Below are 141,062 nucleotides of genomic sequence, written 5' to 3'. Positions count from 1 at the left end.
CCAATTAGACTTTCCCCTGGGAGCTCTGGACGGATGCGAGGGGGTGGTACCCCTCCACCTTCAATAAATTACCACTAAACCACGTCTAAGATATCTAATTAATAAGCTTTTGCCGGAGGCTCCAGGGGGACAGGCGTCTATGACATCTCCTGGCCAAACCCTATCTGGCGGAGCCAGGAGATTGAATTTCTAACCTCGGGTCTCCTCCAGAAACAACAAAAAGCCACTACGGATGGCCACGTGGAATGTTCGAATGCTCACTGCGGAGGAGAGGCTGCCACTCCTCTGTCGGGAGCTGGACCGGTACCGCCTGGATCTCTGTGGCATTCAGGAGGTCTGGTGGATCGGCTCTGGCTCCTGCCACTATGAGGGGTGGACAGTCCTCTAATCGGGGCAGGAGACTACTAAACAACAGGGAGTGGCTCTTCTTCTGAACAAAACAATGAAGGGGGCGTGGAAGTGTGGTGGTGAGGTGTGGGAATCTGTAAGCCCCAGGTTCATTTGGGCTCACCTTCCCATCAACCGGAGGTGAGGAGTGGTGGTCGTGGTTACTTATGCCCCCACCGAAGACGAACATGCATGGAGGAATGCAGGCAAGGCCGATGAGTCAGATACCTTCTATGACCTCCTGTCACAGGTGCTGGCCAAAGTGGCCCCTCGGGATAGAGTCATCTTGTTGGGTGACTTCAATGCCCGAGTTGGTCATGATGCTGGCACCTAGACTGGAGTGATTGGACGGCATGGGCCCGATCAGCTCAATAACAACGGTACGAGTCTGCTAGATTTTTGTGTAGCCCATGCATGGGCTTGTACATACCAACACGCTGTTCAGGAATCGGCACATCCACGCAACATTATGGATGCATGCCGGGTCCAAGCAAGAACATCTGCTGGACTACATAGTGATGGATCAGCGGATGCGGGCCCATGTCCTTGACACCATGACCTACCGTGGAACTGATCTGCCCTCTGACCATCGACTTGTAATCTGTAAGATGCGCCTGCCATTCTTCCACTCCGGTGGTGGGTGTACATCCAGGACCCCATTCCAACCTAAAGTGGCTTGGTCTCAGCTCGCTGATGAAAGTTGCAGGCGAGAATTTCATCATCGCTTGCGACTGGGGTTGGCATCATCCCCCACTCCTCCAAATGTGGAGGGTAAATGAGTGAGGTTTAGGACTGTGACTCATGCAGCTGCAAAGGCTGCTTTGGGTACGCGGTCCCGACCTCCCCAGACACCCTGTCTGACAGAGGAGGTGTTCAGGATAGATGAGAAAAAACAATAGGCCCACTCTAATCATCTACAGCATCCCACATCAGAGAATGAGGAGGCTTACCGGAGCCTTCGCTCCAAGGTTCGGAGAGCTGAGGCACTGCAAGGATGGGTGGTGGTCGTGGGTTGCTGTGGAGATGGAGTCTGCCTTAATGGCCCGCGATCACAAATCCCTATTTAACTCCATCAAAAACAGTAACCTGCAGTGCCACACCTATTACCATCATTAGGGAAAAAAACGGTGATCCAATTTCCGACCGCCAGGAACAGGTTTGCAGATTTGCTGAGCATTTCTGTGAGGTCCTGGGGGAGGGGAAATTCCTTGACATGGGAAACATTGTGGGACAAAGTGAGGATGACGCTTCGGAGGCTGCGGTGCCCCAAATATTTCAAGAAGTCACCCCCTGTGAGTGGCTGACTGAGGTGCCATTAGTTGAGGAGGTACTAAAGGCAATCCAGAATCTGAGACCAGGAAAGACACTGGGCAGAGATGATCTCCCAAGCGAAATGCTGAGGGAGGGTGGCGTTTGTGTACAAACTGCCCTACATGACATCATAACAACAGTCTTGGCCACTGGACGGGTTCCGCAGGACTGGAAGGATGCCTTGGTGGTCCCCCTATTTATGAAGGGGGACCGCACAGACTGTAACAACTACAGGGGCATCTCACTCCTCAGTGTGCCGGGAAAGGTCCTGGCAAGGATTATTCAACATCGCCTTGCTAGTCACGCTGAGGAGAGGCTTGCAGAGCCTCAATGTGGTTTCAGGAAAGGGTGGTCCTGCACGGATGCCATTTTTTCTGTCCGTCTGCGACAGCAGAAGTGTAGGGAATTCCAACAAGACCTACATCTCTACTTTATTGACCTGGTCAAAGCCTGTGACACCATCAGGAGGCCTGGGCTCTGGGTTGTTCTTCGTGCTTTCGGAGGCCCTGACCCTCTGCTCACGATAATTAAGGACCTTCATGATGGTGAGCGGACCCGGGTAAAACTACGTGGCCGGGAGTCGGAGCCATTCACTGTACACCTTAGGGTGTGACAGGGATGTCCTCTGGCTCCCACATTATTTAACTTTTTTACCACGTAGTTCGTGAAGACTTCAATGGCTGTTCCCGAGGAATTACCATATGGTACAGATACAATGGGAGGTTGATCGATGCCCGGATGCGGTCAAGGGATGCCTCCCTATTGCTCAACCATGTTATGTATGCCGATGCTCTGGTGATTGCTGCTCACTGCGGCTGAACCTGGAGCTTGCCACTAAGAGGTGGGGCCTTATCATTAGCCCCACCAAAACTAAGCACCTGCCTGGGTATTTTGTACCATCGAACAATCCACCCCCACAACTCACAATTGGTGATGCGGCAGTTGTGGAGAGATTGCCGAGATTCCAATACCTGCCCAGTGTGCTCATGACCGGCTCCGGTTTAACAGCAGAGGTCTCACTCCAAATCAGTGGAGCGGCATTATCTTTTCATCAGTTGCGTAATGCTGTGTGGAAGCTACCTGGTCTTTCGCTCCGCATGAAGCTCCAGGTCTTCTCGGCCACGGTAATTCCCTCCCTTCTCTACGCTTGCGAAACATGCACCCCCCTAATGGAACATCTTCGCCAGTTAGAAACATTTAGGCTGGCCTGCTAACGATCCTTTCCTGGATTTAACCATATATGTGTGTGTGTGCGTCTAAGTTGATGTGTTTCTATGTGTGTGGGTCAATGTATGTGTGTAAGTCCATGTGTGTATCTTCCTTTTTCGCCCGATCAACGCCGGGTACTTACCGCTAGTCTAACCTATAAGACTCATTTTTTGTCTGTCTCTGTCCGTCCATCTGCGTACGCTCACGGGGGATTTGGCTCTCGGACCGTGGGGTTTGTCGCGACGTTTTTTTGCCGGGAGGCACGCCCCGAGCCCCGTGGTGGGAATAGGCATTTCCGTTTTTCGTCCCTAAATTTTAAAGCGGTTTAATTATCGATTTAGTGCGATTGCTCTTTATTTATTTATTTAGCACGCCATTGCGCATGTGCGAGACGCTGACCGAGGGTTGCAACGGGCAGCGCGCCATCGCTGCAGGGTGGACGCCATTTCTCACTCGCGTTAAAAATTATGCGCACACATTTACACGCGACGCTGAGGTAAATACATCAAAGTTTCACGTCCTCTTTTCTCTCCCCCCACCCCAATGTGTGCAATTACTATTGAAGTATTGGAAATGACGGCAGGAAACTCCTTGACGGGTAACACACTTTTTATTAAATCTTGACTTGTCACGATACAACGTGTGGTCTCTATTCTTCTGACTGCACACTTCACTTAGCTCGTGTAGACTCTCTGCCTCTGGCTACACTCTTCACTTAGCTCGTGTAGACTCTATGCCTCTGGCTACACTCTTCACTTAGCTCGTGTAGACTCTGTGCCTCTGGCTACACTCTTCACTTAGCTCGTGTAGACTCTGTGCCTCTGGCTACATACGCATCACTCGTCTCGTGTAGACCCTATGCCTCTGGCTACACACACATCACTCGTCTCGTGTAGACCCTATGCCTCTGGCTACACACACTGCATGCTCACACTGCATGCTCACCCTACACTCCGCCTCTGGGTTACACAGAGTCCCGGTCCCCACAGGACAGCGGGAATGGGTACCGCAGGGCCCTATCTCTTCCTCTCCGTCTTCGGTCTTCGCTGGTTACACTCTCCCCGTACGCCTGTGTGCATCACCTTATATAGTCCCTCCTCACGGGAGACGGAGCGGATGCGGACCTCGACGTGAGCATCGCTCCTTAGTGAACCAATCACGACGCGCTATCTCTACGATCCGTTTTCCCCCAGCGCGTGTTTACACTCCCCAACCAATCACGACGCGCTGCCACCCGATCACTCCCTCTCAAGCGCGTCACCGGCACACAGCCAATCAGCACCACATAACCCACGACCCCGCGCTGACCCCTGATCCTTCACCGTCAGCGCGCGTCACCACACACACAGCCAATCACTACGCGCTGGCACCCGATCGCTACCCCAGCGCGTATCACCACTACATCACCCCCTCCCACATAGCTCGCAGCCGGCCCAGCTGCTAACCAACAACATCACACAACGTTAACACAACAAAACCCCCACCCCCCAGTGTGCCCCGTAACGCAACAACAACAACACAACAGCAACCTATGTACAAATTGACAACTAACACAAGAAAAGTCAACAACAACACACACAACACCTCGATAAGAAGCTATATACAGCCCGACGAACAACACAATAAAAGCGATTTCCAGAAAATGAACGCGCCCAGCGTCTCTGTGACTAAACGCAGTGACGAGGCGCTCCAGCTTCCTCGACTCCTCACATGGTAGGTCATAAAAAGTAGCGCGACCTGGCGCGAGTCCGTCTGGCCGGTCCGTCATATGGGACGGGACGCTGACGACCGTCCGGTGGCTCCGGCTGCTCTAGACGGCGCGGATCGGGCCTGAAAGGACCGGCCCCGCCGCGAAGATCCGGCCGCCGGTGGTCGGCCGCTGTCAGTTCCGAGACATCTGGGAGGAGATCAGGCGGAAACATGTGAGGATCAGGCAGAGACATTTTCCCCTTTGGGTCGTCGGTCACGTCACATGCTCGGCCCTCACGACACAAGGGGAGGCCATATGGAGGCGAGAACGGTTTCAGTCGGGAGGGGTGGACGTACCACCGTCGCTTTCCCCATTTTATCTGAACGCACTGGGGGCGTGCAACACGCACGACCTCCACGGGTCCCCGCCATGGCTTCAACAATTTAGGCGACGTAGCCAAAGGTGCCTGAGGGCAATGCAGCCAGGCCCTGTCACCTGGTTTCCAGTCGTGCACGGACACCTTCCGTGCACGCAACCGCTCGTTAGCAATTTGGCGAGCCCGCGAATTAAGCCGTGCGGCCTCCCTTGCCTCTGTCAGCTTATGAATATTAAATTTAATATGTTCTGCCAATTTTGAATTAGTTCGTGGTGCGGATAGGCCAAGCTGCGTTTCCATGGGCGGGTCGGCTTCCCGACCGTATATCAGATAGAATGGGGAAAACCCCGTCGCTGCATGGGGGGCCATTCCATACGCGGCGAGGACCCCCGGGACCTGCAGGTCCCAATCAACATGTGCCTCACACACCCGCTGGCACAGCATAGAAGTCAAAGTCTTGTGGAGTCTCTCCACCATCCCGTCCGTCTGCGGGTGGTACGGGGAGGTACGCACCTTCTTAGTACCCAACAGATCGCACACCTCTTGCAGCAATTTACTTGAAAAAATTTTCCCTTGGTCGGTCAGCAAGCGTTCGGGAGCCCCCTTGTCCAGGACGTAGCCCTGGACAAAGGCGTCCGTCACAGCCGCCGCCGACTGGTTGGCGAGTGGCCACGCCATAGGCCACCGGGTAAAATATTCGACCCCCACCAACAGGTACTTATTACCCCTAGGCGTGACTGGAAAGGGCCCCAGAATATCGAGCGCAACGAGCTCGTTAGTGCGCGAGACTTGAATAGATTGCAGCGGTGGATTAGCTGCCACGGCGGTGGTTTTCGCCTGGCGCACTCAACGCATCCCTTCAGAATATTCACCACGTCACTCCCCATCCCCGGCCAATAATAGTCACGCTGAAGCAGGGCAAGCGTTTTGTTTACTCCCAAATGCAAGAGGCGTTCGTGTGCGGCCAAAACAACTTTCCCCCTCACAGCGGAAGGCACCACAAGTGCATGCCGCCGGGACAAACTGTCCCATCTCATTAACATGGCTTGTTTAAGTACGTAGGAGCCAGTTCGCTCCTGGTCCTCTTTGGGACCCCCCACCCTGCGGCGCAATGCTAGCAGGGAGCTGTCCGACATTTGGAGACGGCCCCACTCACTCAGCGACAGTGAGAGCAGCGAGTCCTGACCCTGAGAGGTAGCGGGGACATCCCCGATTGGTGCGCCCGCGGTCGCAGCCAATGCCCCCATATCTTCCACAACCGGCGGTTTACAACGCGCCGATCCCGATAGACACGCACATTTCTGACAAGGCAACAATCGCGACAGGGCATCGGCATTTGTGTGTCGCAACCCCTTACGGTATGTAGTCGTGAACTGATAGTCCTGGAGGACTTCCAACCACCGTGACAATTGGCCCGAGGGTTGGGCGACCCTCAATGAATACTGTAGCGCCGCGTGGTCCGTCCGGACCGTAAAGTGACGACCATAGAGATACGGTCTGAACTGTTGTACAAAAAAAACAATGGCAAGCAGTTCGCGACGGGTGACGCAGTAGCGCTGCTCCGCCGGAGACAACACCCTGCTACCATAAGCGACCACCCTTTCGACTCCCCCAACGACTTGGGATAGCACCCCCCCAATGCCCGTGTTGCTAGCATCCGTATCTAGCAAGAAGGGACTCGCAAAATCCGGATAGCGCAAGGGTAGGGCACCCACCAAGGCGTCCCGGAGGGAGCAGAACGCGGCCTCCTCCTCCGGTCCCCATCGGAACTTCACTCCTTTCGCCGTTAGAGCGTGCAAGGGTTTTGCAATAGTGGCGAAGTGCTCAACGAATCGGCGGTAATACGAAGCAAACCCGATGAAACTGCGCATGTCCGAAACTGACGTGGGTGTCGGCCATGAACTGACACAGTCCGTCTTCGCGGGATTGGTAGAGATCCCCGAAGAGTCGACAATGTGACCCAAGTATCTAACGGACTTACGAAAAAGGTGGCATTTGGCCGTTTAAATTTTAATTTAGCCGATCGCATTCGTAAGAACACCCCTCTCAATCGCTGGAGGTGTTCCTCAAATGTTTTACTGAAAACAATGACATCGTCAAGGTAAATCAAGCACGTATCCCATTGCAAGCCCGACAAAACCAACTCCATAAGGCGCTGAAACGTCGCTGGAGAGGAGTGAAGTCCCATGGGTAACCGGTTAAACTGGAACAGGCCCCCTGGAGTCCGAAATGCTGTCTTAGGTTTAGACTCTTCGTCGAGTGGCAACTGCCAGAATCCCGATAATAAATCAAGAGTCGAAAAATATCGCGCACCAGACAATGCATCGAGGGACTCGTCTATCCTGGGGAGCGGATACGCGTCAGCCACAGAGATCTTATTCAGGCGACGGAAATCTACGCAAAATCGCAAGGACCCGTCCTGCTTCTTAACCAGCACAATAGGTGCTCCCCAAGGACTGGAGTAAGGCGAAATAATGTCGGCTTCTAGCATATCGTTAACGGCCGACTGAACATGTTCCTTCTCAGCAGGACTCAGTCGGAAGGGATTTAGCCTGACCGGTGCCGCATCGCCCGTGTCAATGTGGTGGCGTACAAATCCGTGCACCCAATGTCATACTTATGTTTACTGAACACATCAGAAAATTCCATTAGCAACTCGCGCAGCGCACCCAACTGTACCGCTGACAAATCGTCCGAGTCCGCGCACAGCGAATGGACCCATTCAAGGTCCTCCCTCGGTTCAATGTTCTGCGTGGGGCTCGGATCAACCTGCGCAACCAGCCGCTCATCCGCAGGGACCCGTGCCGCGTGAGCCAGCACGGTGCCCTGCTGAATGACGGCTGGCCGCGACCCAGCGTTTAAAGCCATCACAAACGGATCCTTGTCAGCCCGAACCAAAGTGTGAGCCACCGACAAATCGACCCCCCCGACAGCCCTGTTAGAAGGACCCAAAAACATGCCTTGTTCCGAAGTCCCCCCCACCCATGGTTTCCGCAACCGGAGGGGAATTAACATCTGTGAACCCGGGGGCACGTGTACGGTCTGTGTCGCCAACGCTTGTATCGTAGCGCACGCCGTCTGAATCTCAGTAGGGTTCGTCAAAAATGAAATACGGCGACCCGATGGTAGTTCAATGCAACGCTGATCGATGAGAATTTTAATGGACATCTTAGCCAAAAAATCAGTGCCCAATAGACAAGGAACCACCAAAGAAGACGAAACGAAAACGGGTCCCGACAATTTGATATCTCCAATGCAAATGGACGCCCTAATCTGACCGATAATGCCCAACGATCCCCCATTAGCGGCGTAAAATGGCACATCCACTGGGAGCAGCGGACGGCATTGGACGGGGAGAATGTTGTAAATGAGGTCCGATATAATAGTCGCTGACGCCCCCGTGTCCACTAACACCCTGACCTCGACCCCATCAATAGATCCCGTAACGACGGATGAACCCGCTGAAGCAGCCACAATTCTGTGCCCCAACTCCGACCATTCAATGTCTCCCCGGTCCCGGCCGAACCCCCCTCGCCGAACCGAATCCCCGAACCCTAACCGGCCCTCCTCCGCCGCACCGCGACGGCCCATGCGTGTCGAGTATGTGGGCCGAGCATGTGAGGTGCCGCGACTTGCCGGGGTTTGTAGGGATGACTTGGGGCCTTGGTCGTCGTCCAGCCGAGATCCCATGGCGCACTGACGTGGAGCGTGGCAACCGGACGCCACGTGGCCCCGGAGGCCGCAGTTATAACACGTGATGAGGGTTGTCGGAGATCTCGGTTGCTCCAGCTTGCGGGCCGATCGCAGAGGCGAACGGCCCCCCGACCTCCAGTCCCCTGGTCGTCCCGCGGTAAACGCCTCCTCTCGTGGGCTGACGACTTGGGGTTCGGTGATCACCGGACCCGGAGCTGAGGCCACGGCAGCGTTGCAGACGACCCCCTGTTTGCGTTGAAGGACCTCGTGCGCTTGTATACTCGTAGCGACCCGCAAGGAAGAAATATCGATCTCGACGGCCGTGTTGATGGGGACCCCCAGGTCCTGCGCCAACTGAAGCAGCTGCTCCAAAACCATCGCATCTTGACCCTCCTCGTCCATACGAGGGAATGCGGCATCGGCGAGAGCCAGCAACGCCGTGCGATAGGCGAGCGCGGTCTCCGTGTCCGCCTTCCGCCTTGCATAAAAATGATGGCGACACGCCGAGGGAGGTCCGTAGACCTTGGCCATGAGACCCAGCGCTGCCTTAAGCGTGGAGCGGTCCGACCTCCGTGCGGACATGAAGGCCGCGAGCGCGTTGTCGTCCAACATGGCAGGCAGTGCCCGCAGCGCCGTAGCGTCGGACCAGGCGGACATCTCCTGATGCGCCAAAAACCTGCGCTGAAATTGGCCCCAGTCCCCGCCTTCCGCCTTGAAGGCTGACAATGCGGGAAGGCGCTGTTGAAAAATGAAGTCGTCCTCTGCCTCGTGGTTCCTTTCCGCCGCCCCGTCGGTGTGTAAGATGGCGGCCCCAGTGGCGGGTGTCTGATGGCGGTCCGCAGCGCGCGTTGATGACGTAAGCGGGCGCGCTTGGAGAACCGCCGCCACGTGGCGGTCGCCGTTCCCACCAAAAGTCGGCGCAGATGAAATGGCGGGAATGGCCAAGTCATTTTGGCGGGAATCTGCGGGGCGACCCTGTAGAATGTCCGCCGCCGTCCCCGCTCCTGCCGACGAGCTGATTTCCGCCAGGATGGACGCGGCGGCGAGCAGCAGCTCCGCCAGACGGGAGTGCGCCTCGCGGAGCACGGCATCGGTCCCCAGTCGCTCGCCCGGCGCCGTCGGCGGATCCTGCAGCGTGGGCCATTCTTCGTCCTCACCCCCCGATGGCAGCTGGCCCGAGTCGTCAAGGTTATCCTCGCGGTCAATCCCGTGGGTCCGACTGGTCTTCCTTGTATCCATGCTTGGAAGACTGTTTCACTTCTGACGCCAGTTGAAGTATTGGAAATGACGGCAGGAAACTCCTTGACGGGTAACACACTTTTTATTAAATCTTGACTTGTCACGATACGTGTGGTCTCTATTCTTCTGACTGCACATTTCACTTAGCTCGTGTAGACTCTCTGCCTCTGGCTACACTCTTCACTTAGCTCGTGTAGACTCTATGCCTCTGGCTACACTCTTCACTTAGCTCGTGTAGACTCTGTGCCTCTGGCTACACTCTTCACTTAGCTCGTGTAGACTCTGTGCCTCTGGCTACACACGCATCACTCGTCTCGTGTAGACCCTATGCCTCTGGCTACACACACATCACTCGTCTCGTGTAGACCCTATGCCTCTGGCTACACACACATCACTCGTCTCGTGTAGACCCTATGCCTCTGGCTACACACACTGCATGCTCACACTGCATGCTCACCCTACACTCCGCCTCTGGGTTACACAGAGTCCTGGTCCCCACAGGACAGCGGGACTAGGTACCGCAGGGCCCTATCTCTTCCTCTCCGTCTTCAGTCTTCGCTGGTTACACTCTCCCCGTACGCCTGTGTGCATCACCTTATATAGTCCCTCCTCACGGGAGACGGAGCGGATGCGGACCTCGACGTGAGCATCGCTCCTTAGTGAACCAATCACGACGCGCTATTTCTACGATCCGTTTTCCCCCAGCGCGTGTTTCCACTCCCCAACCAATCACGACGCGCTGCCACCCGATCACTCCCTCTCAAGCGCGTCACCGGCACACAGCCAATCAGCACCACATAACCCACGACCCCGCGCTGACCCCTGATCCTTCACCGTCAGCGCGCGTCACCACACACACAGCCAATCACTACGTGCTGGCACCCGATCGCTACCCCAGCGCGTATCACCACTACACTATTATAGGGTCGGTAGATAATAAAATTATAGAGATTAGACTATTATTCTAGCGCGGGGGGGGGGGGGGTAGCGGCCCAGCCCCCAGCCTCGCCCGGCTGGGCAATCTAGGCGAGGCCGGAGGCTCTGCACGGGACTAGCCCTCGACACCCCACTCTTGTTACAGTCGATATACCCAGCGTTGCCCGGGGGAAAAATACATTTAAAAACTTCTGAAAACTTCAGAGCAATGAAAATAAAACTCAGTAAATTAAAATAAACCCGAGCGCGCCACGAATCGATTCTTTAAATATAGACTGTACAAATAGTTATTAAGCTGGGTGAGTGTACTGGCAGTCAGTAATGTAGACTGTAGCCTGGTTATTAAGTAAAGTAAGTGTACTGGCAGTCTATAATGCAGACTGTAGCCTGGTTATTAAGCTGGGTGAGTGTACTGGCAGTCTATAATGTAGACTGTACAAATAGTTATTAAGCTGGGTTAGTGTACTGGCAGTCAGTAATGTAGACTGTAGCCTGGTTATTAAGTAAAGTAGCAGCTACCACCACAGTCAGTATGCACTGCTGTACTCATAGCAGGTACCACCACAGCAGTATGCACTGCTGTAATCATAGCAGGTACCACCACCACAGTATATACTGCTTTCATCATAGCAGATGCCACCACAGTATGTACTGCTGTCATAGCAGGTACCACCACACTCGGTATGTAATGCTGTCATCATAGCACGTACCACCACAGTACTGCTGTGATCATAGCAGGTACCACCACAGTCGGTTTGTACTGCTGTCATCATACCAGGTACCACAGTCGGTATGTACTGTCATAGCAGGTACCACCACCACAATATGTACTGTCATCATAGTAGGTACCACCACAGTATGTGCTGCTGTCATCATAGCAGGTACCAGCACAGTATGTACTGCTGTCATCAGAGCAGGTAACACCAGTCAGTATGCACTGCTGTAATCATGGCAGGTTCCACCACCACAGTATGCACTGCTGTGATCATAGCAGGTACCACCACAGCAGTATGCACTGCTGTATTCATAGCATGTACCACCACAGTCAGTATGCACTGCTGTGATCATAGCATGTACCACCAGTCAGTATGCACTGCTGTAATCATAGCAGCTACCACCACAGTATGTACTGCTGTCGTGAAAGCAGGTACCACCAGTCAGTATGCACTGCTGTAGTGATAGCAGGTACCACCTCAGCCGGTATGCACTGCTGTAGTGATAGTAGATACTGCTATCGAGTTGGTAGATACTGCTATATAGTGTTAGTAGATACTAAAACAGTCAGTATATACCACTACAGTCAGCCAATACTGCTACAGTCAGTATATACTACTATACAGTCAGTACATACTAGTACGGTGAGTAGCTATTAAAGTCCGTAGATACTACAATAGAGAGTAGATCTTGCTATAGAGTTAGTAGTTACTACTATAGTCAGTGGATACTACTATAGTCAGTGGATACTACTATACAGTTAGTTGTTACTACTATAGAGTCGGTAGATACTACTGTAGGCCCAGTAGATACTACTACGGTCAGTCGTTACTACAATCAGTAAATAATACTCCAGTCAGTAGCTACTACTGGCTCAGTAGATACTACTGTACAGTCAGTAGATACAACTACAGAGTCAATAGATACTACTTCCTCTGTTGTATGTAGGGTGGTGTAAATATATTTTTTGAAGGGGGTGTCCACAATTTTCGGAAACCTTTAACATCAACTATTTACCCCACAATTTCTACAACATTTTGGACTTTTGCAAGCTTCTTCTAATTTTGTTGGTGGAGAAATGTACAAACGGCCCACCGGGCTTTCACAATACCTTAGTATCTGTGTGTGTATATGTAAGGTTTTTAAGAGACAACAAACTCCGTGATAAGAAGGCTCAGCTAATCGAGTCTCTCACCTTTCTGAAGAGATGCCGCGACTCTAAGGTAATACCAATCGCATTTACTCTAACCTCTGCTGCTGTAACTCATTCCACAAGTAGTGACTAATTCCATGCCTGCATTTCCATAAATATGCTAAATTCCTCTTGATATGCAAATCCCTTTGTCAAGGCGCTCTTCCCCCTCCAACCCAGCTTAAATATACGCTGCCAAGCCTGGTGGTGTTCATTCAGACGCTGTCTTTCCGACAGTCCTGTTCTTCACCTGAAGACGGCTGCTTGCGTTGTGGCTGAAACGTCGTGAGAATTCCCTTATACGTGACTTTACCGAAAGAACCAAGAAGATGAATCCCTGCAGTCATGAAAGCTTTAAATCGAAATTTTTAAGAGAAGTTTTTAAAGATATTTTTCACCCGGGCAACGCCGGGTACTTACCGCTAGTACCTAATAAATGAAACTGAAAACATAGTCTGGAACAAGCGTCGTGGTGATGTCACCGCCACTTCGTGGCGAATGACAGTTGTCTTCTTTTGGCTTCTGAGGTGCTGCGTTCCTTGGAACGAAAATACCTCAGGTCCCCAGCAGGGGCGCTGGGTCAGCGTGTGTGTTGAGCACACGGCGCTCTCGGCTGCTTTGTCAGTCTCTCTCCACATATACAAACACAGAGACAATTTCAACCGAGAAGATGGATTCTGGCTCAGCAATCATTGGAAGGACGTAATAAACCATTTCGGATCTTAACTGATTGTTGTTCATGTTTACGGTGACTTTCAGACCGCAGTCCACTCACTGACATTAACTGTGTATCTTGTGTTCTCCACAGGGAATGCATTATTTGCTCCGCTGCGGGTCTCCTGCCACCGCTCTCCCATTCACATGTTCCATTGCTTCTACATACTATTAACATTCCCTCCCTTTGTTAATGCTACCCCCTGCACTCTCCCTTTGGTGCTGCTGATCCTGCATAATGCATGGGCATAATATGACTTTGAAACCCCCACCGACCACCTCCTACGCATTTTCCATGAATATGCTAAATTCCTCTTGATATGCACATTCTTTTGTTAAGGCGCTCTTCTTCCACCTCCAACCCAGCTTATATATAAGCTCCTAGCTTGGCAGTGTCTCATTCTTCACCTGAAGACGGCTGCTTGCGTTGTAGCCGAAACGTCGTGAGAATTATTTTGTTTTATTTTTATTATTGTATTACTTCCCTTCTACGTGACTTTACCGAAAAAACCAAGAAGATGAATCCCTGCAGTCACGAAAGCTTTAAATCGAAATTTATTTTCCACCTGTTGTATATATTCGGTCTGAAAAATTATAAAAATGTAAAAAATAAAATGAAATTTTTTAAAAACTGTAATGTTCCCGAAATTATGCTAATTTATTTAATCATGAAAATGTTGCGTGTATGCTAATTAGGTAGGTGTAATTGTATTCAGTTATGCAAGTGTATGTAATTATGCTAATGAATTCAATAATGATCATTAGCTTATGCTTCGTTGTCTAGGGTTGTATTATCACTGGTCAACAAAAAAAACTTTTTTCTGGCCTGGACTTTTGCAGCTGTTCTAGACTAATTTCAGGGTGCCGATTCCAAATCTGATCTCAGATTTGCTCTATCACATCTCATTTTATGCTATTGGCATACCCCATTTTCATTGATTTTACCCGAAATCAACTCTGTCACTTATGATTGCAAGTTGTTGCGAGTCAGTGACTGCTTTAGTGTTAAAATATGGTGCTGTATTTTTAGGATAGTGTGTTTATAATAAATTTATGTAGATATCCACATTTATTTAATATTTTTCTTCTGCAGATTTTATTGAAAATGCAATATTTGATATGCCAGATTTGGAATCAGCACCCCAAAATTACCTTAAGACCGTTGGAATACCTTATGCCAGAAAAAGTGTTTACCAGTGAATTATCAATCAGGATAATACAATGATTCTCACTTTAACTTTGACTGATTATGTCTTAGTGTGTTATATCAGGTCTCAAAATTCAGATCTCTCCGCAGGATACAGTTCTTATAATGAATATTATTATGCATGGACTTAGGAAGGCACCACTCAGACTCTTCTGTGTTAAGCAGCTTTAATCTCTAAAAAACATGTAACATTCTAATATGCAAACTCTTATGCAAGGAATGCCAACACAGTACTCCTGGAGATGTCCTCATTGAACCGTACATTTAACCCTCAATAGTTATGTTTGTCAAACTGGGTAACAGAACAATTGGCTCATTCTTCAGAGTAAGGTGATCATACACAGCGACAGGAAATTAATATGACAATATTCATACGAACAGTAATAAAGAAACATGTGCCTAAGCAAAGTGTTGTATATGTTGGGTATCAAAATTTTGATGTGTTGTATGCGTGCGTGGGTGAAATTATTATGTCGTATATGTGGGTTATGAATATTCAGTGAAAATAATAATAATCAAATGAAATTTGGCCAAATGTGTAATTATCCGGAACTATGTTAATTTATGTAATTATGCACATTTAATTATGCCAATTCGAGAGGTAATCGTAGTAATTATGCGAGTGGGTGTAATTATGATAATGCAAGTCGTTATGATAACCAGACCCCGCCTCGGTGACGAGGGTGGGTTATCGATCGGAATAAGGCAATTAATCGTATGCAGTTATGCAGGTGTGGTGTAAGTATGCAAGATTAACTTAGATTAACTCGGCATCGTTGTCTAGGTTCGTCTCATTCTCGCTTATATTTTTAGGTCCCCGGTTCACCCCGTTATCGCTTTAACATTTACTGAGTATGTATGTGTGTTTATTAAGGTCACCAAGTTCAGATCTCAACGCAGAAGCAGATCTTATGCATAGACTTCAGGAAAGAATCACACAACCACTTCTGTATTAATCAATTTATTACTAATTCAACCTCAACTATGATATAGTATGCGAACTCTCAATCCCGGAACGTCAACACGGCATCAATACAGTATCATCAATGATTGTCTGATTTCACTTGACAACGGCACATGGATCCCGCATAACGCGATGGTTGTTAGTGAGAGAGTCGTTAAAACATGCAAATACTATGCTAAGAAAAACCTTAACGTTAATGAATGATTACTCAATATTATTCACGCAGTACCGTACTCCTTATTGATAGGATGCGAGTACGTGCGATTATGACTGAAAGATACTTGAAAGATTATACGGCGATAAAAAAAAACAATCAAAAACAGTTATTATTCTTAAAGGCACCAATCTCAACAGATACATCGGCAGGTTATCTGACAACAGAATGGCTCGGAGTAAGGGCCTGCGACGGTGCTCCTTTTCCGAAGATCGTTATCTTATCAAGTTTACTAATTGGGGACCAGATCACCTGATAAGGATCTGGATCACGGCCACCACTCCCCACGTGAGCGTGGCTCGGCGGAAGGAGGTGCCAAGAATCAATTCGTATTGATGGATCTGTTGGGAATTTATGCGATTAAGAGTACAGCCCACTAAATATTAAAGATAAAATTACGAATACTCTTATAAACGACGGATGGCCATCACTCGGTCTCGAGTGTTTTCTTCACAGCCACGGATGGCTTATGGGTTCGAGTGTGTTTGAGTGGTAAGAGTGGTCTTGAATAGTCAATGTTCGGAGTCGGTTCTTTATGTCAAACAGACGCCTGGTGGTCGTGTGGTGAGGGGGCGGTGCGCGTCATACGTATCAGTCGCTCCTCTGTCACCGTGGTGAATTGGTTGGATGCCTGTTGATATGCTGTCGTAGTTCGGAACCCGGTCGGTAGGTGGCGCCCACAGCTCGCTCGCAGCGTGCAGTGTTGGGTCGTCGCCTCGTCGCCAAACCGCGATTGTCAGCTGCAGCAGAGACCTCCGACTCGGCAGAGGTTGACCCACGCAGGCCGAGTTGAGCTGTCAAGCGGGTCTTGCCCGCCTGCAGAGGAGATGGGGAGCCGCTTGAGTCGAGCCCCGAGAGCCGGCTCCGGTGAGCCGATCGAACTCGGCTGAGTCTCAGACGAGCTGAAAAGTCGAGCCGACCCGCTGGTCGCAGCTCGCTCCTGAGTCGACCCTCCCGGTCGAGCTGAAGATGAGTCGAGCCGACCCACTGGTCGAACTCCTGAGCCGACCCTCCCGGTCGAGCTCCTGAGCCGACCCACTGGTCGAACTCGGCTGATGAGTTGACCCTCCTGGTCGGACTGGTTTCCAATGCTCAGGGTCCTTTCTTTTATGCCGAAAAATCCCTTTGGGTCCTGCCCACAAGGCGGGGTTTCTTTCGATTTTTGCTGTGTCAGGATCTGTCCGTAGGTAGGTGTGTCCATGTGTGTGTCCGTACGTCCGTGTCCTTGTGTGCATCACCCACGTGTCCTTGTGTGCATCACCCACGGTATATTCCGTTGTCATACTCCCTCCATAAAATCCATGAGCAAACAATCAGATGTTACAAATTGCCTCGAAATCGTCTCTCTGTCTGGGTGCAATATTATCTCTTGTCTGGCCTTCTTCATGAACCAAAACACAGACGTTACAAATCGTCTCACAGGCGCCTCTGTCCGTGTTGCACGACCTGGAGGGAGGGGCACACTCCCTCCGACCCTCACAGACGCACACAGACATGGTTAAAAAGTTTTAAATTAACATTTGTCCATTACCATTTCCCAGTTATGATTCTGTATGTAACCTAAGGTGTGTCGTTTCCCATCGTGGTGCTTGACCCAAGTGGAGGTGCCTCCCCGAGCACATACACACTCCCATCCCGCGCTGCGGGGATACAAAGACGGCCGGGATCTCCCTTTCTCTCCGACCCTGGGTTTAACATCGCTCTTTTATTATGTATTTTATTCCGACCTGGTGGTGATTTATCCCGCTATCCTGGCTTTTCATAAGTTTTACTTTTGTCTTTTCATGCATAGGCTTATTATTATTAATTTATTTCCGATATCTTAGGTTAAGGGGTAAGTTTCTTGATCCTAGGAATTCGTATTCCTTGGTGTCTGCATGGTTATATAAGCGGAATATAGTTTACGGTGAATAGCGTTAACATTGATGTTATGTACGATATTATGTATTGTGATGTCTTTAACTTAACTTGTTGGTCAGGGCTTTACTGACATGAAGTTGCATTTCATAGCCTGCAGTCTTTGCCTCACTCTGTCTCTGCTCGCCGTTGTTGTTGCTGTCCAGCTGACGCCGTTAACTCAAGGCCTCATTAATTTCCGTCACTCCTTGTAGGTGAGGGCGGTTGAACCTTGGAGTCAGTTCTGGTTTTTGTCTGCTTGCTTCTTCTGATGTCCCCTGACCCCGGGAGTTATTATTTCTACTTTTATGGCCTGTCGAAGCCCGACTCGCTGTTGCTGGGCTGGTGGGTCGCTGGGTTGGTGTGTTGTTCCCGGCTTTTTGCTTACGTTTGCAGTTCGCCGTGCTCTTAATTTCCTTCCCTCTTCAACCTTATATCGACTATTCGCTCCTGTCAGGGTGCGATTCAATTTTGACTTAGGAAGGTTCTGATTGTCATATGCTTTGGGTCGAGTTGTATATTAAAGTATGGAAATAACATTTCATATTGACTTAATGATGGTGATGGTTCAGTAGGCGTAACTTGTGGCCTGGTTTAATTGGAGTGGGTGTGAATATCAATAACTTTAGCCTACCCTGTTGTTAAATTCTGACTTTAACGTTACTTTAATAGCAATACAGAATAATTGAGCTTTTCGTCTTAACTAGGCAAACGCGAACTTCTGGTGACCCCCGCAGCCTTGTTATTCAGCTGAGTCTGCATCCTTGAGATATACAACGCTCTTATTCGTCTCACTGTGGCCATCCAACCTTCTGCTCTGGGAGTGTTATTCTTAATTTCAGGTCAAAGGCCCCCTCACGTTCAGCCGTGCAGGGTTGTTAATCAGCTCCCTCCCCTGTGTACACAACCTTGAGCTGACCCACTTCGTTTGACCACTCACCCTGGATTTATCTTTCCTTGAGGCAAGGTTGCAAATTCTGTCATCCCAGCCCTCCTCCAGTTCATCACTTAACAACACCTGGTGTTTTGCAGTTTGCTGCGCTTTGGGGTGTTTTCATTCATTATATATCAAGTAAAAAGATAATATATAAAAATATCAAGTTTGGAAGAAGGGTTTAGTATACAACAAAAGGTAGACCTCAATTAATTCATTTTTTAGATTGTGCAATTAACGTAATGCCTTGGAACAATGGTGTGCGGTAGTGTGCTTGCTTGTCTAACAAATGTGCATCAATTGGCTAAGGGCTTTAATACATTCGCCGGAAAGATTATGTGATGAAAAGAAAGCTTTTAACACAATTGTATCCCTGTTTGTGTGTATTCGTTTTGGGCAGCGTTCCCCACAATTCCATCACGGGTTGGAAGTGTTTAACATTTTTTGCATCAGACTTGCAGTCTCTGTCAAAAAGGGGCGCTGTGGCCTTTGAAGTCGTGAAGTCGTGACCTATTGTGCAAGGGTGTGCTTGCTGTCACCATGTATTCCGTCCTCTCATCACGGGTTGGAAGTAAAAAAAAAATATTATTCACAGTGAGGGAAAAAAGTATTTGATCCCCTGCTGATTTTGTACGTTTGCCCACTGACAAAGAAATTATCAGTCTATAATTTTAATGGTAGGTTAATTTGGAGAGACAGAATAACAACAAAATCCAGAAAAACGCATGTCAAAAATGTTATAAATTGATATAGATACAGTAATCCCTCGCCACTTCGCGGTTCAAGTTTCGCGGCCTCAGTGCATCGCGGATTTTTCAAAAATATTCATCGAAAAAATAATTCAAAAATACCGCCATATCGGCAGCCGTATTGCAGAAAGCAGCGTTGTTTCATCGTGATGCGCGAGAGAAACGGTTTCCCAGGATGCCAGACAAAGAGAGAAACTCTCTCAGAGGCTTTGTACATACCCACGGGCACTCAGACAAGGCACATGATTGGTTCCCGGCGCGAGATCGACGAATGAGAGCACGGGTGGATGTATCCCGTGAGCTGGTTGGCTGCGCACCATCGTTGTCATTGTCGTCGTCGTCATTACTGGAGTCAAGTCTCAAGATACTACTGTCATTGGTGAGTGTAGAACACCATAATACGTATCGTATGAGAGAGAGAGTGAATGTATAATATTAAGGTTTTATAATTAAATAGATTTAAATAAAAAAAGTATATATATAAAGTATAAATATACGTATTTTAAACATTCTGGTACCCACACACACATATACGGAAATTCCTAGGGGGCCAATCCTACTTCGCGGATTTTCACCTATCGCGAGGGGTTCCGGTCCCCATTAACCGCGATGAACGAGGGATCACTGTATACCCAACCCACAGGTCTGCAAATACTGCCCCCTCTTACTCTGCAGGTTTAACCTAAGAATTGAGTGTTCAACTTCACATTCTTTCATTAAAGGCCTGTGACAAAGGTGAATCTACTGGGGCTTCATTGTCTCAAGTTTACACATCTACCGGGTCTCCATTTGACTTTGGTTTTGTCTAAGAAGTCCACCCACACCTCCACTTCCACAAATTCCTGGGAGGTTCCTCGCTCTGCCTCACAGTCAGAATTCTCCTCCTGCTTCACGTTGCCTCCATCGATGTGAAGGTCCGATTTTGGAGTTGAATCTTCATCTTCACATTTTACCTTCACATCTTCGCTCTTCACCACCACATTTTCACATTTTACCTTCACTTCTTCGCTCTTCACTATCGCCTCTTCACATTTCACCTTGATACATTTCATCGTCTCCAAGCTGGAATGTACTTCTGGTTCTTTTTTCAGGAGGGATGGGCTCATTGCAGCACTTTGACTTTCACAAGTCGATTTCAGACTACACTCCTTGGGGATCTTCTGATGCCTGTGTGTTTTCTGGTGTCGATGAAGAACTGATGACTGTGCAAATGCCTTCTCACAGACAGTGCACTTGAAGGGTTTCTCTCCTGTGTGTGTTCTCTGGTGGATCTGAAGACGTGATGACCATGCAAATGCCTTCTTACAGACAGTGCACTTGAAGGGTTTCTCTCCCATGTGCGTTCTCTGGTGTTTTTTAAGATGTGATGAATCTGCAAAGGGCTTCCCGCACAGAGTGCACTTGAAGGGTTTATCTCCTGTGTGTGTTCCCTGGTGTATTTTAAGATGTGATTCATCTAAAAATGCCTTCCCACACACACTGCACTTGAAGGGTTTCTCTCCTGTGTGTGTTCTCTGGTGCCTTTGAAGATATGATGACCGTGTGAACGCCTTTCCGCACACAGTGCACTTGAAGGGTTTCTCTCCTGTGTGTGTTCTCTGGTGCCGTTTAAGATGAGATGAACCTGAAAATACCTTCCCACACAAACTGGACTTAAAACGGTTTTCTCCCGTGTGTGTTCTCTGGTGGATCTGAAAACCTGATGACCATGCAAATGCTTTTTCACAGACAGTGCACTTGAAGGGTTTCTCTCCTGTGTGCGTTCTCTGGTGAATCTGAAGACCTGATGACCATGCAAATGCCTTCTCACAGACAGTGCACTTGAAGGGTTTCTCTCCTGTGTGTGTTCTCTGGTGGATCTGAAGATCTGATGACCATGCAAATGCCTTCTCACAGACAGTGCACTTGAAGGGTTTCTCTCCTGTGTGCGTTCTCTGGTGTTTTTTAAGATGTGATGAATCTGCAAAGAGCTTCCCACACAGAGTGCACCTGAAGGGTTTCTCTCCTGTGTGTGTTCTCTGGTGTTTTTTAAAACAAAATGAACTTGAAAATGTCTTCTCACACAAACTGCACTTGAAATGTTTCTCACCCGTGTGTGTTCTCTGGTGGATCTTAAGATCAGATGAACTTGAAAATTCCTTCCCACACACACTGCTCTTGAAAGGTGTCTCTCCTGTGTGTATTTTCTGATGTCTTTTAAGAGCAGATGAATCTGAAAATGCCTTCTCACACACAGTGCACTTGAAATGTTTCTCTCCTGTGTGTGTTCTATGGTGTTTTCTAAGATTTGATGACTGTGCAAATGCCTTCTCACACACACTGCACTTGAAGGGTTTCTCTCCTGTGTGTGTTCTCTGGTGGATCTGAAGAACTGATGACTCTGCAAATGCCTTCTCACAGACAGTGCACTTGAAAGGTTTCTCTCCCGTGTGTGTTCTCTGGTGTGTTTTAAGGGCGAATGAATGTGAAAAGTCCTTCCCACACACATTACACCTGAAGGGTTTCTCTCCTGTGTGTGTTCTCTGGTGTTTTTTAAGAACAGATGAATCTGAAAATGTCTTCCCACACACACTACATATGAAGGGTTTCTCTCCAGTGTGTGTTCTCTGGTGTTTTTTAAGAACAGATGAATCTGAAAATGCCTTCCCACACACACTACAACTGAAGGGTTTCTCTCCAGTGTGTGTTCTCCGGTGTTTTTCAAGAACTGATGACCATGCAAATGCCTTCTCACACACAGTGCACTTGAAGGGTCCATCTCCTGTATGTTTTTTCTGGTGCTTGTGCAGAATTGATGACCGTGAAAACGCCTTCCCACACACAGTGCACCTGAAGGGTTTCTCTCCTGTGTGTGTTCTCTGGTGTATTATAAGATATGATGACTCTGTAAATGCCTTCTCACACACAGTGCACTTGAAGAGTTTCTCTCTTGTGTGCGTTCTCTGGTGTTTTTTAAGATATGATGACACTGTAAATGCCTTCTCACACACAGTGCACTTGAAGGGTTTCTCTCCTGTTTGAGTTTTCTGGTGCCGTGTCACACTTCCAGTACAATCCATGCTGTTTGCATCCTGGTCCCATTGTCTTTTTGTACCGGGCTGCGCTGAGTGCCTTTGCTCCATCACACCAAATCTGATGAAGCGTCAAAAGCGTCAGCTGCAGACAGAAAAAATATCCACACCATCTACGTCAGTATCGAGGCACAGAGGAATAAATATATATATATACATAGTCACACATGACTTACACGTCTATATTTATTCATATATTCAAGATATTCCCCAATCCATCACACGGGCTGTTAAGGCACACAATGAGAGGGCAAATGGTTATAAATATGCCTGGAGGCCCTAGTATCTTCAAAATAAATATTAACCCAAAACACCAAACACACAATTTTGGCTGCCTGGCTACAAAAGCAATATTTATTAAAGTAAAATTCAGCTAACATAGCAAAGGCTGTTGAAAATAATACTATTTGTATTACGCAGGAATGCATAAATTAATGTTCAATCACAACTTGGGGTGTGAAGCCTGGCTCAAATTTGCTTGAATGCTTGGATGAACAGATCCAACTTCAGCAGCATATATGCTGTGTTGATTTCCTGACTGTTTCCATTTTTACAAAAAGTTTCAGAGGAAAACTAAAATAAGCTATTGTTTTGATTTAACCTCCACGTTCAATAGTTAATATACTTTACTGCAAATACAAACTTGACACTGTCACACACTGGCATTGTAAAAAGGTGGTGGTGTTCAGAACCATGCCTGGCCACCTTGATCTGCTCAGTATTAATGCTTCCTCACTTCACCATGTAATTAATTTAAGCTCAATCAACATAGCAGAGGACCACAATAAGTTCAGCTTTCACTTATCAATCGTGTTTGCTGTCGGCGATAGTCAAACTAATTGTTGAATTCATAATGCAGTGAAATAACTGCGCCACAGCTCCCCACAAAGATAAACTCTTAAATACACATACATTTCACATGGATCATTACATCTTACCTATACAAATCAGTTTTTGTTTGTTTTTCTGTCCGTCTGTCTGTATACGAAACTTGTGACGGATTTGACTCACGAACCGTGGAGTTTTGTTTAAAAAAAGTACCCGGGTACCATGCAATAAGCCCCGTGGTGAGCCAGCGCTAATCGTATTTTGCGTCCGTGAACTTTAAAGTAGTTAAATTAACAATTTAGTATAAGAATAGGTTTTCCCATTTTTTTCTGGCAACAAAACGGGTGTTAAGATGTTCAAACACCAAACTTAAACCTTTTTCAAGGAATCATTTCTGCATAAACACGATATATATTTGTGGTTAAAATGCAAAAAAAACATGCTCTGATAGTATATGCATTGTCATAATAATAGGGTTGTTCCCCTTTTTTCTGGCAACAAAACCGAAACCTTTTTACAAGGAGTCATGTCTGCATTAACCACAATACTTGCAGTCAAAATGCAAACAAAAAACACTGATAATATATGCATTGCCCTTGAAACTGATTGGTCCACACCAGAGATAGCTTTCTTTAGAGCCTCATCTCAATTGGAAGACCAGATGACGCCAAAAGGCGTACAGCTCAAAGACAATGCACTATCAAAGTAATGAGGGCTCAGGGTAAGCATCTACATCATTAGACCTCCTTTGCCAGTAACAAAATATAATAATAGGGTTGTTCCCCTTTTTTTCTTGCAACAAAACTGAAACCATTTTACAAGGATTCATGTCTGCATTAACCACAATATTTGCAGTCAAAATGCTAAAAAAAATCACGGATACTATATGCATTGTCCTTGAAACTGATTGGTCTACACCAGAGACAGCTTTCTTTCGAGCCTAGTCTCAAACAGTGTTAGACCAGAGGACGCCAAAAGGCGAAGGAGGTCCCATGGTATAACAATTTAGTACTATTAATGATTATATTACTACGCTGAGCGTGCGCCAAAGCACACATCTGCGCATGCGCGAGGCCGGGGCCCCTGCATGGGACTAGGCCTTACCACGGCACTGTTAAGTACTATATTCTTGGTTCTTTCGGTACAGTCACGTAGATAGAAAAAAAATAAAAAAAGAAGTTAATTAAAATCGAAATTGTAAAAATAAAAAGAAACACTAATGTAGGCCTGGTTCTTAATCGGAGTTAAGTGTACTGGCAGTCTATATTGTAGACTATGTTTAGGGACAGCCTAGCTCTAATCTCAGAGAGAATAAGATTGCTCCGATTTTAACTTGATAATTTAGACAAGACTCTCTTACAATCACACTTAGCATTAACAGATACAATGTCCACATCTGATTGGGACCATGTAGATAACATGACAGTTTCTTCAGCTACTTCAATGCAAACTAAATGTAAAGTTAACTTGATTGCTAAATTCAATCTCCTGTCAAAATGAAGCCCAAGCCACACATTAAAAAGTCAGATGTTAACAAGATTTGTATCAATCAGAGTAACAGCCCAATTTCCGACAGCCTAAAATCGGTACTAGCTAAAGGGTTGAATTTCACAGTCTCCCCTAAACACATCCCAGTGTGTGATATCATTGCCCAGGTCGACATAGCCCTCAAAGGTTTGGGACACATCCCGGCAGACGTTGCAAGATTTGAAATCGCTGCTATCCTCAAAGACGCTAAGAAACCCATTAGCAACATCAGCAAGGACGAGCGTTTTGAACTCGCTTAATTAAAAAAGAGAGGTGACATTGTTATCCTCTCAGCCGACAAAGGCAATGCCACTGTCATCCTGGAAAAAACCACGTACAACAACAAAATTCAGGACCTTCTTAATGATGGCAGCTATACCAAAATCAAGAGATCCCACCAACTGCCTAGCCACGAAAACCAACAATATCATCACTAATCCGACTTCTCTAATCAAACCGACCAAGCAGCTCTCTCTAAAACCTTCGGCTGCTAGACCACCCAGATTTGATGGCCTTACAAAAATCCACAAAGTATCGTCTTCACCATTAACTCACCCACCCACAAACTGGCCCGATTTCTGTCTGAAACCCTGCTTCCTTTCACGGGCACGACCACCTCAGCTGTATTTAACTCAGCTCACTTGGTTTCACTAATCAAGGACATCTCACTGTCTCCCGATGATTTGCTTGCCAGTTTCGATGTAGACTCCCTGTTCACCAAGGTACCTGTACCTGACACCATTGCAATCATTGAAGACTTGGTCCAACAGTGACTGAATCCAGATGTACCAACTTTGGTAAGGCACTGCCTTACCAACACTTACTTCACCTGGAATGGTACATTCTACAAACTAAATGAGGGTACCCCAATAGGTTCTCCCTTACTACTACAGCCAGGACACCCTGCTTTAGAGTTAGTATAGCTACTAATACAGCCAGTACACACTGCTATAGAGTTAGTATAGCTACTAATACAGCCAGTACACACTGCTATAGAGTTAGTCTAGCTACTACTACAGCCAGTACACGCTGCTAAAAAGTATAGTAGCTATACCAACTCTATAGCAGTGTGTACTGGCCGTAGTAGTATCCATATTAACGCTCAACCACATCAATTCCAAACACCCATCTATCAAATTCACCATGGAAGTGGAAAATGATGGCAAGCTACCATTCCTGGATGTTGTGATCGAGAAGAGACCTGGTGGCTCGTTGGGACACTGTCTACAGGAAAGCCATCCGCATGGATGCCTATCTAAAGCCTGACTCCCACCACCGTCCAGCCCAGAAGAATTCCCTCATCAAAACACTACACCATAGGGCCCGGCCCGTTGCATCTCCGACCAGCGCCACCTAGCCAGTGAGCTGGAGCACGTACACCAAGCCCTCAGGATGAATGGATATTCTGACAGTACAATCCGCAAAGCTGTCTCCCCAGCCATGGGGAGACAACCATCTTAGGATCCAATCAAAACCATCACTTTGCCATACATAGCAGGGGTTACCAAAAATATTTCCAAAAATCTTAAACCAACACAAGATCGAGGTTTGTTTCAAAACAGTACACAAAATCCGTGATTTGATCCCATCTGTGAAGGATGTGATTCCTGACATGCAATACCCTCGTGTCTACAAACTAAGTTGTGGCTGCGGCAGCAGTTACACTGGGGAAACGAAACGACATGTCTCGGACCGTGTTCGCGAACACAAGGCAGATCTGAAACACGGTAGGATCAATACCTCTGCCATTGCTGATCATTGTTTTAACGCTGTGGGCTCACACAAAATAGATTTTTCCAAGACGAAGGTACTCTGCAAACCCACCGGCCATCATCAAAGATTTGTTCATGAAGCCATCCAGATATATAAACAGACACAATTTCAACTGAGAAGATGGGTACAAACTGAGCAATCATTGGAAGGGCATTATTAACCAAGTAAAGTCTTAACTGACTGTGATGTTTCCATCCTACCTGCCTATGTGAGCTGTTATTTCCGACTCTGTCTCTCTCTCTCTCTCTGTGTCTCTCTCTCACCATGTGTACCTCTTGCTCTTAAGGGTTTTTTGTTTCCTGTTGCCGGGCTCTCTGACAATGACATGCTAATCTTCTCATTGGCACACCCCCGGTGGCTGGGCCGTCTCACATTGACATGCTAATCTCTCACATTTACATTTATGTACAAATTCCTTCTCTAGCTCCGCCCACTTATCCTTGGGTTGGGCCCACCAAAATCCTATATAAACTCTTGTTGCAGCAGCTCTTTCTCCAACGTCAGCAGTCGTCCTGCTGTTTGTTTCACACCTGATAACAGTTGCTTGAGTTGTGATCGAAACGTCGTGATCTATTATTTTTTCTACCAACGTGAATTTACCGAAAGAACCAAAGAGTATGGATTCCTGCAGTCACAAAAGCTTAAAATCAAAATTAGACTATAGCAATGGTTATTAAGTTGGTTGAGTGTACTGGCAGTCTATAATGTAGCCTGGTTTTTAACCTCGGTGAGTGTACTGGCAGTCTATAATGTAGACTGTAGCAATGGTTATTAAGCTGGGTGAGTGTACTGGCAGTCTATAATGTAGACTAGCATCATTCTTAACCTTGGTGAGCGTACTGGCAGTCGATAATGTAGACTGTAGCCTGGTTCCTAACCTCGGTGAGTGTACTGGCACTCTATAATGTAGTCTGTAGCCTGCTAATTAAGTTTGGTGAGTGTACTGGCAGTCTATAATGTGGATTGTAGCAATGGTTATTAAGCTGGGTGAGTGTACTGGCAGTCTATAATGTAGGCTGTAGCCTGCTTATTAAGTTTGGTGAGTGTACTGGCAGTCTATAATGTAGACTGTAGCAATGGTTATTCAGCTGAGCGAGTGTACTGGCAGTCTATAGACTTATTCTTAGTTATTAATAACATTAATGGTTATTTTTATTATTTTTATTCACGTTATTATTCACATTATTTGTATTATTATTTTTCTATCTACATGACTCAACGAAAGAACCAAATATTACTATTATAGAGTTAGTATAGCTACTACTACAGCCAGTACACACTGCTATCAAGTTAGAATAGCTACGACTACAGCCAGTACACACTGCTATATAGTATAGCTACTACTACAGCCAGTACACACTGATATGGAGTTTGTATATCTACTATTACAGCCAGTACACACTGCTATATAGTATAGCTATGACTACAGCCAGTACACACTGCTATAAAGTTAGTATAGCTACACAAAGTGTAGTATAGCTACACTTTGTTGTGGGCAGGTCGCTTCTGAAAACAAGTGCGGTATAGCAGCTGAAGTGGGCTTGACCTGGTAAGATTAAAAAAAACTGTACAAATATTGAAAAGAAACAAAGTTTCAAAGTAGTGAGCCAGATAAAGACAAATTAAATTTAAGCAGAGAATTCAAGCAAATGCAATCAGGCGAGGGCAGGAGGCAAGGCCCCGCATGGGTAGGCCCTGCGTTGTAATGTTCCAACCTGGACATCGATTCCATCCTCGCTGCTACTCAATTGATATCCCTACGAGAGGAGCGAGGCTCTACCTGGGTAAACAACAACAACCACCACGACAACAACAACCACGATGTGAACTTCTCACCTCGGATCTCAGTGAGCGCGCGCGCGATGATCGGCAGCTTCCTGGTGTCTCGTGACGTCACGCGGCAGCACGAGGTGACATGACGTCACTAGCGGAGTACACCTCCCCATCACGCCGATGAGGTAATGCAGTGGTGACGCCAGAGAGCGGGGTTAGAGTTTAAGTTCATTAAGATCCCTATTCCATTGATCCCTCTATTGAACATTTACACTTTGGGTGCGTGAGCTCAACAACGTGAACATTGTGTGTACAAACTGTGTGAACAGTGTGTGGGGCCGTCCATAAATGACGTCACGCAACTGGGGAGGGGACGGTCAGACATTTGTGACGATTTGTGACGATGGGGGGGGGTGTGATAAATGTGACGTCACATCAAAATGCGCAACTTAAATAAATATAGACAACACGTTCGGCTTAATTAAATAGACTTTTTAATAAATGTTTTCTATTACAACATCAGAGTGTAGCGCCACATTAAATACGCACTACAATGATAATAGTTTAAAGCGATTTGAAGCATGTTTTTTGGGGGGAGGGTGGGCAGAGCTTTGTGACGTCATATTTGAGGGGGGGGGTCTGACTTTTTGTGACGTCGTGTGACGAAGGGGGGGGGTCAAAATCGTCCAAAATCGCGTGACGTCATTTATGGACGGCCTCTGTATACAAACTGTGTACACACATTGTGTGCGCGCGCGCGCACACAATGTGTGTGTACACTGTTGGCACAGTAGGGGGCACAGGTGGTGCATCGGCCAGTCATCTCAGTTGAACCATGGCACCTGAGTCTGCCCTGTGACTTCCTGCCGGCGGGAGTTCGACACTTGACCTGGCCTTAACGTGCACATAGCCTGGCGCAAGCGCCATGGTGACATCACCACCACGTATTGGCGAATGACAGTAATTGTTTTTGGTAGTGTGTTTGTGTATACAGTGTATGTGCAGACTGTGTGTACGCTGTATATACATTGTGTGTACACTATACGTCTACCCTGCGTATGTGGACAGTGTGTGGGTGGTCCGAATCAGTCGGGCGGCATTATCTTTTCATCAGCTCTGCAATGCTGTGTGGAAACTACCTGGCCTGTCGCTCTGCATGAAGCTTTGGGTCGTCTCGGCAACAGTCATGCCCTCCGTTCTCTTGGCATGTGAAACGTGGACCCCCTCTAAATGGAACATCTGCGCTGGTTAGAAACACTGGCTGGCATGCCTACACTCAGATTGAGGGAAGCCAAGTGGTAGAGCATTCTCTATTTATTGCAGAGGTTCAAGGTTCAAATCCGACAGACACCCCTGGCTACTCCAGTAACATAAACCAAAATATGCACCGTCTGCTTAAAGAGTGGATGTAAAACATACTATTGTGTCATTCAAAAAACATAGGTCTTTGCATGTTGGTGTCATTGTCGAAATTTGGGAAATTCCAAAATATTATCCAGAAATTGCACAACTGAAATTACACATCAATTATCGCCCCTGACTGACAGACTCATGCCCACATGCAGACTGGTGCTGGGCCACCTTATGCCACACAGAGGCAGCTGCCACTTAGGGGTGTTCTTCGAGTGTTTGTGATGAGATATGATACAAAACTCCGAATTGCTGAGGCAATTAAGCAAGTTTAATGCGTAGGCTTTCGCGACCAATATCATCTATAAGATTTTTTTTGGGTTAGATCGCGTAAATATAAATGTGCTCTCTCTAGTCGTCAAACCTAGCATAAACACAACCCTGACCGTGTAACACCAATGGCGCTGACCGAGACAGCCAACAACTATCCGGCCGTGCAATATCTAGCGAAGATGACATTGACGAAGGCGGCGAAGATGACAGCCACGACAAGATGAGCCCACTCCCAAAACTGACAGCCATGAGCTCCCACTCTCAGCTGCTTTTATGCTACCCAGTGCGGCCTGACTCCGCCCTGGCTGCGCCTCCCTTCTCGAACCCACTAGCAGGTTCCAGGAGCTTCCAGATGGAGTCTTCCGTGACCCTTGCCCCAGTTTTTCTGCCCTGCCGACTAACCCGTGTATATGCTCACTGGCGTGTGTACTATTTGTCCACCGCAGTTGCCGTTGCTGGATAACAGTCGGCGTTATTACACTACACTAGTACAGCACACCGGTGTGTTGGAGAACAAATCGCGAAGTGGAAGGTTTCACCAAACATTGAAATTAACGCGATCTAATTATGGGCAATTAAGCTCCAAATGAATGCAAATATTATCATAATATAGTGAATGCTTGGGAGCATATTGGCTCTTACTCCTGGTTAGAGATCTATCCAACCCATAGGTCCACAAATACTGGCTGCTCTTACTCTGCAGGATAAACCTAGGAATTGAGTGTTCAACTTCTCATTATTTCATAAAAGACCTGTGACAAAGGTGAATCTATTGGAGCTTCATTGTCTCAAGCTTACACATCTACCGGGGTCTCCATTTGACTTTGTATTGCCTAAGAAGTCCAGCCACACCTCCACTTCCACAAACTTCTGGGAGTTGCCTCGCTCTGCATCAGTCAGAATTCTCCTCCTGCTACACGTTGCCCCCATCAATGTGAAGGTCCGATTTTGGAGTTGAATCTTCATCTTCATATTGTACCGTCAATTCTTCGGTCTTCACTGCCGCATCTTCACATTTCACCTTCGCCTCTTTAAATTTCACCTTGATACATTTTAAAGTGTCCAAGCTGGGATTTTCTTGTAGTTCTTATTATTAAGGATGGGCGCCTTGCAGCACTTTTGACTTTCACAAGCCGATTTTAGACTCTGCTCCTTGGGAATCTTCTGATGCCTGTGTTCTCTGGTGATTTTCAAGAGCAGGTGAACCTGAAAATGCCTTCCCACACACACTGCACATTAAGGGTTTCTCCCGTGTTTGTTCTCTGGTGGATCTGAAGAACTGATGACCGTGCAAATGCCTTTTCACAGACAGTACTTTCTTTGGTGTTCTTTTAGTCTTATTAAATAATCTCAAACACAACTGTCGGCAGTGGCAGAGCATACTTGTCAAAGACACTCAATTTATTTTGATAACGTTGAAGTGTTGTGTAAAACTAATTATTACTGGCCAAGACTAATTAGATAATCCATTGAAATTGAGCGAAATACAAGTAACTTTGATCGCTCTAACAGCTACAGGCTTAGTGCGGCCTGGAAGCATATTCTTTTAAAAAGTATATATTACAATTCCCATTCCTTATAGGGGAAACAACTAGCAATTAACAATTGAATGATTACCAATCTCCTTATACGTATGTAGTGCCGTAAATGGGCCAAACTTACCGGCAGTGGTAGACGAGATCCATCTGCAAGGGTGCCCCGTACCGCCAAGAGGGGGGGGGGGGCTGCGGGGGATCTATGATCCCACGCAACGCCACCCCTCGATGGGCAAAAGAACATTAAAGGGGACCTCCCCAGTCGATCGGGACCAGTCACAGCTCAAGACCCAAGACCAGCCAGCTTAGGACTCTGGACCCCCTCGCCCCGCTTGTCCTTGTAAGGACCGGCACGCTGTGCGGGCAGTGGTGGGACTCTGGGACTTCTGGCTCTACGTCCTTGTAAGGGCGAGTTCCGAGGAAGCCAGAGTCGAGACCCGCACCTTGGCTGGGTCGGGTCAGGTAGCCTCCCCTAGGGTAATTGTAGCCGGAGGACCCGAGAGCGTAGCCAGAGTAGGCTGTGTCCCTAGGCTGTGTCCCTAGGTTGTAACAGAGGACTGTTGGAGTGTGGTATCGTAATAAAGAAGTTACGTCTACAAGTGTCTCCGGAACCCATTACACATAAAAGGCAAAGTTGTGATTATGTGTGTCTGTTCAAAATGTTTAGCGTACTTCCCGATATGCAACAAACTTGCCATGTGGGTACTTTCCAGACTGTACACACTTTTTTTGGGGGGGAGGGAGCATATATTTTTTCCACGGTGAGCTGTGACATCAAATCTGTCATGTGACCCGCGCATGTGGAAGCGTAACGCATTGTAGTGTAGTGGTTAGCGCGCTGCGCTACGAACCTGGCGATCAGAGTTTGATTCCCGCTCACGGCCACTACCGGTGACGATAATTTGAACCGGTCCTGGGCCTCCCCTAGGTCGACTCAGCCTCAAACGAGTAACTGGTATGGTGTGTGAACATCGCCACTGGGGAGACAAAGGCGGCCAGGCGTAGTGAATCCAAGTCCCGGGCGAAGCCAGGTAGTTAAGCTAGTCAATTATATAATTACAATACCCTCCCTGTCTCGAATCACTGCACCAGATTGAGCTAAAAGATGACGTCACCCTGTTGCTCCATTTAAGACCGGGAGCGAGTGGAGGGCCTCACCATTCTGGCAAATTGCCCGATGATGCTGGATGTAATTACCAGCGAAATGTTGTACTAAAAATTTTAAATGATGTTGAATCACTCAACACACCGGTGGTGGGCTAAAGTAGTGAACTATTTGTCTTGGCAAAAAACGCGACATATTTTTTTTACTGTTTGTCAGTGTCGGGTGGTGGAGGGTTACGACACATTTGACTAATATTGGTCGCGAAAGACTACGTGTTAAACTGACCATGTACTGTGTTAGCTACTGGAAGACAAAGGCGTTTGGCGAGGCTCTGATCCCGTGGAATACATATTATCTTGGTCGTGTGTGATTGACATTTCGCATTCTCTTCCGAATGACCCTAGGTCTAATCTCATATATAAAAGTCCTCGCGTGCTCGCGCTTGCGGGGGATTTGGCTCTCGGACGGTGGGCTGAAAGTAGAAAAAAATTTGACAGGCGGCACGCCCTAAGCCCCGCGGTGGGAATAGGCTATTCCGTTTTCCAATCCGTAAACTTTAAAGTAGTTTAATTAACACATTTGTGCCGTTTCTATGATTAATTATTTAATTATTGCGCCACATCGACCGTACCAAGTGACGCTAATTTCGTTGGGGGGGGGGTGGACCCTGTCAAGCGGTGCGCGTTCACTCGAGCTCACGGGGACATTTTATTTTACGCGTTTAACAAGGAATAGATATACACATCACGCTGTCGATTTCTCTTCACAGTGTGATGTCCTCTTCCCCCCGCCACCCCCAATGCGTGCAGTTACTGATATAAAGTCCTTAGATATTAATTTAATGTTATTTAAGCGCTTACATAGTATTATTCTGGCGAGGGCGGGGGGATGGTGGGGGGGGCGAGGGTAGTGGCCCAGCCCGCAGCCTGGCAATATCTCACCTCCTCTGGCTTGCCAATCTGGCGAGGCCGCCGGCTCTGCACGGGACGAGGCATTACTACGCCAATGTAAAGTACTATTTTATTCAATCTTTCGCTAAGAACTCAGGTTTATTGCTTTCTATTATTAAACAAATACATTTACAAATATTACAATGATAATGTTTGTGTACACATAACAACTTCGTCTTCATTCTTTACTATTATTAAACTAATAAGTTGCTTAATACTCGATTACTATTATAATGTTCGTGTGCAGAAACTACATGCGTGTGCCTAAAGTCGATGTCTGTGTGTGTGAGTCCATTTGTGTTTGTGTAAGTCGATGGGTTTCTACGTGTGTGGGTCCATGTCTGTGTGTAAGTCCATGTGTGTCTGTCTTTTTGAAACGGATAACGCCCCGTGTGTGTGTACGTACAATTGTTTGTGTGTGTGTGTGTCAGTCCATTTGTGTGCGTATCTGTCGCTGTGTGTGTTTTAGTCCACATGTGTGTGTAAGTCCATACGTGTGTGTTTCACTCGATGTGTATGTGTGTAAGTCAATGCGTGTGTGTGAGTCGATGTGTGTGCATGGCTCCATCTGAGTGTGTAAGTCAATGTGCGTTTGTGTGTCTATGTGTCAGTCGATGTGTGTGTGTGTTAATCCATGTGTGTGTATCTAAAGTAGATGTCTGTGTGTCACAGTCCATATGTCTATGGGTGTGTAGGGAAATGTGTGTGTCAGTCTTTGTAAGTGTGTGTAAGTCCATGTGTGTGTGTCTTAGTCGATAAGTGTGTGTAAGTACATGTGTGTTTACATCAATGTTTGTGAGTCCACGTATGTCTGTGTGTGAGTCGATGTGTGTGAGTCACTGTATGTGTGTATGTCGATATATGTTTGTAACTCCATGTGTGTGTATCTAAAGTGCATGTCTATGCGTGTGAGTCGATATGTCTGTGTGTCAGTCCATGGCCGTCTGTTAGTCGCTTTGTGTGCATGGCTCCATGTCAGTCAATGTAAGTCCATTTCTTTGCGTGTCTGTAGGTCCATGTGTGTATGTGAGTGAATGAATGTGCTTTATTGACCTGCTCAAGGCCTATGATACCATCAGTAGGCCTGGCCTCTGGGTTGTTCTTCATGCTTTCGGAGTCCCTCAAACTTTGCTCACGATCCTTAAGGACCTTCATGTTGGTGAGCGGCCCCGCGTCAAACTACGTGGCCGTCAGTCAGAGCCATTCCCTCTACACCTTGGGGTGTGACAGGAATGTCCTCTGGCTCCACATTATTTAACATATCTTTTTACCACGTAGTTCGTGAAGACTTCAATGGCTGTTCCCGAGGAATTACCATATGGTACAGATACAATGGGAGGTTGATCGATGCCCGGGTGCCGTCAAGGGATGCCTCCCTATTGCTCAACCATGTTATGTATGCCGATGCTCTGGTGATTGCTGCTCACTGCGGCTGAACCTGGAGCTTGCCACTAAGAGGTGGGGCCTTACCATTAGCCCCACCAAAACTAAGCACCTGCCTGCGTATTTTGTACCATCGAACAATCCACCCCCACAACTCACAATTGGTGATGCGGCAGTTGTGGAGAGATTGCCGAGATTTCAATACCTGCCCAGTGTGCTCATGACCAGCTCCGGTTTAACAGCAGAGGTCTCACTCCAAATCAGTGGAGCGGCATTATCTTTTCATCAGTTGCGTAATGCTGTGTGGAAGCTACCTGGTCTTTCGCTCCGCATGAAGCTCCAGGTCTTCTCGGCCACGGTAATTCCCTCCCTTCTCTACGCTTGCGAAACATGCACCCCCCTAATGGAACATCTTCGCCAGTTAGAAACATTTAGGCTGGCCTGCTAACGATCCTTTCCTGGATATAACCATATATGTGTGTGTGTGCGTCTAAGTTGATGTGTTTCTACGTGTGTGGGTCAATGTATGTGTGTAAGTCCATGTGTGTATCTTCCTTTTTCGCCCGAGCAACGCCAGGTACTTACCGCTAGTACTTTCATAATTACTTGGTTCATGCTTAACCAAGATTTGTGGTATACCATAGTTGTTACCAAGGATATTACGAGGGTTTAATTAATATTTGTTCCCAGTCTGTATTGCCAGGGATCCGTGCTTCTTATTCTCAAGTTATATTTTGATATCCTGAGGCTTAAGATATAGCTAAGCTTCAAACCTTACTGTTGTATTTTTAAAAACCCCAGTTAACTCGTAATGATTAACTGCCCTTGGGTGAATTTCGCTGTCCAAGGGAGGTTCATGACCCCTGCTGTTTTCGTCTTTTGTTTTGTGGGGGTTTTCCTTTATGGCGGCCTTCTCTTGAAGTCAACTGGGGATTTCCCGCATAATCTCATTAGCCCCCCCCCCCTGGGTTTGCCATTTTTTATTACATTTTATGACTTCCCAATAGGGGTCGGCACGGTTTGGCTCAAACCACCAAACCGCGGTTTGAACCGAACCAAATCGGTTTGGTTTGGCTCTGTTTGAACTGGTTCGGTTTGGTTTGGGGCTACGAAAACCGACTCGGTTTGGCTCGGACAGGGTGGAACCGGCTCAAACTAGTTTGGTTCAAGCCAACTTAAGAGGTTTGGTTTAGCTTAGTTTGGTTTAGTTTTGGTTTGGTTTGGTTCAGTCGTCGCTGGTTTGGTTTGGATTGCTCAATTTGAAACCAGTTTGAGTCGGTTCAAACCGTGCCGACCCCTACTTCCCAAACAGGCTTATGAGTAATTATCCTCCAGCTGTCTTTTGCGTGGCAAGGCTGGAGGCAGGGGGGGAGACTCACCCATTCCGTGCCCCAGCACTACATCCCGATCAAAATTATTACAAAACAATAGAAAAAATCACTCAATATAATTTTATGGAAAAGGCATATATACAACATGTTCTTCGAGTGTTTGTGATGAGATGATACAAAACTGAGTTGCTGAGGCGATTAAGCAAGCACCATATAAATGCAAAAATTATTATAACATAGCATAACATGAGAATGCTTCGGAGCTTATTGGCTCTGGCTCCTGGTTAGAGATCTACCCAACCCACAGGTCTGCAAATACTGGCTGCTCTTACTCTGCAGGTTGAACCTAGGAATTGAGTGTGCAACTTCACGTTATTTTAATTAAAGGCCTGTGACAAAAGTGCATTTATTGGAGCTTCATTGTCTCAAGCTTACACATCTACCGGGTCTCCATTTGACTTTGTATTGTCTAAGAAGTCCAACCACACCTCCACTTCCACCAACTCCTGGGAGTTGCCTCGCTCTGCCTCACAGTCAGAATTCTCCTCCTGCTTCACGTTGCCTCCATCGATGTGAAGGTCCAATTTTGGAGTTGAATCTTCATCTTCACATTTTACCATCGCTTCTTCGCTCTTCACCATCACTTCTTCACATTTCACCTCTTCAAAATCCACCTTGATACATTTCATTGCGTCCAAGCTGGAATTAAATTCTGGTTCTTTTTTCAGGAGGGATGGGCTCATTGCAGCACTTTCACAAGTCGATTTCAGACTACGCTCCTTGGAGGTCTTCTGATGCCTGTGTGTTCTCTGGTGTCTTTGAAGCTGTGGTAACTGTGGAAACGTCTTCCCACACGGAGTGCACTTGAGGAGTTGATCTCCCGTGTGTGTTCTCTGGTGTACTTTAAGATAAAATGAACTTTAAGATAAGATGTGATGAATCTAGAAATGCCTTCTCACACACGGTGCACTTGAAGGGTTTCTCTCCTGTTGGAGTTCTCTGGTGCCGTGTCAAATTTCCAGGACAATCCGTGCTGTTTGCATACTGGTCCCATTGTTGTATTTTTGTACCGAGCTGCGCCGAGTGACTGTGCTCCATCAGACCAATTCTGTAGAAGAAACGTCAGAGGAAGCGTCAGGTGCAGACAGAAAAACATATCCACACCATCTACATTTCAATTTAAAGCTATTCGGGACTGCAGAGATTCATCTTCTTGGTTCTTTCCAACCCAGCTTATATATATGCTCCAAGCACGTGTGCTGTTTCATTCAGACGCTGTTGCCTCGACAGACCTGGTTTTCACCTGAGGACGGCTGCTTGCGTCGTGGCCGAAACGTCGTGAGAATTGTTTTATTATGTTTTATTATTTTATTACTTCCCTTCTACGTGACTTTACCGAAAGAACCAAGAAGAACCATCTACATTAGTATCGAGACTCAAGATGAATGAATATATACAGTCACACATGACTTACACGTCTAGATTTATTCATATATTCAAGATATTCCCCAATTCATCACACGGGCTGTGAAGGCACACAATGAGAGGGCAAATGGCCTGTAAATGCCTGTAAAAGGCCTATTATCTTAAGAATAAATGTTAACCCAAAACACCAAGAACACAATTTCGGCTGCAAAAGGAATATTTATAAAAGCAAAATTCAGCTAACATAGCAAAGACTTTATCTTATTGGTTCTTTCGGTAAAGTCGCGTAGAAGGAAAATAATAAAATAATAAAATTATTTTTTATTTCCCTTCTACGTGACTTTACCTTCTTGGTTCTTTCGGTAAAGTCATGTAGAAGGGAAATAATAAAATAATAAAAATATTTATTATTTCCCTTCTACGTGACTTTATCTTCTTGGTTTTTTCGGTAAAGTCGCATAGAAGGGAAATAATAAAATAATAAAAAAATTTCCCTTCTACATGACTTTATCTTCTTGGTTCTTTCGGTAAAGTCACGTAGAAGGGAAATAATAAAATAATAAAAATATGTATTATTTCCCTTCTACGTGACTTTACCGAAAGAACCAAGAAGATGAATCCCTGCAGTCACGAAAGCTTTAAATCGAAATTTAGCAAAGGCTGTCGCAATTTAAGAGGTGTGAAGAGGCATAGATTTGAAAACAAATTACAACCCACAGCCCCAAGCCTCTTTATTGTACAATAGGCCTTAATTAAATCAAGAATGCAGAGATCTTGCTTCTGTTGAAAATCCGTACACCTTTGCTGCATCAATAGACATAAAATAAAGCAAAATTTACATATCGTGGCGGTTACGTTCTTGTTAATTGCCGCGCGAAAGCTAAAAGCGCAACATTCTAAACTTAAGACTGATCTAAGTGATGGCGTTTGGTAAAATAGAAATAAACAGGGAGACATCGTATACAAAAAATATTCCTAGACAAAAAATTGTATAAATCTATTCGACCAGATGACGAGTCATCTGGTCCAACACCATATGAGACTAGTCTCTAAAGAAAGCTGTCTCTGGTGTGGACCAATCAGTTTCAAAGACAATGCCTAAATTATCAGAGTATTGTTTTTTGTTTGCATTTGACTGCAAGTATTGTGGTTAATGTAAGCATGATTCCTTGCAAAAAGTGTCAGTTTTGTTGCCAGAAAAAATGGGAAAACCCCTATTAGTATATTTTGGTACTGGAAAAGGAGGTCCCATGATGTAGGGGAAAACCTCTTCTTATATTTTGACGCTGGCAAAGGAGGTCCCATGATGTAGCTGCTCACCCCGAGCTCTCATTGTTATGATAGTGTGTTGTCTTTGTGCTGTACGCCTTTTGGCGTCCACTGATCTAACACTGTTTGAGACTAGACTCGAAAGAAAGCTGTCTCTGGTGTGGACCAATCATTTTCACAGACAATGCATATACTAATAAGATAATTGTTTTTTTACCCTTTTATCTGGCAACAAAACTGACACCTTTTTTTACAAGGAGTCATGTTTGCATTGACCACAATAACTGCAGTCGGAATGCAAACAAAAAACATAACTCTGATAATGTGTGCAGGTGTCAGTTTTGTTGTCAGATAAAAGGGTAAAAAAACAATTATCATATTTTGCTACTGGCAAATGAGGTTCCAATGGTGTAAATGCTTGACCCCGAGCTCGCATACTCTGATGGTGCTTTGTCCTTGAGTTGTGCGCCTTTTGGCGTCATCTGGTCCAACACCATGTGAGACTAGGCTCTAAGGAAAGCTGTCTCTGGTGTGGACCAATCATTTTCACAGACAATGCATTTACAATCAGAGCATGTTTTTTGTTTGCATTTTAATCACAATAACACTGGTCAACAAAAAAAACATGTTTTTCTGGCCTTGACTGCCGATTCCAAATCTGATCTCAGATTTGCTCTATCACATCTCATTTTATGCTATCGGCATACCCCATTTTCATTGATTTTACCCGAAATTAACTCTGTCACTGATGATTGCAGGTTGTTGCGAGTCAGTGACTGCTTTAGTGTTAAAATATGGTGCTGTATTTTTAGGATAGTGTGTTTATAATATCATCATTTTATGTAGATATCCACATTTAATCTTTTTCTTCTGCAGTTTTTTATTGAAAATAAAAATCACGACGTCGTGATTTTTATTTTACTTTTATTAATTTTAAAATAAAAATCACGACGTCGTGATTTTTATTTTATTTTTATTAAATTGTAATGTTTTATCTACGTGACTTTACCGAAAGAACCAAGAAGATGAATCCCTGCAGTCACGAAAGCTTTAAATCGAAATTTAAGACCTGCAGTCACGAAAGCTTTAAATCGAACCTTAACACCTGTTTTGTTGCCAAAAAAAGGGGAGGAAACCTCTTCTTATATTGTGCTACTGGCAAAGGAGGTCTCATGAAGTAGTGAGTCAGATGAAGACAAATTAAACTTAAGCAGAGAATTAAATTTCGATTTAAAGCTTCTTTCGTGACTGAAGGGATTCATCTTCTTGGTTCTTTCGGTAAAGTCACCACGTAGAAGGGAAATAATAAAAACAAAACATAATAAAATAATTCTCACGACGTTTCGGCCACAACGCAAGCAGCCGAAACGTCGTGAGAATTATTTTATTATGTTTTGTTTTTATTATTTCCCTTCTACGTGACTTTACCGAAAGAACAGAGAATGAAAGCAAATGCAATCAGGTGAGGGCAGGAGGCAAGGCCCCGCATGGCTAGGCCCCGCGTTGTAATGTTCCAAACTGGACATCGATTCCATCCTCGCTGCTACTCAATTGATATCCCTCCGAGAGAGACGGAGCGAGGCTCTACCTGGGTAAACAACATCAACAACAACCACAACAACAACCACAACAACAACCACCACGATGTCAACTTCTCACCTCGGATCTCAGTGAGCGCGCGTGTGGACTGGCAGCCTCCTGGTGTCTCGTGACGTCACGCGGCAGCAGGAGGTGACATGACGTCACTAGCGGGGTTCATCACACAATCCCCTCCCCCAACGAGCAGCGGTGTAATTGAATAAATTATGTTAATGAGCCGGGCCCACGTGGGGTGACTGGGCTTGGCTGCTGAACCCGTCGCAATGAAATAGCGACGGTTTTCATGAATAAATTATGTTAATGAACCGCCAGTCAAAAGCGCGGTGGAGGGGGGGGATTGAATATCTTGGTGACATGACGTCACTAGCGGGGAACAGCTTTCCCTGGCGTCTCACGCCGACGAGTTAATGAGTGGTGACGTCACTGTGTGTGTGTACACTATGTGTACAAACTGTGTGTGTACAAACTGTGTGTGTGTACACTGTGTGTGTACAAACTGTGTGTGTGTACCCTGTGCGTGTACAAACTGTGTGTGTGTACCCTGAGCGTGTACAAACTGTGTGTGTACAAACTGTGTGTGTACAAACTGTGTGTGTACAAACTGTGTGTACAAACTGTGTGTGTACAAACTGTGTGTGTACAAACTGTGTGTGTACAAACTGTGTGTGTACAAACTGTGTGTGTGTACACACTGTGTGTGTGTACACTGTGTATACAATGTGTGTGTATACACTGTGTGTGTACAAACTGTGTGTGTGTACCCTGTGCGTGTACAAACTGTGTGTGTGTACCCTGAGCGTGTACAAACTGTGTGTGTACAAACTGTGTGTGTACAAACTGTGTGTGTACAAACTGTGTGTGTGTGTACACTGTGTATACAATGTGTGTGTATACACTGTGTGTGTACAAACTGTGTGTGTGTACCCTGTGCGTGTACACTGTGTGTGTGTGTACACTGTGTTGGCACAGTCGGGGGTACAGATGGTGCATCGGCCAGTCAACTGAGTCAGTCGACCCATGGCACCTGGGTCTACCCCGTGCACATAGCTTGGCACAAGCGCCATGGTGACGTGACCGCCACTTAGTGGCGAATGGCGGTTGTTGTTATTGTTACTGTGTGTGTCCGGCAAAACAAGAGATGGCACCTCAGCCAGCCATCTCATTGAGTAGCCATTACCAGATCATCAGCAGATGCAACAGGGCTGACCAGCAGAGAAACAGGTCCCTGCGGGGTGGGCTGGTAGGAACGAACAAATGAATGGCTATAATAAAATGAAATGGCGGGGGTACGATACGAAGGGAGAGTTTGAGGCCTAGTTCTAGGCTTTAGGCCTAGCTGTAGGCTTTAGGCCGCTGTGAGTTAATTTTTAATTTAAATGTTTTAATTAAACACTATCTCAGGGAATTATAAGGGAATGTTACACTTGTTTAGCCAGGAAAGCCTCACTGAGTCTAAAGGTTGTTGTAGGGTCCTGCCAAGTGTTTGCAGTAGGGGGCGATGTTGCTACACCTAATCGGACATCGGACGGACGGACGATATAATCTATTGTAGGCTGGTTCACTTCGTTCCTACCAATATAATCCCTTAACTATAACCAGTCATCGATAAGCATATTATTTTTAACCGCGACGAATGCAATTCATTTATATGGCCATTGTGAGCTTCTCAAACTACATAATTATTGAAGATGCTATGTAATGTGTAATCAACCCCATTGAGACGACGTCGTCAATTGAGAATTCTTTATTCAGTTTCGTTCACAGCTTCCACCACATTCGTTCCTCCAGTTCCCTTGCTCCTTCACGCTGTTGGCTGACAGCGAGAGAGACTGCGGGGCCCGCCACGTGGCAGGCTCCGGACCACGGCACCAGCGTGGCTTCTCCGCTCCTTTAAATCCCTGGCCCACGTGATGCCCCGCAGCCAATCCTCAGCCACACCCCTGGAACTTTCCCGAAGCTAATGTACGGCTCCAGGGCTACGCCCCTAACTCGACTCCCCATTGGTTGCGGGCTGAGGCCGGCAGAGGCCATCATTATTATCCAGGTGTAACCTCACATTACAAATGTAATGCATTGGGCCAGAGTGAATTTCTGTCACACGCCGAGTTGAACAGGAAATGGTTCCAACTCCTGGTCACGCAACTTTAGATGGGCCTGCCCAAAATCATAAAAATCCTCAACGAATGTGAGCAGAGGCAGAGACATCGAAATCAAGGAACCCAAAGCACCAAGCCTTTTTAGGGTACCATAGGCCTTAATTACATCAAGAAAGCAGGGATCTTGTTTCTGGTGAAAATCCGTACTCCTCTGCTGTACTCGATCGACAGAAAATACAGCCGCCCCTTGAATATCGGAGGTTATGTTCTTGGAAAGTGCCACGCGACAGCTAAAAACGCGATATTCAATACTTAAGCCTTACCCAAGTAATGGCGTTAGGTAAACGTCAACTAAAATTTACATTACAATTTAAATAAGTACTGTATTCCAAATCAACTAAAAACTAAACAATTGAAATAAACATTGGGAAACCGTGTGTCATGCTCTTGGTTACAGGTCTACCCAACACTTATGGTCACACATGCTGTCTGCTTCTACTCTCTACATTGTCCGAAAAGTCCTCCCAAACCTCCACATCCACAAATGGCTGTGATTCGTATCGGGCTCCATTAGCGACCTGGAAGTCAAACCCTGGAGCCTTCACAGGTCACCTTCACGAATGGTGACGTTTCCCAGCTGCCATCTTTATTGGGTCCTTGCATCACAAACGATGGGCTTATGGAACTTCAAATTTCACGTCAATCTCAGACTCTGCTCCTTGTAGACCTCCTGACGCGTGTTTCAGTTTCAAGACAATTCAAAAGGCCTTCCAAGTGTACATCAAGTGGTTTTTAATGTGTGTTCCCTGGCAGTTGTGAAGATTTGATTACTGTGTAAATGCATTCCAAGACAGTGCAGTCGTTAGATTCCGTGGAGGCGAGTTCTGCTCTTGGTGACATCACAAGCCAGAGAGAGGGGGAGGCCCTGACGTAACCCACTCGTTAATTTGAGGTGACGTCTTCAGAGGGAGCGTCTACATATTTAAGTAAACATGTGGTAAACAAGGTGGGATATCAATGCAGACAGATATATCTAAAGTTTTATTTAAATAGAAGTTAAAATTCAATAAAACCTAGGCTAGAATATAAATCTGTAACAAAAATCCACGATGCCTTCAAATGTGCTCTTTAAAGTACCTCCTTGAGAAAAAACAGATCGGCAGACATCTTTCATTCAACGTTCTCTACACGAAACAAAGGAATGTTTTACACAAACTATAAATACCACGGCCTTTTAGGAATGCATGTGTAATGGTTTCCGGAGACACTTGTAGAGGTATCTTCTTTATTACAATAAAACACTCCAACAGTCCTGATACTCTGTTACAGCCTAGGTCAGGGGTCTGCAACCTTTAAGACATAAAGAGCCACTTGGACCCGTTTCCGAAGGAAAAAATAAACTGGGAGCCGCAAAACCATTGCAACATTTAAAACAAATATAACACTGCATATATTGTTTCTTACCTTATTGCTATATACAGGATCGTGCAGTCAGCTGTCAATCTGAATAAAAAAAGGACTTTTTCACTTAACAATGTAAAATATATTTTTGCAAATTAATAGCTAAATTACCTGGTTAATGGGATTTTTGCTCCTGAACCTCAGTGCACAGTGTCTGCACATCAGGGCTGTAAGACGTCACCTTCATTTTCACACAGGCTTGCAAGCTGTCATCTGTGAGGCGTGATCGATGTTTGTTTTTAATATAGTTCATGTTGGAGAAGACCTGCTCACATACATATGTGGAGCCGAAGATCGACAGGACTCCAAATGCATACTTTTTCATGTTTATATAAGTGTTGGGGATGGCATTCCATGTTTCGAATACAAGTTTGTCCTGTTTGGGAAGGTTTTCAATATCACTCCATTTATGATTCTGAGCCAGAATGGCCTTCTGACGGGCAACATCCTCAAGAGTAGCGGTCAAGCATTTGAACTTGGACACCCATATATCTTTGTCAGCTATATCGGCCAGTTCCATCTCAAGATCAGGTTGACTTACACCTGCAAATGCAGTCATATTCAATAGGGATGGATCGATCGCCAGGGGAGTGACAGGGAAGGATAATGTCGTTTTTTCCTCTCTGAACTCACAGAATCGTTTCCCAAACGAACTTTGCATTGTGGTGATTGCAGACTTGAAATATTCCAAATTTATCGTATCATGACTTTGTTTGAACTCTCTCAAAGAGGGAAAGTGAGACAGTGTACCTCTCTGTAAATCTTTGACAAACACTGTCAACTTGTGCTCGAATGCCAAAACCTCCTCCAGCATGTGCAGGGCTGTGCCTCCTTTCCCCTGAAGGGTTGTATTTAGCGTGTTTAGATGTGCTGTCATGTCTACCATAAAATGTAATTTTTCCAGCCACTCTGGCTGTTCCAGCTCAGCAAAGGTGAGCTCTTTGCTGCCCAGGAAGGTTTTTACTTCTTCCAAACATGTGACAAAGCAACGGCAACGTTATTGCCTGTCACCGGGCGGGCAGTGTGGAGCGGAGCGGCGACCTGTCAGCAGCGGCAACGCCACAGCAGGTGTCACAGTGCGCCTCCTCCCCTCGCTAGCATCCGCCCCGGAGCCGCGGTCAAGGTTCAAAAGAGCCGCATGCGGCTCCGGAGCCGCAGGTTGCCGACCCCTGGCCTAGGTACACAGCCTAGATACACTACTCTGGCTACGCTCTGGGGTCCTCCGGCTGCAATTACCCTAGGGGAGGCTAATTGACCCGACCCAGCCATGGTGCGGGTCTGGACTCTGGCTTCCTCGGAACTCGCCCTTACAAGGACGTAGAGCCGGGAGTCCCAGAGTCCCACCACTGGCCCTCACAGTGTCCCGGCCCTTACAGGTGTAATGCGGGCGTAAACGGCTTCGCGGATATGATGTCATGGGGGGGAGGAGTTAGGTCACGTGTGAGAGAGGGGTGAGGTCTTAAGGGAGAGATACCGGAAGAGACGGGAGAGTGTGGGAGACAGAGTTAGAGTGAGGCCACGCAGGGCGGAGGTCGAGGAGTGGCGAGATCGCCACACACACGGGGAAGTAAGACTTGGCACCGTCGGCCAGCGGTGACCAAGCGCGGAGGAACGACAGGCAGCGGTGGAGCTGCAGTGAGGGCAGCGGTGGAGCTGCAGTGAGGGCAGCCGGAGGACTGCACAGGGGATCTGCAGCGGAGCTGCAGAGGTGTGGAGGCTACGGGAGCGAGAGCAGCTATGGAGCTGCCAAGGGGAGAGCTCTGAGCGAGGGCCGTGTGGGAAAAGTGTAAGAACCCGAATAAAGGACAACGGAGACAGACCCAGGATCGAGTCCTTTATTACACTGGTGTCAGAAGTGAAACGGCATGTCAAAACAGCTCAGAAGAAAGAATATTCCTGCGCCATCATCTGCTACATCATCCGACGAAGACGACCTTCCTCGGGCGGTCGACCTGCCTGCGATGGAGGAGGAGATCCGTGCGGGAACAAGTGCGGGTCCGGGAGTCCAAGATGTCGCCGCGTCGGTGGACCCGTCTGCACCAGAGGACGCGGATTGGCGATGGAGGCAGATGGCGGCGCAGCTGAAGACGCTGAAAATCGTGCTCGCGCAATTGTGCGAGCTCGTCACGCCGAGGACGGCGTTGGGGAGAGCCGATGGAGGTCCGCAGGTCGCTGCCTTGCCTCCGCTGTCGGCGCCATTGGCCACGCGGCAAGAAGATGCCATCTTGGGCGTGGCAGGAGAAGAATGGCGCTCTCCGCGGCGAGAGGCCGCCATCTTGAACACGTTGCGATGCGACGCCTGGTGAGTCATCGTCTGAGGACGGTGCAACAAGGAGTCGCAGTCGTCATCTCACGACCGTCAAAGAATTCTCCATCGGGGGCGATTGGAGTGCTTTCGCCTGCAGATTTCTGGCGGCGGTACGCTCAGCAAGGTGGACGGACGCTGAGGCATTGGAGGTTTTACCGACTCTTCTCGATGACGAGTCGGTGAGATTCTTCCGCTCCATAAAGGCAGAGAAGAAGAAAACATTGAGAGGAGTTTTCGACGAGATGGCAGATGCATATGAGCCACCGGATGATGCTCATCGCCGGTTTGTTCAACGTCAGCGAGCACCCGAGGAGTCGCCGGTGGCATACAGGGGTGCGGTATTGGAGTTGGCCATGGCTGCATACCCGGAGACGGAGCCTGACCTGCTCGAACCTCTCATCTTGGGTAAGATGCTCGAGCTGTCCCGGGATTTGGGGATTCCTATGCCGGTGTGTGGCCACAAAAAGCTTACGTCCCGGGCGGCCGCTAAATGTCTTGATGCCCAGTTCAACCTGCGCCGTTGGAAGCAAGTCACGGCGTGGACGGGGGGGCCCATCGTCGAGGGAGGTGCCGCGGGATGGGATCCCAAGAAGGCGGTGTACGTTCCTGACGGGGGGGGCCCGCAGGAGCTGACAGCCGCCTCTGCTCAGTGGTCGGCCCGCAGTACGCCGGGGCCGCAATCTGCGCCACCGCCACGGGAGCGTCGGGACGGGGTGCCTGCGGCGGGGCGCAACAACATCGACTGCTTCCGCTGCGGCCGTAAAGGCCATTACACCAGGGACTGCTGGGCCCGCGTCCCGGGTCCGCCCCAGCAGGAGGCCTCGTCAGCGGACGTGCCACGGAAGGATCCTCCAGGACAGGCAAGTCGGTGCGCACCAGACACCCGGCAAGGCTTGACACCTCACTCATCACCGCTGTCGTGCGATCCGGGTGTTGTTAATAACGGGGGGAGGCCATCGACTGGGCCACGTCGCTCGGTAACGCAGTGGCGTAAATTGGCACGGCGGGTCATCGCGGCCGCTACTGGTTCGTCCACTGTACCTGGTTCTATACAAGGGGTGGACGTACGTGTGTTAGTGGATTCCGGGGCGTCCGCGACCATTATATCGGATGTCATTTTCCATCTGTTGAACATCCCACCTGAGGCCGTGTATCCAGTTTACGATTCCTGCGTCGCTGCCAACGGGGGTAGCATGGGCATTGTGGGCCAGGTGGACGCTACAATATCTATCGGGGGAGTGTCGGCCTCGGGAATTGTGTTAATTTCGAGGTCCCTCGGGGTTCCTTGCTTGTTGGGAACTGACTTCCTGGCCAAGATGCCCATTCTAATTCGAATTTAATCAAAACTGCATTGAATTACCGGGTGGGCGAAAAATTACATTTCTACCGTCGCCCTGGGGGCGACCTGCTCCGGTCGCTCAGGTGCAGGCGCTGTCTGAGGTATCTGTTGATATTCCACCTGGCTCACAGATGCTTATCCCCTTGCGATATGGGAAGCCTGTACCTGGTCGTCAGGGTGCAATTGGGATTTTGTTGTCGCCGTCCGCCACTATAACGGGCGGAGCGGCGCTCGTTGGGGCGCAAACTATTGTCCGGCCTGACCAGCAGCCGTTTCTGCAGGTGCTTAATGCAAGTACCGAAAATGTGTGTGTGCCGGCTGGTACGGTTGTGGCACATGCCACTACGGCGTTTACGGCACAAGATCATCTGGGCAGCCAGGTCGTGGTTGGTGGTGTTTCAGGTCCTGGTGCCGCTGATAATCGCTGGATCGCCGAATTGTGTGGGGAAAATTCTTCCCTTTCCGGTGAACAACGTTGTGTGCTTCGTAAATTATTATTGAGCTATTCTGATGTGTTTAGCTCCGACGATTTGGACTTGGGACGCACCTCGTTGCTTTACCATCATATTGACACAGGGGACGCTGCCCCTATTCGGTTGAACTCGCATCGAATGAGTCCGGCGGAGCGAGATCAGGTTCGAGGGGCAGTGGATGACATGTTGGCTGCGGACATAATATCTCCATCTAACAGCCCATGGGGCGCGCCTGTTGTTTTGGTTAAAAAGGATGGCAAATTGCGATTTTGTGTCGACTTTCGAAAATTGAATAAAGTGTCTGTGGCAGATGCGTACCCCCTGCCGCGTATGGACGACTCCCTCGATGCCTTGTCGGGGGCGAAGTTCTTTTCAACGCTAGATCTCTCTTCGGGATTCTGGCAGCTTCCCCTTGACGAGCCCTCGCGGGAGAAGACTGCTTTCCGTACGCCGCAGGGGTTATTCCAATTTAATTGTCTTCCGATGGGGCTGAATGCTGCCCCTGCCACATTTCAAAGGTTGATGGAGTTGGTGTTAACGGGGTTGCAGTGGGAGACATGTCTGATATATTTAGATGATATTATCGTCTTCAGCCGCACATTTGATGAGCATTTACTGCGGTTGGAGGGGGTGTTCGCCAGGATGCGTTCCGCAAATTTGAAATTTAAGCCAAAGAAATGTCACCTACTGCAACGGTCCGTGCGCTATTTGGGGCACATCGTAAGTGCGGACGGGGTGGCCACGGATCCGGACAAGACAGCATGCGTCCGTGACTGGCCAACCCCGGCCACGGTGGGGGATGTACGTCGCTTTTTGGGGTTTGCCTCATACTATCGGAGGTTTGTTCCGGATTTCGCGACGATCGCGAGGCCCTTGCACCTCCTTACGGGTAAAGGAAGGAAATTTGCTTGGGGACCGCAGGAAGAAGCGGCGTTTCAGGGCCTGCGCGATCGACTGGCTATGGCACCGACGTTAGATTATCCTGATTTCGATCACCCCTTCATTCTGGATACGGATGCGAGTGACACGGGCATTGGGGCCGTGTTCTCTCAATCAAAAGGTGGTGTGGATCGCGTGGTGGCGTATGGTAGCCGGGTTTTGTCTCCCGCAGAAACTCGCTACTGCGTCACACGCAGGGAACTTTTGGCTATTGTTTTCTTTCTCCGCCAATTTCGACCGTATCTCTACGGTCGTTCGTTTATTGTTCGCATGGATCATGCGGCCTTGCAGTATGCTCTTAAGATGGACCAACCATCCGGCCAGTTGGTGCGGTGGTTGGACACGCTGCAAGAATTTTCCTTCCAAATTCACCATCGGAAGGGGGTGCGTCACGCGAATGCGGACACGCTTTCTAGGTTGCCGCAGCGATCCCCTTGCGCGTGCGCGTCGGGGACGCATAGATGTGCGCCGATTCAGCAACCCCCTCAGCCTGTTGCGTTGGCGGTCGACGTGCCTGAAGCTCCAAAGGAGCCGGGACCGGCTGATGGGATTCTGAATCTTCCAAGGGCTGTGTGGATTCGGGAACAAATGTTGGATGGTTCATTGGTCTCGTTACGGAATCGGACTGCGAAGAAGAGTGGGGGACTGGGTACGGGGGGTATGCCGGAAACCGCTCTCCGCGATGGTCTGCTGATGTGGAGGGAAGGGTTACAGGAACGCTGGCGTCTGGTTGTACCGGCATCCTTGCGGTACGAGTTGATTAGGACTCTGCATGGGGACACGCTTTTACATCTGGGGGTGCAGAAGACCCTATTGACGCTGCAGCGAGACTATTTTTGGCACGGCATGACAACGGATGTGGTCGGTCACGTTCGCGCGTGTCCCGATTGTGCCCGCCGAAAACCACCTAAACAACCATATATGCCGCCCATACAGTCTATTCAGGTGTCTAGAGTTAACGAATTGGTGGCGTTGGACATTTTGGGACCCTTCCCGCCATCCGCTAAGGGAAATAAATACTTGCTAGTTGGGGTGGAGTACCTCTCCCGCTGGCCGATGGCCTGGCCTTTGCCTGACCAGTCAGCGGCGTCTATCACAGATGCCTTTCTATTCGGGTACGTTATGGACAAGGGGGCGCCGGAGAGGCTCCTCACAGACCAAGGCCGTAATTTTTCTTCTAAATTGTTGGGGGAGGTGTGCGCGGCTCTTGGAACTAAAAAGATACAGACATCTCCCTACCATCCGCAAACGGATGGTATGGTCGAACGGCTGAATCGGACATTGTCCGCAATGTTGTGTCACACCGCGAGTGAAAAACAATCGGATTGGGATTTGCATATCCCTGGGGTACTTTCGGCATACCGAATGACGCCGCATGCGGCTACAGGATATTCGCCGTTTTTCCTTATGTACGGTCGCGAGAACGTGCCGCCAATGGATGTGCAGTTGGGAACTGGAGTGAGGGGACCTGCTAAGCCTCTTCCTGATTACATTCGGGATACCGTTCGCCGGGTTACTGAGGCACGGGAGGGGGCCCGCATGGCTACTGCCAAAGCCCAGGCCCGGAACGAGCGGTGTGCTCGACGCTCGAAGGGGGAGTGCCCCTGGAAGGTGGGGGACATGGCCTGGCTCCATTGCCCGCAGGTGCGGCCAGGTACCTCTCCTAAATTACACAAACCATGGCAAGGGCCGGTCCGCCTCATCGAGGTTCCCAACCCACAGTCTGCGCGTGTTCGGTTTGGATCTCGGCGTTGGTTCGTTCACACGTCGCGCTTGAAACCATATGTGGCCCCTCGAGATGATGCGTCATCTCCCGATGTTGCCTTGCCGGGGTCTGTGGCTGCCGACTCATCCTTGCCTGTGCCTGTTGACCTTGCAAGAGCGCCTGTCGTGCCTTTTACAGACAAGCCGGCCGTGACATTGCTGGAGACAGGAGACTCTGCTCGGGGTGTGCCTACCACGGCTGCGGGGACTCCGAGCACCGCCGCCCTTCCGACCCCGTCGCAGACACGATCGCGACGCACCCCCGACGCTGGGCCTTCAGGGACACGGGACCGGGACGTTGATGGGCCTCCAATAGCGACAGGAGGACTTCATCTTGTCGCTCCTAAAACCCCGTCACGTTCCCGGTCTGCAGGAGGGCCGCCGCCCGTCCGGGACGGACCGGCGACCCGAACGCGCTCAAAGTCCCTTACATTTCGTTAAATTTTACTGTTGTGTTTTGTTGTTGTTATATTTATTGTATGCTTCGTTGTCCTTGAATGTGTGATGGTTGTGTTCGCTCGCATTACTTGACTCGTTATTGTTCAGCCGAGGTCGGCTGGATTTTCTCTACGGGGAGGGTGGTGTAATGCGGGCGTAAACGGCTTCGCGGATATGACGTCATGGGGGGGAGGAGTTAGGTCACGTGTGAGAGAGGGGTGAGGTCTTAAGGGAGAGATACCGGAAGAGACGGGAGAGTGTGGGAGACAGTTAGAGTGAGGCCACGCAGGGCGGAGGTCGAGGAGTGGCGAGATCGCCACACACACGGGGAAGTAAGACTTGGCACCGTCGGCCAGCGGTGACCAAGCGCGGAGGAACGACGGGCAGCAGCGGAGCTGCAGTGAGGGCAGCGGTGGAGCTGCAGTGAGGGCAGCCGGAGGACTGCACAGGGGATCTGCAGCGGAGCTGCAGAGGTGTGGAGGCTACGGGAGCGAGAGCAGCTACGGAGCTGCCAGGGGGAGAGCTCTGAGCGAGGGCCGTGTGGGAAAAGTGTAAGAACCCGAATAAAGGACAACGGAGACAGACCCAGGATCGAGTCCTTTATTACACAAGGACAAGCGGGACGAGGGGGTCCAGGGTCCTAAGCTGGCTGGTCTTGGGTCTTGAGCTGCAACTGGCCCCGATCGGCCAGGGAGCTGCCCTTTTATGCATCGTCCCCAACGAGGGGAGGGGTTGTGTGTGCCCCCAGATATCCCACAGAGCACGCACAGCACCCCCGTTGGTGGCGCCAAGGGGCTTAACTGTTTGGGGTGCCTGGGATCCGAGAGCCTGGTGCCGAGGGCTTATCTGCCTAGGATCCCAGAGCCCCCAGCAGCCCCTCCCCTCTTATGGCACTACACATGTGTTCAGTACAAGCCACCTGTGGACTGGTTTTGGTGTACAATGTCTCAACAGTCCGGCTTGCTTCAACTGATGTTCATCGGCAAGGTCCATTTCAAGTCTCAGTTCGACAAAATGTATACGTAATACAAAATGATAATTAGTGTTCTTGTGGAGAATGTATCTCCTATACGTAACTTGTAAGTGGCATACCTTAACTGATGAATGATCCGACTATGCTCCCGATTTCAAAGACAATGAGTTGCCCCAGTCAGATGCGTCCTGATTCACAAAAATACCCTTTGACTCGTATCACAAAAATAACAGCTCTCACGTGAGTTTTTGAACAGGTTACCACCAAAACAGATACTTTGTCCTGACATCACATATTCCATGTTTGACATTAATATACAAAATGTTGTATATACGTACAAAATCAGACAGGTAAAATAATCAAAATGCACATTGGCAACATTTTATTACTATACTGAAATGTACTGCGTCACGTTGCAACGGATTTACAAGTTTATCTCTGACGAGATTAGGCCTATATGTGCAGCACTCTCATAGAGGGAAGCCAAGTAGTAGTACATTCTCTATTTGTTGCAGAGGTTCAAGGTTCAAATCCGACTGGCATATCAATCATCGCCCCCGACTTACAAACTCATATCCACATGCAGGCCAGTGAACGGTCACCTTGTGGCACACAGGGGCAGATGCCCATTATGGGCACCATTCGAGTGTCTAAGATGAGATATGATACAAAACACTTGAGTCACTCCTGGTTAGAGATCGCCCCAACCCACAGGTTCACAAATACTGGCCACTCTTACACTGCAGTTTGAACCTAGAAATTGAGTGTTCAACTTCACATTATATTCATTGGAAAGGCCTGTGACAAAGGTGCATCCATTAGAGCTTAATTGTCTCAAGCTTGCACATCTACCTGGTCTCCATCAGGCCAATTCTGCAGAGAGAGCGTCAGCTGCAAACAGAAAAGCATGTCCACACCATCTATGTGAGTATTGAGGCACAGAGGAATGCATATATACACAGTCACATGACTTACACATCTATACATATTCATATTTTCATGATATAGTGAAAGAGATTCCCCAATTCATCACACGGGCTGTTAAGGCACACAATGCGAGGGCAAATGGTCATAAATATGCCTGGACACCCTAGTGTCTTCAAAATTAATGTTTACCAAAAACTCCAAGCACACAATTTTGGTTGTCTAGCTACGACAGGAATATTTATTTAAGAAAAATTAGCTAACATAGCAAAGGCTGTTGAAAAGAATACTATTTGCATTATGTAGAAATGTATAAATTAATGTTCATTTGCAACTTAGAGGTATGAAGCCAGGCTCAGATGAGCTTGAATGCGAGGATGAACAGATCTAACTTAAGCTGCATATGTGCAGTGTTAATTTCCTGACTGTTTCCATTCTTATAAAACATTTTCTGTACCTGTTGAATTCCATGATGAAATGGGGCCTTGCATATGTTCTAGAAAAAGATCACCTCCCTGGGAAAATCTTGACTTAAAACTTTCGTGACAGCAGGAATTCATATTCTTTGGTTATTTCGGTAAAGTCACGTAGATAGAAAATAATAATACAAATAAAGTGAATAGAAGAAAAAAAAACGACTAATGTAGACTGTAGCCTGGTTCTTAACCTCTGTGAGCGTACTGGCAGTCTATAATGACGACTGTAGCCTGGTTCTTAACCTCGGCGAGTGTATTGGCAGTCTATAATGTAGACTATTGCCTGTTTTTTTGACGAGACCTTTGCAATGGACTAGACCTTGGCGATGAATACTCACAGCTTTGTGTAATAACAGCCATAGAGGGTTCACGTGGGGATTGGCTTGCCGGTCCCGCTTTGTAGCCAATAAGGGGTGAGCCAGGGAGCATGGCCTCGGCGTGATCACGGCATGTTAGCAGGGGTGATTGGCCTGGACAATCGGGGCCTCAGCTAATGGGAAGCCGGATCAGAGGCGTGGTCCCGGGATTGACAGGGAACCATCGGGAACGGTCAACGCTGTCTACGGAGGATTGGCTGGGGGGTACCACGTGACGAAGGGATTAAGAGAGAGAGGGAGAGAGAAGTTGGGAGCAGACTTGGGAACGAGAAGAGCAGGAGTCACGCGCGTACGGGGCTCTGGGTGCCACGTGCGCGGTGGGGACTTGGCGGGAAGTCTGCCCGCTTTCTGTTGTCTGTCAGCAACGGGGAGTGTGTGAAGTGTAACTGTGGAAGTTGAAAATAAAAAGGACTGATTCCGGAAGCCGTCTCAAGAAGGTTTATTGCATTGGTGTCAGAAGTTCTTCTGCAACCATTTGGACGATCGTCAAGATGACCAAGCACCTCAGAAAAAAGAACCTGCCCGAGCCTCCATCGGAGGAAGAGGCCGAGATGGACGAAGATGAGCTGTTGGGGGCTACAGCCCCTATGCCGCCTGCTGATACTGCTCTCCTCGACGCCTCTCAGCGTCGACTGGGAGAAGATGCGACCACCGCAGGAACGAAAGACGGATGGCGGCTGATGGCGGAGCAGATCGAGTCGTTACGCGCCATTCTGCTGAGTCTGGTGACCGCGGTAGCGTCCTCACCAGCCGTGGGTCGCCAGATTGCGGATCAGCTGGGCGCCGCGGGAAGGGGTCCTACAAAAAAATCGGAGTCCGCCATTGCTCCTGCCACGCGGGAAGAAGCCGACGTTTTGGGCGGGGCGGCTGCGCTGGAGCCGTCGACCGCCATTTTGGGCGCGCCTGCCGCCACGCGGCCGCCGGACGCCATTTTGCCTGCGACGGGTGGAGCGCGGGAACCGCAGTCGGAGACGCCCGCGGCACGCGCTTGCCACCGCAGACATCGCCTTCCACAGATGAAAGAATTTCTCGCCGGGGGCGATTGGAGTGCTTTTACGTGGCGCTTCGAGTCAGCCTTTAGATCCGTGCATTGGATGGAGGAGGAGGCGCTGGGAGCGCTACCTACACTGCTTGATGATGTTTCTCTGGGGGTCTTCCGCTCCATCCCGGCGTCCAAGAAGAAGACACTGCGAGATGCATTCGCAGAGATGGCGGAATTTTACGACCCACCGACGTCAGCCACCAGAAAATTTATGTCGCATCGCTGAGGATCGGAGGAGTCGCCTTTGGCTTATCGGGGGGCGTTGATGGTGTTGGCCATGGCTGCCTATCCCGACGCGACGGCCGATCATTTGGATCCTCTCATCCTTTCCCGTATGCTGGATGCTGGAGTTGTCTCAGGAGCTCAACATTTCTCTACCAGTGTGCGGCCACGAACCGCTTACATCGCGATGGGTGGCGCGCTGCCTGGACGCTAAGTTTAACATCAAGCGCTGGGACCAGATGGCGGCGTGGACGGGGAAACCTGAAATAGACGGGCCGCCATTGGAGTGGTCTCCACGACGGGTCGTGCACTGCTCCGACGACTCTGGCGACGACGACGTGCTGGCTGCTGCTGTTCCGCATGGGATTCCGGGACGGCGGCTGCGCGACCAGCGTGGTGACTACACAGGCCGTCCACGTGCGGGGGCCGGGTCATCCGACCGCCGGCCGACGACGGCCGCGTGTTTCAAGTGCGGCAGACGAGGCCATTTCGCCCGCGACTGCCGCTGCCGACCTCTGCTGTCGCCTCTTCCGCCAAGGGGACCTCCATCTCCTCCACCTGCTGCGGAACTGCAACAACCTCGGGCGAGTCGGCACAAATCGGACACCCGGCAGGTCGTGTCACATCATTCATCCACTCGCACTCATTCTTACACTCCTAAGGATAATTTTACTTCTCCTGCACCATTTACACGCTCTGCTACACAGTGGAAGAAATTGGCTCGCAGGGTTGTGGCTGCGGCGTCAGGCTCGTCGACGGTACGGGGTACCATCGACGGCGTTGACATCCGTATTTTGGTGGACACTGGCGCATCTGCCACCATCATTTCAGATGTTATTTTTCATTTGTTGTCCATTCCTACGTCGCGGATACGCAGGGTTAATGATGCGTGTGTAGCTGCAAATGGGGGTAGCATGGGTATCTGTGGTCAGGTAGATGTGAGCATCGCTATCGGAAATATTACCGCCGCAGGACCTGTGTTGATCTCTCGCTCGCTAGCTGTCCCATGCTTGCTTGGTACTGATTTCCTGCGCCGGATGCCGCTGAAAATACGGGTCGACCAGGATTGTTTGGAAATGCCGGGGGGTCGTAGAATGTCGTTCCTGCCTTCCCTGCTGGCCAGTGCGCCTACAGGTAACGCAGTTACTGCCGTAGTTGCTGCTACGGTGGAGGTTCCGTCGGGAGCGCAAATGCTCATTCCGCTGCGTTACCGAAAACCCCTTCAAATTGAAAGGGATGCGAAGGGCGTGCTATTATCCCCATCAAATTCGGTAGCTAAATCTTTTTCCTTGGCGGCGGCACAAACGATCGTGCGACCAGGTCAGGCACCTTTCATACAGGTGTTGAATGGGGGACCTGACCGCGTTGTTGTTCCGGAGGGATCGGTGCTGGCTCACGCCACTACCGATTTCGCCGCGCGCCCGGATGCCCGCTGGTGGGCCTCCACACGATTGTTCGCAAGAACGCTGGATCGCAGATTTATGCGGGGAAAATTCTTCTTTGTCGAATGAGCAAAGGAATGCTCTGCGTTCATTATTGCTACTCTACGTGGATGTTTTCAGCAGAAATGATTTGGACCTCGGCCGCACGTCGCTTTTGTCGCACCATATTGACACCGGTGCGACACCTCCCATCTGTATGCACCCTCATCGCATGAGCCCAGAGGAAAGGGAACACGTGCGCGGAGCAGTAGATGAATTGCTGGCGGCGGATATTATTTCGCCGTCCAACAGCCCTTGGGGCGCGCCCGTCGTTCTGGTTAAGAAAAAAGATGGTGGTACAAGATTTTGTGTTGATTTCCGCCGGTTGAACAAAATTTCGGTGGCGGACGCGTACCCTTTACCGAGGATGGATGACTCATTGGATGCTTTATCGGGTGCTAAATTCTTTTCCACCCTTGATCTGTCATCGGGCTTTTGGCAGCTTCCCCTCGATGATGAGTCAAAAGCCAAAACGGCATTCCGCACGCCGCAAGGTCTCTTTGAATTAAATCGGTTGCCTATGGGCTTGAATGCGGCTCGGGCGACGTTTCAACGGCTCATGGAATTGGTGTTGGCTGGACTACAGTGGGAAACGTGCCTCATATATTTAGACGATATCATTGTTTTCAGCCGCACGTTCGAGGAACACCTCCAACGCCTGGAGACGGTTTTCCAAAGAATGCGGGCGGCTGACCTCAAGTTTAAGCCTAGAAAATGTCACCTTTTGCAACACTCCGTCCGTTACTTGGGTCATATTGTCAGCTCGGACGGCGTGTCCACTGACCCTCTGAAAACCAAATGTGTTCGAGAGTGGCCCACACCCACTTCCGTGGGTGATGTTCGGCGGTTTATTGGATTCGCTTCCTATTATCGCCGCTTCGTTAAGAACTTTGCGACGTTGGCGAAACCATTACACGTTCTAACGGGCAAAAATCAAAGGTTTAAATGGGGAGCGGAGGAAGAAAGTTCTTTTAGATCACTTCGGGAACACCTCGCCACGGCGCCTACGCTAGATTACCCAGACTTCTCACAGCCGTTCATCCTTGATACGGATGCTAGTGATATCGGCATTGGGGCCGTTTTGTCGCAACGTAAGGACGGGGTTGAGCGAGTGGTGGCGTACGGCAGCAGGGTTCTGTCCCCTGCGGAAACGCGATATTGCGTGACAAGGCGGGAACTTTTGGCGATTGTGCATTTTGTTCGATTGTACCGGCCGTACCTGTATGGAAGGAAATTCCTCGTTCGCACTGATCATGCGGCTTTGCAATACTCCTTGAAATTGGACCAGCCGTCAGGCCAATTGGCTCGGTGGTTGGAATCGTTACAGGAATTTTCCTTCCATATTACATATCGTAAGAGGGCCCCCGTCACGCGAACGCTGACGCGCTCTCAAGGCTGCCACCCGTTCCTCCGTGCACTTGCCTGACGGGCACGCACCGCTGCGCGGCACCGCCCACCTCGCCCTGCCCGGTTATGGGGGCGATAGCGAATGAGGACGACCAGAAGGTGTCGGTGGACACCGATGATACCTTACGGCTGCCGCACGCGGTCTGGTTACGTGAGCAGGAGGCTGATACCTCGCTGTCTCCGCTACGGAAATTGATAGGGAAACAAAAAGCTCAATTGGCGGGATGGAAGTGGCAGATGTTCCGAGGCAAGTCGGGACTGTTAATGTGCACCGACGGGTTTTCTGACCGACCACGCTTGGTCGTGCCTACTTCGCTTCGCTACGACCTGCTTCGCGCTCTGCACGCTGATAAGTTGATGCACCTCGGCGTCCAGAAGACTTTGGCCGCGATGCAAAAGGATTTTTTCTGGGCCGGCATGATGGCAGACGTCAATGACTTTGTCTGCTCATGCCATGATTGTGCGAAGAGGAAACCGCCTCAGAACCACTATGTACCGCCATTACGTTCCATTGAGGTGTCCCGCATCAACGAATTAGTTGCTCTGGACATTCTGGGCCCGTTTCCCCCGTCGGCTAGGGGCAATAAATACCTTCTGGTCGGGGTGGAATATTTTTCTCGATGGCCGATGGCCTGGCCTCTACCCGACCAAACGGCTGCGTCCATCACCGACGCTTTCTTGAACGGGTATGTCATGGATAAGGGGGCACCTGAGAGGCTGCTCACAGATCAAGGGCGGAACTTCTCCTCTAAATTGCTTAAGGAGGTTTGTGACGCGCTGGGCACAAAGAAAATTAGCACTTCCCCATACCATCCGCAAACGGATGGTATGGTGGAACGATTCAACCGTATCCTCTCGGCTATGCTTTGTCACACGGTCAGTGAAAACCAAACCGATTGGGACTTGCACATACCAGGCGTCTTAGCGGCATACCGCATGGTTCCACACGCATCCACGGGATACTCACCATTTTTTTTATGTATGGCCGTGAGAATGTTCCACCCATCGATGTGCAACTGTTTAAGCCGAGTAAACAACCGTCCCGCTCCTTGCCTGATCACGTGCGGGACTCGCTTGAACGAGTTACGGAGGCGCGAGAGGCTGCCAGGTGTGCGACGGCCCGTGCCCAGGCAAGGAACGAACGGTATGCGCGTCGATCGCGTACTCGCATGCCTTGGTCAGTGGGAGACCTGGCATGGCTCCACTGCCCCCAGGTGCCGGTGGGCACATCCCCTAAACTGCACAGGCCGTGGCGGGGGCCCGTAACGCTGGTGGATGTTCGGAACTCACAGAGTATCCGCGTTCCGTACGGAAAACGTCGGTGGTATGTTCATTCCTCGCGACTTAAACCCTATGTTGATACGCGTGTCGGTCCCTCATTCCCAGTAGCTGACCTGCTGGGTTCTGCCGGACCGATTACGCCGATTGCCACGCCCGTTGATCCCAAGGGGGACTGTGTTGTGCCTCCTACAAATGAACAGGTTCTGAGGGCTGAGGAAGCCCCCGCTGCCCCCCCTCCAACGGGGACTGCCCTGGATATGACCGAGAACCAACAACCTTCTTCTTCTTCAAGCCTACCACCTCCTGTCGATCTGAAGGCAAAGCGACCATGCGCTGGAAGCGGAGAGGGTCCCGCGTCGCGTACGCGATCGAAATCTCTCCCGTTTCGTTAACGTTCGATCGTCTAGCTGTTTCTTCCCTGTCGTTACCGCGCTGCAGGGGCGCCCTAATGTATGTCGGGTTTTTTCATGGGTGACTGTTTTTAAGTGTTGTTCGGCGCGGGGACGCCGTTTCACCCTTTATTGTTAAATGCACCTTGGTGCCCTAATAAGATGTTTTACGGAATTGGTTGATCACCCTTTTCTCAGCCGAGACGGCTGATTTTTTTCACCGGGGGGGGGGGGGGTGATGTAATAACAGCCATAGAGGGTTGACGTGGGGATTGGCTTGCCGGTCCCGCTTTGTAGCCAATAAGGGGTGAGCCAGGGAGCATGGCCTCGGCGTGATCACGGCATGTTAGCAGGGGTGATTGGCCTGGACAATCGGGGCCTCAGCTAATGGGAAGCAGGATCAGAGGCGTGGTCCCGGATTGACAGGGAACCATCGGGAACGGTCAACGCTGTCTATGGAGGATTGGCTGGGGGGTACCACGTGACGAAGGGATTAAGAGAGAGAGGGAGAGAGAAGTCGGGAGCAGACTTGGGAACGAGAAGAGCAGGAGTCACGCGCGTACGGGGCTCTGGGTGCCACGTGCACGGTGGGGACTTGGCGGGAAGTCTGCCCGCTTTCCATTGTCTGTCAGCAACGGGGAGTGTGTGAAGTGTAACTGTGGAAGTCGAAAATAAAAAGGACTGATTCCGGAAGCCGTCTCAAGAAGGTTTATTACATTGGTATAGAAAAAAAGTCCAGGCAGCTCCAACATAGTGTTACAGAGCCTAATGAAAGAATGCTGCTAGACTAATTTGAAGTGAGACTTTGGATGCCAAACCAGAGCTGGTCGTGAACACATTAACCAGGTATAGGAGCTCCTCCACCACGTGTAGAACTACCTGATTATTCATGGAGAGCTGAACAGGTGCAGTGTTGTATGACATTAAATTCACAGGGAGGTGTTCTTTTGGTCTTTCGGTAAAGTCACGTCACTTTACCGAAAGACCCAAAGAATATGAATTCCTGCAGTCACGAAAGCTTTAAGTTAAGATTTTCCCAGGGAGGTGATATATTTTTGTAGAACATATGCAAGGCCCAATTTCGTCATGGAATTCTCCAGGTACAGAACAAGATTCTCCAACTCAAAATCAACGAGTAGCCATGACCAGATCATCAACATGCGTAACATGGTTGACCAGCAGGGGACGATTAGCGTATCATTGTTACTGTATGGAATGCAATTTTTTATAGGGCCATTGTGTGCTTCTCAAAATACATCATTATTTGAAAATGCTACGTAATGTAATGCATGGGGCCAGAGGGAATTTCGGCCACAAGCCAAATTGAACAGGAAAGGGCCCTGACTCCTGGTCACATAGCTTTAGATGGGCCTCACTAAAATCATAAAAATTCTCAACGAATGTGAGCAGAGGCAGAGACATCGAAAACAAAAAAACAATCCAAATCCCCAAGCGTCTTTATGGTACTACAGGCCGTAATTACACCAAGAAAGCAGAGATCTAGTTCCTGCTGAAAATCCATACTCCTGTGCTATAGCTGATGAACAGAAAATACAGCAGCCCCTTGAATAGCGCAGAGGTTACATTCTTGGAAAGTGCCGTGTGAAAGGTAAAATGGCGATATTCAATACTTAAGCCTTACCTAAATAATGGGGTGAGGTTAACGGCAACTAAAATATACATCACATTTTAAATAAGTACTGTACTGTATTCCCAATAAACTAAATTACTGAAATAAATGTGGAGAAACCGTATACAAAACATTCCAAGATGAGTAGAAATGTATATAAATAAAGCAGACTTACTGTTATTTTGAGAACTAATTGCACCAACACTTTGAAACATACACACATCAAAAATTCCATGTGTACTCAAGGGTAAGTTATTGTTTTTCACACAATTTTTAGCTTACCTGTTCACCTTTAACACCTGTAACACCTGCACACTCCAACACCCTGCCGCTGCTATATTTTTTCTCATTTACCACATTATCCTTACATATTATCAGGCCTGCATTTTTGCCACAAAATTCATTCACTTCCGGCTCCTTACTGTCCTCTCTGCACACGCACGGCTCACCTCTAATATACTGCAATATTTCTTCATGGGACCTTTGCCAGTACCAAAATATGAGAATAGGTTTTCCCCGTTTTTCTGACAACAAAACAGGTGTTAAGATGTTAAACCACCAAACTGAAACCTTTTACAAGGAATCATGTGTGCATTAACCACAATACTTGTGGTCAGAATGCAAACAAAAACATACTCTGATAGAAAATGCATTCTTAATTTGAAGCTTTCGTAACTGCAGGAATTCATACCCTTTGGTTCTTTCGAGAAAGTCACATAGGTATAAAATAAAATAAATCACGACGTTTCGTGCGCAACACAAGCGTCCGTCATCAGGTGGGAAAGCATGGTCTGAGGCAGACTGTTTTAAAAGATTTAAAATGGGTGTAGCCCAAGGGTCATAAAGAAGTGGCCGGGGCTAGTGATGTTAATGTAATAAATTACCATGTTAATGTGAAATCGAAGAGTGGTGCAATCCAAATCGGCCTCCCTACAAGACAGAGAAGGAGCGAGACTCTACCTGGGTAAACAACAACTACCACCACGACAACCACGATGTGAACTTCTCACTTCAGATCTCAGTGAGCGCGCACTAAAATAAATCACGCTTGCTAACACAGAGCGCACGCCCGGGATACACTGCCGAGTTCATTGATGACCTCACCACCGCGAAAGTTCAGCAGTATCTGACAAGCACAACGGGGTGGCAGCTAGATGCGAAATGCCCATATCCCCCATCTAACACCCTTGCCGAGCATGCGCACCTGTGTGTGTGAGAGATTTGCTCGCGAGCGTGCGGAATTCCGACGGCTGGGACGGGATAGCACCATTGCAAGTCTTCTTCCAGAGGAGGAGGTGAGGGGGGGGGGGACGAGGGAGCCTCCGGGACCCCGTGGGACAACCCCAGGATGGGTAGCAGGGATACAGAGATATCGCAAGCAATGCGACCCAAGTACGCGAGGAGGTAACCCAAGTATGTGGGGAGGTGACCCAAGTACACATGAATGTGACCAAGCTGCAGTCTACAGCGGAGATAGTCCAGTCTGAGATGGGAGGGCTACGCTCCATGGTCGGGGGGTTAACCAGGCGAATATCTCAATAAGAGGCAGAACTCGAACAAATGAGCACTTGGAGGGTAAGGGGGAGTGGGCAAGGGGCGTCTTATGGAACCACCACCCTTTCCCGTGCGTGCTATCTATGTGACCAATGGGGGCATCTCGTGAGAGACAGTCCCCAGATCGCCCGCGCGAGAGAAGCACCAAGGTTAACCACCAAGGCCTCCCTAAAGATGGGACCACAGAGGGGTGCAATCGACGTGGTCCCAACACAAATAAAGTCATGATAATGGTGAGCGAGTGACCCCCACGCAGATGCCGACAACAACACCCCAGAATGCGGCGACTGCGGGTGACTGGCTGTTGGAGCTGGTGCCAGGAATAATGGGGGCCACGTCGCTCGTGGAAGGGCAGGTGAAAAGGCGGCGTACTCAGATTCTGCTGGACACATGGGGCGGTAACATCACTCATGAGTGCAACACATTGCAGCGTGGTCGGGGTTGACGTGAGCTGCCTACAGGCCTCGGATCGTGCGCTGCACACTGCAAGTGAAACTGGGATGGGACTGCTGGGGAGGGTCACCCTTAAGGGTCGCCTCGGACACCAGGTGTGTAACCAGGAGTTATATGTGTCGAGCGTGTTATGCCACGAGTGTATTGCAGGTACCGATCTCCTGGAAAAGTTGGGGCTCAGCGTGCAGCCCCGCCGGCGATGCGCCATCGTGGAGGGCAGCGGATTCCTTTCTTGGGACAAGAGCCGGGTTGCCCTCCCTTCGAGCCCGTGGCCGCTATCCTGGCGTCGGCCGTCACCGTCGGCATTGGTGTTCCACTGGGTTTTCCGTTTTTCTCCCAAACCTAAACTCAAAATATATTTGGTGGTGGTCAAAATCCAATGCAGGACCCTCCTGAGACATAATCTTTAACTGCTAAATAAGAAATTAAATTGGAAAACCCTCAAACACAGTACAATATCTTAATTTTACCAGGTGAGGCCATCTGAGCTGCATAGCTCTTTTTCAGAATCGACCTGGACACAAATGATAGCTCAACTTAGTGGGTTATAATATGGAAATATATTGCAGCAAAATTCTCAAAATGCATGTTTTTAAATGTGGAGAAAAATCAATGCCACTACAGGGAGAAAAATAAAAAAATGTAAACTGCAATTATAAATGCGTAAGGGTTGGAATCGAACCCACGCACGCAGAGTACGCTCACGGAGTACGCTCACACAAATGAGTACACTCGCTCACTCGGATTATTTTTTCTCCGGGTCCTTCGATTTTCCCCTCCACATTTAGTAACATGCATTTAGATTATTTGGCTGCTACAATCTTCCACGTGAAAAGCCATTTCGTTGAGCTATCATCTATGGCCAGGTGGCTTCTGACAAAAGATCTAACAGCTCTGTGAGCCTTGATTGGTAATATAAAAATAGTTTACACCATTGGAATCTCATTTGCCATTAAAAATATAATTGTTTTTTTTTACCCTTTTATCTGGCAACAAAACTGACACCTTTTTTTACGAGGAGTCATGTTTGCATAGACCACAATACCTTAAGTCATAATGCAAACAAAAAACATAACTCTGATAATGTATGCACTGTCCTTAAAGTAGATTGGTCCACACCCGAGACAGCTTTCCTTAGAGCCTAGTCTCACATGGTGTTGGACCAGATGACGCCAAAAGGCGCACAACTCAAAGACAATGCACCATCAGAGAGAGAGACTAGGCTCTAAGGAAAACTGTCTCGGGTGTGGACCAACTTCAAGGACAGTGCATACATTATCAGAGTTATGTTTTTTGTTTGCATTATGACTGCAGGTATTGTGGTCTATGCAAACATGACTCCTCGTAAAGAAGGTGTCAGTTTTGTTGCCAGATAAAAGGGTAAAAAACCAATTATCATAAAAATAATTGTCCATCGGTCTAAAGGGTGCATCAGCAAAACCAACTCGGCAGAACGCTCCTGAATTAGAGTGCTGAGACTCATTGTGGTCATGTACTCGAGTGTGCACCATGGTGGCTGGGAGATGTTAACTGCCTCTCCTGGAATACAGGAAGTGGTGGGTTCGATCCCGACCCCTCCTGTATATTTGCAGTTTGCGTGTCTCTCTCTCTCCCCGTGGTCGCGTGGATTTTCCTCCGGATCCTCAGGGTTTTCCCCTCCACATTTAGAGTCAACATCACCACGCGTTTAGAGTATTTGACCGACAGACATTTCCACACGTTGATAAGCCACTTTGTTGTGGGAAGGTCGCTTCTGAAAACAAGAGCGGTATAGCAGCTGAAGTGGGCTTGCCCTTGGTAAGATATTAAAAAAAACTGTAGAAATATTTAAAAGAAACACATTTACAAGTAGTGAGCCAGATGAAGACAAATTAAACTTGAGCAGATAATTAAAGCAAATACAATCAAGCGAGGGCAGGAGGCAAGGCCCCGCATGGCAAGGCCCCGCGTTGTAATGTTCCAACCTGGACATCGATTCCATACTCGCTGCTACTCAATTGATATCCCTACAAGAGAGAGACGGAGCGAGGCTCTACCTGGGTAAACAACAACAACCACCACGACAACAACCACCACGATGTGAACTTCTCACCTCGGATTTCAGTGAGCGCGCGTACGGTGCAGCAGCTTCCGGATATATCGTGACGTCACGCGGCAGCAGGAGGTGACATGACGTCACTAGCGGAGTTCATTACACAATCCCCTCCCCCAACAAGCAGCGGTATAATTGAATAAATTATGTTAATAAGTCGGCCCCATGTGGAGTGATTGGGCTTGGCTGGTAAACCCGTTGCAATAAACTTGCGACGGTATTCCTGAATAAATTATGTTAATGAACCGCCAGTGACTGGGCGTGGCTTTTCCCAAAAAATGATTTTTACTGGAACCGAAATCGACAGTGACCAACTAGACGTGACGTCACGCTCAAAAGCGCGGTAGAGGGGGGGTTGGGGGGTTGAATACCTTGGTGACATGACGTCACTAGCGGGGTACAGCTCTCCCTGGCGTCTCACGCCGACAAGTTAATGAGTGGTGACGTCAGAGAGCGAGATCAGGGTTAGAGTTTAAGTTTATTTAGATTACATTTATATTGCTCCCTCTCTTGAACAGAGACCCCTTGGGTGCGTGAGCTCAACAACAACGTGAACATTATTGTGTGTGTACACTGTGTGTGTGTACACTGTGTGTGTACAAACTGTGTGTGTACACTGTGTGTGTTTACAAACTGTGTGTGTACACTGTGTACAAACTGTGTGTGTGTGTACACTGTGTATACAATGTGTATGTGTACACACTGTGTGTGTGTACACTGTGTGTGTGTACAAACTGTGTGTGTACACTGTGTGTACAAACTGTGTGTGTGTGTGTGTACACTGTGTGTTGGCACAGTCGGGGGTACAGGTGATGCATCGGCCAGTCAGCTGAGTCAGTCGACCCATGGCACCTGAGTCAACCCCGTGCACATAGCCTGGCACAAGCGCCATGGTGACGTCACCGCCACTAAGTGGCGAATGGCGGTTGTTGTTCTTGTTACTGTGTGTGTCCGGCAAAACAACCCCCTACCTCCTCGTGGTGCCGGACGGGCAACGTTATTGTGGACAGTGCTGTGGGGGGAGGGCCAATTCCTATTAGACTTTCCCCTGGGAGCTCTGGACAGGTGCGAGAGCGTGGTACTCCCTCCACCTTCAATAAATTACAACTAAACCACGTCCAAGATATCTAATTAATAAGCTTGTGCCGGAGGCCCCGGGGGGACAGGTGTCTATGACGTCTCCTGCTTAAACCCCATCTGACGGAGCTAGGAGATTGAATCTCTACCTCGAGAAACAACAAAAAACCACTACGGATGGCCACGTGGAATGTGCGAACGCTCACTGCGGAGGAGAGGCTGCCACTCCTCTGTCGGGCACTGGACCGGTACCGCCTGGATCTCTGTGACATTCAGGCGGTCCAGTGGACCGGCTCTGGCTCCAGCCACTATGAGGGTGAACAGTCCTCTGCTCAGGGCAGGAGACTACTAAACAACAGGGAGTGGCTCTTCTTCTGAACAAAAGAATGAAGGCGGTGTGGGAGCGTGGCGGTGAGGTGTGGAAAGCTATGAGCCAGGCTACTTTGGGCTCGCCTTCCCATCAACCGGAGGTGAGGAGTGGTGGTCGTGGTTACTTATGCCCCCACTGAAGACGAACATCTGTGGAGAGATGCAGGCAAGGCCGATGTGTCAGATGCCTTCTATGACCTCCTGTCACAGGTGCTAGCTAAAGTGGCCCCTCGGGATAGAGTCATCTTGTTGGGTGACTTCAATGCCCGAGTTGGTCATGATACTGGCACTTGGTCTGGAGTGATTGGAAGGCTTGGGCCAGATTAGCTCAATTACAACGGCAGGAGGCTGCTAGATTTTTGTGCAGCCCATGGGCTTGTAGTTATCAACACGCTCTTCCGGCATCGGCGCATCCACACAACAACATGGATGCACGCCGGGTCCAAGCAAGAACATCTGCTGGGCTACATAGTGACGGACCAGCGGATGCGAGCCCATGTCCTTGACACCAGGACCTACCGTGGAGCTGATCTGCCCTCTGACCATCGACTTGTCATCTGTAAGATGCGCCTGCCATTCTTCCACTCCGGTGGTGGGTGTACACCCAGGACCCCATTCCAAACTAAGGTGGCCTGACCTCAGTTAGCTAATGAAAGTTGCAAGCGAGAATTTCATCATCGCTTGCGGCTGGGGTTGGCATCGTCCCCCACTCCTCCAGATGTCGAGGGTAAGTGACTCATGCAGGTGCAATGGCTGCTTAAGTACGCAATCCAGACCTCCCCAGAAACCCTGGCTGACAGAGGTGTTCAGGGTAGTTGAGAATAAGTATAACCCGTAAAAACAAAGTTTTTCACTATAAATCCTTTATATGTGTGGCAGCGAACTTAATATAAAGGATTTAAAAATATATTCGCCTGTCGAGGACGCGGGGATCGATCCCGCGACCTTTGGCATGGGAAGCGAGGGCGCTACCAACTGCGCTACTCCGCCACGGCCTGTGGAGGGGTTACGCTCTGGGCTCTTATACTGTGAATGAGTTATATTTGAATATATGTAAAATAAAAAATTTTTGCCTAAGAAGTGTAAAATTTTGGGAATTTTTTTTCACGAACATTAATTGTCTAGCACAACGAGTCTGTGTTGAAAATGTCAGCTCGATTGGATCACGGGAAGTGGGTTAAAAAACGAGCGACTTAATATAAAGGATTTAAAAAGCGACAGACCCACTCTAATTGTCTACAGCATCCCACGTCAGAGAAGGAGGAGGCTTACCGCAGCCTTCGCTTGGACGTTCGGAGAGCCGTGAGGCACTGCAAGGATGGGTGGTGGTCGCGGGTTGCTGTGGAGATGGAGTCTGCCTCAATGGCCCGCGATCACAAATCCCGATTTAACTCCATCAAAAAAGTATCCTGCAGCGCCACACCTTTTACCATCATTTTGGGAAAAAACGGTGATCCAATTTCCGACTGCCAGGAACAGGTTTGCAGATTTGCTGAGCATTTTTGTGAAGTCCTGGGGGAGGGGAAATCCCTCGACATGGGAAACATCGTGGGACAAAGTGGAGATGACCCTACGGAGGCTGCGGTGCCCCAAATATTTGAAGAAGTCACCCCCTGTGAGTGGCTGGCTGAGGTGCCATCTGTTGAGGAAGTACTAAAGGCGATCCAGAGTCTGAGACCAGGAAAGGCACCGGGCAGAGATGATCTCCCAAGCGAAATGCTGAGGGAGGGTGGCGTTTGTGCACAGACTGCCCTACATGACATCATAACAACAGTCTGGAGTCCGGGACGGGTTCCGCAGGACTGGAAGGATGTCCTGGTGGTCCCCCTATTTAAAAAGGGAGCCCGCACAGACTATAGCAACTACAGGGGCATCTCACTCCTCAGTGTGCCGGGAAAGGTCCTGGCAAAGATTATTCAACATCGCCTTGCTAGGCACGCTGAGGAGAGGCTTGTGGAGCCTCAATGTGGTTTCAGGAAAGGGTGGTCCTGCACGGATGCCATATTTTCTCTCCGTCTGCTACAGCAGAGGTATAGGGAATTCCAACAAGACTTACATCTCTGCTTTATTGACCTGGTCAAGGCCTACGATACCATCAGGAGGCCTGGGCTCTGGGTTGTTCTTCGTGCTTTCGGAGTCCCTGACCCTCTGCTCACGATAATTAGGACCTTCATGATGGTGAGTGGGCCTGGGTAAAACTGCGTGGCCGGGAGTCGGAGCCATTCGCTGTACACCTTGGGGTGTGACAGGGATGTCCTCTCGCTCCGACATTATTTAACATCTATTTTGACCACATAGTTCATGAGGCCTTCAATAGCTGTGCAGAAGGAATTTCCATCTGGTACAGATGTAGTACCGTTGAGGACGCGTGGACACCCGAGTAGAGGCACACGTATTTATTTCACAACAGTCACTGGGGACATACAGTACTGGAGGGGGTATCGGCCCCCTCACCCGGATAGCTGGGAACACACAGCTAGCTACCCCTACTACGGCCGACGACCCCGACGACGCCGCCACAACGCGGTGGGCCAACACGGACCACTGCCTGGGTTCGATTTGGGTCCCCATAGTGGTGCGTGTTGGCCCGACGGTGCGCAATGTTGGCCCCCCGTTCGTTGCGGTGTGCTTGTGTGTAACGGGTGTGTGCTTTGGCCAAACATGTGGGGTGCCGCGACTCGCCGGGTCATGTTGATGGAGCTTGGAAGGAGGAGGAGGGCCGGCGTCCCGGCGAGGCGTCGTCCCCCGCTGTCGAGGAGAGCGGCACCCCGAGGCGACGTGGCCCCGGATGCCACAGTTATAGCAGCGCGGGAGCGCAGGCGGTGATGACGGACGGTCGGAGCGGCCCGACCCATCCCGGCCCGCCCGTACTCCCACCCTCTGCTGCTGTCGGAAGTCGGCGGCGTAGACCTCCTCCGTCGGGGGGGTGACGGCAGCCACCGTACGCCCGGCCGCTGCCCTGCTGGCCTTCCGTCGCTGTGACAGGAGGTTAGCGTGGAGGAGCCGCGCCGCCTAGAGGGAACCCATCTCCGTGTCCTCCTGTGCGACGATGGCGATGTCCAGGTCGTCCGCCAGCAGAAGAATTTTCTCAGTGACCATCGCGTCCACGCCTTGGTCATCCATACGAGGGAAGGCCGTCTTTGCCAACGCCAGAAGGCTCGTACGGTAGGCGAGGGGCGACTCCTTTTCACCCCGCTGGCGATCGTAAAATTGCTGTCTGCATTCCTCCGAAGGTCCGTAGACCCCAGCCAGCAACTGCAGCGCCATCTGAAGAGTGGAGCGCTTGTCCCTCGGTGCCGACGTAAGAGCGGCGAGGGCGTCGCCGTCGAGGAGCGCCGGCAGCGCGCAGAGGGCTTCGGCGTCCGACCACCCCGCCATTTCTTGGTGCGCGAGGAAGCGCCGCTGGAACCCCCCCCAGTCGCCCTCCTCAGCTACAAACTCTTTCAGTGGGGGCAGCCTTTGGTGTAGCGCAGTGATCGCCGTGGAGGCCCGCGCTTTGCTGTCCCCGCAACTCGGCTGAGCGTCAGCACGAACGACAGATGGAATCGCCTGTCGCGCTGATGGTGACGCTCCGTCCGTTGGTGGTGACGCAGCAGCCCCTGCGAGGCCGATGTCGGACCCCAGGTTGAGGCTGGCCACACCCTCGGCAGCTGCTGCGGCGATGGCGGGAGATTCAAAGTTGTAGTCAGTAGAAATGGCGGGAAGGCGCAACGGTCGTCGGCCGTCCTCGCCCCGCGGCGGTCCAGCAGCCCCCAGCCGAGTGATGCTCTCGAGTGTGGCGGCAGCAGCATACAGCAGCTCCGCCAGCCTCGCGTGCGCCAGCCGAAGTCCGTCGGATGGCGACTCCCCTTCCTCCCGATGCCCCGGTAAGGATGCATTCGGCCCTGGCTGCTCGTTGCCTCCATCAGCCGTCTCTAGCACCGCACTTCCCGCGGTCTCCTCCGCCTCCTGCACCCCGGCCCGAGCTGTTCGGCGCGTGTCCATGTTCGTTGTTGTTCACTTCTGTCACCAGATGTAGTACCGTTGAGGACGCGTGGACACCCGAGTAGAGGCACACGTATTTATTTCACAACAGTCACTGGGGACATACAGTACTGGAGGGGGTATCGGCCCCCTCACCCGGATAGCTGGGAACACACGGCTAGCTACCCCTAGCCTGCCTCCTAATCCTCCAATTACTGGGCTAGGGGAGGCTGTCTGGCCCGACACTGGTCAGTCGGGCTACGGTACCCGGAGTCCCAGAGTCCTGGCTCTGGTTCACGGGACCACGCCGCTGGCTCGGTCCTGCGCGGCCCTGACAAGGGCGGCGTCCCAGGGGAGTCCAGGGCTCTAGCTAGGCAGTCTTCGGTCTTCAAGAGTTTACTTAAACATTCTGCCCCGAGCCCTCTGACACATCCCCCTTTATACTCCACCCCCGCTGAGGGGTGGGGCCCCGGGCTGCCTGGTGCGGACGTCGTTGAGAGCACCCCCCCCGTGCACTCACGTAGCCCCGCCCACTGTGTTTGTTTCCCATAAGCTGCCATGCATAACGGCTCTCTCTCTAACACCCCTACACATACAGCTCCTCCGTAACACCCCTACATCACCCCCCCCCTGTACAGCTCGCAGCCGTCCCGGCTGCAACCTTGACAATAAAAGTTAATTCACCCCTCGATCCCCCAGCGTGTGCCTCATTTTTACAACAATAACGCAACGAGAAGAACAACAGGAAGGGAAAATAACCCGACGCACCCCACCCCCGAATAAATACGAAATCCGTACAACCAACGTATATACATTTTTTTCAGGAAACCCCCCAGCACACACACAACACACAGCGAACACAACATTCGTACAATGCAATGTGCCAGGAGCACACCACCGACGCCGCACACAGTGAGCATAACATGTGAACGTACACAGGAAAAAAAATATTTCAAAAATTTTTTTTTTATTTTTTTCCTTTTTTTCCCCATTTTCACTCCGTGCGTCACAAGAGTCTGCGCATTTTTGCGCGCGTCCTCGCCGCAGGCCCGTCACACGGGATAACCCCGGCCGGCAGGCCGTCGGGTGGCAAGTGTCCATCTCCGAGTGAGTCTGTTGTTGACGTCGCAAGACCCTCGGCATCCCCCGTGGGGGTCGTCGGGCGTGAGCCCGTCACTCCCGGTGCACCTGGGGGCGGGACAGCCGGCAACGCGTCAGGCGAGAGCAGCGGAGACGAACTCTTTGAGTCGGTCGCCCCCCCACATGTTTGGCCACGCGCGTGTGTAGTGGGACCTCGCACCGCAACGAAGGGTTTGAGCCTGGAGGGGTGTACAAACCACCGGCGCTTCCCCCATTTAATGCGTACGCACTGAGGTCTCAGGACCTCAACCACCTCGACGGGGCCCCGCCACGGCCGCACCAGTTTTGAGGAGGTCGCGAGCGGTACCTGGGGACAGTGCAGCCATGCCCTGTCCCCCGGCTTCCACTGTAGCACATGCACGCGACCCAGTCTGAGGCGCTCATTAGCCCTCTGCCGCATGTCAGAATTTTTCATGGCAGCATCCCGCGCCTCTGTCAATTTTTCCAGGTTAAATTTAACATGTTCGGCCAATTGAGTTTTTCCCTGTGAGTCCGAAACCTGCTGTGACAACATCGACGTGATGGTACGATGCAACCGCTCGACCATCCCGTCGGTTTGTGGGTGATATGGAGAGGTCCGAATCTTTTTCGTGCCCAGGATCTCACAGACCTGTTGAAGCAATTTGCCAGAAAATTTTTTACCCTGGTCGGTCAGCAGCCGCTCGGGAGCACCTTTGTCAAGGACATATCCCTGGACAAAGGCCTCCACGATGGCTGCTGCCGACTGGTTGGCCAGGGGCCAGGCCATAGGCCAGCGCGTGAAGTACTCCACCCCGGTTAACAAATATCTATTCCCCTGGGGGTGGCGGGGAATGGTCCCAGAATATCCAGCGCGACAAGTTCGTTCACCCGGGAGACCCTGATAGACTGCAGGGGCGGGTTCGACTCCCTCGCTGGTGGTTTCCGCTGCGCACACCTAGGGCACGACCCTAACAGATCCCCGACATCCCTTGTCATGCCCGGCCAAATAAAATCAAGTTGGAGCAAGGCCAGGGTCTTTTGGGTTCCCAGGTGGAGGAGGCGCTCGTGAGCGGCCCACACCACCCTACCCCGTAACCCCGAAGGGACCACCAGCCGGTGTCGATGGGATTTCCCGTCCCAATGCATTAACAACCCACCGAGCATTTCCCATGCGTCGGCATCACCCCTCCCCCGCCCCCGGTCCCCGACGCGGCGGCGCAACGCAAGGAGGGAGGTATCTTCCATCTGCAAACGCCCCCATTCCGTGGCAGGCAACCCCAACAGGGAATCAGATCCCTGTTGTGCGATGGAATTCGTCATTGACGCTGCGTCGTCAGCAGCCGCCAAGACCGGAACAGGCATTTCACCAGGATGCCTGCACCGACCCGACCCTAGGAAGCATGGGCATTCGGGGGTGGTTGGCATGCGCGACAGAGCGTCCGAGTTGGTGTGGCGAACGCCCTTACGGTACGTGGTCTCAAAATCAAAATCCTGGAGAACCTCCAGCCATCGAGACAATTGTCCCGATGGTTGTTGGACTCGCAGGGCGTACTGTAGCGCCGCATGGTCTGTACGGACGGTGAAACGCTGCCCGTACAGATATGGCCGGTACTGCTGGATGAAATAGACAATTGCCAGCAGTTCCCGACGGGTGACACAATATCGTTGCTCCACTGGAGACAACACTCGACTACCGTACGTGACCACCCGTTCCACGCCCTCAACCACCTGGGAAAGCACGCCCCCAATACCTGTGTTGCTCGCGTCGGTATCGAGCACAAAGGGTTTTGAAAAATCGGGATAAACCAGGGGAGGGGCATTAACCAGAGTGTCCCGAAGGGAGCGGAACGCAGCCTCCTCCTCCTGTCCCCAATGGAAGCGGACCCCCTTTGACGTCAAAGCGTGCAGGGGCTTAGCAATGGTGGCAAAGTCCGCGACAAAGCGTCGGTAATATGACGCGAAACCAACGAAGCTCCTGACCTCTCCCACCGAGGTGGGAGTCGGCCAGGAGCTGACGCACTGTGTTTTGGCGGGATCGGTAGCAATACCCGAGCGTCCCACGATGTGCCCCAAATAACGTACCGATTCGCGCAATAAATTAGACTTTTGGGGTTTAAATTTCAAATTAGCAGCCCGCATTTTGAGGAAAACGGCCCGCAACCTCTGGAGATGCTCGTCAAATGTTCTGCTAAAGACGATAACGTCATCCAAATAGATTAAACCCGAATCCCACTGCAATCCAGCCAAAACCAATTCCATCAATCGCTGGAAAGTCGCCGGCGCCGAGTGTAATCCCATCGGCAACCGGTTAAATTGGAAGAGACCATGTGGTGTACGGAATGCAGTTTTAGGCTTAGATTCATCGTCCAGAGGAAGCTGCCAGAATCCCGAAAGCAAATCCAATGTGGAGAAGAATCGCGCCCCCGCCAAGGCGTCCAGCGATTCGTCAATACGGGGAAGCGGGTATGCGTCAGCAACGGAAATTTTGTTGAGGCGGCGAAAATCGACGCAAAACCGCAACGATCCATCCTGTTTCTTAACCAGAACGATCGGCGCTCCCCACGGGCTGGTAGAGGGAGAAATGATGTCGGCGGTTAACATGTCATCAACAGCCGATTTGACATGGTCCTTCTCGGCGGGACTCAGCCGGAAGGGATTTTGGCGTATGGGCGCGCTGTCACCCATATCAATATGGTGACGCAGCAAATGGGTACAGCCTAAATCAAATTTGTTCTGACTGAACACGTCGGCAAATTCGCGCAGGAGTGTCCTAAGTTTTTGATGCTCTACATCCGACAGGTCCGTCGATCCCGCACAAAGCGCCTCAAGCCACCCTTCATCGGTGTCCGAATGTGGAAGCGGCAGAGTGGCAGTGCCAACGTGATTGGCGACAGGTTCCTCGCAGGGCACCGGCGTTGCGCGAGCAAGCACGGTCCCTTGAGGAATTACCACGGCCTGCGACCCCACATTGAGGACCGCGATGAAAGGGTCCCCGTCCCCCCTTACGATGGTCTGGGCGGGAATTAAATGCGGCCCGCTAACCCCGGCCCTAGATGGCCCCAGCAGGACACCCTGGTCCCCAACACCCTTAGCGAAGGGCCTACGAAGTTTTAGGGGCACCAACATTTGTGCCCCCGGCGGCACGCGAACCGTTTGAACGACAAACGCCGGTACCGTCGCGAACGCCGACCGAGCCGCAGTAGGGGAAGGCAAAAACGCCATCCGTCGTCCCGACGGGAGCTCAATGCAACCTTGATCAATCAAAATCCGAATTGGCATTTTGCCCAAGAAGTCCGTCCCCAGCAGGCACGGAACCGCCAGCGAGGAGGAAACAAAAATGGGGCCGGACAATTTAATATCACTGATCGAAATTTGTGCGCGAATCTGACCCATGATACCCAATGAGCCCCCGTTAGCAGCGTAGAATGGGACATTAACCGGTAGCAAAGGACGACTCTGGACGGGGAGAATGTTGTATATGAGTTCCGAAATGATAGTCGCCGACGCTCCTGTATCGACGAGGATACGCACTTCGACCCCGTGAATGTGCCCTACTACGGCCGACGACCCCGACGACGCCGCCACAACGCGGTGGGCCAACACGGACCACTGCCTGGGTTCGATTTGGGTCCCCATAGTGGTGCGTGTTGGCCCGACGGTGCGCAATGTTGGCCCCCCGTTCGTTGCGGTGTGCTTGTGTGTAACGGGTGTGTGCTTTGGCCAAACATGTGGGGTGCCGCGACTCGCCGGGTCATGTTGATGGAGCTTGGAAGGAGGAGGAGGGCCGGCGTCCCGGCGAGGCGTCGTCCCCCGCTGTCGAGGAGAGCGGCACCCCGAGGCGACGTGGCCCCAGATGCCACAGTTATAGCAGCGCGGGAGCGCAGGCGGTGATGACGGACGGTCGGAGCGGCCCGACCCATCCCGGCCCGCCCGTACTCCCACCCTCTGCTGCTGTCGGAAGTCGGCGGCGTAGACCTCCTCCGTCGGGGGGGTGACGGCAGCCACCGTACGCCCGGCCGCTGCCCTGCTGGCCTTCCGTCGCTGTGACAGGAGGTTAGCGTGGAGGAGCCGCGCCGCCTGGAGGGAACCCATCTCCGTGTCCTCCTGTGCGACGATGGCGATGTCCAGGTCGTCCGCCAGCAGAAGAATTTTCTCAGTGACCATCGCGTCCACGCCTTGGTCATCCATACGAGGGAAGGCCGTCTTTGCCAACGCCAGAAGGCTCGTACGGTAGGCGAGGGGCGACTCCTTTGCACCCCGCTGGCGATCGTAAAATCGCTGTCTGCATTCCGCCGAAGGTCCGTAGACCCCAGCCAGCAACTGCAGCGCCATCTGAAGAGTGGAGCGCTTGTCCCTCGGTGCCGACGTAAGAGCGGCGAGGGCGTCGCCGTCGAGGAGCGCCGGCAGCGCGCAGAGGGCTTCGGCGTCCGACCACCCCGCCATTTCTTGGTGCGCGAGGAAGCGCCGCTGGAACCCCCCCCAGTCGCCCTTCTCAGCTACAAACTCTTTCAGTGGGGGCAGCCTTGGGTGTAGCGCAGTGATCGCCGTGGAGGCCCGCGCTTTGCTGTCCCCGCAACTCGGCTGAGCGTCAGCACGAACGACAGATGGAATCGCCTGTCGCGCTGATGGTGACGCTCCGTCCGTTGGTGGTGACGCGGCAGCCCCTGCGAGGCCGATGTCGGACCCCAGGTTGAGGCTGGCCACGCCCTCGGCAGCTGCTGCGGCGATGGCGGGAGATTCAAAGTTGTAGTCAGTAGAAATGGCGGGAAGGCGCAACGGTCGTCGGCCGTCCTCGCCCCGCGGCGGTCCAGCAGCCCCCAGCCGAGTGATGCTCTCGAGTGTGGCGGCAGCAGCATACAGCAGCTCCGCCAGCCTCGCGTGCGCCAGCCGAAGTCCGTCGGATGGCGACTCCCCTTCCTCCTGATGCCCCGGTAAGGATGCATTCGGCCCCGGCTGCTCGTTGCCTCCATCAGCCGTCTCTGGCACCGCACTTCCCGCGGTCTCCTCCGCCTCCTGCACCCCGGCCCGAGCTGTTCGGCGCGTGTCCATGTTCGTTGTTGTTCACTTCTGTCACCAGATGTAGTACCGTTGAGGACGCGTGGACACCCGAGTAGAGGCACACGTATTTATTTCACAACAGTCACTGGGGACATACAGTACTGGAGGGGGTATCGGCCCCCTCACCCGGATAGCTGGGAACACACGGCTAGCTACCCCTAGCCTGCCTCCTAATCCTCCAATTACTGGGCTAGGGGAGGCTGTCTGGCCCGACACTGGTCAGTCGGGCTACGGTACCCGGAGTCCCAGAGTCCTGGCTCTGGTTCACGGGACCACGCCGCTGGCTCGGTCCTGCGCGGCCCTGACAAGGGCGGCGTCCCAGGGGAGTCCAGGGCTCTAGCTAGGCAGTCTTCGGTCTTCAAGAGTTTACTTAAACATTCTGCCCCGAGCCCTCTGACACATCCCCCTTTATACTCCACCCCCGCTGAGGGGTGGGGCCCCGGGCTGCCTAGTGCGGACGTCGTTGAGAGCACCCCCCCCGTGCACTCACGTAGCCCCGCCCACTGTGTTTGTTTCCCATAAGCTGCCATGCATAACGGCTCTCTCTCTAACACCCCTACACATACAGCTCCTCCGTAACACCTCTACACAGATATAATGGGAGGCTGATCGATGCTCGGGTGCGGCCAAGGGATGGCTCCCTATTGCTCAACCATGTTATGTATGCCGATGATCTGGTAATCGCTGCTCACTGCTGATAAACCTGGAGCTTGCCACTAAGAGGTGGGGCCTTACCATCAGCCCCACCAAATCTAAGCACCTGCCAGGGTATTTTGTACAATGGGACACTCCACACCCACAACTCCCAATTGGTGATGGGGCAGTTGTGGAGAAAGTGTAAAGTTTCCCATATCTGGGCAGTGTGCTTATGACCGGCTCCGATTTAACAGCAGAGGTCTCACTCCGAATCAGTCGAGCGGCATTATATTTTCATCGGTTGCGTAATGCTGTGCGGAAGCTACCTCGTCTGTCACTCCGCACGAAGTTTCAGGTCTTCTCGGCCACAGTCATTCGCTCTCTTCTCTACGCTTGGAAAACATGGACCCCCCTAATGGAACATCTTCGCTGGTTAGAAACATTTATGCTGGCCTGCCTACGATCCATCCTGGGTTTAACCAGGCTGGATTGTGTGAGAAGCTCACAAATCCTTGAAAGATGTTGATAAAGTCCCATCGGTGAGCTCCTCCGGCAGGATAGGCTGCGTTGGCTGGGCCATGTAGCCCGCATACCAAGTCACCGCATGCCTAAACAGCTTTTGTTGGCCGGATCGAGGGGGCTAAACGGGCGTGGCATGGGCTAGAGAAGAAATTGAGTGATGTGATACAGGAGGATGTGGAGCTGAGTGGACTTACCGATGACTGGTACCAGCGGTGTCAAGATCGGCTTTTGTGGAGGAGGCTCGTGAAGGACTCTACTGGGCAGTTGGAGGCAGTCGCCCTCCAACAACAAAGGAGGGCGGAGGAGCGACGGTCACAACGAGTGGAGCGCCGGGTGGCTAAAGCACAGCAAGTTGGCACAATAGGGGGCACAGGTGGTGCATCACCCACTCATCTCAGTAAGTTGACCCGTGGCACCTGGCTCTGCCCCGTGACCTCCTGCCAGCGGGCGTTCGACACTTCACGTGGCCTCAAGGTGCACATAGCCTGGCACAAGCGTCGTGGTGACGTCACTGCCACTTAGTGGCGAATGGTGGTTGTTGTATACTGTGCGGGTACACTGTGTGTTTCCGCTGTATGTGTACATAATACGTCTACACTGCGTATGTGCGTACAGTGTGTGGGTGGTCCGAATCAGTCGGGCGGCATTATCGTTTCATCAGCTGCGCGATGCTGTGTGGAAGCTAGCTGGTCTGTCCCTCCGCACGGAGCTTCGGGTCTTCTCGGCCACAGTCATACCCTCCCTTCTATAGGCATGTGAAACGTGGACCCCTCTAAAAGGACCATCTGCACCAGTTAGGAACATTCAGGCTGCTATGCCTACTCAGATTGAGGGAAGCCAGGTGGTAGCACATTCTCTATTTATTGCAGAAGTTCAAGGTTCAAATCAGACAGGCACCCCTGTCTACTCCAGTAATATTAACCAAAATATGCACCGTCTGCTTAACAGCAGATGTACACATACTATTGTGTCATTGAAAACGAAGTCATTGCATGTTAGTGTCATGGTCAATATTTGGGTAATTCCAAACATCCAGAAATTACGTAATGGAGATTACACATCAATTATCGTCCCCTACTGACAGACTCATGCCCACATGAAGGCTGGTCCAGGGCCACCTTATGCCACACAGGTGCAGCAGCCTCTTGGGGGTGCTCTTAGAGTGTTTGTGATGAGATATTATACAAAGCTCCGAGTTTCTGAGGCGATTAAGCAAGCGCCATATAAATGATAATAATTTTATAACAGAGTGAATGCTGGGGAGCTTATTTCCTCTCGCTCCTAGTTAGAGATCTACCCAACCCACAGGTCCGCTAATACTGGCTGCTCTTACTCTGCAGGTTGAATCGAGGAATGTAGTGTTCAACTTCACATTCTATTCATTAAAGGCCTGTGACAAATATGAATCTATTGGGGCTTCATTGTCTCAGGCTTACACATCAACCGGGTCTCCATTTGACTTTGTATTGTCGAAGAATTTCACCCACACCTCTACTTGCACATACTGCTTGGAGTTGCCTTGCTCTGCATCAGAATTCTCCTCCTGATTCACGTTGCCTCCATCGATGTGAAGGTCTTATTTTGGAGTTGAATCTTCATCTTCACATTTTATCTTCAATTATTCGCTATTCACCATCACTTCGATTTCAGACTCCACTCCTTGGGGATCTTCTGATGCCTGTGTTCTTATCTGGTGTCTTTGAAGATGTGATCATGAATGTGCAAACGCCTTCCCTTACAGAGTGCACTTGAAGGATTTATCTCCTGTGTGTGTTCTCTGGTGTTTATTAAGAGCAGATGAAACTGAAAAGGCTTTGCCACACACACTGCACTTGAAGGGCTTTTTTCCGGTGTGTTCTCTGGTGGCTCTGAAGAACTGATGACCATGCAAATTTCTTCTCACACACAGTGCACTTGAAGGGTTTCTCTCATGTGTGAGTTCCCTGGTGCTGTGTCAAATTTCCAGTACGATCCGTGCTGTATGCACACTGGTCGCATTGTTTCCTTCTTGTACCGAGCTGCGCTGAGTGCCTTTGCTCCATCAGGCCATTTCTGCAGAGGAAGCGCAAATGCAGACAGAAAAAAAATATCCACACCATCTACGTCAGTATCGAGGCACAGAGGAATGCATATATACACAGTTACACATGACTTACACGTCCATATTTTTTCATATATTCATGATATAGTAAAAAAGATTCCCCAATTCATCACATGGGCTGTTAAGGCACACAATGAGAGGGCTAATGGTCATACATATGCCTGGAAACCCTAGTATATTTAAAATGAATGTCAACCCAAAACTCCAAGCACACAATTTTGGCTGTCTGGCTACAAAAAGAAAATTTATAATAATCAAGCAAACATAGCAAAGGATGTTGAATATACGACTATTTGTATTATGCAGAAATGTATAAATTAATGTTCAATCGCAAGTTAGAGGCGTGAAGCCAGGTTCAGACTTGTTTGAATGCTTTGATGAACAGATCTAACTTCAGCTGGAAATGTGCTGTGTTAATTTCTTGACTTTATCCATTCTTAGAAAAAGTTCGAGAATAAAACAGAAATAAGCAATTGTTTTGATTTAACCTGCGTGTTCAATGGAGTTAATATATTATACACGAGATACAAACTTGACACTGTCACACACTGGCATGGTAAAAATGGGGTGGTGTGTCCAGAACCATGCCTGGCCGCCTTCATCTGCTCAGTATTAATGTTTCCTCACTTCACCATGTAATTAATTGAGGATCATTCAACATAGAAGTCCATAATAAGTTCGGCTTTCACTTATCAATGATGTTTGCTGTCGACGATTATCAAACTCTAATTGTTGAATTCATAATGCAGTGATATAACTGCGCCACCACTCCTCGCATAGATAAAGTCTTACATACACATACATTGCACGTGGATCATTAACATGTGCTATAAATAACAGCCACCATTCCAATCAGATGCTTACCCTGGTTTCTCACCGTCTGTGGCTCCGCCCCCTACCTGCCAACCCGTCTGTGTTGTGTGTGTCTTAACTGCTATCTCCGCCTCGCTGTGCGCTGTGTTGCACCGCTAGCTGAGTAGTTAACCTCGCGTCCAATAAACCCTCAGAGCCAGGATGAACATCTGACTCCAAACGTCATTTATTGAATTTAACGAGGTAAAACTGGTAAGAAAACAGCACAGATACAACATCTGTTAATACACGGAAACACCAACACAATGAATGAACACCACATCATCATACCATTGTTTTAGATAACATGTTTCTCAACAATAGATCCTGGATGGACCAGGCCCCTACATTACCACTGAATAACTATACAAGAGCATAAGCTGCTGTTACATAAAGGCACATCGTGTATTCATCACATTGCACCCCAAATGTACAGTATTACACATAACACTAAATTGTGGATGAGATATTTCGTCATCCTTGCTCTCAGGATCGCAATAAAGTTGCTTGGGTACAAGTTTGACTCGATTTATTAAATTACAAGTAACATTCACAATAAGGAAAGTACAGTAGCAGGCTTCGTTGTTAACTAGCACTCGTATTTATCATAACAATTTAACAGCATTATAAAGGCGTTTACATCATTATAACGGTCATTATAACATTATAACAGCATTGCCAATATTATAAGAACATAAAAGAACTTACAGACAATGCCTCTTAAAGTCCCACAATGGACAATTGTGGCTGGCTTCACTGGGACGCGATGTGTGCCGCCATCTTGAATTATGTGTGTAATGGCCGACGCCCGCGTGGTTGAGCGGGAATCTTAAATCGCAACTTCCTGGTCACGTGACCAAAATTAGCATAAAAAACAGGAAATCTCTATGTACATACGCCCCCCCTCCCCCCATCTGCCGTGAGGCAAAACCCCTGCCGTGAGGCAGAACAGTCTATAATCTGTTGCCTGCTTCTTTACCTCACTCAGTGTACTGCCAGCCTTTCATGTCGACTGTATCCTGCTTTTTCAGCTGCTGACCATATTGCCAGCTTTTTATGTCTACTGTAGCAATGCTTATGTCATTGAGTCAGCATACTGGCAGTCTGTAATCTAGACTGTAGCCTACTTCTCAACTTACCCGTGCGTACTGCTGCTCTTTAATGTAAACTTATTTCATCTTATTTCTTCAATGCATTTCTATTGTTTCGATTGCACACGCCACGCTATTTACTGATATGTAGTACTACGATGCCGATTAAAATGTTATACTGCTAAATACGTTGGATTTTCTTAGCAACAGCCCATTGCATTTCGTCTATCGTTTTGTGACATTCGTGGGAACATCACCCATTTAAATTTTTCCGTACCACACCTTTACTTTCCACCAAAGCGGGGAGCACGCAGGGAGGTTCAATGTCCCAAATATTATTGACCTTGCTTTCTTACGGTGGGTGAGGAACATTGTGAGAGAGACATTGTTCTTCCATACCAAGAAAACACCATCGCACAATTTCTTGACACTAACGGAGCATACGATGCCCTACAATAACACATTTTTCTGTCGCAAGGCCAAGATGGGTACCACGTCAAGATTCCTCCAATTGCAAAGCTGCAGGACAAAGACATCTTCACGAAACTGTCTCCTCTAAAAAAACATATATTCCTTCGTGATCATGGACAGAGGAGGACACCACATTATGGTGCGCCAACCTCTTTCACCAGTATGTTGTCGATGAGTATGCCACATTCTATTGAATCAAAACCGCCTGCGTGTGAACAGTATGCTCATCTCTGGGACTTCATCAATGCCGAAGGAGATGCAAACTGTCACAATGTGAGCTGATTAGTTATTTTGCCTTCATCTTTCACAGCTCCACCAAGATACATGCATGAGAAGACTCGGGATGCCATGACGTACATCAGCCAATATGCCACTCCCCATCTCTTCATCACCTTCACTTGCAATCCCAAATGAAAGGAGATCCAGGTTTACCTTTATCCAATCCAAAAGCCACCAGACAGACATGACATCTTAGCAAGGGTCTAAAATTCAAAGTTTATGACCTCATGATGCTTATTATGACCAACGAAGGCGACATGTTTGGATAGGCAAGCAGTAACTTGCACACCATTGGGTGGCAAAAACGTCATCTTCCTCATGCTCACATTTCGCTATGGATGAGGGAAATAATTCATGCAAGTCACATTGACACATTTATCAGTGCTGTGCTATCTCACCCCCATTCAGACCCTGCCCTTTTTTCTATGTGGTCTGCAACCAAATGGTCCATGGCCCATGTGTCCAGTTCTATCCAAATGCGCCATGTATGCAAGACCACAGGTGTACCAAGAGGTATCCACGGAACTACTTGAAAGACACTCAGTCGGCCCATGATGGCTATCGTCACAGACATACTGAACATGAATTTCAAACAACGCTCAGACCTGCCACTAACTCGCTAATTAAGGTTCACAACCGGTGGATCATTCCCTACTGCCCTCTTCTGTGCAAGATCTTCCAGGCCCACTTTACCGTGAAATTCTGCTATTCTAAAAAAAGCCATCAATTATGTTTGCCAATACATCAACAAATGCTCGGACATGCCTGTCTTTGCCTTACAAAACAGAGGGGCAAAGTGCGCATGAGCTTAACCTTTTTTTCCAAGGAAGATACATCAGCAACAATGAGGCCATTTGCAGAATTCTTGGCTTCCCCATCCATGACCGTTCCCCCACAGTCGTCCATTTGGCACTTCACCTCCAAAATGGTCAACACATCTACATCACCAAAGGAAATGCCCCACAACAGACCCTGGCTCCACAAGATACAACCCTTATGGCATTCTTTGTTTGGTGCACAAGTGACCCATTTGCTGCCAACCTGCTCTACCATTAAGTTTCCTCCTACTATACATGTGTAATAAAGGATTTCGCCGACACACTGCTGGGTCTCCGTCTCTCTCTCTTTATTCTCGTTTGACTCTCGCACTCCGCTGGTCCCGACAGTGGACCGGCTGCTCCTCTCGCGCGCCCCGCATGCACCTTCTGTCAGTCGCACCGATCCCCACTCCCGCACACCGTTGGCTGACGCTGTGCTCGAAGCGTCTCCAGCCACGTGGCTGATGGCGCGGGTACCCTTCGGCCACCCTACGTGGTCCTGCTCGGTGACTCCACCAACTGACCCGGAGCCCCTTCCAGATCCCACTTATATTCCCTTTACCACGTGATCCTGTCTCCACCCTCTCACCACGCCCTTCACCGAACCTTCCAGATCCTGACAACCCATAGCGCCCCGCTGGCTCCGCCCTTAGGTTCCGCCCCTGCTCTCCTCGCATCCGATTGGACCGGAGGTGAGCGGCGGACCTTCACGTACGCCCACATACTGGGCCCCGCCCCCAATACCCCGGGCCGTATGATTGGCCCAGAGCCGAGCAGCGACACCTCGCTTACGCTCGCATTACACATGGACTGCTAAAAAAATTGGAAGCGACGTGCTGCTGTTGGTGAATCTGATGGCTTAGGACGAGTCTACACAGTTCATCCCAAGGCAGTGGCCTCAAGGTGCACATGGCCTGGCACAAGCGTCGTGGTGACGTCACCACCACTTAATGGCAAATAGCGGTTGTTGTCTCTATCAGCGTCAATCCAACCATATTCAACTACTGTCAGTAGCAACACGCGCCTGTTCAACTTCCACGGCCCACGACTACACGCGACTCAAACTTGCTCCGAGTTTCTGTGTATCTGGAACTTCTTTCACACCATACATAGCCGACCGTGCTAATCTATAGGTCTCTGTGTGTACGTTGAACGTCTTTCGCACCATACGTAACCAACGGTGCTAATCTATGGATCTCTGTGTGAGTCTCTGTGTATCTAGAACTTAATTCGAACCATGCGTAGCTGTCCCTGCAGAATAGGAGCAGCTGGTATCTGTGGAGCTGTAGGCTGGGTAAATCTGTCGGCAGGAGCGAGAGACAATGAAGCTCCCACGCATTCACTCGTTACCAAAATCATATTTCCACTCATAAGTCGCTTGCCTAATTGCCTCAGCAACTCAGTGTTTCGTATCGAATCTCATCTCAAACAATCTAAAGGTGCCCCCTAAGTGGCAGCTGCCCCTGCGTGGCACAAGGTGGCCCTGCACCGGCCTGCACGTGGACATGAGTCTGTCGGTAGGGGGCGATCATTGACGTGCCATCTCCATTCTGTAGTTTCTGGATAATGTTTGGCATTACCCCAATGTTGACCCGTGACACCAACATGCAATGACCTGTGCGTTGTGAATGACACAACGCTATGTTTTACATCTGCCGTTAAGCAGACTGCGCATATTTTTGCGAATGTTACTGGGGTTGCCAGGTGTGCCTGTCGGATTTGAACCTTGAACCTCTGCAAAAAACAGAGAATGCGCTATCATATTATTGGTTCTTTTGGTAAAGTCACGCAGATAGAAAACGAACAATAATATATAAAATAATAAATAAATAAAAGTTGCAAAATAATAAATTGGTGAAAAGATGCCATTGGTCGACTGACTGAGATGACTGTGCCCCCCACAGTGTACACACACAGTGTACACACACAGTGTACACACACACACAATGTACACACACAGTATACACACACAGTGTGAACACACACACACAGTGTACACACACAGTGTACACACACACACACAGTGTGTGTACACTGTGTGTGTGTGTGTACACTGTGTGTGTGTACACTGTTGAGCACACTGTGTGTGTACACTATGTGTGTGTGTACACACTGTGGGGGGTACAGTCATCTCAGTCAGTCTGATGTGTACACACACAGTGTACACACGCACAGTGTGTACACACAATGTACACACGCAAAGGGTACACACACACACAATGTACACACTGTCCATGTGTGTACGCACACACACAATAATGTCCACATTGTTGTTGCTGAGCTCACACACCCAAGGGGTCTCTGTTCAAGAGAGGGAGCAATGGAAAATTAATCTAAATCAACTTAAACTTCAAACCCGCTCTGTGACGTCACCACTCATCATTACCTGATCGGCGTGACACGCCAGGGGGAGGTGTACCTAGCTAGTGACGTCATGTCACCAAGGTATTCACCCCTCCCCGTCCAACGCGCCCTTGAGCGTGACGTCACATCTGCCTGGGTCACTTCCGTTATCTGTTCAAGTACTATCCTTATTTGGGCAAAGCCACACCCAGTGACTAGCGGCTCATTAACATAATGTATTCGTGAAAGCCGTCTCGAGTTCGTTGTGACCGGTTCGGCACCCACGCCCCATCCCTCCACGTTTGGGCCAGGCTCATTAACATAATTGATTTAAGTTACAAAGCCGCTAAATTTCGATTTCAAGCTTTCGTGACTGCAGGGATTCATCTTCTTGGTTCTTTCGGTAAAGTCACGTAGAAGGGAAGTAATAAAAGAATAAAAATAAAACACAATAAAATAATTCTCACGACGTTTCGGCCACAACGCAAGCAGCCGTCTTCAGGTGAAAACCAGGTCCGTCGAGGCGACAGAGTCTGAATGAAACAGCAACTGCATCAGCAGCAGCATCTGCAGCAGCAGCAACTGCAGCAGCAAGTGCAGCTCCCTTTGATGCTGTTAATCCTGCATAATGCACATGCATATGTAGTACTAATCACATTCCTGCATTTCCCATAAATATGCTAAATTCCACTTGATATGAAAATTCCTTTGTCTAGGCGCCCAGCTTATATATATGCTCCAAGCTCGTGTGCTGTTTCATTCAGACTCTGTCGCCTCGACGGACCTGGTTTTCACCTGAAGACGGCTGCTTGCGTTGTGGACGAAACTTCGTGAGAATTCTTTTATTGTGATTTATTTTTATTCTTTTATTACTTCCCTTCTACGTGACTTTACCGAAAGAACCAAGAAGACAAAGCCGCTAATTGTGGGAGGGGAGTGTCTTGTACCACGCAAGTGACGTCATGTCACCTGCTGCTGCTGCGTGACGTCACGAGGTAACGGAAAGTTACTGCTCCGCGCGGGAACTGAAATTCTCATCGCGGTTATGGTGGTTGTGGTGGTGGTGGTTGTGGTGGTTGTTGTTGTTTACAGAGGTAGAGCCTCGCTCTCTCGTACGGATGTCATTTGAGTAGCAGCGAGCATGGAAGCGATGTCCAGGTTGGAACTTTAGAACGCGGGGCCTTGCCTCCTGCCCTCGCCTGATCGCATTCGCTTCAATTCTCTCGCTTACGTTTAATTTGTCTTCACCCGGCTCGCCACTTTGTAACTTTGTTTAAATATTAACACGGTTTTTATTGTTTACCAGGCCAAGCCCGCTTGAGCTGCAAAACCGCTCTTGATTTCAGAAGCGACCTGCCCACAACAACAACAAGGTGAGGCTCGTCAACAGCGTGGCGGTGTTCTCTCTCTGCATGTGGAGGTGAAATTAGGGGATCCGGAGGGAAATCCACGCGACCACGGGGAGAGAGAGAGAGACACGCAGCCTCGGCTGTGTTGATTGATCCTCAATGAATTACTTGGTGGAGTGAGGAAGCATTAATACTGAGCCGATTAAGGTGACCAGGCATGGGTCTGGACACACCACCACCTGTTAACCATGCCAGTGTGGGACAGTGTAAAATTTGTGTTTGCAGTAAAGTCTATTAACTCTGTTGAACACGGAGGTTTTATCAAAACAGAAGTTTATTTTTGTTTTCCTCTGGAACTCTTTATACGACTGGAAACAGTCAATGCAAACATGACTCCTTGTAAAAAGGTGTCAGTTTTGTTGCCAGATAGAAGGGTAAAAAAACAATTAACATATTTTTACTGGCAAATGAGGTTCCCATAGTGTAGAACAGTCAAGAAGTTAACACAGTACACACATGCAGCTGAAGTCAGATCCGTTCATTCCAGCGTGCAAGGACATCGTGAGCCTGGCTGGCTTCACACCTCTAAGTTGCGATTGAACATTAATTTTTGCATAACACCTTTTGCTATGTCAGCTGAATTTAGCTTTCATAAATATTCCTTTTGTAGCTAGACAGCCGAAATTGTGTGCTCGGGAGTTTTGGGTTAACATTCATTTTGAAGATACGAAGGCAATCACGTCATCCGGAGAACGGCCAGCAGTAATTAGTATCGTGTCATCTGCAAAAAGATGTACCCTGGAATGATCTAGATCAGTGCCCAAGTCATTGACATAAAGAGAGAACAAGAGGGGGCCGAAGGATGGAACCCTGTGGAATCCCTTTTGTTATCTTAACAGTGACCTTCAACCATCTGTGAATACAGTTTGGGTGCGAGAAAAGAGGTACATTTTTAACCATTCTACTGCGTGTTTGGAGAAACCGAGACAACTTAGTTTACTAAGCAGGGTGTTGTGGTCGACTGTATCAAAGGCTTTGGACAAGTCAAGAAAAAGACTGGCACAGTACTACATATTATCAAGGCTACTAATGCAGCAGATGTGCTGTATTTTTTCGGAACCCAGATTGTGTTAGATGTAATAGATTGTTGTCGGACAGGAAACTGCTAATTTGGTAGTTTAATAATTTTTCAAAAATTTTCGTCAACGGGGACAAAATTGAGATAGGTCGGTAGTTATTTGGATCATCTTTAGGGCTCCCTTTGTGAAGTGGACGAACATAGGAATGTTGGATGGACCAGTTGAAAATATGGGCTATAGGTTTATATATTAGGTGACCAACAGTTAGCAGAGCAAAGACGGAATACTATCTGCTCCGTTAGAGGGGAGGACTCTTTGAGGTAGGACAGTTGTTTCAGAACATTACTTTAGTGGATTGGCTGGAAACTAAATTCGTATAATGTTTGGACAGGTGTATAGGAATTTGCATGAGTAGGGGTGACTCCCAGTACATTATCAAAAAGGTTACCAGCTTCAGAAAAATTAAGGTTAAAATTGTCAACAATTTTTTTGGGCTCTAAAAAATAATCCCCATTTCGGTTAAGCTCAACGGGCAGATTATCTGTGTTAGATGCCTTTTCGATACTTTTGATTGTTTTCCAACTGACACACCGCTGCACACGCCGCCGCCATCTTGTGGACGTCGATGGGCAGATCAGCTCTACGGTAGGTCCTGGTGTCAAGGACATGGGCCCGCATCCGCTGTTCCGTCACTATGTGGTCCAGAAGATGTTCTTGCTTGGACCCGGCATGCATCCATGATGTGGTGTTGATGTGCCGATGCCGGAACAGCGTGTTGGTAATTACAAGCCCATGGGCTGCACAAAAATCGAGCAGCCTCCTACCGTTGTTATTGAGCTGATCTGGTCCATGCCTTGCAATCACTCCAGTCCAGGTGCCAGCATCATGACCAACACGGGCATGGAAGTCACCCAACCAGATGACTCTATCTCGTGGGGCCACTTGAGCTAGCACCTGTGACAGGAGGTCATACACACACACACACGAACTCGCACACACAACGCACTCACATATATGGACTAACACACCCACATGGACGTACCCACGCACACACAAACTTTTATAGAGTAAATAAGTTTATAAATAGTTTTTATGTATGTGACTTTAGCACTACATTTTTAATTTAACTACTGTAAAGTTGATGGATGCGAAAATGTAATAGCACTGGCTCACTTACAGGACTTATGGCGTGGTACCTGGGTTCTTTTTTTTTTTTAAACCAAATCTTTAGCAAATTTTGTACACAGACAGAAATAATGACGTTTATAAGTCAGATGTTAATGATCCATGTGAAATGCATGTGTATTTAAGAGTTTATCTTTGTGGGGAGCTGTAGCGCAGTTATTTCACTGCATTATGAATTCAACAATTAGTTTCATTATCGCCAACAGCAAACATGATTGATAACACTGCGTAACAAAAACAAATTGTCCCTGCGTAGTAAGTGTTATTTTCTAATTGCTTATGCCTCAAAAGTACAGAAAATGGCTATTTTCTGTACTTTGCTTTTGTGACCAGGACAGTGATATTTTGAAATGTACCTATTTTCAATGAGAAAATGTGTTCATTTGTGTCATTCCTTAACGTAAAGTCCTGGTCATGAAAGGAAAGTGTGTGAGCATAACCAATAAAAAAAATAACACTAGCCATCCAGGGACAAAAATCGTGTTACATAGTGTAAGTGAAAGCTGAACTTGTTGTGGGCCCCTGCTATGTTGATTCATCTTGAATTAATTACATGGTGAAGTGTGAGGAAGCATTAATACTGAGCAGATGAAGGTGGCCAGGCATGGTTCTGGACACACCACCACCTTTTTACCATGCGGGTGTGTGACAGTGTCAAGTTTGTATTTGCAGTAAAGTATATTAATTATTAAACATTAGGTTAAATCAAAACAATAGTTTAATTTAGTTTTCCTCTGGTACTTTTTGTAAGAATGGAAACAGTCAGGAAAATATTTCAGCACATCTGCAGCTGAAGTTAGATCTGTTCATCCGAGCATTCAAGCAAATCTGAGCCTGGCTTCCACTTCGAAGTTTTGATTGAACATTAATTGATGTATTTCTGCATAATTTAAATAGTATTATTTTCAACACACTTTGCTATTATAGCTGAATTTTTCTTAAATATTCCTTTCATAGCTAAACAGCTGAAATTGTGTGCTTGGGAGTTTTGGGTTAACATTCATTTTGAAGATACTAGAGCATCCAGGCATATTTATGACCATTGGCCCTCTCATTGTGTGCCTTAACAGCCCGCGTGATGAATTGGGGAATTATTTTCACTATATCATAAATATAGGAATAAATATAGATGTGTAAGTCATGTGTGACTGTATATTAGCATTCCTCTGTGCCTTGATACTGACGTAGATGGTGTGGATATGTTTTTCTGACTGCAGCTGACGCTTCCTCTGACTCTTCCTCTGCAGAATTGGTCTGATGGAGCAAAGGGACTCGGCGCAGCTCGGTACAAGAATGAAACAATGCGACCAGCATGCAAACAGCACGGATCGTACTGGAAGTTTGACACAGCACCAGAGAACTCACACAGGAGAGAAACCCTTCAAGTGCACTGTGTGAGAAGGCATTTACAGAGTCATCACATCTTAAAACACACCAGTGAACGCACACAGGGGAGAAACCTTTCAAGTGCACTGTGTGTGAGAAGGCATTTACAGAGTCATCACATCTTAAAATACACCAGAGAACACACACAGGAAAGAAACCCTTCAAGTGCACTATGTGTGAGAAGGCATTTACAGAGTCATCACATCTTAAAACACACCAGAGAACGCACACAGGGGAGAAACCCTTCAAGTGCACTGTGTGAGAAGGCATTTGAAAAGTCATCAAATCTTCAGAGTCACCAGAGAACGCACACAGGAGAGAAACCCTTCAAGTGCACTATGTGTGAGAAGGCATTTACAGAGTCATCACATCTTAAAAAACACCAGAGAACACACACAGAATAGAAACCATTCAAGTGCACTGCGTGTGGAAGTGCATTTGCATGGTCATCAGATCTTCACAACCACCAGAGAATGCACACAGGAGAGAAACCCTTCAAGTGCACTATGTGTGAGAAGGCATTTACAGAGTCATCAACTCTTCACTACCACCAGAGAACGCACACAGGAGAGAAACCCTTCAAGTGCACTGTGTGTGAGAAGGCATTTGCACGATCATCGCATCTTAAAAAACACCAGAGAACGCACACAGGAGAGAACCCCTTCAAGTGCACTATGTGTGAGAAGGCATTTACAGAGTCATCACATCTAAAAACACACCAGAGAACGCATACAGGGGAGAAACCCTTCATGTGTACTGTGTGTGGAAGCGCATTTGCAACATTATCAAATCTTCACGACCACCAGAGAACGCACACAGCAGAGAACCCCTTCAAGTGCACTATGTGTGAGAAGGCATTTGCAATGTCATCAAATCTTCAAAGACACCAGAGAACGCACACAGGGGAGAAACCCTTCAAGTGCACTATGTGTGAGAAGGCATTTACAGAGTCATCAATTCTTCACGACCACCAGAGAACACACACAGGAGAGAAACCCTTTAAGTGCACTGTGTGTGGGAAGGCATTTGCACGGTCATCACATCTTCAAAGACACCACAGAACACACAGGCATCAGAAGATCCCCAAGGAGCGGAGTCTGAAATCGGCTTGTGCAAGTCCAAGTGCTGCAATGAGCTCATCCCTGCTGAAAAAAGAACCTGAATTTAATTCCAGCTTGGACGCAATGAAATGTATCAAGGTGGATTTTGAAGAGGTGAAATGTGAAGAAGTGATGGTAAAATGTGAAGATGAAGATTCAACTCCAAAATCGGACCTTCACATCGATGTAGGCAACGTGAAGCAGGATGAGAATTCTGCCTGTGAGGCAGAGCGAGGTAACTCCCAGGAGTTTGTGGAAGTGGAGGTGTGCGTGGACTTCTTAGACAATACAAAGTCAAATGCAGACCCGGTAGATGTGTAAGCTTGAGACAATGAAGCTCCAATAAATGCACCTTTGTCACAGACTAAAAGAACACCAAAGAAAGTACTGTCTGTGAAAAGACATTTGCACGGTCATCAGTTCTTCAGATCCACCAGAGAACACATGGAGAAACCCTTCATGTGCAGTGTGTGTGGGAAGGAATTTTCAGGTTCACCTGCTCTTAAAAATCACCAGAGAACACAGGTGTAATGATTGTGGTGTCGCTGCTGTGTACAGACGCACACGTGTGACGTCACTGCGTTACTATCACGTGGGTCTACACACACACATGACGTCATCCCGGCTGGAGGCGGGAATGACGTCAGGGCCGGTGCTGGACACGTGACCGAATCCGAGTGGGGGGCTGGGGGCCAAGGGGGACCTCGGGGGGCACGTGGACAGCAGGGGGGCTTCGAGAGGGTGCTCGAAGGGTGGCGTGGCCGGGGTGAAGCCGGGCACGCCGAGGCCCATATAAGCAGCCTCCTCAGGGGGTTCGAGGCTGCCCGTGCTGAGAATGAAGACGCCTCGTGAAGATGCCAAGAAGAGAAGGCCTACAGTGAGCGGACCGCCAGCAGCCACCTGGCTGGGTCACGCTAGAGTAGCTAAGAGAGAAGTGTGTGTTAGCTAGGGTAGGTCGGTGGTCACACCCTATGTGTAAAGTAAGAGTAACTGTTGAGTCACTGTTGTGTTCATTAAGAAATGAGTGTTGTCTCTCAAGAAGTGTGTGCGCCTAATATGAACCCATTACACAGGCATCAGAAGATCCCCAAGGAGCAGAGGCTTGTGAAAGTCAAAAGTGCTGCCAGGCGCCCATCCTTAATGATAAGAACTACAAGAAAATCCCAGCTTGGACACTTTAAAATGTATCAAGGTGAAATTTGAAGAGGCGTAGGTGAAATGTGAAGATGCGGCAGTGAAGAGCGACGAAGTGACGGTAAAATGTGAAAATGAAGATTCAACTACAAAATCGGACCTTCACACCGATGGAGGCAACGTGTAGCAGGAGGAGAATTCTGACTGAGGCAGAGAGGCAACTCCCAGTAGTTTGTGGGAGTGGAGGTGTGGCTGTGTTGTGTATATGCCCCCTTTTTATTTTATTTTTAATATTATTTTTTTAAATAATTATTCTGCCAACATATATAATATCGTTTTTTAATAGACACGGGGCAACGTGGAACGAACACGCCCCCACACTTCCACAGATGCGCGCATACCTCATTTCAAAGGAAAGAGGGCATGAAAGAGGGCAATCAAGGTCATAAAAACTCCCCGAATTTCACACAAGAGGAACAAGAGAGGGGAGAATTGCAGGCGGGGGGGGGGGGGGTCAGGAGGACATCCTTTTGTTAAAAAAAAAACCCTTTGATAAATACAAAACCAGGCCACGAAATATATAATTATATTCTTAACAAAGGAAACAACATTGACGATAAAAAAACACAGACGGGTTTTGAACCATGTTAGATAAACAATTACCAACTTAGCCATGAAGAGTAAGCAAACAGTATCTATCCTTACTCCAATTGGAAACCAGACTACAGTCTGCACCAGAGTCGCGATTCATCAATTGTTAATTAGATACGGACATTATTTACCTTAAATAATTTCTACGCGGCCGGGCCGAAGCATCAAAGAATAATTATGGCTTGGGTCGCTCCAAAACAAAATTCCTAGCCGGGATAGCAGATTAAATAATCACAAGAAGTCAAATAATAAGTACGGAATTAAAGTGGATATCCTAGAGGAGCTAAGGGCGGAGAAGGCTCTCAAAATTAACCAAACACAACACCCCATGGGAAGCGAGCAACACGGCCGTCTTTGTCTTTCCGAGAGGATCTCCACACGCAGGCACAAAGCCAGGAAATTGCCCCAATAAAGGTTGGAACACATGCCTCCGAAGATAAATAAATAAGCGCATGTGCCGGGTGCTTCCACCGTGGAAACAACCGTCTTTGTCTCCCCACAACACGGACAGCAAAAATTGCACACGCGAGGAAATAACATTTCCATGAGAGATCGGGTCACGATGAAACATCGTGAACACGGTTTCGGCATAACTTGGGCATAATGGAAATAAGTCGCATTTCAACTTCCAAACCAAAACAACTTAAGCTGTGTGAGACAAAAGATATGATCCCCGAGCAAGGGAGGGAATAATTAAGCTCGCTTAACGCGTAGGTTTTCGCGACAAATATTATTCAGTAACAAAAACATGGATTCGAATACTTTTTTTTATATATAACTCAATGCGAACGCGAATCATCGGTCTGGTTAATGGACAACTTAGGTGGCGCCGTCACAAGGCCTCCACCCACCCCTTCTTCCAGAACGACACACAGCTGTGTCTTCAAAGCTAATAAACACACGGACAACATGCACGCGAAACACACGGACGGACACACACATGGACGCAGATGGTCCACCCCCACAGGAATGTTTTATGACACCGCCTTTTGAACAACTCGGGAAACTGAGTGGAATTTCCAATATAAACCGAAGGAAAATCCATCCAAAGCATATCGCCAGGGGCTCTGAGCCCACCTCGTCAAGGGCTCCGGCTCCAACACAGATCGTCCGGGCCACGGGCCCCACCAGAGATCGTCAAGAAGTTTTCGTCATCCAGAATGACGAGGTTCGCGGAGTAGCGACGTGCCGCTACAAGCCGAGGTCTGCACCACCTGAGAAGAATCGCTACCCTGAGTCGCCGAGCTGCGAGTGAAGCCAACAAAGACGCCAACGTCCACCCTGCCACGAACGAAGCATCGCTCCTCGTCAGAGTGACGACCAGCGAACAACCCGCAGGAAAGGCGGAGATCGCCAAGCGAGCAAAGCAGAGAGCGCGAAGCAGTGGAGAAAGCCTGGTCAAACGGCTGTGAGAAGGAGGACAGCGCTGTTGAATGCGCCGTGTGTCTAATACACACCCAGATCAAACAGCATCAACCAAAACCGACTCGTCATCCCGCAGTGGAGAAAGAGAGTCAAAGTCTTCCGAGCGACAACGAGCGACACCGAGCGACACCGAGCGACACCGAGCGACCGAGCATCTTCAAGGACAGCATCGTGCCAACTCGTCGTCCAGCAGTGGAGAGAGAGCGAGGGAGCAGCAGGAGCAGAGCGGCGGCCACGCCCAACCCAGAGAAAACTTCTGGCCGCTGTTCGTATCCTCCCACACCACACAAGCTAACGACACAACTCCCGGCTCTAAGAATTAATTAAAATTAAAAGGGGACAACGCACACACAGCACGCACACGAATAAGACTTAAAAAAAAAATTGTCATTGCGTTTCAAAAAGGGTTGCCATTTCGAGGTGGTGCGTTCAATATCAACGGATCGTGCAAAGCAGTTGCTGTCGTCGAGTTACATGAATAAGAAATGTTTTAGTCATTCATTTTCGTTAACTGCATAATCACGCCAATGAAGAAGTATTTTTAGTCATTCATTTTCGTTAACTGCATAATCACGCCAATGAAGAAGTATTTTTAGTCATTCATTTTCGTTACTGCATAATCTTGTCCATGAATTTATTGACGTATACTTGCTTTCGGATAAGAGAGTGTCATGTGCTTGTTTATAATAAAATTGCTTAACACCAACTGTTCGAGTGCTTCTTTCCAAGTCCATGCAAAACTATCTTATTCTTGATAACTGTATCCTGCGATGAGATATGAAAATGAAGACCTAAAATATCATAACACACACTAAGATAATCGGTAAACGTTAAATCGATGATAATCGTGTTATCCTGATTGATAACTCTGGATAAACGAAGCTGAGCCTAATTATCATAACTGCACACATTAACATAATCGCAAGCATCCGCATAAATTACTACGATTATCTCCGTGATTATCATAATTTATGCATATAATTACTCACATTATCATAATTTATGCATATTAATACACACATTAACATAATTAATGCGATTTGCGCATTTTTTGGAAATTTTTTAATTTTTATTATTTTCATCAAAATTTCATAACCCGACACATACAACATAATGGGGGCTCGTCCGGGATCTCTCGCAGACAGTGTTTTGCATGGATGATGGAATGAACCACTACGTGTTAACCAGAATATCGGGATCGAACATTGCATGGTGATTGTAAACGGGCGTAAAACAAAAAAAAAACGCCCTCTAAGGTTAAAACCCAGAATAGCAAGTTGAAACAGAGACAGTGGAATTAAGATAATATCGTATCAAACCGATTGCATCCTGTGATAAATGGTGTTAGAGGTACGCACTCTGAATCGGAAAATAACAATAGCTCGAGTCAAACTGACTACACTCTGTGAGATAATTGTTTTATATGCACTCTAAAAGGAAATGTCAAAGTAACTCTTGCCATACCTAAGATGCTAGGATTAAGAATAATTTTTGAATGGGTTACGGGATACTGGGAGCTCGTATTAAAACGTACCGACCAATCTGTTACAAAGCAGTACAGTCAGAGAGACATATGGGAAGGGAGCTGTATCGATAACACGAACACACCTCGGGGGAAACTAATTGACTGGATAAAATGTAACGAAGGCGAACACGATGCAAACACTGCAGAGAAGGCAGGACAGGACTCATGCCCTCCCACACAGGCATACAGACAGGGATTGGGGAATGAGGAAAAAGTCGGAAAGGAAACAGGAGAGAAATCAGTGCTCGCGACACCAGCGAAACTCACAGACGTTGATCCACAGAATAAATATGAAAGTAACAGTAAATCACACTCTTGGGTACGTGGACAGAGTCAAGGGACTGATCGCAAAAAAATTATGGATATCGAACAAAAAATCCTTGACAAAGGGAAACCCTCACAATTCGAGAGAAGGGATGGAGAGATACATATGCAAACAAAAACATGTGAGACTGACAACTTCACAGATAGAGGGAGGCAAAATGTTAAAGTACAGTCGACAGGACATGCTCCACTAAGGGCAGAGGCAAAAACTGAAGGGAAATGGCAACACGAGCAACACAGCACTGGGCGCGCACACACAAAATGCACGCCGCTTAAACACGAGCGACACAGCACAGACCAAAGTGACAGATTGCCTGATGATAACTTGTTTGATGATGACGCTGTCGGCAATCAACTTTCGGAATACCTATTCACCAGTAAAACCCTTAAATTGATGGACAAAGCTCTAGTCAGAATTCCCGATTTTGACCCCCACAATAAGTCCATGGATATACACACACATATCGCAACAGTAGAAGAGGAGGCAATGATTAGAGGGCTGAGGAGACGGGATGAAAAAGCGAGTTTGTTGAAACGGAGCTTACATAAAGAATCTATACCATGGGTAAATTCACTACCACACAAGGTTAGAAATGATTTTAAACAACTGAGCCTGGCAGTGATTCGGAAGTTTGGAGAATATTCGACACTCACTGAAGGGTTTTATGCTGTAAAATCGATGACCCAGGGCATGGACCAAGATCCACGTGACTACCTCGTACAATTTAAAAGAGCGTATTACGCAGGCGATGTGAATCAATACCACGAAGGAGATAAAATTTTCAAAATTATGTTTTTTGAATCCTTGAGCCCAGAGATTACAGAAAGGGTGAGAATGGTTTTGAATCCAGAAACCGCATCCTTACGCCGCATAGAGAGCAAGGCGTACATGGCATGGTTATACAGAGCTAAGAATCATGATTCGGATCCAGAACACAGGGAGAGGGATAAGGAACCCAGCCTCTCAGAGAGGAATAAAAATCACCGAGCAGTCCCACAATGCAGGGAGGAGCAAACATGCACGCACCTGTGGCAAAATAAACCAGAGAGAAGGTGGCACGAGAATGAGAGCGGCACAAAGCCGAACATTCAGGAGAATCGCAGAATGTGGAGACCAAGGGCAGAATCATATCAACACCCCATGCCACGACATACGCAAGGTCAAAATTACGCACAAAGATGGCGAAGTAACAATCCAGGAAAAATTTGGCACCCAAATGGGAAAAACACTGGGCCAAAAATGTACGAGAATCGCAGGAGGGAGAGGTTCAGAGCAGAACCATATCAACACCCCATCCCACGACACACGCAAGGTTCAAATTACGCACAGAGATGGCAAGATAACCACCTAGCGGGAAGGTGGTACACAGACTTCGGAGGTATGGATGCGAACATTCAGGAGAATCGCAGGATGGGAGGTCAAACACAATCAGTCCAATTACGACCAATTCCTCCACCGGCTATACCAGGAGGGAATAGAAGAATAACACAGAATGCGGTCCAAATACATGATGAACCACCCACAGTGAGTGCGAGCGAGCGGCCAACACGCGCCCCACCCGCCGAGGTTTTGTTAAACCCTGAGCTCAATGGGAAATACAAGCAGGCTGCAAGTGACAGGGCGGGCAGATACCGCCACGACCGGGAAACATCAAATGCATACGATGCGGTAAGAAACGCGGACAGTGCTCCCGTAAATGACGCGCAAATCGAATGCAAGGACAGGGCTGAATTGAAGTGTGATCGGACAGTAGATAACAGACAGCAGAGACAAAGAGAGAACACAGAGACACGCCCTGAGGAGCGCAGGCGTGAGCCTTTGAATGAAAAATATCCAAGGGAAACCAAAATTTACGTGGATCGGAGTGCTAAAATGGAGACGAATGTTCATGACATATCGGGAATGGTGTTGGAATCTAACACACTCGTAAAAACAAAGAGGGCAACATTACGAGGCACAGAATTAAATCGACACACTGACTCGGCAAATGTGCATGTAATCGCAGAGAGAGCAAATGCCACGAACCAAGTGTCAAAGTGGGTTGTGTGCGCGAATTCTGATTATGTGCAGCACAATTTTTCACCACACACTCCCACGACGCGAGAGAGTGAGAGAGGAAACTACAAAAACGAACCCGAAAACCATGATCGAATTATCAAAGTGATAAGTGGTAAACCAGGCAACATGAGGAAGGTAACGCATAAATGCGTTCGAAACCGCTACCTAGCGTTTCCCAGGATTTAACAAAAACAAAAATGAATATTCGTCGGAGTTATGATGTATGAGAACCATGTAACTGGTGATATCGATGTTTAACGTGTTGTTATTTTCTTTGCTAAATTCAAATGTAACCATGTTAAGCAAAAACAAAAATTAATATTCGTCGGAGTTATGATGTATGAGAACCATGTAACTGGTGATATCGATGTTTAACGTGTTGTTATTTTCTTTGCTAAATTCAAATGTAACCATGTTAAGCAAAAACAAAAATGAATATTCGTCGGAGTTATGATGTATGAGAACCGATGTAACGCAATATCGATGTTTAACGTGTTGTTATTTTCTTTGCTTATTTCAAATGTAACCAGGTTAAGATCGTAATACGTGCACGCGCGTCGTAAGAAATAACCGCCGAGAGTAAGGGTGGCTGATGGGATTCATGACAAAAAAGGGGGCATTACTTTGTTTGAAAATTCGCCAGTGGCCAAATTGACCCCTGATAATTTTCAAAAGGGCGGACTGTTGTGTATATGCCCCCTTTTTATTTTTTTTAAAATATTTTTTTTAAGAATTATTCTGCCAACATATATACTATCGTTTTTTAATAGACACGGGGCAACGTGGAACGAACACGCCCCCACACTTCCACAGATGCGCGCATACCTCATTTCAAAGGAAAGAGGGCATGAAAGAGGGCAATCAAGGTCATAAAAACTCCCCGAATTTCACACAAGAGGAACAAGAGAGGGGAGAATTGCAGGCGGGGGGGGGGGGGGGTCAGGAGGACATCCTTTTGTTAAAAAAAAAACCCTTTGATAAATACAAAACCAGGCCACGAAATATATAATTATATTCTTAACAAAGGAAACAACATTGACGATAAAAAAACACAGACGGGTTTTGAACCATGTTAGATAAACAATTACCAACTTAGCCATGAAGAGTAAGCAAACAGTATCTATCCTTACTCCAATTGGAAACCAGACTACAGTCTGCACCAGAGTCGCGATTCATCAATTGTTAATTAGATACGGACATTATTTACCTTAAATAATTTCTACGCGGCCGGGCCGAAGCATCAAAGAATAATTATGGCTTGGGTCGCTCCAAAACAAAATTCCTAGCCGGGATAGCAGATTAAATAATCACAAGAAGTCAAATAATAAGTACGGAATTAAAGTGGATATCCTAGAGGAGCTAAGGGCGGAGAAGGCTCTCAAAATTAACCAAACACAACACCCCATGGGAAGCGAGCAACACGGCCGTCTTTGTCTTTCCGAGAGGATCTCCACACGCAGGCACAAAGCCAGGAAATTGCCCCAATAAAGGTTGGAACACATGCCTCCGAAGATAAATAAATAAGCGCATGCGCCGGGTGCTTCCACCGTGGAAACAACCGTCTTTGTCTCCCCACAACACGGACAGCAAAAATTGCACACGCGAGGAAATAACATTTCCATGAGAGATCGGGTCACGATGAAACATCGTGAACACGGTTTCGGCATAACTTGGGCATAATGGAAATAAGTCGCATTTCAACTTCCAAACCAAAACAACTTAAGCTGTGTGAGACAAAAGATATGATCCCCGAGCAAGGGAGGGAATAATTAAGCTCGCTTAACGCGTAGGTTTTCGCGACAAATATTATTCAGTAACAAAAACATGGATTCGAATACTTTTTTTTATATATAACTCAATGCGAACGCGAATCATCGGTCTGGTTAATGGATAACTTAGGTGGCACCGTCACAAGGCCTCCACCCACCCCTTCTTCCAGAACGACACACAGCTGTGTCTTCAAAGCTAATAAACACACGGACAACACGCACGCGAAACACACGGACGGACACACACACGGACGCAGATGGTCCACCCCCACAGGAATGTTTTATGACACCGCCTTTTGAACAACTCGGGAAACTGAGTGGAATTTCCAATATAAACCGAAGGAAAATCTATCCAAAGCATATCGCCAGGGGCTCTGAGCCCACCTCGTCAAGGGCTCCGGCTCCAACACAGATCGTCCGGGCCACGGGCCCCACCAGAGATCGTCAAGAAGTTTTCGTCATCCAGAATGACGAGGTTCGCGGAGTAGCGACGTGCCGCTACAAGCCGAGGTCTGCACCACCTGAGAAGAATCGCTACCCTGAGTCGCCGAGCTGCGAGTGAAGCCAACAAAGACGCCAACGTCCACCCTGCCACGAACGAAGCATCGCTCTTCGTCAGAGTGACGACCAGCGAACAACCCGCAGGAAAGGCGGAGATCGCCAAGCGAGCAAAGCAGAGAGCGCGAAGCAGTGGAGAAAGCCTGGTGAAACGGCTGTGAGAAGGAGGACAGCGCTGTTGAATGCGCCGTGTGTCTAATACACACCCAGATCAACCAGCATCAACCAAAACCGACTCGTCATCCCGCAGTGGAGAAAGAGAGTCAAAGTCTTCCGAGCGCCACCGAGCACCACCGAGCGCCACCGAGCGACAACGAGCGACACCGAGCGACAACGAGCGACAACGAGCGACAACGAGCGACACCGAGCGACCGAGCATCTTCAAGGACAGCATCGTGCCAACTCGTCGTCCAGCAGTGGAGAGAGAGCGAGGGAGCAGCAGGAGCAGAGCGGCGGCCACGCCCAACCCAGAGAAAACTTCTGGCCGCTGTTCGTATCCTCCCACACCACACAAGCTAACGACACAACTCCCGGCTCTAAGAATTAATTAAAATTAAAAGGGGACAACGCACACACAGCACGCACACGAATAAGACTTAAAAAAAAAATTGTCATTGCGTTTCAAAAAGGGTTGCCATTTCGAGGTGGTGCGTTCAATATCAACGGATCGTGCAAAGCAGTTGCTGTCGTCGAGTTACATGAATAAGAAATGTTTTAGTCATTCATTTTCGTTAACTGCATAATCACGCCAATGAAGAAGTATTTTTAGTCATTCATTTTCGTTAACTGCATAATCACGCCAATGAAGAAGTATTTTTAGTCATTCATTTTCGTTACTGCATAATCTTGTCCATGAATTTATTGACGTATACTTGCTTTTGGATAAGAGAGTGTCATGTGCTTGTTTAGAATAAAATTGCTTAACACCAACTGTTCGAGTGCTTCTTTCCAAGTCCATGCAAAACTATCTTATTCTTGATAACTGTATCCTGCGATGAGACATGAAAATGGAGACCTAAAATATCATAACACACACTAAGATAATCGGTAAACGTTAAATCGATGATAATCGTGTTATCCTGATTGATAACTCTGGATAAACGAAGCTGAGCCTAATTATCATAACTGCACACATGGTGACTGTGGTGTGCGGCCTGGGGACGTACGGGAGAAGGCCCCCGTAGGTGGGTTGGCAACCGGCGAAGCCCCCTCCGCCTTGGGGTCCCACGGCCAAGTGTTTCAGGTGTGGTCAGCCGAGCCACATCGCCATAGAATGCCGGGGTGTCAGTAGGGTGCCGGCAACGCTACCGTAGCACTCCGACCTGCCGGCAACATTTTCCCAAGCTGCGCCGGATCCGAGTCTCTGATGCTTTCCGTGACTGCCGTGTGCAAAGTGTCAGAGGCTGGATCTGATTAGATGCTACTGCGGATTTCAGGGACGGGCCATGCCCTTAGGCCATTGTTTTTTTGTTCCCATTCCTCGGAATCCCAAGGAATGCAAAACCCTGCCAAGGCGGGGGTGACCAGTGTCGAGGACCGGCTCACGTGAGCTATGTTCTGGTAAAGGCGGACTCTCCCTTGTAAGGTGGGATTCGGGGGGGTGGTGTATATTGTTTGGCTTGTGTTATCGGTTCTCGTGGGGGGGGGGGGGGGGGGGGGGTGGTGTCACCGTCATGCTGTGCCTGATGGGGTTCTTGCCCATGCCGCAGTTGCGCTGCTTGTTGGCGGTTTGTGGGGGGGTGCCGTGGGTTGTTCTTTTTGTTGGCGGTCCGCGGGGCGCGCCAGAGTTGCGCTACGTGGTTAGGGTTCGCGGGAGATGCTGCGGTTGTGCTGTATGGTCGCGGGAAGTGTTGCAACCAAGGTTTTCTTTTTTGGGGTAAATTGTTTTTTCGTGTTGGTGGTGTTTCTCGGTGTTGGGGTTGCTCTTCCTGTCCACCGGTTGCAGTTGCAACGGCAACTGCGGTGGACAAACAGTGCACACGACGGTGAGCACATACACGAGTGTGTCGGCAGGGCGGAGGAACTGGGGCAAGGGTCATGGAAGACCCTATCTGGAAGCCCCTGGAACCTGCTAGAGGGTTCGAGAAGAAAGGCGCGACCAGGGCGGAGCCAGGCCGCGCTGGGTAGAAATAAAGCAGCTGACAGCGGGAGCTCACCGCTGCCGGTTCTGGGAGTGGGCTCGTATCGTCGTTGCTGTCATCTTCGCTAGATATTGCATGGCTGGATAGTTGTTGGCTGTCTCGGTCAGCACCATCGGTGTTACACGGTCAGGGTTCGGCTAGACGACTAGAGAGAGCGCATTTATATTTATGCGATCTAACCCAAAAAAAATCTTATGGATGATATTGGTCGCGACAGCCTACGCGTTAAAATTGCTTAATTGCCTCAGCAATTCGGAGTTTTGTATCATATCTCATCACAAACAATCGAAGAGCACCCCTAAGTGGCAGCTGTCTCTGTGTGGAATAAGGTGGCCCAGCACCAGCCTGCATGTGGACATGAGTCTGTCAGTTAGGGGCGATAATTGATATGTAATCTCAGTTGTGCAATTTCTGGATAATATTTGGAATTTCCAAAATTATGACAATGACACCAACATGCAAAGACCTATGTGTTTTGAATGACACGATAGTATGTTTTACATCCACTCTTTAAGCAGACGGTGCATATTTTGGTTGATGTTACTGGAGTAGCCAGGGGTGCCTGTCGGATTTGAACCTTGAACCTCTGCAATAAATAGAGAATGCGCTAACACTTGGCTTCCCTCAATCTGAGTGTAGGCATGCCAGCCAGTGTTTCTAACTAGCGCAAATGTTCCATTTAGAGGGGTCCACGTTTCACATGCCTATAGAATGGAGGGCATGACTGTTGCCGAGAAGACCCGAAGTTTAATGCGGAGCGACAGGCCAGGCAGCTTCCACACAGCATTGCAGAGCTGATGGAAAGATAATGCCGCCCGACTGATTCGGACCACCCACACACTGTACACATACGCAGTGTAGACGTATTGTGTACACACAATGTAGAAACAGCGTACACACAGTCTGCACATGCACTGTATACACTATACACAAACACACTAACAAAAACAATGACTTCCATTCGCCAATACGTGGTGGTGATGTCACCATGGCGCTTGTGCCAGGCTATGTGCACGTTAAGGCCACGTGTAGTGTCGAACTCCCGCCGGCAGGAGGTTACAGGGCAGACTTCGGTGCCATGGTTCAACTGAGATGACTGGCCGATGCACCACCTGTGCCTCCTAGTGTGCTAACAGTGTACACAAACACGGTGTGTGCGCGCGCACAGTGTGTGTGTACACAGTTTGTATACAGGGGCCGTCCATAAATGACGTCACGCGAATTTGGACGATTTTGACCCCCCCCCCCTTCGTCGCACGACGTCACAAAAAGTCAGACCCCCCCCCCCCTCAAATATAATGTCACAAAGCTCTGCCCACCCTCACCCCCGAAACATGCTTGAAATCGCTTTAAACTATTGTCATTGCAGTGCGTATTTAATGTGGCGCTACACTCTGATGTAGGAGAAAACATTTATTAAAACGTCTATTAAGTCGAATGTGTTGTCTATATTTATTTAAGTTGCGCATTTTTATGTGACGTCACATTTATCACCCCCCCCCATCATCGCACATCGTCACATATCGTCACAAATGTCTGACCGTCCCCTCCCCAGTTGCGTGACGTCATTTATGGACGGCCCCACACACACTGTATACACAGTTTGTACACACACACACTGTATACACAGTTTGTACACACAATGTTCACGTTGTTAAGCTCGCGCACCCAAAGGGTCAATGTTCAATAGAGGGATCAATGGAATAGGAATCTTAATGAACTTAAACTCTAACGCCGCTCTCTGACGTCACCACTGCATTACCTCATCGGCGTGAGGGGGAGGTGAACCCTGCTAGTGACGTCATGTCACCTGCTACCGCGTGACGTCACGAGACACCAGGAAGCTGCCGATCCGCGCGCGCGCTCACTGAGATCCGAGGTGAGAAGTTCACATCGTGGTTGTTGTGGTTGTTGTTGTTTACCCAGGTAGAGCCTCGCTCCGTCTCTCTCGTAGGGATATCAATTGAGTAGCAGCGAGTATGGAATCGATGTCCAGGTAGGAACATTACAACGCGGGGCCTAGCCATGCGGGGCCTTGCCTCCTGCCCTCGCCTGATTGCATTTGCTTTAATTCTCTGCTTAAGTTTAATTTGTCTTAATCTGGCTCACTACTTTGAATTTTTTTTCTTTAAAATATTTCTACAGTTTTTTTTATCCTACCAGGTCAAGCCGACTTCAGCTGCTATACCGCTCTTGTTTTCAGAAGCGACCAGCTCACAAAAAAGTGGCTTATCCAAGGTTTCACTGTAATTTGTTTGTTGTGTGATATATTGTACTAGGGTGGCAAGATGTCAACTTCCTCACATGGTATGCAGAATGTCGTGGGTTCGATTCCAACCCTGACGCATTTATGATTGCAGTTTAGATGTTTTATTTTTTCTCTCTCTCCCTGTTGTGGGATTTATTTTTCTCCACATTTAGAAACATGCATTTTGAGAATTTTGCTGCAAAACATTTCCATATTATAACCCACAAAGTTGAGCTATCATTTGTGTCCAGGTCGATTCTGAAAAAGAACTATGCAGCTCAGATGGCCTCACCTGGTAAAATAAAAATATTGTACTGTGTTTGAGGGTTTTTCAATTTAATTTCTTATTTAGCAGTTAAAGATTATGTTTCAGGAGGGTCCTGCATTGGACTGTTTGACCACCACCAAATATATTTTGAGTTTAGGTTTGGAAGAAAAACGGAAAACTCAGTGGAACACCAATGCCGACGGTGACGGCCGACGCCAGGATAGCGGCCACGGGCTTGAGGCGAGGGCAACCCGGCTCTTGTCCCAAGAAAGGAATCCGCTCCCCGCTGCCCTCCACGGTGGCTGCACGCTGAGCCCCAACTTTCCTAGGAGGTCGGTACTTGCAATACACTCGTGGCTTAACACGCTCGACACGTATAACTCCTGGTTACACACCTGGTGTCCGAGGCGACCCTTAAGGGTGACCCTCCCCAGCAGTCCCATCCCACTTCCACTTGCAGTGTGTAGCGCACGATCCGGAGCCTGTCGGCGGCTCACGTCAACCCCGACCACGCTGCAATGTGTTGCACTCACGAGTGACGTTACCGCCCCCCTTGTCCAGCAGATTCCGGATACGCCGCCTGTTCACCTGCCCTTCCACGAGCGACGTGGCCCCCATTATTCCTGCCACCAGCTCCCGCAGCCAGTCACCCGCAGTCATCTGGCGCACTTTTGGCGTCATCTGGTCCAACCCATGTGAGACTAGGCTCTAAGGAAAGCCGTCTCAGGTGTGGACCAATCAACTTCAAGGACAGTGTACATTATCAGAGTTATGTCTTTTGTTTGTATTATGACTGCAGGTATTGCGGTCTATGCAAACATGACTCCTTGTAAAAAGGTGTCAGTTTTGTTGCCAGATAGAAGGGTAAAAAACCAATTATCATATTTTTACTGGCAAATGAGGTTCCCATAGTGTGGTAGTTGTTGTTTACCCAGGTAGAGCCTCGATCCTTCTCTGTCTTGTAGGGAGGCCGCTTTGGATTGCACCACTCTTCGATTTCACATTAACATGCTAATTTATTACATTAACATCACTAGCCCCGGCCACTTCTTTATGACCCTTGGGCTACACCCATTTCAAACCTTTTAAAAACAGTCTGCCTCAGCAGCAGACCATGCATTTTCTATCAGAGTGTTTTTGTTTGCATTCTGACCACACGGGGGAAACCTATTATCATATTTTGGTACTGGCAAAGGTCCCGTGATGAAATATTACAGTATATTAGAGGTGAGCTGTGCGTGTGCAGAGAGGACGGCAAGGAGCCGGAACTGAATTAATTTTGTGGCAAAAATGCAGGCCTGATAATATGTAAGGATGTGGTAAATGAGAAAAAATATAGCAGCAGCGGGGTGTTGGAGTGTGCAGGTGTTACAGGTGTTGAAGGTGAACAGTTAAGCTAAAAATTGTGTGAAAAACATAATAACTTACCCTTGAGTACGCATGGAATTTTTGAAGTGTGTATGTTTCAAAGTGTTGGTGCAATTGGTTCTAAAAAACACACAGTAAGTCTGCTTTATTTATATACATTTATACTCATCTTGGAATGTTTTGTATACGTTTTTTTCACATTTATTTCAGTAATTAAGTTTATTTGGAATACAGTACAGTACTTATTTAAATTGTGATGTATATTTTAGCTGCCGTTTACCTAACCTCATTATTTAGGTAAGGCTTTAGTATTGAATATCGGCATTTTATCTTTCGCACGGCACTTTGCAAGAATGTAACCTCCGTGCTATTCAATGGGCTGCTGTATTTTCTGTCCATCAGCTATAGCACAGGAGTTCGGATTTTCAGCTGAAACTAGATCTCTGCTTTCTTGGTGTAATTACAGCCTATAGTACCATAAAGAGGCTTGGGGTTTTGGTTTGTTTTTGGTTTTCGATGTCTCTGCCTCTTCTCACAATCGTTGAGGATTTTTATGATTTTTGGCTGGCCCATCTAAAGTTGCGTGACCAGGAGTCGGTCCCTTTCCTGTTCAATTTGGCTTGTGGCCGAAATTCCCTCTGGCCGCATGGATTACATTACGTAGCATTTTCAAATAATTGTGTTTTGAGAAGCTCACAACGGCCCTATAAAAAAATGCATTTCATACAGTAACAATGATACGCTAATCGATGTCTGGTTATAGTCAAGGGATTTTCCCCTGCTGGTCAACCATGTTACGCATGTTGATGATCTGGTCATGGCTACTCAATGATATTGAGTTGGAGAATCTTGTTCTGTACCTGGAGAATTCCATGACGAAATGGGGCCTTGCATATGTTCTGCAAAAATATCACCTCCCTGGGAAAATCTTGACCAAAAGCTTTCGTAACTGCAGGAATTCATATTCTTTGGGTCTTTCGGTTAAGTGACGTGACTTTACCGAAAGACCCAAAGAACACTTCCCTGGGAATTTAATGTCATACAACACTGCACCTGCTCAGCTCTCCATGAATAATCAGGTCGTTCTACACGTGGTGGAGGAGCTCCTATACCTGGTTAATGTGTTCATGACCAGCTCTGGTTTGGCATCCAAAGTCTCACTTCGAATTAGTCTAGCAGCATTCTTTCATTAGGCTCTGTAACACTATGTGGAAGCTGCCTGGACTTTTTTACATACAAAGCTGTGAGTGTCCATCGCCAAGGTCTAGTCCATTGCAAAGGTCTAGTCCATTTCAAAGGTCTCGTCAAAAAAACAAGCAATAGTCTACATTATAGACTGCCAGTACGCTCACCGAGGTTAAGAACCAGGCTACAGTCTACATTAGTCTGTTTTTTTCTTCTATTCACTTTATTTGTATTATTATTTTCTATCTACGTGACTTCACCGAAATAACCAAAGAATATGAATTCCCGCTATCACAAAAGTTTTAAGTCAAGATTTTCCCACGGAGGTGATCTTTTTGTAGAACATATGCAAGGCCCCATTTCGTCATGGAATTCAACAGGTACAGAACAAGATTTTATAAGAATGGAAACAGTCAGGAAATTAACACTGCACATATGCAGCTGAAGTTAGATCTGTTCATCCTTGCATTCAAGCTCATCTGAGCCTGGCTTCACACCTCTAAGTTGCAAATGAACATTAATTTGTACATTTCTGCATAATACAAATAATATTCTTTTCAACAGCCTTTGCTATGTTAGCTAATTTTTCTTAAAACCGAAATTGTGTGCTTGGAGTTTTTGGTAAGCATTCATTTTGAAGACACGAGGGTGTCCAGGCATATTTATGACCATTGGCCCTCTCATTGTGTGCCTTAACAGCCCTCGTGATGAATTGGGGAATTATTTTCACTATATCATGAATATATGAATAAATATAGATATGTAAGTCATGTGTGACTGTATATATGCATTCCTCTGTGCCTTGATACTGACGTAGATGGTGTGGATGTGTTTTTCTGTCTGCAGCTGACGCTTCCTCTGACTCTTCCTCAGCAGAATTGGTCTGATGGAGCAAAGGGACTCGGCGCAGCTCGGTACAAGAAGGAAACAATGCGACCAGCATGCAAACAGCACGGATCGTACTGGAAGTTTGACACAGCACCAGAGAAGTCACACAGGAGAGAAACCATTCAAGTGCACTGTGTGTGAGATGGCATTTGCAAAGACATCACATCTTCAGAGTCACCAGAGAACGCACACAGGAGAGAAACCATTCAAGTGCACTATGTGTGAGAAGGCATTTGCAAAGTCATCACATCTTAAAACACACCAGAGAACACACACAGGAGAGAAACCCTTCAAGTGCACTATGTGTGAGAAGGCATTTGCACAGTCATCAAATCTTCAAAGCCACCAGAGAACACACACAGGGGAGAAACCCTTCAAGTGCACTGTGTGTGAGAAGGCATTTACAGAGTCATCAAATTTAAAAACACACCAGAGAACGCACACAGGGGAGAAACCCTTCAAGTGCATTGTGTGTGGAAGCGCATTTGCAACATTATCAAATCTTCACAACCACCAGAGAACGCACACAGGATATAAACCCTTCAAGTGCACTGTGTGTGAGAAGGCATTTGCACAGTCATCATATCTAAAAACACACCAGAGAACGCACACAGGAGAGAAACCCTTTAAGTGCACTCTGTGTGGGAAGGCGTTTGCAATGTCATCACATCTTAAGACCCACAAGAGAACACACACAGGAGAGCAACCCTTCAAGTGCAGTGTGTGTGGGAAGACATTTTTAGATTCATCTACTCTTAAACAACACCAGAGAACACACACAGGAAAGGAACCTTTCAAATGCACTGTGTGTGGGAAGGTGTTTGCAAAGTCATCAAATCTTAAAAAACACCAGAGAACACACGCAGGAGAGAAACCCTTCAAGTGCAGTGTTTGTGGGAAAGTTTTTACACAGTCATCAAATCTTAAACAACACCAGAGAATGCACAAGCATCAGAAAATCCACAAAAAATGTAATCTGAAATCCGTTTGTGAAAGTCAAAGTGCTGCAATGACTCCATTGTTCATGAAACAAGAACCAGAAGACAACCCCAGCCTAGACACTTGGAAAGGTATCAAGGTGAAATATGAAGAGGCGAAGGTGAAATGTGAAGAATTAACAGTGAAGAGTATACAAGTGAAGGTTAAATTTGAGGATGAGTCAACTCCAAAATCGGACCTTCACATAGATGGAGGCAGTTTGAAGCAGGAACTAAATTCTGACTGTGAGGCAGAGCGAGGCAACTCTCAGGAGTTTGTGAATGTGGAGGTGTGGGTGGACTTCTTAGACCAGGGGTCCTCAAACTTTTTAAACAGGGGGCCAGTTCACTGTCCCTCAGACCGTTGGAGGGCCGGACTATAGTTAAAAAAAACTATGAACAAATTCCTATGCACACTGCATATATCTTATTTTGAAGTGAAGAAACAAAACGGGAACAAATACAATATTTAAAATGAAGAACAAGTAAAGTTAAATCAACAAACTTTCCAGTATTTCAATGGGAACTATGGGCCTGCTTTTGGCTAATGAGATGGTCAATGTCCGGTTCCATATTTGTCACTGCTAGTCGTAACAAGTGATGCAAGTGTGCATCCGTTAGTCTAGATCTGGTTGGAGATTTCAAATGTTTCATTCTGGAAAAAGTTTGTTCACAGACATAAGCGCTGCCAAAGATGGTTGCCATTTTGAGTGCATGGTTCCTGAGATGAGGATATGTCTCAGAGGGGAGAAATGCATAGAAATTATGAAGGCTGCTTGACTTGAATGCGTCTTTCAGAGAGTCACAATTCTGCAGTTCAGCCAGTTCAATTTGGTAAATTGTATCCACATTTTCAATGTCAATAGAAAATGGGTTACGGAAAAGCTGTATGTCCTGTTCATGAAGATGAAGCTCTTGAAATCTAAATTGGAACTCCTTTTGCAATTTTTCCAGTGAATCCACACATGTTTTGTTTGGGAATGCAACCAATGGTTTTTCCGCTAACAGATTTTGAGTTGTGGGGAGATGGCAGAAGTTTTCCTCCTTCACTTGTTTGATGAGGAGGCCTAATTTTACTTCAAATGCTTTGACATGTGATTGCATATCACAGATGAGCTTCCCCTTTCCTTGAAGTTGCACATTGAAACTGTTGAGTAGCTCTGTTACATTTGTCAGAAAGGCAAGGTGCCATTTCCATTCTGCATCATTGAGCTCTGGTACTTCTTTGTTTTTTGAAAACAGAAAAGCTGTAATCTGTGGAAGTAAGTCATAGAAACGTTTCAAAACTCTCCCTCGACTCAGCCAACGGACTTCTGTGTGGTACAGAACATCTTCATAGTCAACATTTAGCTCAGACAGAAATTCCTGAAATTGTCTGTGGTTTAGTGCATGAGCTCTAATGAAGTTAACAGAGTCCCACTTCAGTGATTTACTACACAGCGCTTGTTGGTGGATGAGGCAGTGTATGGCTATTGGATGAGAATGGTTATGTTTGTCCATCTCTTGGTTAATGCGAGCAATTACTCCTTTCTTAGACCCCACCATGCTAGGAGCACCATCAGTTGTCACACTGGCTAGTTTAGCCCAGTTCAGCTCCAAACCATTCACAGTTTGGCAAATCTTTTCATAGATATCCTCTCCTGTAGTTGTTCCTTTGATGCTTTGCAGTGCAGCAAGCTCTTCTGTGACTTTGAAATAGTCATTCGTCCCACGAATAAAAATTAGAAGTTGTGCAGAATCACGAACATCATTGCTTTCGTCGAGTGCCAAGGAAAAATAGGAAAGTTTTTTTGTGGAGTTTTGCAAATGCTGATGGAAATTGTCTCCCATTTCTTCAATCCTCCGTGTAATTGTAGGTCCTTAAAGACTCACTGTACTAAATAAATCGGCCTTCTCTGGACACATCTCTTTGGCAACAGAAAGAAGGCATTCTTTAACAAATTCTCCCTCAACGAATGGTCTGCCAGTGCACACTGTTAGCTTGGCAACTTGAAAACTTGCTCGCAGTGATGAAATATTTAGCTGCTTCTGCTTCACAAAAGTATTTTGCTGAGTTGTTCATGTATTTTTCAGTTTTAATATTTTATCTTTTCTCACTTCTCCGACCAAACAATCATATTTATCTTCATGTTGAGTTTCATAGTGTCGACGTAAATTGTATTCTTTGAACACAGACACTATATTCTGGCATATCAGACACACAGCTCTTTCCTTGTACTGCATGAAAAAGTAATCATAAGTCCACTGTTTTTTGAATATCCTACACTCCGAGTAAATTTTTCTCTTTCTTGACATCATTGTTTCCTAGGGAGTCAAAATTGCTATTAGTAAAATACCAATATATATACAGCGCTACAAAAACAATATACCAGCAATAACTTTGCCCACACAGAGACATACAGACTGCACTGCCCATCAATGCAGTCTGATTGGGGGAACTCCGCTTTTACCCCAGGCTCACACTGGTGCGGGTGCCATTATAAAGTTAATTACACCTGCAGTTTTGTTCACAGATCGCAGCCCAATGAGTGCTCACCAGCGCAGCCCAATTAGTGCTCACCAGCGCAGTCCAATTAGTGCTCACCAGCGCAGTCCAATTAGTGCTCACAAGCGCAGCCCAATTAGTGACCATGGGCCGGATAAATGCCCTCGGTGGGCCGCATGTGGCCCGCGGGCCGTAGTTTGAGGACCCCTGTCTTAGACAATACAAAGTCAAATGGAGATCAGGTAGATGTGCAAGCTTGAGACAATTAAGCCCCAATGCATGCACCTTTGTCACAGGCCTTTCTAATGAATATAATGTGAAGTTGAACACAATTTCTAGGTTCAAACTGCAGTGTAAGAGTGGCCAGTATTTGTGGACCTGTGGGTTGGGTCAGGAGCGACTCAAGTGTTTTTTATCATATCTCATCTTCGACACTCGATGGGTGCCCATAATGGGCATCTGCCCCTGTTTGTCACAAGGTGACCGTTCAGTGGCCTGCATCTGGATATGTGTTTGTAAGACGGGGGCGATGATTGATATGCCAGTCGGATTTGAACCTCTGCAACAAATAGAGAATGTACTACTACTTGGCTTCCCTCTATGAGAGTGCTGCACGTATAGGCCTCATCGAGTCAGAGATCAACTTGTAAATACATTGCAACGTGACGCAGTACATTTCGGTATAGTAATAAAATGTTGCCAATGTGCCTTTTGATTATTTTGAATCATAATTGAAAGAATACCTGTCTGATTCTGGACGTACATGCAACATTTTGTGTATTAATGTCAAACATGGAATATGTGATGTCCGGACAAAGTATCTGTTTTGGTGGTAACCTGTACAAAAACTCACGTGAGAGCTGTTATTTTTGTGATACGGGTCAAAGGATATTTTTGTGAATCAGGACGCATCTGACTGGGGCAACTCATTGTCTCTGAAATCGGGAGCATAGTCGGATCATTCATCAGTTAAGGTATGCCACTTAAAAGTTACGTATAGGAGATACATTCTCCACGAGAACACTAATTATCATTTTGTACTACGTATATAAATTTTGTCGAACTGAGACTTGAAATGGACCTTGCTGATGAACATCAGTTGAAGCAAAGCCCGACTGTTGAGACATTGTACACCAAAACCAGTCCACAGGTGGCCTGTACTGAACACATGCATTCCTAAAAGGCAGTGTTATTTATAGTTTGTGTAAAACATTTGAAGGCATCGCGGATTTTTGTTACAGATTTGTATTCTATTATTTGGTTCTTTCGGTTAAGTCACGTCTAAAGATAAAATAATAAATTAAATTAAATAATAGAATACGACGTTTCGATTGCAACACAAGCAATCATCATCAGGTATAATGAAATAGCGACATAATATCTAACCAGAAAACTATAGACAGACATATTAGCAGACAGATATCACAAGATACATACATAGCGAGAGCAACACAGTTGACAGAGAGGGGTGATCGTCTCTGTGGGGTGGCCTTAAATAGACAGAGGGGGGGGCGGAGGCAGAGAGAGGGAGGGGGGTTAGAAATATTCTATTCCGGACAAAGTATTCTATAATTTAATTTATTATTTTATCTTTAGACGTGACTTAACCGAAAGAACCAAATAATAATTCCTGCAGTCATGAAAGTTCTAAAATTAAGATTTGTATTCTAGCCTAGGTTTTTATTGAATTTTTACTTCCATTTAAATGAAACTTTCTGTATGTGTCCATTGATATCCCACCTTGTTTACCACATGTTTACTTAAATATGTAGACGCTTCCTCTGAAGACATCACCTCAAATTAACGAGTGGGTTACGTCAGGGCCTCCTCTCTCTGACTTGTGATGTCACCAAGAGCAGAACTCGCCTCCATGGAATCTAACTACTGCACTGTCTTGGAATGCATTTACACAGTAATCAAATCTTCATAACTGCCAGGGAACACACATTAAAAACCACTTAAAGTACACTTGGAAGGCCTTTTGAATTGTCTTGAAACTAAAACACGCGTAAGGAGGTGTACAAGGAGCAGAGTCTGAGATTGACGTGTGAAATTTGAAGTTCCATAAACCCATCTTTTGTGATTCAAGGACCCAATAAAGATGGCAGCTGGGAAACGTCACCATTCGTGAAGGTGACCTGTGAAGGCTCTAGGGTTTGACTTCCAGGTCGCTAATGGAGCCAGAGACTAATCACATCCATTTGTGGATGTGGAGGTTTGGGAGGACTTTTCGTACAATGTCGAGTAGAAGCAGACAGCATGTGTGACCATTAGTGTTGGGTTTACCTGTAACCAAAATAACGAGACACGGTTTCCCAATGTTTATTTCAATTGTTTAGTTTTTTGTTGATTTGGAATACAGTACTTATTTCAATTGTGATGTAAATTTTAGTTGACGTTTACCTAACGCCATTACTTGGGTAAGGCTTAAGTATTGAATATCGCGTTTTTAGCAGACTCGCAGAACTTTCCAAGAACGTAACCTCCGATATTCAAGGGGCGGCTCTATTTTCTGTCGATCGAGTACAGCAGAGTAGTACGGATTTTCACCAGAAACTAGATCTCTGCTTTCTTGATGTAATTAAGGCCTATGGTACCATAAAGAGGCTTGATGCTTTGGATTCCTTGATTTCGATGTCTTTGCTCACATACTAGGGTTTCCAGGCATATGTATGACCATTAGCCCTCTCATTGTGTGCCTTAACAGCCCGTGTGATGAATTGGGGAATCTTTTTTACTATATCATGAATATATGAAAAAGTATAGACGTGTAATGCATGTGTGACTGTGTATTTTGCACTTCCTCTGCAGAATTGGTCTGATGGAGGAAAGGCACTCAGCGCAGCTCGGTACAAGGAAACAGCACGGATTGTACTGGAAATTTGACACAGCACCAGGGAACTCACACAGGAGAGAACCCCTTCATGTGCACTGTGTGTGAGACGAAATTAGCATGTTTATCAGTTCTTCAGAGCCACCAGAGAACACACCGAAAAATTGCCCTTCAAGTGCAGTGTGTGTGGCAAAGCATTTTCAGTTTCATCTGCTCTTAATAAACACCAGAGAACACACACAGGAGAGAAACCCTTCAAGTGCAATCTTAGACGTGGTTTAGTTGTAATTTATTGAAGGTGGAGGGGTTACCAGCCCCTCACACCCATCCAGAGCCCCCATTTAGCTGATGTGGTAGCTACGAATGCCCCGAGGGGAAAGGCTAATCGGAATTGGCCCTCCCCCCACAGCACTGTCCACAGTAACAAGAACAACAACCGCCATTCGCCACTAAGTGGCGGTGACGTCACCATGGCGTTTGTGCCGGGCCATGTGCACGGGATAGACCCAGGTGCCATGGGTCGACTGACTCCGTTGACTGGCCAATGCACCACCTGTACCCCCGACTGTGCAACACACAGTGTACACGCACACACACAGTGTGTAAACATACACATTGCATACAGTGTACACACACAATAATGTTCACGTTGGTGTTGAGCTCACGCACCCAAGGGGTCTCTGTTCAAGAGAGGCAACAATATAAATGTAATCTAAATAAACTTAAACTCTAACCCTGATCTCGTTCTCTGACGTCACCACTGTTTTAACTTGGCGTGAGACGCCGGGGAGAGCTGTTCCCTGCTAGTGACGTCATGTCACCAAGGTATTTAACACCCCCCCTCACTAAGGAAAGCTGGCTCGGGTGTGTGGACCAATCAACTTCAAGGACAGTGCATATATTATCAGAGTTATGTTTTTTGTTTGCATTATGACTGCAGGTATTGTGGTCTATGCAAAAAGGTGTCAATTTTGTTGCCCGATAAAAGGGTTAAAATAACAATTATATTTTTTACTGGCAAATGGTGTAAACTATTTTTATATTACCAACCAAGGCTCACAGAGCTGTTAGATCTTTTGTCAGAAGCCACTTGGCCATAGATTATAGATAAACGAAATTGCTTTTCACGTGGAAGATTATAGCAGCCAAATAATCTAAATGCATGTTACTAAATGTGGAGGGAAAAAATCGAAGGACCCTTAGAAAAACAAATACTGTGAGTGAGTGTACTCATTTGTGTTAGTGTACTCCGCAAGCGTACTCTACGTGTGTGAGTGCACTCTGCGTGTGTGAGATTACCGTGTGTGCGAGTGTACTTCGTGTGTTAGAATACTCTGTGTCAGTGTACCCCGTGTGTGTTGTGTGGGGAGCGGCCGTGTTGCGCGGTGACGTCACCCTCAGAGTCGGTGCCTCCTCCTCTGTCTGGCGGGTGACGTCACCAAGAGCAGACCGGAGAGAGTAGTTGGGGAAAGCAGCTGAGAGGTGCGCTTGGGGCGAGTGCTTGAGAGTGAGTCACACGTGTAGAGTGTACAGGGAGAGGGAGTCAGTGTGTTCATTGTAATGTGTGTGTGTGATGTATTGTGCTGTGGTGGCGAGATGTTAACTACCTCACATGGTATGAAGAATGTCGTGGGTTCGAGTCCAACGCTGACACAATAATTGGAGTTTACATTTTTTTCTCTCTCCCTGTAGTGGCATTGATTTTTCTCCACATTTAGAAACATGCATTTTGAGAATTTTGCTGCAAAACATTTCCATATTATAAGCCACTAAGTTGAGCTATCATTTGTGTCCAGGTCGATTCTGAAAAAGAGCTATGCAGCTCAGATGGCTTCACCTGGTAAAATAAAAATAGTGTACTGTGTTTGAGGGTTTTCCAATTTAATTTCTTATTCAGCAGTTAAAGATTATGTTTCAGGAGGGTCCTGCATTGGACTGTTTGACCACCACCAAATATATTTTGAGTTTAGGTTTTGGAGAAAAACGGAAAACCCAGTGGAATGCCGACGGTGACGGCCGACGCCAGGATAGCGGCCACGGGCTCAAAGCGGGGGCAACCTGGCTTTTGTCCCAAGAAAGGAATCCGCTCCCCGCTGCCCTCCACGGTGGCACATCGCCGGCAGGGCTGCAGGCTGAGCCCCAACTTTTTCAGGAGTTCGGTACCTGTAATACACTCGTGGCATAATACGCTCGACACGTATAACTCGTGGTTACACACCTGGTGTCCGAGGCGACCCTTAAGGGTGACCCTCCCCAGCAGTCCCATCCCACTTCCACTTGCAGTGTGCAGCGCACGATCAGGGGCCTGTAGGCGGCCCACTTAAACCCTGACCACGCTGCAGTGTGTTGCACTCACGAGTGACGTTACCGCCCCCCGTGTTCAGCAGAATCTGGGTACGCCGCCTGTTCACCTGCCCTTCCACAAGCGACGTGGCCCCCATTATTCCTGCCACCAGCTCCCGCAGCCAGTCACCCGCAGTCGCCGCATTCTGGGGTGTTGTTGTCGGCATCTGTGTGGGGGTCACTCGCTCACCATTATCATGACAGTTTATTTGTGTTGGGACCACGTCGATTGCACCCCTCTGTGGTCCCCTCTTTAGGGAGGCCTTGGTGTTTAACCCTGGTGCTTCTCTCGCGCGGGCGGTCTGGGGACTGTCTCTCACGAGATGCATAGATAGCACGCACGGGGAAGGGCGGTGGCTCCATAAAAGGCCCCTTGCCTACTTCCCCTTACCCCCCCAAGTGTGCATTTGTTCGAGTTCTGCCTCTTATTGAGATACTCGCCTGGTTAGCCCCCCGACCATGGAGCGCAGCGCAGCCCTCCCACCTCGGACTGGACTATCTCAGCTGTGGACTGCAGCTTGGTCACAGTCAGGTGTACTTGGGTCACCTCCCCGTATACTTGGGTTACCTCCTCGCGTATTTGGGTCGCATGGCCTGCGATATCTCCTATGCCAGTCTATATCCCTGCCACCCATCCTGGGGTTGTCTCACGGGGTCCCAGAGGCTCCCTCGTCCCCCCCCTCACCTCCTCCTCTGGAAGAAGACTTACAATGGTGCTATCCCGTCCGAGCCGTCGGAATTCCACACGCTCGCGAGCAAATCTCTCACACACACACACGTGCGCGTGCTCGGCAAGGGTGTTAAATGGGGGATATGGGCAGTTCGCATCTGGCTGACACCCCGTTGTGCTTGTCAGATACTGCTAATTTAGTTTATTGGGAATACAGTACAGTACTTATTTGAATTGTGATGTATATTTTATATGCCGTTTACCTAACCCGATTATTTAGGTAAGGCTTAAATATTAAATATCGGCACTTTCCAAGAATGTAACCTCCGTGCTATTCAAGGGGCTGCTGTATTTTCTGTCCATCAACTATAGCACAGGAGTACGGATTTTCAGCAGCAACTAGATCTCTGCTTTCTTGGTGTAATTACGGCCTATAGTACCATAAAGAAGCTTGGGGTTTTGGATTGTTTTTTTGTTTTCGATGTCTCTGCCTCTGCTCACATTCGATGAGGATTTTTATGATTTTAGGCAGGCCCATCTAAAGCTGTGTGACCAGGAGTCAGGGCCCTTTCCTGTTCAATTTGGCTTGTGGCCGAAATTCCCTCTGGCCTCATGCATTACATTACGTAGCATTTTCAAATAATGATGTGTTTTGAGAAGCTCACAATGGCCCTATAAAAAAGTTGCATTTCATAGAGTAATAATGATACGCTAATCGGTGCCTGGTTATAGTCAAGGGATTATCCCCTGCTGGTCAACCATGTTACGCATGTTGATGATCTGGTCATGGCTACTCAATGATTGAGTTGGAGAATCGTGTTCTGTACTTGGAGAATTCCATGACGAAATGGGGCCTTGCATATGTTCTACAAAAAGATCACCTCCCTGGGAAAATCTTGACTTAAAGTTTTCGTAACTGCAGGAATTAATATTCTTTGGGTCTTTCGGTTAAGTGACGTGACTTAACCGAATGACCCAAAGAACACCTCCCTGGGAATTTAATGTCATACAACACTGCACCTACTCAGCTCTCCATGAATAATCAGGTCGTTCTACACGTGGTGGAGGAGCTCCTATACCTGGTTAATGTGTTCACGACCAGCTTTGGTTTGGCATCCAAAGTCTCACTTCAAATTGGTCTAGCAGCATTATTTCATTAGGCTCTGTAACACTATGTGGAAGCTGCCTGGACTTTTTTACATACAATGCTGTGAGTGTCCATCGCCAAGGTCTAGTCCATTGCAAAGGTCTCCTAAAAAAAACAGGCAATAGTCTACATCATAGACTGCCAATACACTCACCGAGGTTAAGAACCAGGCTACAGTCTACATTATAGACTGCCAGTACGCTCACCAAGGCTAAGAACCAGGCTACAGTCTACATTAGTCGTTTTTTTTATTCTATTCACTTTATTTGTTTTATTATTTTCTATCTACGTGACTTTACCGAAATAACCAAAGAATATGAATTCCCGCTGTCACTAAAGTTTTAAGTCAAGATTTTCCCAGGGAGGTGATCTTTTTGTAGAACATATGCAAGGCCCCATTTCGTTATGGAATTCAACAGGTACAGAACAAGATTTTATAAGAATGTAAATGGTCAGGAAATTAACACTGCACATATGCAGCTGAAGTTATATCTGTTCATCCTCGCATTCAAGCTCATTTGAGCCTGGCTTCACACCTCTAAGTTGCAAATGAACATTAATTTATACATTTCTGCATAATGCAAATAATATTCTTTTCAACAGCCTTTGCTATGTTAGCTAATTTTTCTTAAATAAATATTCCTGTCGTAGCTAGACAACCAAAATTGTGTGCTTGGAGTTTTTGGTAAACATTCATTTTGAAGACACTAGGGTGTCCAGGCATATTTATGACCATTTGCCCTCTCATTGTGTGCCTTAACAGCCCTTGTGATGGATTGGGGAATCTCTTTCACTATATGATGAAAATATGAATATGTATAGATGTGTAAGTCATGTGTGACTGTGTTTATATGCATTCCTCTGTGCCTCAATACTCACATAGATGGTGTGGACATGCTTTTCTGTCTGCAGCTGACCCTCGCTCTGCAGAATTGGCCTGATGGAGCAAAGGCACTCAGCGCAGCTCAGTACAAGAAGGAAACAATGCGACCAGCATGTAAACATCACGGATCGTACTGGAAAATTGACACAGCACCAGAGAACACACACAGGAGAGATGCCCTTCAAGTGCAGTGTGTGTGAGAAGGCATTTTCAGATGCATCTTCTCTTAAACAACACCAGAAAACACACACAGGAGAGAAACCTTTCAAGTGCACTGTGTGTGAGAAGGCGTTTGCAAAGTCATCAAATCTTTAGACTCACCAGAGAACACACACAGGAGATAAGGCCTTCAAGTGCAGTGTGTGTGGGAAGGCATTTTTTGATTCATCTACTCTTAAACAACACCAGAGAACACACACAGGAAAGAAACTTTTCAAGTGCACTGTGTGTGAGAAGGCATTTGCACGGTCACCACATCTTCAAAGACACCAGAGAGCACACACAGGAGAGAAACATTTCAAGTGCACTGTGTGTGGGAAGGCGTTTGCACAGTCATCACATCTTCAAAGACACCAGAGAACACACACAGGAGAGAAACCCTTCAAGTGCACTGTGTGTGAGAAGGCATTTTCATGGTCATCATATCTTCAGACCCACCAGAGAACACACACAGTAGACAAACCCTGCAAGTGCAGTGTGTGTGGGAAGGCATTTTTTAATTCATCTACTCTTAAACAACACCAGAGAACACACACAGGAGAGATGCCCTTCAAGTGCAGTGTGTGTGGGAAGGCATTTTTTTATTCATCTACTCTTAAACAACACCAGAGAACACACACAGGAGAGATGCCCTTCAAGTGCAGTGTGTGTGAGAAGGCATTTTCAGATTCATCCACTCTTAAACAACACCAGAGAACACACACAGGAGATAAACCTTTTAAGTGCACTCTGTGTGGGAAGGCGTTTGCAAAGTCATCAAATCTTCAGACCCACCAGATAATACACACAGGAGATCAACCCTTCAAGTGCAGTGTGTGTGGGAAGGCATTTTTGTATTCATCTACTCTTAAACAACACCAGAGAACACACACAGGAGATAACCCTTTTAAATGCACTCTGTGTGGGAAGGCGTATGCAAAGTCATCAAATCTTCAGACCCATCAGAGAATACACACAGGAGATAAACCCTTCAAGTGCAGTGTGTGTGGGAAGGTATTTTCAGATTCATCTACTCTTAAACAACACCAGAGAACACACACAGGAAAGAAACCTTTCAAGTGCACTGTTTGTGAGAAGGCGTTTGCAAAGTCATCAATTCTTAAATCACACCAGAGAACACACACAGGAGAGAAACCTTTCAAGTGTACTCTGTGTGGGAAGGTGTTTGCAAAGTCATCAAATCTTGAAAAACACCAGAGAACACACACGCATCAGAAAATCCACAAGAAGTGTAATCTGAAATCAGCTTGTGAAAGTCAAAGTGCTGCAATGACCCCATTGTTCATGAAACAAGAACCAGAAGACAACCCCAGCCTGGACACTTTGAAAGGTTTCAAGGTGAAATATGAAGAGGCGAAGGTGAAATGTGAAGAAGTAACAGTGAAGAGCGTAGAAGTGAAGGTTAAATTTGAAGATGATTCAACTCCAAAATGGGACCTTCACATAGATGGAGGCAGTGTGAAGCAGGAACTAAATTCTGACTGAGGCAAAACGCGGCAACTCCCAGGAGTTTGTGGATGTGGAGGTGTGGGTGGACTTCTTAGACAATACAAAGTCAAATGGAGACCAGGTAGATGTGCAAGCTTCAGACAAATAAGCTCCAATGGATGCACCTCTGTCACAGGCCTTTCTAATGAATATAATGTGAAGTTGAACACTCAATTTCTAGGTTCAAACTGCAGTGTAAGAGTGGCCAGTATTTGTGAACCTGTGGGTTGGGGCGATCTCTAACCAGGAGTGACTCAAGTGTTTTGTATCATATCTCATCTTAGACACTCGATGGGTGCCCATAATGGGCATCTGCCCCTGTTTGTCTCAATTTGACCGTTCACTGGCCTGCATGTGTATATGAGTTTGTAAGTCCAGGGCGATGATTGATATGCCAGTCGTATTTGAACCTTGAACCTCTGCAACAAATAGAGAATGTACTACTTGGCTTCCCTCTATGAGAGTGCTGCACATATAGGCCTAATCTCGTCAGATCAACTTCTAAATACGTTGCAACATGACGCAGTACATTTCAGTATAGTAATAAAATGTTGCCAATGTGCCCTTTGATTATTTTGAATCATAATTGAAAGAATACCTGTCTGATTTTGTACGTACATACAACATTTTGTGTATTAATGTCAAACATGGAATATGTGATGTCAGGACAAAGTATCTGTTTTGGTGATAACCTGTACAAAAACTCACGTGAGAGCTCTTATTTTTGTGATACGGGTCAAAGGGTATTTTTGTGAATCAGGACGCATCTGACTGGGGCAACTCATTGTCTTTGAAATCGGGAGCATAGTCGGATCATTCATCAGTTAAGGTATGCCACTTACAAGTTACGTATAGGAGATACATTCTCCACAAGAACACGAATTATTATTTTGTATTACGTATACATTTTGTCGAACTGAGACTTGAAATGGACCTTGCCGATGAACATCAGTTGAAGCAAGCCGGACTGTTGAGACATTGTACACCAAAACCAGTCCACAAGTGGCTTGTACTGAACACATGTGTAGTGCCATAAGAGGGGAGGGGCTGCTGGGGGCTCTGGGATCCTAGGCAGATAAGCCCTCGGCGCCAAGCACTAGGATCCCAGGCACCCCAAACAGTTAAGCCCCTTGGCGCCACCAACGGGCGGGCTGTGCGTGCTCTGTGGGATATCTGGGGGCGCACACAACCCCACCCCTCGTTGGGGATGAGGCATAAAAGGGCAGCTCCCTGGCCGATCGGGGCCAGTTGCAGCTCAAGACCCAAGACCAGCCAGCTTAGGACCCTGGACCCCCTCGTCCCGCTTGTCCTTGTAAGGGCCGGGACGCTGTGAGGGCCAGTGGTGGGACTCTGGGACTCCCGGCTCTACGTCCTTGTAAGGGCGAGTTCCGAGGAAGCCAGAGTCCAGACCCGCACCTTGGCTAGGTCGGGTCAATTAGCCTCCCCTAGGATAATTGCAGCCGGAGGACTCCAGAGCGTAGCCAGAGTAGTGTATCTAGGCTGTGTACCTAGGCTGTAGCAGAGTATCAGGACTGTTGGAGTGTTGTAATAAAGAAGATACCTCTACAAGTGTCTCCGGAACCCATTACACATGCATTCCTAAAAGGCCGTGGTATTTATAGTTTGTGTAAAACATTCCTTTGTTTCGTGTAGAAAATGTTCAATGAAAGATGTCTGCCGATCTGTTTTTTTGCAAGGAGGTACTTTAAAGAGGACATTTGAAGGCATCGTGGATTTTTGTTACAGATTTGTATTCTAGCCTAGGTTTTATTGAATTTTAACTTCTATTTAAATAAAACTTTAGATATATCTGTCTGCATTGATATCCCACCTTGTTTACCACATGTTTACTTAAATATGTAGACGCTCCCTCTGAAGACGTCACCTCAAATTAACGAGTGGGTTACGTCAGGGCCTCCCCCTCTCTCTGGCTTGTGATGTCACCAAGAGCAGAACTCGCCTCCACGGAATCTTAACGACTGCACTGTCTTGGAATGCATTTACACAGTAATCAAATCTTCACAACTGCCAGGGAACACACATTAAAAACCACTTAATGTACACTTGGAAGGCCTTTTGAATTGTCTTGAAACTGAAACACGCGTAAGGAGGTCTACAAGGAGCAGAGTCTGAGATTGACCTGTGAAATTTGAAGTTCCATAAGCCCATCCTTTGTGATTCAAGGACCCAATACAAATGGCAGCTGGGAAACGTCACCATTCGTGAAGGTGACCTGTGAAGGCTCTAGGGTTTCACTTCCCGGTCGCTAATGGAGCCCGAGACGAATCACAGCCATTTGTGGATGTGGAGGTTTTGGAGGACTTTTCGGACAAGGTCGAGTAGAAGCAGACAGCATGTGTGACCATTAGTGTTGGGTTGACCTGTAACCAAAAGCACGAGACATGGTTTCCAAATGTTTATTTCAATTGTTTAGTTTTTTGTTGATGTGGAATACAGTACTTATTTCAATTGTGATGTAAATTTTAGTTGACGTTTACCTAACGCCATTACTTGGGTAAGACTTAAGTATTGAATATCGCGTTTTTAGCAGTCTCGCAGAACTTTCCAAGAACGTAACCTCCGATATTCAAGGGGCGGCTCTATTTTCTGTCGATCGAGTACAGCAGAGTAGTACGGATTTTCACCAGAAACTAGATCTCTGCTTTCTTGATGTAATTAAGGCCTATGGTACCATAAAGAGGCTTGATGCTTTGGGTTCCTTGATTTCGATGTCTCTGCCTCTGCTCACATTCGTTGAGGATTTTTATGATTTTGGGCAGGCCCATCTAAAGGTGCGTGACCAGGAGTTGGGGCCATTTCCTGTTCAACTCGGCTTGTGACAGAAATTCACTCTGGCCCAATGCATTAAATTACATAGCATCGTCAATAATTATGTAGTTTGAGAAGCTCACAATGGCCATATAAATAAATTGCATTCGTTACGGTTACAATAATACGCTTATCGATGACTGGTTATAGTTAAGGGATCATTCCCTGCTGGTAAGCCCTGTTGCATCTGCTGATCTGGTAATGGCTACTCAATGAGATGGAGTTAGGGAATCTTGTTCTGATGCCTGGATACTTCCATCATGAAATGCGGCCTTGCATATGTTCCACAAAAATAAATCACCTGCTTGGGAATCCATGTCATACAACACTGCACCTGCTCCGCTCTCCATTAATAGTCAGGCAGTTCTTCAAGTGGCGGATAAGTTCCCATACCTGGCTCATGTGTCGAGCAGCATTATTTTTTTAGACTGTGCAACACTGTGGAAGCTGACTGGACTTTTGCTGCATACAGAGTTGTGAGTCCATCGCCAAGATCAAGTCCATCTGAGACCATCCCTCTCCCTGCCATACTGGCATCACACCCGCCCCTCACCCTTCGTTCTGCAGATGGCGGGCGCACTGGAGGGTGCCACGTAGCCATTTCAGGCTAGGCCAGACCAGGATACGTGGGTCACCCGGCCACAAGGTGCTTGTTGGCGAACACAACCCTTGGGCCGGGCCCCAGGGATGATATTGTGATGCCACAGCGGCGACGCCGCTCTGCCGGCGCCACACCCGCGATGCCCACACCACGGAGCGGCCTGGCCGACGCTGCTCTTCCCTCACCACCCCCCACATGAACACACGCACACACCCCCACCTGGAGCCTCGTGGGAAAGTCACCTGGCCTACAGGTTTTCACCCAGGAGCCCTCGTGGGGAACCTTCACGGTTTCCTGGGGCCAGGGGATTGGCCGAGGCTTCCCCGAGATTAAATGGCACTGCGGCGCCATGAATTAACGTGAAATTACACGGTCATGACGAGGCTACTCAGAAACCAGCACGATATCAGGTACGCCTGAGGCCGTTCCACATTAGTCGGACGAACCAGCTGGTTGGGATCGACCTACAGGGGCCATTTCCGCGATCCCGCCGGGGTAACCAGTATATCCTCGTAGCGGTGGAGTACTTCACACGCTATCCCATGGCGGTGGCCATCCCCGGCGGCCCTTGTGGTCGCCCAGGAATTTGTGGAGCACTACGTACTTAAACATGGGATCCCCGAACGAGTCATTACCGACCAAGGTAGTGAGTTCGAGGCAGAGCTGTTTCTGGTGCTGTGCCGGGAGTTCAGAATCCAGAAGGACCGAATCACTTCGTACCACCCCCAGGCGAACCGTATGGTGGAGCGTTTGAACCAGACCACCAACCAGCAGGACTGGGACGAACACCTCCCTAATGTCCTGTTCCCCTATGCCACCACAGTACACACGTCGATGGGACAGACCCCGTTCTTAATTATGTTTGGCCGTGAGTTTCTTCTACCCGCAGATTTGCTGTTCGGCGTTCCCCCACCACAACCGGAGCAAGGGAGCCGCCCCATGGAGCACTTGATGGAGACTCTACGAGGGGCCGTGCCTACCCGCAAGGGGAGGCCGCGCATCGGTGGCAGGAGCAGGGCGCCCGACCCCGTATGGAGCCCCCCTTCTTTTCGGAAGTCTCTAAGGCGTGGCTGCACACCCCTCGCCTCGGGGCGGGACAGGTGGGGAAACTAACGACCTACTGGCGCGGACCCTGGACCGTGGTGCGGCAGATTTCCCCCTGGACGGTGCTGATCCAGGGTGGGGAGAGGGGCCGAAAGATAGTGGTCAACGTCCGCCGATTAAAACTATGGAAGGCAGCCCCGGCGAGGGAGGACCCCGCCATTTGGGTGCCCCGAAATCCTGTTGTCCCCACACCCCTCGTGCTCGGGGGCCTCGCACGCTACATGGGCCCCGCAAGGCCCTGGCCCGGCCGGGTGATGGCGGGGGCGACGGCCCCTAAACCCTTCGGCCTCTGAGTTTGTTCCCCAGCCCACAGGTGCCGAGGGACAAAAGGAGCCACTGGAGTGGAGAAGGAGACCACCGCGGGAACCCCCGAGGACGGAGCCACCACCCCCGAGGCCAGCCATGAAGGCCGGGCGAGTCCCAAGGACCCCGCGGCGCTACCTCGTGGGGGCAGCCCAGGCGAGGTGCTCCAGTCAACCCGGGACGGGGACAGGCACCTCGGGGGGCTATGTGATGCCACAGTGGCGAAGCCGCTCTGCCGGCGCCGCACCCGCGATGCCCACCCCACGGAGCGGCCTGGCCGACGCTGCTCTTCCCACCTGGAGCCTCGCGGGAAAGTCACCTGGCCTACATGTTTTCACCCAGGAGCCCTCCTCGTGGGGAACCTCCACGGTGTCCTGGGGCCAGGGAATTGACCGAGGCTTCCCCGAGGTTAAATGGCACTGTGGCGCCGTGAATTAACGTGAAATTACACGGTCATGACGAGGCTACTCAGCCACCTCGGTTAAGACAAACAACACAGACGGGTTAGCAGGCAGGTAGGGGGCGGAGCCACGAACAGCGGAAAACCACAGAAAGCATCTGATTGAAATGGTGGCTGATTTGTATAGCATATGTTAATGATCCACGTGCAATGTATGTGTATGTAAGACTTTATCTATGTGAGGAGTGGTGGCGCAGTTATATCACTGCATTATGAATTCAACAATTAGAGTTTGATAATCGTCGACAGCAAACATCATTAATAAGTGAAAGTTGAACTTATTATGGACTTCTATGTTGATTGATCCTCAATTAATTACATGGTGAAGTGAGGAAACATTAATACTGAATACTGAGCAGATGAAGGCGGCCAGGCATGGTTCTGGACACACCATCACATTTTTACCATGCCAGTGTGTGAGAGTGTCAAGTTTGTATCTGTTGTAAAGTATATTAACTCCATTGAACACGCAGGTTAAATCAAAACAATTGTTTATTTCTGTTTTCTTCGGGAACTTTTTCTAAGAATGAATAAAGTCAAGAAATTAACACAGCACATTTCCAGCTGAAGTTAGATCTGTTCATCAAAGCATTCAAACAATTCTGAGCCTCGCTTCACGCCTCTAAGTTGCGATTTAACATTAATACAAATAGTATTATGTTCAACATCCTTTGCTATGTTTGCTGAATTTTTGTTATAAATATTCTCTTTGTAGCCAGACAGCCAAAATTGTGTGCTTGGAGTTTTGGTTTGACATAAATTTTGAAGATACTAGGGTTTACAGGCATATGTATGACCATTAGCCCTCTCATTGTGTGCCTTAACAGCCCGTGTGATGAATTTGGGAATCTTTTTTACTATATCATGAATATATGAAAAAGTATAGACGTGTAAGTCATGTGTGACTGTGTATATTGCACTTCCTCTGCAGAATTGGTCTGATGGAGGAAAGGCACTCAGCGCAGCTCGGTACAAGGAAACAGCACGGATTGTACTGGAAATTTGACACAGCACCAGGGAACTCACACAGGAGAGAACCCCTTCATGTGCACTGTGTGTGAGAAGAAATTAGCATGTTTATCAGTTCTTCAGAGCCACCAGAGAACACACCGAAAAATTGCCCTTCAAGTGCAGTGCGTGTGGCAAAGCATTTTCAGTTTCATCTGCTCTTAATAAACACCAGAGTACACACACAGGAGAGAAACCCTTCAAGTGCAATCTTAGACGTGGTTTAGTTGTAATATATTGAAGGTGGAGGGCTTACCAGCCCCTCACACCCATCCAGAGCCCCCATTTAGCTGATGTGGTAGCTACGAATGCCCCGAGGGGAAAGGCTAATCGGAATTGGTCCTCCCCCCACAGCACTGTCCACAGTTACAAGAACAACAACCGCCATTCGCCACTAAGTGGCGGTGACGTCACCATGGCGTTTGTGCCAGGCCATGTGCACGGGATAGACCCAGGTGCCATGGGTCTACTGACTCAGTTGACTGGCCAATGCACCACCTGTACCCCCGACTGTGCAACACACAGTGTACACGCACACACACAAGTGTGTACACATACACATTGCATACACAGTGTACACACACACAGTGTACACACACAATAATGTTCACGTTGTTGTTGAGCTCACGCACCCAAGGGGTCTCTGTTCAAGAGAGGCAACAATATAAATGTAATCTAAATAAACTTAAACTCTAACTCTGATCTCGTTCTCTGACGTCACCACTCATTAACTTGGCGTGAGACGCTAGGGAGAGCTGTTCCCTGCTAGTGACGTCATGTCACCAAGGTATTTAACCCCCCAACCCCCCCCTCTACCGCGCTTTTGAGCGTGACGTCACGTCTAGTTGGTCACTGTCGATTTCGGTTCCAGTAAAAATCCTTTTTTGCTAAAAGCCACGCCCAGTCACTGGCGGTTCATTAACATAATTTATTCAGGATAACCGTCGCAAGTTTATTGCAACGGGTTTACCAGCCAAGCCCAATCACCCCACATGGGCCCGGCTTATTAACATAATTTATTCAATTACACCGCAGTTTGTTGGGGGAGGGGATTGTGTGATGAACTCCGCTAGTGACGTCATGTCACCTCCTGCTGCCGCGTGACGTCACGATATATCCGGAAGCTGCTGCACCGCGCGCGCTCACTGAGATCCGAGGTGAGAAGTTCACATCGTGGTTGTTGTTGTCGTTGTGGTTGTTGTTGTCGTGGTTGTTGTTGTTTACCCAGGTAGAGCCTCGCTCCTCTCGTAGGGATATCAATTGAGTAGCAGCGAGTATGGAATCGATGTCCATGTTGGAACATTACAACGCGGGGCCTAGCCATGCGGGGCCTTGCCTCCTGCCCTCGCCTGATTGCATTTGCTTTAATTCTCTGCTTAAGTTTTATTTGTTTTCATCTGGCTCACTACTTTGGAACTTTGTTTCTTTTAAATATTTCGACAGTTTTTTTTTTTATCTTACCAGGCCAAGCCCACTTCAGCTGCTATACCGCTCTTGTTTTCAGAAGCGACCAGCCCACAACAAAGTGGCTTATCAACGTGTGGAAATGTCTGTCGGTCAAATACTCTAAACGCGTGGTGATGTTGACTCTTAATGTGGAGGGGAAAACCGGAGGAAAATCCACGCGACCACGGGGAGCGAGAGAGACACGCAAACTGCCAATATACAGGAGGGGTCGCGATCGAAACCACCACCTCCTGTAAACCAGGAGAGGCAGTTAACATCTCCCAGCCACCATGGTGCACACTCGAGTACATGACCACAATGAGTCTCAGCACTCTAATTCAGGAGCGTTCTGCCGAGTTGGTTTTGCTGATGCACCCTTTAGACCGATGGACAACTATTTTTATGATAATTATTTTTTTACCCTTTTATCTGGCAACAAAACTGACACCTTTTTTACGAGGAGTCATGTTTGCATAGACCACAATACCTGTAGTGTCATTGATCTTTCTCCACATTTAGAAACATGCATTTTGAGAATTTGGCTGCAAAACATTTCCATATTATAACAAAGTAAGTTGAGCTATCATTTGTGTCCAGGTCGATTCTGAAAAAGAGCTATGCAGCTCAGATGGCCTCACCTGGTAAAATAAAAAAAAGTGTACTGTGTTTGAGGGTTTTCCAATTTAACTTCTTATTTAGCAATTAAAGATTATTTTTCAGGAGGGTCTTGCATTGGACTGTTTGACCACCACCAAATATATTTTGAGTTTAGGTTTGGGAGAAAAACGGAAAACCCAGTGGAACACCAATGCTGACGGTGACGGCCGACGCCAGGATAGCGGCCACAGGCTCGAAGCGAGGGCAACCCGGCTCTTGTCCCAAGAAAGGAATCCGCTCCCCGCTGCCCTCCACGGTGGCGCATCGCTGGCGGGGCTGCACGCTGAGCCCCAACTTTCCCAGGAGGTCGGTACCTGCAATACACTCGTGGCATAACACGCTCGACACGTATAACTCCTGGTTACACACCGGGTGTCCGAGGCGACCCTTAAGGGTGACCCTCCCCAGCAGTCCTATCCCACTTCCACTTGCAGTGTGCAGCGCACGATCCGGGGCCTGTCGGCGGCTCACGTCAACCCCGACCACGCTGCAATGTGTTGCACTCACGAGTGACGTTACCGCCCCCCGTGTCCAGCAGAATCCGGGTACGCCGCCTGTTCACCTGCCCTTCCACGAGTGACGTGGCCCCCATTATTCCTGCCACCAGTTCCCGCAGCCAGTCACCCGCAGTCATCTGGCGCACTTTTGGCATCATCTGGTCCAACCCATGTGAGACTAGGCTCTAAGGAAAGCCGTCTCAGGTGTGGACCAATCAACTTCAAGGATAGTGCACATGACTCATTGTAAAAAGGTGTCAGTTTTGTTGCCAGATAGAAGGGTAAAAAACCAATTATCATATTTTTACTGGCAAATGAGGTTCCCATAGTGTGGTAGTTGTTGTTTACCCAGGTAGAGCCTCGATCCTTCTCTGTCTTGTAGGGAAGCCGCTTTGGATTGCACCAATCTTCGATTTCACATTAACATGCTAATTTATTACATTAACATCACTAGCCCCGGCCACTTCTTTATGACCCTTGGGCTACACCCATTTCAAACCTTTTACAACAGTCTGCCTCAGCAGCAGACCATGCATTTTCTATCAGAGTGTTTTTGTTTGCATTCTGACCACACGGGGGAAACCTATTATCATATTTTGGTACTGGCAAAGGTCCCGTGATGAAATATTGCAGTATATTAGAGGTGAGCTGTGCGTGTGCAGAGAGGACGGCAAGGAGTCGGAAGTGAATTAATTTTGTAGCAAAAATGCAGGCCTGATAATATGTAAGGATGTGGTAAATGAGAAAAAATATAGCAGCAGCGGGGTGTTGGAGTGTGCAGGTGTTACAGGTGTTGAAGGTGAACAGGTAAGCTAAAAATTGTGTGAAAAACATAATAACTTACCCTTGAGTACGCGTGGAATTTTTGATGTGTGTATGTTTCATTGTGTTGGCGCAATTTGGTTCTCAAAAAAACACAAAGTCTGCTTTATTTATATACAGTTATACTCATCTTGGAATGTTTTGTATACGGTTTCTCCACATTTATTTCAGTAATTTAGTTTCTTGGGAATACAGTACAGTACTTATTTAAATTGTGATGTATATTTTATATGCCGTTTACCTAACCGCATTTTTTAGGTAAGGCTTAAATATCGGCATTTTAGCTTTCGCACGGCACTTTCCAAGAATGTAACCTCCGCGCTATTCAAGGGGCTGCTGTATTTTTTGTCCATCAGCTATAGCACAGGAGTACGGATTTTCAGCAGAAACTAGATCTCTGCTTTCTTGGTGTAATTATGGCCTATAGTACCATAAAGAGGCTTGGGGTTTTGGATTATTTTTTTGTTTTCGATATCTCTGCCTCTGCTCACATTCGTTGAGGATTTTAAGATTTTTTTGGCTGGCCCATCTAAAGCTGCGTGACCAGGAGTCGGATCCCTTTCCTGTTCAATTTGGCTTGTGGCCGAAATTGCCTCTGGCCCCATGCATTACATTACATAGCATTTTCAAATAATGATGTATTTTGAGAAGCTCACAATGGGCCTATAAAAAAATGCATTTCATACAGTAACAATGATACGCTAATCGATACCTGGTTATAGTCAAGGGATCGTCCCCTGCTGGTCAACCATGTTACGCATGTTGATGATCTGGTCATGGCTACTCAATGATATTGAGTTGGAGAATCGTGTTCTGTACCTGGAGAATTCCATGACGAAATGGGGTCTTGCATATGTTCTACAAAAAGATCACCTCCCTGGGAAAATCTTGACCAAAAGCTTTCGTAACTGCAGGAATTCATATTCTTTGGGTCTTTCGATTAAGTGACGTGACTTTACCGAAAGACCCAAAGAACACCTCCCTGGGAATTTAATGTCATACAACACTGCACCTGCTCAGCTGACCATACATAATCAGGTCGTTCTACACGTGGTGGAGGAGCTCCTATACCTGGTTAATGTGTTCATGACCAGCTCTGGTTTGGCATCCAAAGTCTCACTTCGAATTAGTCTAGCAGCATTCTTTCATTAGGCTCTGTAACACTATGTGGAAGCTGCCTGGACTTTTTTACATACAAAGCTGTGAGTGTCCATCGCCAAGGTCTAGTCCATTGCAAAGGTCTCGTCAAAAAACAGGCAATTGTCTACATTATAGACTGCCAATAAACTCACCGAGGTTAAGAACCAGGCTACAGTCTACATTAGTCTTTTTTTTCTTCTATTGACTTTATTTGTATTATTATTTTCTATGTACGTGAATTTACCGAAATAACCAAAGAATATGAATTCCCGCTATCACAAAAGTTTTAAGTCAAGATTTTCCCATTGAGGTGATATTTTTGTAGAACATATGCAAGGCCCCATTTCGTCATGGAATTCAACAGGTACAGAACAAGATTTTATAAGAATGGATACAGTCAGGAAATTAACACTGCACATATGCAGCTGAAGTTAGATCTGTTCATCCTCGCATTCAAGCTCATCTGAGCCTGGCTTCACACCTCTAAGTTGCAAATGAACATTAATTTATACATTTCTGCATAATACAAATAATATTCTTTTCAACAGCCTTTCCTATGTTAGCTAATTTTTCTTAAATAAATATTCCTGTCGTAGCTAGACAACCGAAATTGTGTGCTTGGAGTTTTTGGTAAACATTCATTTTGAAAACACTAGGGTGTCCAGGCATGTTTATGACCATTTGCCCTCTCATTGTGTGCCTTAACAGCCCGTGTGATGAATTGGGGAATCTCTTTCACTATATCATGAAAATATGAATATGTATAGACGTGTAAGTCATGTGTGACTGTGTATATATGCATTCCTCTTTGCCTCATACTCACATAGATGGTGTGGATATGTTTTTCTGTCTGCAGCTCACGCTTGTTCTGCAGAATTGGCCTGATGGAGCAAAGGCACTCAGCGCAGCTCGGTACAAGAAGGAAACAATGCGACCAGAATGCAAACACCATGGATCGTACTGGAAACTTGACACAGCACCAGAAAACACACAAAGGGGAGATACCCTTCAAGTTCAGTGTGTGTGAGAAGGCATTTTCAGATTCATCTACTCTTAAACAACACCAGAGAACACACACAGGAGAGAAACCTTTCAAGTGCACTGTGTGTGGGAAGGCGTTTGCAAAGTCATCAACTCTTCAGACCCACCAGAGAACACACACAGGATATAAACCCTTCATTTGCAGTGTGTGTGGGAAGGCATTTTCAGATTCATCTACTCTTAAAAATCACCAGAGAACACACACAGGAGAGAAACCTTTTAAGTGCACTATGTGTGGGAAGGCGTTTGCACAGTCATCAAATCTTCAGACCCACCAGAGAACACACACAGGAGAGAAACCTTTCAAGTGCAGTGTGTGTGGGAAGTCATTTGCACAGTCACCACATCTTCAAAGACACCAGAGAACACACACGGGAGAGAAACCCTTCAAGTGCAGTTTGTGTGATAAGGCATTTCCAGGTTCATCTACTCTTAAAAATCACCATAGAACACACACAGGAGAGAAACCCTTCAAGTGCAGTGTGTGTGGGAAAGAATTTTCAGATTCATCTACTCTTAAACAACACCAGAGAACACACACAGGAGAGAAACCCTTCAAGTGCACTCGGTGTGGGAAGGCGTTTGCACAGTCATCAATTCTTCACACCCACCAGAAAACACACACAAGAGAGAAACCCTTCAAGTGCACTCGGTGTGGGAAGGCGTTTGCACAGTCATCAATTCTTCACACCCACCAGAAAACACACACAAGAGAGAAACCCTTCAAGTGCAGTGTTTGTGGGAAAGCGTTTGCACAGTCATCAAATCTTAAAAAACACCAGAGAACACACAAGCATCAGAAAAACCACAAGAAGTGTATTCTGAAATCAGCTTGTGAAAGCCAAAGTGCTGCAATGACCCCATTGTTCATGAAACAAGAAGACAATCCCAGCCTGGACACTTTGAAAGGTATCAAGGTGAAATATGAAGAGGCGAAGGTGAAATGTGAAGAAGTAACAGTGAGGAGCGTAGAAGTGAAGGTTAAATTTGAAGATGATTCAACTCCAAAATTGGACCTTCACATAGATGGAGGCAGTGTGAAGCAGGAACTAAATTCTGACTGTGTGGCAGAGCGAGGCAACTCCCAGGAGTTTGTGGATGTGGAGGTGTGGGTGGGCTTCTTAGACAATACAACGTCAAATGGAGACCAGGTAGATGTGCAAGCTTCAGACAATTAAGCTCCAATGGATGCACCTTTGTCACAGGCCTTTCTAATGAATATAATGTGAAGTTGAACACTCAATTTCTAGGTTCAAACTGCAGTGTAAGAGTGGCCAGTATTTGTGGATCTGTGGGTTGGGTCGTTCTCGAATCCGGAGCGACTCATGTGTTTTCTAACATGTCATCTTAAACACTCGAAGGGTGCCCATAATGGGCATCTGCCCCTGTGTGCCACAAGGTGACCGTTCACTGGCCTGTATGTGGATATGAGTTTGTAAGTCTGGGACGATGATTGATATGCCAGTCGGATTTGAACCTTGAACCTCTGCAACAAATAGAGAATGTACTACTACTTGGCTTCCCTCTATAAGAATGCTGCACATATAGGCCTAATCTTGTCAGAGATCAACTTATAAATACGTTGTAATGTGATGCAGTACATTTCATTATAGTAATAACATGTTGCCAATGTGCCTTTTGATTATTTTGAATCATAATTGAAAGAATGCTTGTCTGTTTCTGTACCTACATGCAACATTTTGTGTATTAATGTCAAACATGGAATATGTGATGTCAGGACAAAGTGTCTGTTTTGGTGGTAACCTTTACAAAAGCTCACGTGAGAGCTGTTATTTTTGTGATGCGGGTCAAAGAGTATTTTTGTGAATCAGGAAGCATCTGACTCTGGTGCAACTCATTGTCTTTGAAATCGGAAGCATGGATCATTCATCTAACCTATAAGACTAATTTTTCGTCTGTCTCTGTCCGTCCGTCCGTCTGCGTACGCTCGCGGGGGATATGGCTCACGGACCGTGGGGTTTGTCGAGACGTTTTTTTTGCCGGGAGGCACGCCCCGAGCCCCACGGTGGGAATAGGCATTTCCGTTTTTCGTCCCTAAACTTTAAAGCGATTTAATTATCGATTTAGTGCGATTTCTCTTAATTTATTTATTTAGCACGCCGTTGCGCATGCGCGAGACGCTGACCGAGGGTTGCCCCTGGCAACGGGCAGCGCGCCGTCACTGCAGGGTGGACGCCATTTCTCACTCGCGTTAAAAATATGCGCACACATTTACACGCGACGCTGAGGTAAATACATCAAAGTTTCACGTCCTCTTCTCCTCCCACCCCAATGTGTGCAATTACTATTATAGGGTCGGTAGATGATAAAATTATAGAGATTAGACTTATTCTAGCGCGGGGGGAGGGGGGGTAGCGGCCCAGCCCCCAGCCTCGCCCGACTGGGCAATCTAGGCGAGGCCGAAGGCTCTGCACGGGACTAGGCCTCGACACCCCACACTTGTTAGAGTCGATATACCCAGCGTTGCCCGGGGGAAAAATACATTTAAAAACTTCTGAAAACTTTAAAACATAACAGAGCAATGAAAATAAAACTCAGTAAATTAAAATAAACCCTAGCGCGCCAAGAATCGATTCTTTAAATATAGACTGTACAAATAGTTATTAAGCTGGGTGAGTGTACTGGCAGTCAGGAATGTAGACTATAGCCTGGTTATTAAGCAAAGTGAGTGTACTGGCAGTCTATAATGCAGACTGTCGCCTGGTTATTAAGCTGGGTGAGTGTACTGGCAGTCTATAATGCAGACTGTAGCCTGGTTATTAAGTAAAGTAGCAGGTACCACCACAGTCAGTATGCACTGCTGTAATCATAGCAGGTGCCACCACAGTATGCACTGCTGTCATCATAGCAGGTACCACCACCACAGTACTGCTGTGATCATAGCAGGTACCACCACAGTCGGTATGTACTGCTGTCATACCAAGTACCACCACAGTCGGTATGTACTGCTGTCATAGCAGGTATCACTACAGTATGTACTTCTGTCATAGCATGTACCACCACCACAGTATGTACTGCTGTCATCAAAGCAGGTAACACCACAGTATGCACTGCTGTAATCATGGCAGGTTCCACCACCACAGTATGCACTGCTGTGATCATAGCAGGTCGCCACCACAGCAGTATGCACTGCTGTATTCATAGCCTGTACCACCACAGTCGGTATGCACTGCTGTCGTGAAAGCAGGTACCACAGTCAGTATGCACAGCTGTAGTCATAGGATACCACCACAATCAGTATCCACTGCTGTAATCATAGCAGGTACCACCATAGTCAATATGCACTGCTGTAGTCATAGCAGGTGCCATCACTGTCAGTATGCACTGCTGTAGTGATAGTAGATACTGCTATCGAGTTGGTAGATACTGCTATATAGAGTTAGTAGATACTAAAACAGTCAGTATATACCACTAGTCAGTCAATACTTCTACAGTCAGTATATACTACTATACAGTCAGTACATACTAGTACGGTGAGTAGCTATTAGAGTCCATAGATACTACTATAGAGTGAGTAGATCTTGCTATAGAGTTAGTAGTTACTACTATAGTCAGTGGATACTACTATAGTCAGTGGATACTACTATACAGTTGTTACTACTATAGAGTCGGTAGATGCTACTGTAGGCCCAGTAGATACTACTACGGTCAGTCGTTACTACAATCAGTAAATAATACTCCAGTCAGTAGCTACTACTGGCTCAGTAGATACTACTGTACAGTCAGTAGATACAACTACAGAGTCAATAGATACGACTTCCTCTGTTGTATGTAGGGTGGTGTAAATATAAATTTTGAGGGGGGGTGTCCACAATTTTTGGAAACCTTTTACATCAACTATTTACCCCACAATTTCTACAACTTTTTGGACTTTTGCAAGCTTCTTATAATTTTGTTGGTGGAGAAATGTACAAACGGCCCAGCGGGCTTTCACAATACCTTAGTATCTGTGTGTGTATATGTAAGGTTTTTAAGAGACAACAAACTCCGTGATAAGAAAGCTCAGCGAATCGAGTCTCTCACCTTTCTGAAGAGATGCCGCGACTCTAAGGTAATACCAATCGCATTTACTCTAACCTCTGCTGCTGTAACTCATTCCACAAGTAGTGACTAATCCCATATCTGCATTTCCATAAATATGCTAAATTCCTCTTGATATGCAAATTCCTTTGTCAAGGCACTCTTCCCCCTCCAACCCAGCTTAAATATACGCTGCCAAGCCTGGTGGTGTTCATTCAGACGCTGTTTTTCCGACAGACCTGTTCTTCACCTGAGGACGGCTGCTTGCGTTGTGGCCGAAACGTCGTGAGAATTCCCTACTACGTGACTTTACCGAAAGAACCAAGAAGATGAATCCCTGCAGTCACGAAAGCTTTATATCGAAATTTTTAAGAGAAGTTTTTAAAGATATTTTTCGCCCGGGCAACGCCGGGTACTTACCGCTAGTACCTAATAAATGAAACTGAAAGCTTAAAAACATATTCTGGAACAAGCGTCGTGGGGACGTCACCGCCACTTCGTGGTGAATGGCGGTTGTTGTCTTCTTGCGGCTTCCGAGGTGCTGCGTTCCTTGTAACGAAAATACCTCAGGTCCCCAGCAGGGGCGCTCTCGGCTGCTTCGTCAGTCTCTCTCCGAGCTGAGGTGCTTGCCGAGTCGGCACGCTGGTCACTCGTGCTGGCAGGTGTTGTATGTGTCGGGTTATGAAATTTTGATGGAAATTAATGAAAATTAATAATTTTGCGAAAAATGCGCAAATCGCATTAATTATGTTAATGTGTGTATTAACATGCATAAATTATGATAATGCGTGTAATGATATGCATAAATTATGATGGTGTGAGTAATTGTATGCATAAATTATGATAATCGCGGAGATAATCGTAGTAATTTATGCGGATGCTTGCGATGATGTTAATGTGAGCAGTTGTGGTAATTAGGCTCAGCTTCGTTTATCCAGAGTTATGTCAATCCGGATAACACGATGATCAATGATTAAACGTTTACCGATTATCCTAGTGTGTGTTATGATATTTAGGTCTCCATTTTCATATCTCATCACAGGATACAGTTATCAAGAATAAGATGGTTTTGCATGGACTTGGAAAGAAGCACTCGAACAGTTGGTGTTAAGCAATTTTATTCTAACAAGCATGTGACATTCTATCATGCAGGTCGAACATGCGTCAATAATTCATGATTAACCAAACCCCTATGCATTTTCGATATTGTGCATTCGACTAATATGGATAACTAAAATTCTTATGCAATTACGAGATTAAGCATTGACTAAAATGAATGAATAAACACTTATGCATTTACTAAATTGAATAACTCAAAAACTCTTATGCATTTAACGAACTGAATGACTAAAGAAAAAAAAACCTCCTAACAACCAGGCATCTCATTAGTTCGTTTTGGTATCGATCACAATCGGCGACTGGCCGAGTTTGAAACCAAGCATGACACACTTCATTTTGCGGTAAGAAAAAGCACTTATTGTATCCCAGAGGCGAAAGTATATGTCAATAGATTCGTCGGCAAGTGTGAAATCCTTTTAACGGAAGGTTGGAGTCAATGGTGGGTGCGGCGTGTTGCGGGAGAGCGAATTTGGCTCGGTTTTAATTAATTCTTCCGCGAGACTCTAAGACAAAGAAAACTGGTTTGACAAGATTTTCTCTCTTTGTGCACGGTCGATTCGCAATGAGGATTTCGAGGGTTTTAGTTTGCATCGACGAATCTATTGGTCGTTTATGCGATAAGAGAAACAAAAAAAAGGCAAGAAAAAAACTTCACCCTCTTATAACCGACGGATTCTTAATTACTCAGAGGGCCACGATTCCTTACGGCCAGCTGGTGTTCAAACTTTATAATTAGTCTTCTGATGATTGTCTAGGGTTGGTCCCATTGTGAGAGAGGTGGATTGTCTCTTGGATAAATTCTTGCATGCCCCGCGGGAAGTAGGTGTGTG

At 47.8% G+C, this 141,062-nt stretch overlaps 2 protein-coding genes, 1 long non-coding RNA gene and 1 pseudogene across 5 annotated transcripts; 2 read left to right on the top strand and 2 right to left on the bottom strand.

Moving 5' to 3' along the window:
• Nucleotides 1-14,818: 14,818 nt before the first annotated feature.
• On the bottom strand, nucleotides 14,819-28,807 carry LOC144738127 (uncharacterized). The gene is made up of 2 exons (XM_078621053.1): nucleotides 28,461-28,807; nucleotides 14,819-22,581 (listed from the first exon to the last, which is right to left on the bottom strand). Exon 2 carries the CDS (start codon nucleotides 22,545-22,547, stop codon nucleotides 20,178-20,180), a length of 2,370 nt encoding a protein of 789 aa, XP_078477179.1. The 5' UTR covers nucleotides 22,548-22,581; nucleotides 28,461-28,807; the 3' UTR covers nucleotides 14,819-20,177.
• A 7,682-nt stretch (nucleotides 28,808-36,489) lies between these two features.
• On the bottom strand, nucleotides 36,490-64,052 carry LOC144738203 (uncharacterized). 2 transcript variants are annotated; one of them, XR_013589172.1, is made up of 3 exons: nucleotides 63,859-64,052; nucleotides 40,738-53,359; nucleotides 36,490-37,492 (listed from the first exon to the last, which is right to left on the bottom strand). It is a non-coding gene; the product is annotated as an uncharacterized LOC144738203 (long non-coding RNA). The 2 variants fall into 2 exon arrangements; XR_013589171.1 differs by lacking the exon at nucleotides 63,859-64,052 and having other exon boundaries at nucleotides 40,738-55,759.
• A 27,270-nt stretch (nucleotides 64,053-91,322) lies between these two features.
• Nucleotides 91,323-140,104, top strand: LOC144738213 (uncharacterized; annotated as a pseudogene). The gene is made up of 9 exons (XR_013589182.1): nucleotides 91,323-92,811; nucleotides 105,985-106,041; nucleotides 106,836-107,010; nucleotides 110,105-111,020; nucleotides 121,998-123,152; nucleotides 127,177-127,694; nucleotides 128,012-128,162; nucleotides 131,688-131,878; nucleotides 134,888-140,104. The product of XR_013589182.1 is annotated as an uncharacterized LOC144738213 (transcript).
• Nucleotides 121,027-125,226, top strand: LOC144738195 (zinc finger and BTB domain-containing protein 41-like). The gene has a single exon (XM_078621205.1). The coding sequence runs from the start codon at nucleotides 121,515-121,517 to the stop codon at nucleotides 121,770-121,772; it is 258 nt and encodes an 85-aa protein (XP_078477331.1). The 5' UTR covers nucleotides 121,027-121,514; the 3' UTR covers nucleotides 121,773-125,226.
• Nucleotides 140,105-141,062: the final 958 nt, after the last annotated feature.

The sequence above is a fragment of the Lampetra planeri genome, chromosome 78, assembly GCF_965212315.1.
Source record: "Lampetra planeri chromosome 78, kcLamPlan1.2.h2, whole genome shotgun sequence".
In the NCBI taxonomy this organism is placed as follows: Eukaryota; Metazoa; Chordata; class Hyperoartia; order Petromyzontiformes; family Petromyzontidae; genus Lampetra; species Lampetra planeri.
Note: the sequence above shows the minus strand (reverse complement) of the source record. Positions and strands in the feature narration are given on the sequence as shown.

What these genes read in the sequence shown, in the direction of transcription:
- LOC144738127 (XM_078621053.1), bottom strand. Translation starts at nt 22,547, where the DNA reads ATGGAGCAAAGGCACTCAGCGCAGCCCGGTACAAAAAGACAATGGGAC.
- LOC144738195 (XM_078621205.1), top strand. Translation starts at nt 121,515, where the DNA reads ATGGAGCAAAGGCACTCAGCGCAGCTCAGTACAAGAAGGAAACAATGC.